Raw genomic sequence first — 110,830 nt, forward strand, 5'->3', positions numbered from 1 at the left:
CTGGAGTTGTTAAAAGCAGAGATCAATTTTTTCTCAGTCAAGGACCCCCCCCCCTTACAAGATAGAAAATATTCCAGGTCCCCCCTCTGGGCCTCATTCTACACCTTTACTACTAAATATATTAGATATTTATTTAAAATATATTTACAATCTCAACACAGAACTCGTCATGATAATTTAAATGGACGAATCTGGACAATTTTCACGGACCCTCTGGCAGTGTGCCACAGACAAGAGTTTGAGAACCACTGGTTTAAGGTACTTTTCGCCAAATTAATTATTTAACATCCCTTGTTGAGTCTTCATAGTAAACTGTATTTCACGATGCTGAGTCATATTGTTTTGAATCTGAAATCGGACGCCAACACACTGATCAGATCGTTGCCAAAGGGAATTTACAGAGGGATCTGTGCATTAGAATTCATGCAAACTGGTTTTTCTTCCAACTGAAAGAGAAGTGGCTGGTTTCGCCTGCAGCTAATGCGAAAGAACGAGGAAGTGCACAAATGTATGAATCACAATTATTACATGAATTTATTTCAAAGTTAAAGGTATCACATGTACAATAGTCAAGAACACTTTCAAAAACATCTTCCGCCCATGTTTCTTCATTCACCCTGCTCATGTACACAGCCCAGCTACTCACAAAATAAAACTTCTATGAGCTCGAAAAAACACAGCTCTCCCGTAACAGGGACTTTTAATGTGAAATTCGGTTGTAGACCAAGCACAAAGAAGGGACAAAATAAAACACTACACATTTGAAGAGGGCAGATTTCAACGGGGTCTTCGATGAGGATCAATAGCACAGCTACGTTCACTAAGACATCACCAAGAAATTGCATACGATTTCTGCAACAAGGTTCAGTGAAACTACTTACAAACATAAAATTTAATGTAAATGCATGAATCGATGGATGTCACACCGGTTAGCAGACGTTAAACATAGCGGTAGGAGTACAGGATTGGAAACATGTTTATAAAAGATATATTATAAAACATGCATTTTGTCAAAGAAGGCTGACAGATTTCTATTTTATTACACTAGTTCTTTTCCCCTGTGGTGAGAGCAGTTAGTTCCAAGTTGTATATTAGCTTTTGGATTGAAAACACCCACCATCTACATGCTCACTTTTCAGGACTGCCGCCAGTTATCCAGCCATGAAAAGTGGCACCAACCAACATCTGGATGTTTCAGTCTGAAAGCTATTTTGGCTTATAAAATTGAAAGTCCGCTTTGGACTGATGGGACGTCATCTGACAGGTTGCATAGAGAGTGAGTGAAGAAAATATCTACTTGAAAGTTTTTGCTTTCATCTCCCATTTATTAGTCTTGGCCATCAATGTTTTTAATTTCGAATTCTCTGGTGACTTGGCACTTCTGCAAACTAGACCGCAGGTGGATTGAATTCTGCTTTTTTGGAAACGTTATTTAAGACTCTTCATTCAAGATTGTGCAAAAAGAAAAGACTGAATTCACTTTAATCTCTTGGGCTGCCTGCAGACTATAAAAAAGTGCCCAGCTTTTATTACCCATCTGCAGAGGACCCTTTTCCCCACCATGTTTACCTTAGATGCATCACACTTGATGAGATACAAACAACAACAAATGAGAGAAAAAAAGTGATAGAAATTGAGCGCTCTTCACAGTGTTTTTTTTGTTGTTTTCTTTTTTTCCTCCTGCATCAGTAACTCCTGCTCACGCTGCAGTTTTAGCTGAGAACAACATGGCGGTCGAACACAGACTTCCGCTGCTCCTGGACCTGCCTCCTCCAGCGCTGCTGGGCGTGCTCCACTTTGTTCAGCATGTTGGGTCGAGAGTGTGAGTGAGACAGCACGTTGTGAGCGTTGGCAAAAGGCTGCTGGTCCTGAAAACACAGAAAGGACAAAAATGTGATGCTGTCGGACAAATCTCAGTCCATTTTCTGAGACTCGTACAAGATCTACCAGTAGAATGATTATAACTCTAGTGTAGCAGCTCTACAATGGTGAGTGTTTGAGAGTGGATTTTAATCATCAACTTAATGCTCCATTGATTTATCCCTGCACTCCTGTAACGCAAACGGCAGTTTAAAAAGGATCACATCAGAACCACAGATATAATCCTTTTTTTTAATTGTTATTTTCATATCTGTTGGTAGCGAACATTTTAACTTGTTTTTTGAAGTGCTATATGAATAAAGTTGTTATCAGAGAAAACACAAAATATTGTAATAATAATAAAGGATTTGGACACAGAGAGCAGAAAAGTGGACATTTTTCAAAGCAGTTTGTTCTTGCGTGAGAATTATCAGTTGTGCATCCTGTGTATTAAACGTTGACTAAACATTACAAGTCCACCCTTTCCTCTGTAATTAATGTAACAGCAGCACTTCCGGTTTGAGTGGTTTCTCTGGCAATTTGTCTCTTTCAGTTTGGGTCTAAGATATAATCCAGGAGCAAGGTACTGTGCTACAAATATTATCTTTACAGTTTGAGAAAACACTGAGATAAATTAGAAAATACCATAATTCTGTTTTTGTGTTGTTGCGCCATAAGCAGGGAACCGACCAACAGCCTTTCACTATGATGCTGACCACTGTAAAACGTCTGGTGCTGATTTCTGCATGGTCAAAGACGTTCTTTAAGCTAGACCTATCATGTAACACTTCCTCTTGCTTGAACTCTGCCAGTGAAAACAGAACACTCAGCGCGGCTGCTCAGTTCCCTACCCTCAGGCAAAGCCAGTCAGTGACTGCCTTTATTTATTATCTAAACATGTCTGAATACTGCGTCATGCTGAATCAAACCAAACGGCTTGCCTTCTCTTTAATGGTGCTTTTTATATTAAATAATTAGGAATGAAATACAGGATACGGTTGAGACAAGAAATCTGACTTTGTGCTGCAGTTGCAGGATTTATCTTAAACCCCAGTGTCCTTCAGGTTTGTTAGTAACAAATTTCCTTTCGTATTCGTGACTCCAAATGGGCCAGTAGCAGCACTATAATCCAACACTTGAGCTGAACTCTCCTGGTTTTATGTCTTTTTGGTAAGTAGTTGTAAAAGTTTCCAGACTATTCAAACTGACACGACAGCCTATGAAAGGTCTGTTACAGTAACATTGATTGGTTTCAGTTTAAAAAAGGACCACGACACATGACTACAAGAAGTGATCTCATCCCACTGCACTACTGCCACACTGCCCCTGTCCCAGGTCTGTGTTAAGCCCATGTTCTTACAACCACGATTCCAGACGAAATGTTTAGTCTTTTAGTGCCTAGTCTATCATTTCTGTGATATTTCAGTGATGGATAAAGCTGCCTGCACCTATAGTTGTTTTGTCAGTGATTGTGGTAACTGGATCCTCTAATGAGCTCTCCCATGACATACAAATCTGCTACGGAGTGGGAAAACATTTTTAAAAACTCCACATCACTCCCTGTGTCTCTAGATGATCTCACTACTCACTACTGCTTGAATTAGCTGCTGTAAAACTCACATAAAAATTTAAATAAATTTTGTGTAACTGAAAAGCTGCAAAATAAATGAATGTTATTTAACATTTTAATAAAAAAATGTAATAACAATAACTCAGCAATGATTTGAGGTATTTAATAGCCCAGCATAAATCCACCTGTTCAAAGCCTTGCCCACACACGCACACGGTTTTGAAAATTATTTGCAGGAACACATGACCTTGTTAAATGTTATCCAGAAACAGGTGAATTCCACGTGATGTGTTGTGCAAAGGGAAGTTATTCACACACACACACACACACACACACACACACACACACACACACACACACACACACACACACACACACACACACACACACACACACACACACACACACACACACACACACACACACACACACACACACACACACACAAAGACTTCAGAGTAACTGTGTACAATGGGTGAGGTAGAAGCATAATCGTCTTAAAAGAAATACAGTACTTTCTCAGTTGCAATGCTGCAACGTCATAAGAAACACATACCCCAACATCATCGTCGTTTTGGATGAGCTGCGAGTGTCCGAACAGACGCCTCTTTAATATGGGCTCCAGGAGAGTCAGGTAGACCATGTAGAGCAGCAGCAGTCCCAAAATGGAGAGGTACATTATGATGGTGAACTGAAGAAACACAGTGATCACTGATTAGTGTATGATCCAAACATAGATAACAAAGTGATTTAGGAAACAAGTTGTCAGCAAGGTGATCAATTTTTGAATGTTTTAATGATTTAATCATAAGAGACGAACATGAGGAATGGTAAAAAATGTTCATTACTTTACAGTAAGTAAAGTGACAAATCAACAGCAAATCAAGTCACCTTAATGGTTCCCGAGCTCCTCTCTTCAAATTTACACTCACAACGTAAACAGTACGCCTCCACATCATTTCCATTCACAGGCATTGGCTGAACTACATGGAGACAGTTACTGAAAAACAAGAGTATGACATTAGCAGGATTGTAGAACGCAGGAAATAAACATTTAGGGAACTGTTGTGACAGAACTTTAACATACCAGTCTTTGAGAGAGACATTTTGATTGTAGATTTGCCCTTTGATATCTCTGTATGGTGGGCAGATGCATTTGCAGCGGATGTCTTCGGGATTCTGTAACAGAAAGATTGTAATTGTTTAACAGTTGAATCTGGCCATTATGGTCATGTTTCTATGTTTTTAAATGTCCTCCTATTTCTTCTGTATTCTTTGAGATATATGAAGTCTTTGCTGAGTTCATATTTTAACATGTGCTATTTACAAAATGGTTCTCACCAAAACTGCTAATATCGTTATTATCATCATTACTTTTTTTCATTAGTTCTAGTTGTAGCATTCAGTGGTGGAATACACTTCTATTCCATTACAGCTCAGAAGCAAGGAGTGTACATTTTACTCCTCTACATTTATTTGATAACTTAAATCACTGAACCAGGTTAGTAATTTAAAGTATGATCAACAAATAAATGATGATGTATCAGAATATGATTTAGAGATATCATTATTGCCTTTCCATGCCTCCAATGCTGCCGTTTCTCTGTATGATTTAGTTTTCCAAAGGCTTTAACCAGAGCCAGGCCATACAGCAATGATACCAATCAACACTTTCATAAAGGAGTATTAGTATACAGCTGTTACAATACATTATACAGTATACGTTGTTATGTTGGTTATCACACTGGTATTGGATCAGTACTCTGTATCAGCCGATACGCAGAGTCCATGTATCGGCACATCAGAACATCTCTATTAAAATCTAACTTAATCAGCTGCATCCTCGAAGTAGACACTCATGTATACAAAATTATAATCCAAATATATATATATATATGTAATTCTGAAATGGGCCACTCTGCATAATGAGTACTTTAACTCAAGTAAATGAATGATATTTACTTGTTACAGAGTGTTTTAAACTACATTACAGTACATGTACTTATGAAGAGCATATGAATACTTTAACCACAGTACATTACATTTAGTTTTGGTAAGTCAGACAGTTGTTGTGCATATCAACCAAATCCATGTCACCTTTTAGTATCGTGACACATTGCCCCAATAACAAATATAAACACAATCACATTCAACAGCTCGTTGATCAATTTAAATAAGTGATTTAATGGATATATTTTTGTTGACAGCCATTAGATAAAGCTCACATTTAGCCCCATTAGCATCACGTTAGCGACCTTTTCGCAGCTCATGTGTTAGCTCAGGATGTCAGGCGTCAGTTTAACATTGTTAATATCACACTGATCAGTCAGCACTAGACAGATCATTGATCCTCAAGGGAGATTTAAAGAGAGATGTGTATTTCCTCTCGTTTCTTAACACCATTTCCTCACTGTGTTATGCTAACCCCCTGAAGCTAACGTTGGCCTCACCTTTGCTGTCGCTTGGCTTAACAGCACAAAACAAGCCACAGCGAAAACCTCGAGCAGACACGCGGCCTTCATGTTCAGTCTGAGTGGGATGTTCGGTTTCTGAAGAGCAGCCGTTCCGCTGTTTCGTGACAAACCACGGGACAAGTGGCAGCGTTAGCTAACAGCTAACAGCCTCTGCTTCCTGGCAGCTGACTGGCAGTTTCCGGGTGGTGGCGGTTGGTCTGCGCACCGGAACACACCGATTCTCTGAGCTCGAAGACGCGTTGAGCGGGGACACGTTGGATAAAACGCCACGTGCGATCGATCTACCGGTGATCGGTCGGGTGTTCAGATCTATGATCAGTTAATCGATCGGTCGGTTGGTTTGGACGATTTCTGAGGAAACACTATCAAACCCACACAAGCGGCGGTACACCCCGCTCCTGCTGATGAGTATCTGGAGCTAAAACGAGCGCACCCTTTGACTTGATGGTAAACATTGGGATAACTATGGTCCGCGGACCCCCAAGAGGACCCGTGGTGTAACAGTAGTGTGTGGGGGGGTTATATAAGGGGAAAAGACAATAGATCCAACACAAACTGAGCTTCTATAACTGAAATTCAGCTCAAATTTACTCTCCACCCTGTTGAGGAGCCTATACTTTCACTTTGAATATTTGCTGATGATACTTTCACTGATTTAGAAATTGTTCTATTGGTCATTTATAAGGATTACTTAGGCTACGTGTTCATTAATCATTTTGAACATTGCATTATATGACAGCTTTAGTTACACATTAAAAAAAACTACTTTATGTTCCCCTCAGGTTCACACTGTTGTTATAGTTGGTGAAATGACACTTTCTTTCTGACATTTTTTGAATTTCTAATTGTGATCTATGGGAGCAGCTTAGTTCACACAGACCCAGGTGTGACTGTAACTGCCGGGGACAGACAGACTTGACTTAACTTGATTGTTGTCTCCCAATAAGATTCAGGAGCCAATCGCTTAAAGCAGGGGAGTGGGGCTTTATGAGGGCAACAGTAATAAATGTGTTTTTCATTCTCTGGTTATGCTTCTACTTGTGCAAGCTGTTTTTTCTAAACCAGTTTTGTGTTTTGCACACAATAGTCTAGTTTCTTACTCCTACCGCTGGAATGACATTTGTCTGGAGTCGATTGGGGTGCCAGGAGGATGAATGTCCAACTATGAGGATAAAAGTTTTTAAGATCAATCCCTTCCCTGGATACGTGCGCGCGTGCGTGCGTGTGTCATACAGGCAATTTAAAAGTTCCCTTTGTGCTAGAAAAAAAGTGAGAGAGAGGAATAATAACATAAAATAAGTTTCCTATCTTTATTTACAGCATATTAGATGTACAAAACCATAGAAAATATACATACACGTATCATCTAAGACAGGTGAATAGCTCAGTTCTATTTTACAGGATGTCTCGTTTCTTTTCACGGTCTCTGACCTCAAATCACATCACTCGCAGATCTCTGACCTTCTGCCGAGTGAGCGGTTGTCTTTGGTTGCTAGTTCATAATACAAAATGTACTGACACATACTGGTGAGGCAGCTGATGTCTCATGAATGCATAAAAGCCACTGTTATTTTTATGTTTTTGGGAAAGCCCCAAAAAGCCACCAGCAGTTGCAGCAATGCTATACTGTCCAAATGTATGTAGTTGCTACATTACATTAGCGTTTCACCTAAAACTTTTTACATCATATACAAAAGATTCATCAGAATAATTGCTTTTGTGGTGCCACTACTTCTTTAGTGGCGCTAATTTCTCCATGAAAACATTGTGCTATATTTGTTTCTGTCATTTTGCAGGATTTCTGTCAACAACTTGTCTCTACCTGTGAAAGTAGCCTAAGTTCAAACTATAGATACACTGAATGACATTCATCTGTTTAGCTACCTTTTTTTCTTTAAATCACAATGTTGTCAACAAAAGTCTCCTAATGATGGCATGTAGAATATTTAGCAATATTCAGATACAGACTTGCAGTTGGTAAATCCTGAGATGTGACTTTAAAATCTAAAAGAAGTTATTTAAAAACATTTTTCCAAATTTCCAAACAAAGGAAAGAGAACCTGGTTTCCGTTCTGAGGATGCTCATGAAGATCTATTCTCCCTCCAAAAGCTCCAGTTAGGAATTAACTTGCTTGTCTTGTCTACTTCTCTCTCAGGATAACTGTTTATCAAATGTGTTGTCAGCTCATCCCTCCAGGTGAAAACAGATAACTACAGAATACTCTTTTTGGGGCAAGTTGGAAAAAAGCAGATACTGTGGCCGGTATTTAATCTATAATCCAGACACATGGTGAGAACCCTTCTTAGGGGCGAAGGAATCTCAGGACCTTGGAACGCAGGAAGCGGATGAAGGATTTAGGGAACATCTCTCGTGACTCTTGAGCTGTGTAGTTGAAGAAGTTCTGTGGGTGAGCGAGCACGTCGAACAGCGCCTTCATGAGCTTCTTGTCCTGAGGAGAAGAGTTAGTTCATTAATTACATGTAATATATGAAGAGAAACTGCCAATGCAGCTGCAGCAGTCTGTGTTTCTACATGTCTCCAAAAGAGGGTGCTACTTGTTCACTGGATCCAAATACAGGGTTTACAGATCCACACATCTGGGAGTGACACCCATGTAAATTACTTTATTAAATCTCATTACTTTCACACGAGAAATACACTGGAGCCAAAATTTAACCAGTTCAGTCTTTTCCTGACCTGTGAAGCTTATTCACGCCTTTGTCTTCTCACGCCTGGACTACTGCTATGACCCATTTACATGTAACAGTCAATTCTCAGTGTCTCGACTGCAGCTGGTGCAGCTTGTTTTGTTCTGTGTTGTTTTATTCTCCAGTATTGTGTAAAGCACTTTGTAACCTTGTTTAGATAAGTGCTATAGAATTATAGTTTCATTATTATATTATTACCAATTGACCTTAATTAATATCTAAATATTTTTATACTTGATTATATATCAATTATCATTATAAGTTACAAAATTCCTTCCTAACTGTAGAACAAATTTAGACGCAACACAAAACATGATGCTCTTTTATAAAAGGTGCAAACTCTGGATACCTTGAGAATTTCCTGGTGATTCTCTGAAGCATATAATCTTCCATCTCTCACAATGTCTTCTATCAACTCCTGGTAGTCCTCTGAAACAAATAAAGTCCATAAACAGCTCATTAGTGGGACACATCTTAACAGATTTTAGTGAGAGACAGAGGCTGCAAACATCACGTCTACATAACGTCATATTTCTTTTTACCATCGTATGTCACATATGGGACCTGGAAGCCTTTCCCGCTGTTTCCCTCGTTGGACCTGAACTGTATCCAAAGCCTCTTGGAGCGGGAGGTGAAAGCGATGGGACGTTCATACGTCTGACAGGTCTCGTAGGTCGTCACAGAGTTGGACAGAGCTGTGAGGTAAAGATGTCAGCACAAAGGACCGCATCTGTGATAAGCGTTCTGTGGTACGTCTGCTTTAAACCCCACAAAAGGATTCATTTCATGATAAGTTCAAACTCACCGCTCTTTCTCATTACTAAGAAGTCTCCGCACTCATCCTCAATCGGCAGGAAGATTTCTGGGACGACAATAAGGATCCTGCGTTTGGGCGGTGGGTTGATGGTCCAAGTGCATTCGATGTTGGCCGGATAGTTCCCAGGGTAGTTGGGTGACTCGATGTAGCCGGTAAAGTCTCCCAGCTCTCCCCCACATTGTCGGTCTGTAAAAACAACACAGTTCTGTTGAATAAAGTGTTTTTTCCCCATTCCTGCTGCAGCAATTTACCCCAAAACGCTGCTGTATTTTCTACGTGTGCATGCTTCAGAGGAGTTACTGTACACAGACATACATACTTTTGCATTGCATGAAGTTGGTCGAGCCATCAAAGTCGGTGGTGGTGTTTCCAGGGCAGGCCATACAGTAGTTCTGACCGAACTCCGCCTGAAACGTGCCCGTCGGACAGCGGATGCAGCGGTGTGTGCTGGTGTTGTAGTAATGTCCTGGAGAGCACTGGACTGCAGGAGCCAAACACAGCGGCAGGAGGCTGTTAGTTTATATTTTTTTCCTAATATTCATCACTTGCGTTTTTGCATCTGTGCTTTTAAATCATTTTAGATCAGCTGAAAGCTTACATGCTGCACATTAGGCTTCCAGACAACCTTTTTTTTTTTTTTTTACAAATGCCATTATGGAGCTATGATAATACATAAATTGTTTTTGTCTACAAGTCTGGGAAAAAAAGAGAAAATAAAGAATTTAACAAACAACTTTTTCCCTTGTTCTTGAAAGACTGATACCTACAAAGTGTGGTCGTTTTAAATGAACTCGATAACGTACAGACAATAAGTCAGCAGCAGAGGGCAGCAGAGTTTGTGTCAACACCCAAAACAGATCCATAAACGCAACAACAATATGACACGAATGGGATGTCAAGTAAAAGAAAGTAAAAAAAAAAAAAACTTTACGTAATAAACCTGACAGGTCTTCATAAACGTTCACAGCTAAAAACGGACCATCTAATCCCTCCGCTTAGGTTAAACCATGAAACTATGACTAGACTGGCACTCAGTAGAGCACATACCTCAGCCAAGGCCCCCTACCCAACAGGCCCCTGACCCAACAGGCCCCTGACCCAACAGGCCCCCTACCCAACAGGCCCCTGACCCAACAGGCCCCTGACCCAACAGGCCGCTGACCCAACAGGCCCCCGACCCAACAGGCCCCCGACCCAACAGGCCCCCTAAATGAGCCTGATTCTTTTTCATCAAGAATCACAACTCTCTGGGAAAATGGTGAAAATCTCTCAATGTTAAATAAAGTGAAAAAGAAATTCCTGAATCCGCCCCCCGGTTCCACAACCTTCCACCAAGTTTGAATGGAAATCTGTTCAGTTGTTTTTGTGTAATCTTGCTTAAACAAAAACCAACCTTGAAAACCTTAAAACAAAATTGAACTGGCCTTGACATGATCCATTCACAAGTGGACGGCTCATGGAACGTCAGTTCACACCTGGGGTTAAGAGTGTGTCTCCACTTGTATCTAAAGTAAACACTCGTGATCTGATTTCCCTTGATATGCAAATAAAAATGTACTGTCTGTCATTTCTGTTTGCAAAGACCAAATGAGTTATTGTTTTTAGTCAGTCTGACTATGATGAGTGAGGGGGAGCGTCGACACAAATAAATCAATATATGGGAAACACCGACGAGAGAAACAATATTTTCAGTTCATTGAAGCAGGTCAGGGGACATCAGCTGAGTAGGCGTTTCCACAGTGTGGCCCTGATGGTATTTACGTTCGCACAGCAAATAAACGTGGCGAAATAAATCCTGGAACATCTCTGAATGTGGTCTTAAAGCTGTCCACTTGTGAGACGGATGCTAATACAAGGTCTGAATGAGGCCTGTTTTTTTTTTTCCCTGCATCGACACTTGATTAAAAAATGACTTTCCCACCTTTGGTCTCACACTCCTGAAAGGTGACCGCACCGATGCGCTTGGTGACCAGATTCCCTCCACAGGGGAAGCAGGTGGTGCGGCCCACCTCCTGCTGGTACGTCCCCAGTGGACAGGGCAGGCAGGGGAGGAAGCCGTCATGAGAGGACTGACCTGGGGAACACTGACCTGAACGCACACAAACATTGGATCAATACACACAAGACACACACACACACAACTTTCGGGAACTACGACAGATGGATGAGTTTGATTTCAAAACCTTCAAAATGCGCTACATGAGGAAAACTGCCCCGATCCATTAAGGTCAGAGCCAGTGACAAAGCTAAAGCAAAGGTTAATGGAACGATGCTGTCTCCCAGTGCACCTCACACACTGTGTCTTCAGGGGGACTAATACAAACTGGGTGCCAGTGGGAGTCTGCTGATAGCTCTTCTTGTTTAGTCTGTCAGAGGAGATGGGATCAGGGGTTTAGCCTCGTAGCGATAACAGCACGGGAGGAGACCAAAACATGGTGGCTCCTTCGGCTTTGTATTCAGCCGACTTCATGTTTTGAATTCAAATCCATCTTTCAAATCTGAGCTTGAGCGTCTTTGGCTTTATACAGAGCAGAACATCTGCCGGAGAAAGATCTGTATCACGGCACCATCGCTTCCTGTGTGGCTCACAATCACAAAGCACTTATTTACATTTTGTGCCTTTATGGCTTCTACAGTTTTATTTGTTCAAGATGTTATAACATGTTTCGCTTTGGCTCATGCATTTGTGTCATTGCTAAGTTCTTTGTTTTCTTAAGGGCTGTGCAATTTACACTATTGTCTCTACACACAAGAGGAAACACTAAATGCCAAATTTCAAGATATATATTTTTAGAAATATCAAATATAAATTTTGCTTCGACCTTTAAGGGAATAATTGGATGTTTGCTCTGTGAGTTTTGAGCAGCGGTGGAGGAAGTACTGAAACACTTAAAAGTACCATATTTACTTTTCTACTTGAGTAAAAGTGAGTACTTAATTTTAAATATACTTTCTAAGTATAAAAAGTAAAAGCAATTGCAGCGTGTGTAGCCTATTCCCTAATAATGTAACAGACTTCTACATCAGTCTCGGCAGAGGCGCTCTGCTCTGATAGAAGGAGGCGGGGTCTAGTGTTACCTGCCCGCTCCGATTGGGTCAATGGATCAATTCCCCTCTCGTTATTGATTACTTTTGAAAATATAAAAACACAATGTGAACATGTAACACAATGCTTTGTAAAAATGTTGTGGGGTAGAAAGTACAGATATTTGCTGATAGACATAGTGGAGTAATAGTGGAAAGTACCTGGAAATAAATCTACTAAGTAAAGTACAGATACATGAAAATGTACATTAGTACAGTAATTAAATAAATGTACTTTAACACATCTCACCACTGGTTTTGAAAACTGAATTTCTAATACGAGAGCTTTTTATGTTACAGCTCTGCCACGAGTCAAATATCAGTGAGAGCTCTTTGGGGTACAATAGGTTTCAAGTATTAATTATCTAGATATACAAGTTTTTCTATACAATAAAAGTCCTGTTAGTTACTGCTTCCGTCTACTGAACACTGACTTACCTCCACACTCAGACATGTTTCGAGCTCCGGCCACCTTCAACACTTCTCTTCCCTCAGGTCCAGGACAAACCTCGCAGGACGTCTGTCCCTCCTCACCCTGGTACGTCCCCGCAGGACACATCACACACCTTCCCTGGTCTGCGTTGTAATAAGTACCCACACTGCACCTCACTGACAGACAACACAGGAAAGATGGATTAAAGGCGATTACTTCAATCACTTAGTTGTAGCTTACGCACACAGACACAAAGCAAATTGAGCTTAGGTCTGTGGTGGTTCGTCATATCCCGTCGGTGATAGTTGGGTCTTAGTGCTGTGGTGAGCCATGTGTCTAAATACTTAAACACATCTTTATTCTCTCTGAAAGAATACGGTCATCACTAAGCTAATTATTTAAGCACGGTGAAATCAAAGATTCTCCTGAGAAACCAAAAACAAACACTTAAAGACTCTCACAACAGACTGGCGTGTGTGAACTTGTACTTTACATCACTTTAGGAGAGATCAGTGTCAGCCGGTGTTCGACTACTCACATCATAAGAGAGAGGGGGAGACAGACGGCGTGAAAAGCTGACGGGAATCAACAAATACAGCAGTGTGGCCCCTGGCTACACAAAATCAAACAGCCCTAACCACACTGCACGTTTACACTGCAAATACAGCGGCTCACTTGCACGACGAGACCATTAAAGTAAAGTAACCTGGACTTCATCAGCCGCCTCTTAAGTGTAACCAAACAGAACTGTGTACATACTTAGACTGGATAAACACAATGAAGAGCAGCCACTTTATTATTCACCGCCCATAACACATTAAAGATATTTACTGATTCTGATCAGTTGACAGTTTGGAGGGATCTGCTTGCATCCATGGATATTACACGTCTTAGATGTGGTTAAGCTGAGGTGCAGGAAACTGAGCACAGTGCTTTGGGAAGGAAGCAGTTCGGCTTAGTGGAGCTTTACATGCTCTCAATAGGTGTGAAAAGAGAAATACTAATAAATACTCAGGAGTATGAGTATGGGTATAATCATAAATTAGGATTTGTAACAAGGACGACAACAACAACGTCTTTTGTAGGTTTCCGGTTGGCCGCAGATACAATTTGCCTATACGCAGGACAGATGGATACAGAAATTCATGTATACCCAACTGCCGTATGCCTTTTAAAGAATGTTTTGAGACCCTGCAGTTTTAACCATATTAACCACATTCTGATTTATAAAGGTTTTTATTGGCCTTCTTCCATCTTATCTACATCCTTCAAAAAAGTATGGGAAATTATATATATATATATATAGATATATAAGAAGTACATAAGTATTCTGCTACCTCTGCTTGGAGTCAGTTGCATCTTGTCTCATAAGATGCATTTAACGTGATTTAAAACTACTTATAACCAGGCATATATGGCAGAGGATGTTTTGACTGACTCCTGTTGCCTTTGTGACAAATGGTAAATGGTCTGTATTTACATCGCACTTCTCTAGTCATGATGAACACTCAAAGCGCTTTACAGTACAGGTTATTGCCGCAGCACTTTTTTTTTTTCTATGAGGGGAATTCAGGGTTCAGTATCTGGCCCAAGGACACTTCGGCAGACAGATGGGGAAGACTGGGATCGAACCGCCGACCTTCTGGTTAGAATGAATTAGATGAATGAATGAATATTTTTTTAATGTTTTCTGATTCTGTAATCCCAAACCCTAACTCGTTCTTTATTTTCATTGTAAATTGTTACATGTCTGCAACCCTGCTCTCTTGGCCGGGACACTCAATGAGACTTTTCCCATTTATATCAAAATTGATTCATAAAAAAATAACAGTTTTACATTACTTTAGTAACACTAGCAAGAATTACGTAAGTAAATAAGTACTATGAATTATACTAAGATAGTAAAAGATCAATAAATAGTAAAACAAATGATGATAAATTTAAATGTTAATAATACAACCATACAATTCTCAAACTAATACATAAAAGCAAGAATAAATCAGGAGGTGTTTTAAATTAAGTAGAAAAATATCAACATTTTCAGATCCTCTGTAAGGCTGTTCCAGTGACTCAGAGTCAAGGCTGAAAGCAGCATCACCAAATGTTTTGGTTCTGCTTCTTAAAAAACTTAAAGAGAAGAACCAGAGGATCTGAGGGGCTTTTCTGACAAGTAGTTTGGTGTAAGTCCATGTGGTGCCTTATAAACAAATAAAATCATTTAAAAATCAATACAAAAACTTATAGGTTACCACTGTAGAATACAGCCAAACAAAATGACTGAGACAAAAGAGCAGCGGCGCTCTCCACAGTTGCCTTTGTGTCCTACATCTGACACATCGCCATGCCGGTGCATCAGGGAGGAACTTTTAATACCATAAGCACCATACGCACCCTCACCTCAAACACAGAAACAAATCAAAGAGAGGATTTCCTTTTTATCTCACCAAAGTGCAAAGGCTTGATTACAGGGACTAAATCACAGTTTTGCTTTGGTTCCTCCCATTCAGAGTAATGTCTGTAATTAATTTGAGAATTACTGCGACTGTCTACGAGGGCCTTAAGAACTTGACTTGAAAACAGAAGCTGATCTCACACAACAATAAATCAATGAAGTACCAGGTCTTTAGCAGAAAATGTGTTGTTGCCTTAAATTTAAGCTGCCTGTAAGTAGAGAATCCACCATCTCAACACACACATGCTTTATGTCGATCCAGATTAGCAAATAGTTCGATTTCCCTCTTAAGCAAGAAAATGTAATTCTCTCAAGAGCGGTCCATTTTTCGGGGCCCATTGTTTACTCTAAAAGACCACGAGGAGCCAACATTGCATTGTCCCCTAACAGCTTTTATTTGACAGAGGGAAGCAGTGAGAGAAGAGAGAGAGTGAGAGTGAAAGGGAAAAAAACCTTGAAGCCTTTCAAATGCAAAGAACGCTTCTATAGAGTCCTCGAATTGATGGCCCCAAAGAGGTTTAAAAGACCTTTCACCTCTATTCAAGGGCCCAGTCTTTGCCTACTTGATGACATAGGAAAACACTACGGTATCACAGTGGTTAGAAGCTGAACCCAATAAAAGGGGTCAGGTTTCTGAATCCCCCCATTCGGGCTTGGCCCAATCGCTGCTCGCGCCCATCAAGCGGAGGCCCAAACAGCTGATGCTAATTGATTCCCATGGTGTGGCTGAAGTCAATTCTCTTCAGCAGTTTAGTTGCCGGGGGTCATGCAAAGTGGCCCCAGCTGGGGGGCAGGGGGGACGCAGCACTCAAACTGCCAGCTTGAATCAACAGGACTTCCTAAACATCTTCAATGTTAAAACAAACACGCAAACAAGTCGACTACTGTGCCCAAATGGACGCAAAAGCGTGGACGGGCGACATTCACGTCATCTCTGGATCCCGATCTCGACTGCCGCAGTTCGCTCTTGTTTTCCTTTTCATATAATCTCCACATATTCTGATGCAGATACATGCAGATTGTTGAGATTAACAAAAAATACAAATAACTGAACAACAACATATTTCTATCATCAGTAGGCTTTATCGTATTTTTTATAATAAATATAAAATATATCTAAACCGAGGATATTTCCTGGAGTACAAACTGATGCGAACAGGAGCCTGAATGTATCACATCACGGATTCAAAGGAGAAAAATGCCCAAAACATGAAAGCATATTTTCTCCAAATGCACAGGGAGGCTGTGTTGTCGTCCCTCGGAGGCAGTGAGAACAAGCCCCAAATGGGGTTTTTCAATGGAACGGGCACTGAAAAGGACTAAACTGCGCTCCAAGCTAAGCCAGAGCTGGAGGTGGGGGAGGAGGGGGAAAATATAGCTCCTTTAAAGAGCTGGAGGTTAAGAAGAATGCCTTTCAGCCCCCCCGCCTCCTCTCCCAAATTACATGTCTACACCCCTGCCACGGCCAATAGACTGCTTAATGTTGACCTGAAAGCGTAGCGGGGAGTTAAGGAATCAAGACACTTAAGACCTGTGTTACTGAGAGATATAATGCATAGGGGCTGTTCAGGTTAAAATCACATCAGCGCAGCCAATCAGCAGCAGAAACTTTGATGTTGATGTCGAGCCCCCCCCAAAACAAGAAAGAAAAAAACAAAAAACGCGGTTATGGGGAAACGTGCTGTAAATATAAAGCTGATGATGTGTAAAGCTGATGATTTTCTTTCAACAACCTCAGATGTCTGGAGGACAGCTTCAGGCGTGTCTTGGTTTCCAATTAACGAACAAAGAACAATAACACATCCATCAACAACGGTTCAGAAGGAGGGAAACAAAAATCTGACTTGAAAAGAGTGTGTGGAGTTTATGAAAGATCTGCACCTACATCAGGTTCTTGAACACTGGTAATAGACGGGCATGTGTCGAACACAGCGCACGTCGACTGAGTAAATATTTAGACATCACGGCGGAAGAAAAGGCACCGGTTTCCTCTCACTGATACTGAGAGGCTGTGCGGCAGGCAGAGAACGTACTGAGAGGCCCGAAACCAGGGGCACACGCTGCCAACGGCCAGAAAAAACACATGCCAGCCCTCGGCGCTCTAATGCTGACAGTGTGTGGTCGTATTTAATGAACATTTTCTCCATCACGACTTGTATATAAAAACCAAACCCGAGAGGCAGCAACCACCGGGGAGGAGGGGGCTGCCTGCGGCCCCACGTTACGCTCTTATCCGAGGGAGATGCTGGAAGATCTCACGGCGCAGAGGACCAACAACAGTCTCTCTGTTCCTCCACACGAGCCAGCTCTGCCCTCCAACCAGCTCTTTACAGCATGTCTGCAAACCAAATATGGCACTCATCTGGCCAACACCTGCTTCTATTCCAATCATTAAACCAGCCTGTCTAAATATATCTCGCTGGCATGGACCATTTCAATTACTTAAAGTCGTGACTGTGAGTCGACTGTGTGCGTCGGGCCGACCCACAGGCATCGTTGCCTTTTTAGGTGCAACCCAAGTGGTTGGTTCTATGCTTTGCAGAGACGAACAGAACACCGGCTGAATGCTGCATGTCCCGAACTCCATCTCGTCCTGCATTGACTGACAAAGGGAACTGAAGGTAAACAGAAAAAAAAAAAACTCACCACATTTCCTGCCCATCAGCATCTGTCCGCCCACACAGTGTCCCGTCAGTTCCACTGGCTGCTCGGGATTCTTGGAGAGCTCGTAGTCGGACCCGGCGAAGTGGAGATGGAACTGCTCCCGGTTGATGGACTTCCTCAGGGTCCGGATGGTCTTCCTGAGCCTCTTCTCCGAGCGCCGGCGCACGCAGCTCAGGTCGCAGCTCTCTGCTGAGAGAGGAACTTGATACCACAACTGTTGCCAGCACAAAATGTCATCTCACACACACCTTGAGTATACTTTGAATCCATGCCTGGATGACCACATGCTTGCCTGTGACTCCAAGTCAGGGAAGGAACACTCTAGGCCACCATTCATATAGAAATCAAGGAATTAAAACAAAACCCCCTTTGACCCTACGGCCCACATCCAGAGCCCACCACCACCACCAAGTCAAAACAGGAGATACTTTAACAGTTTGGTTTGATTAGTAACGAACGGACAGCGGCGGGAGACAGAGGTGGAGAACAAGGAACAGAGGTCACAGAGCAGGCAAGAAGTGCAGCGAGACCAACCAACCTGTTACCTCCTCTAGGTTCACATCCAGCTCAAACTCAGCTGTAATCGAGGAGCCGTCCTCCTCGCCGGCTTTCCTGCCGTGGCGGCTGCGTGTCCGCTGCCCGGACGAGGTGCAGCGCAGGCTCACGTAGCTGAACTGGACATTTTCGGTGAAGAGGAACCTGCTATCTGTGGACACAGGGAACGACCACCCCCCCACAACCACGCCACAGCCAGCAGAGCCACAAATACAACACACACACACACACACACACACACACACAAATGCACAACTGTTAAAGAAATTCCCAGTACCTCAGTATGGAAAAGGTTTGAATTACAATATGAATTTAAAACAGGCCTTCCAAATATTGACCTCATCCAAGGAGGTTATGTTTTCACCCCTGTCAATTTATAAATATGTTTTGATTGTTTGTTTACTACTTGACGGATTATTACGGAACTTGGTGGAAAGACGTGCTATGGGTCAGGAAGCAACCCAATAGATGTTAGTACCAATCTGGATTAGTGGGCAGATCCAGGAACTTTTCTTGATGAAAAAAATCCAGATTCGTTTAAGGGACTGCTATTTATGAGCTTGTGGAATTTGGTCCAGATCCAAATAAAAATCAGAATCTAGTGAATTAAAATATAAAGACTGTTGAGCCTCGGTGGAGGAATGTGCTCTACTGAGTACTATTCTAGCTTCTAGGTCATTTTATTATAATTTCCTTTATTCGAAACAATTGTGTGCCCTTTTAGCAACTGTGATTCATGAACTGTGATTCATGTAAGAAACACGGCCAAAACCCTTCGGAGAAGCAAAATAATCTTCCAATCAGAACTCCCTTTGAATGATAGCTGGGTCGGAGCTAGCTGAATGGCATGCTACGGCTAATTACATCCTCCCCTGTCACGGCCATTCAAAGTGCAGCGCTGAGCCGTTCAAGACACTTCAAACCACACCACTTTAGCCACAAATTTCTTTCACATTTGCCTTTGGGTTGTTTTGGTTTACAGCCTTTCAGGTCTGCTTTATCTTCCGAAAGATTGTGGCTTTAGATGCTGACAGTTCTCGGTAAACCCAAAATGTTTTTCTAACCAACACCACGAAGAGGCTGAAACTTAAAAGCTTGGTCGATCTGCATCCTGTCTCGTGTGTGTGGATGTTTTGGGGTTGTTGTGTGGCAACCTCTGTACCTGAGTGTGCAGCGTTCAAGCTCTCCCTCAGTTTCTCCTGACTTCGTTTTAGGTTGCACTTCCCGGTGCCCGACTTAAAAGTGGCTGTGGTCTTAATGCGTGGAACAGCGGCCATTTCTGGACCTGGAACAGAAACAAATCTTGTTATTTTGATCTACTTTTATATCAACCGACGGCAAGGATAGCCTGAGTTGTTTCCTGAGTTACGGTTTTGTGTGGCAGAGCGGAAAGATCGATGTAAATCTGGGATGTTTTGTACTTGCCCAAGCAATACAAGCCACTGTTGTTCTTTTGTGCGTCAGCCAAGCAGGGCAAAGGCATTCCACAGGTCACCGTGTAGGAATCCTCCGTCCCTAAAAGTTAGGGCCACAAAAGGCGAGTGAGAGAGCAAACAGGAAGCATGTAGGAACACGAAACCCATCTCTCTCTGCAGACTGATGCTGACGACCGTTCACAGGGGTAGACCAGCTTAACTTATTTCCATTAGCATGATTTAACTTCACTTTGCTAGAACATATCTGCACCAGGAGATGCCCGACCTGTTCGGGTCTTATTGTGAAAAAAAAAATTTTGATGACGCACTTGACTGAGGAGAGTTGCGTCATATCAATTGAAAGTCTTTCATCTTATTATTCACCATGCAAGCTGTATAGCAGCATCAGTGTTTGCTAGACTGTGTCAGACTTCCATTGACGTCCATTCAACCCTGTTTGAAGCTAACATGAGAACCAGGGACACAACCAAAAATACCCCAAGTTTAATTTAGATAGACTTTTAGCAAGTAGAGAACTACTTCTAGCAGTCTGCACTTTCTGCAGCCTCTTCACATCAAGCCTGTTATTGGTATCTATGAAATGTTTTGTCCCAATTCCATTTTCAAATCAGTATCCTGAACTGTGAGTGTTAAGGAGGCCAAAAAGTTTAGCCATTGAGGATAAATCAAAGTCAAAATTTGGATATTTCTGTATTTTTTAATGGGCTGAATCTTAACGTATCTGTTCGAAACATTGCACAAATGAAAATGATTATTTAAATGTTGAGAAACTGCAGAAAAGTGGGAGCAGAACCGAAAATATTTTTAATGTTTTTTATGCTTGATGACTCAAAATTGACAGTGATTCCTGTGCTATGTGTGTTCAGTAATATTGCAAATCAGATGTGGTTCATGAGAAGAAAACATTCAAAAAGTAAATGGATCTCTAGGTGAAATGATTTTAAGTTAAAAAATAAAGTTGGTTTTTTTAACTGCAGTTTGAACAAACCTTGAAACCTCAGCATGAAACTCTCCTGTGCAGAGCTCATCTTCTGGATATCAAGTTAGAAATCACACAAAATCATCGTGGCCTGGCTAAGTGTGTTGATCTGATTCATCCAACTCACCGCTGCTGATGTGAACTTGGGACTGGCAGGTCAGGAAGCAGCGGTCCCCCCCCTCCTGCTTACTGCAGTTCAAGGTGGGTTTAGAGGGGGGTTTGGCAGGTGGTAAACCCTCAGCCTCTAGATGGAAACCACAACAAAACTCGAGGGTAAAAAAGAAAACCTTTCATTGTAACAAACGAGGACGAGGCACGGCCCAGCGTCCTGACAGCTCCGACAGCATCGTTGCACTTTGGATGTTTTACTCAAAACACAAGAAAAATCAAGTGACGGAGAATTAAAGAGAAAAAAAGAGAGCAGAATTCAAAGTATCTCCTGTTTTTGTCCCCCAGGTTTTAGTGCAGAATGTGGGATGTCGCACAGATTTGCATCACGTTTGTTCCACAGACAGAACAGCAGCACTCAACAGATGCACCAGCTTACCAATGCAGTCCTTTCTGTTCCAGTGCAGCTTATAGCCAGGATGGCAAAAGCATTCAAATCCACCCATGGCGTTCTCACAACCCTGCTCGCAGCCGCCATTGTTCACACTGCATTCATTTATATCTGAGAGGAAAAAAGAAGGAAAATCATTACTGTGATTACAGGCTCCATTTCACAGCAACACATCAATGAGCAAGTACTCACATTTGTATGCTTTTTAGCACTTGTGTGTTACGCTCAAGTTGTTATGTATACCTCCCTCCACCTAACAGGGTCTCACCTCCGCAGTGGGCCAGTCCATACATGGTGAAGCCTTTGTTGCACAGACACTGAAAACCACCGGGGGAGTTCACACACGTGTGATCACATGTCCGCTCAAAAAAACACTCATCTATATCTGTAATCAGAATCAGACAGATGACATAATAGCAGGGCAGCCAGTTGCAATCTTCACTAGGAGGGATTTCCCACCCACAGACACACATAAGCATTTGATCCTGCATTTTCCCACTGAGGGAAAATGTGACGTGTACAGGGTGTTTCACAAATAAAACGCCGCCGGAGGTAGTAACTCATTGAGACACCTTTATGTACTAACACATGCATCAGATAAGCCTCATTAAAGACATAAATTCTGAAGGTAAACGAAGCGGTAGCCACATTACCAAACTAGAATGGCACTCTGAGAGCGTACACCTCCACCATGTCCCAACAGTCCCCTCGTGAAACCACATTTAAATTCACTAGGTCTGGATTTTTACTTGGATCGGCACCAAATTGCACATACACTCATAAATATCAGTCTCCTAAACATGCCTGACTTTTTCCGTAAGATCCATAAATTGTTCTCTGATTAAATCAACAAAAATGTAGAAAAATTATTTTAAAGAAAGGAAAAGAAATTCCTGGCTCCCCCCTCTGAAACGAAGCCACATCAAAATATAATGGGCTCTTCTTTGGGTCATGCCCCTCCCCTCCACAAAATGTGGAATTTGGAAATCTATTGAGTAGTTTTGCTTAATCCTGCTAACTAACAAACAAATGCAGACAAAAACATATTTTCCAAGGCGAAGGTAAAAAGAAAAAAATTTCTGATGTTTAAAATTTTTTTTTTGCCATTTTTTAACCTTGAAGTAAAACCCGCCCACATATTCTGATAAATTACAAAACAAAGAAAATCTTGCCTAATCAATTTAGAAAGAAAATTTAAAAGAGATCAAGACTTAAAGAGATCAAGACTTAAAAAAATCAAATTATCATAATAAATGATGATGAAATTATGAGCAATGGATGTCAAAAACATCTTCTGTCATGATGTCCCTTTCTATTCCATCTGTTTTATGCAAATACAATTAGTCCCAACTGATCTTTATTGGCTTGTGCAGAGTTTGAGGTAAACAGACAGGAGGAGTCAGATTAGATTTCCTACCTTGACAGGACCGCTCATCTGTGAGCAGCTTGAAGCCTTTCCTGCAGTTGCACTCGAAGCTGCCGATGGTGTTCTTGCAGAAGTGATCGCAGCCGCCGTTGTGAATTTCGCACTCGTCAATATCTGCGGGAAACAAGGCGACATCCTGACACCAACACTCGAACAACACTTCCAAATGCACAAAGCTGAAGGGCGGCAGCACCAAGACTCTCATGCTCTCTTCTATATTTTTTTTGGGGGGGGACTGCCAGTCTGACCTTTGCATGTTTTTCCATCCGGCTGCAGGGTGAAGCCCACGGGGCAGCTGCAGCGCACGCCTGTGGATGTGTCTTTACAGGTGCAGTCACACCCCCCATTGTTCACGGCGCAGGTTTCTGAAAGTGCAACACAAAGCATGAATGTATGTGAATGACTTTGGTTGTGTGTTATTTCTCAACGTCAGATGTTAGATCCTAAACAAAACAGAACCTCGATCTACTGAACATTATATTCTTAAAACACCCGAGAATCAAATCAGCAGAACACAACAAATATACAGTTTCTTCTCATGCTTTTGAATACTGTTAAATGCTATTTAACACATTTAGAAATGCTGGTGGAAACAGATGAATGAGGCTCTGATGCCTGGTTTGTATAGTGAACAGTAGAGAAAACACACATATAGGTTAGGTACACATCACAGCTAACATGTATTATCTATAACACAGGACAAGACTCCCAGAGCTGGTGCCAAAGATATATTGTTTTTCATGTGTAGACTCACCCAGAATCACACAACTGATAAATACTAACGATACAAGACGAGATTCACACGCTGCCCTTCCCCAAATGGAAGGAAAATGTGAAATGTACCACACTGTCACAAATGCATGTTATTCAGGGTGGAAGCTGGGGGCGAGAAAGCGACTGCACAGTCATTTCACAGTTTGCTCCAAACGGCTGAGGAATGCCTGGGGTTTACTAGACATTACTCCTCTCCCCTGTTTGACACCCCTCGGTGGTTCCTGGCAGCTCAACGCGGCGTCACATAAAACAGAAAGTCAGGCCTCTGAATGGAGGAGGGTGCAATCGTTACCCATCAGCAGTCTTCGTTTGACCCGTTTGTCCACCTCAGTGATGGATGTGGCGTTGTTGTCCGAGGGCTCGGTGGTGGCCTCATCACGTTCTGAGACACAGAAAAACAACCTTTATTACTACGACTGAAACTCAAAATTGCTCCTTTAAAAAGAAAAACGGGAATGGCACTCAGTGGAGCACATACCTCCGCCAAAGCTCCATTGTCCACTTAAATTTTATCAAATCACACAAAATTACATGTTTTCTTCTGCGTTTGTTTGTGTATTTGTCTTTTAGTTGGTTAGTTAGCAGGATAACACAAAAACTACTGGACAGATTGTCACAAAACTAGGTGGTAGAATGTGGTATGAGTCCAGTAAGCACCCATTTTATTTAGGAGCAGATTCTGATCAGGGGCCAGATCCAGGAATATATTTCACTTTCTAAAAATTGGCGAAATGGGACTTTATTAATATTTTCATCGATTTCTCGGAGAATAAAATTAAGTAAAAATCAGGCATGTTTAGGGGACTGATTAATGAATGTTTGCAAATCGGGATTGAATCTAAATGTGGTTTCATATGGGGACTGTTGGGCCAGGGTGGAGATATGCTCTCTCTTATATAATATTTCACTGGGAAAATGTTATGGAAAGTGAAAAGAAATTCCTGAAACTGCCCCCTGATCCGGATCCACACCAAAATCTATTTGGTTCTTCCTTGGGTTATGCTCCACACTTCCACAAAGTTTCATGGAAATCGGTTTCGTACCTTTTACATAAGCCAGCCAACAAACACAAACAAGCACAGACGAGGTAACAACACAAACACTGTGACTCCTGTGTTGACTTCCTGTTTGTGTCGGCCACCTCTCAGTAAGCAGATGCATGTTTACACTCGAGACATTCAGCTTGTAGTGGCATGGCGCGTGTCAGACAACACAGCACATCAGTTAAGAGAATCTGGAGACAACGTTGCACTGATATGCCCGGACCTCACACACACTGCTGCTGCAGGGAGAGATATTACCCAATATCTGACAGTCAATCCTTATCCCTCAGAACCGCTGTGTGGGAACAGGCACAGTGCGTAACAAGGAGAGCTGACAGAGGGAGATAGTTCCAGTTACTGTGTTTTCAGTCAGTCATCAAGATAGTCTCTGACTGACTGAAGAAACAAAGTGTGAGCTGTTTCTGGAATATTCGCTCCCTGAGCTCAGGTCGAGTTCAACTATATTTACTACCGAAATTCATTTATCACAAACAAGAAGGCAGAACATGAATCAAACCTTTCTCATCAGCTTTCTGTTTCTGTATGATCCACTCTTTCCCCCTGATTTCAACCACATTTCATACTAATCAGAATTTCATTCACTGAGGAAGATGGTGGGATGTGAAAGAATCCGGTGAGTGGACTTTCCAACTGTCCAGGGCACAATATTTTTTTATTATATCACCGTTATATCAAATTGAAACAGGGGCGTGGTCAGGGGGCACTGGTCCTAGCTGAAATCTGATTGGCCCCTGAAGACACTAACTGAATATGTTAATTTATTAAAAGTTTTTATTTTCCAAACTTTTTCAATGTGATGTGATTTAACAAGGAACAATTTTAAAAAAATATATATTCAAGGATGTTTGGCTTTGAGCGAACAGTAAACAAGGAATGACATATGCACCTGACTGAACCAGGAATCGTGCATGGATGATGGACATATATTTTATCTGTGTAAAATGTGGCCCCCTTTATGGCCCCTGATTTAGAAAAATCCAAGATCCGCCACTGAACTGAAATATTCTAACCAAAAACCGAAAATTCTGTCTGATCTATTTAGTACCTTTGGCTTACTTCAGAAGCTGGATTAAAGACAATATGGATACACCTCTCAGAGAGATTAAGATGTGATGCTTTCAAAGGAGTGTATTAAAAATGGAAGTCTGTTTGACGAGCGACGCACAGCACGCTTACCTACACATGACCTCTTGTCAGGCTGCAGGGTGTACCTGATGTGGCACTTGCATATGGGGCCGTTCTCCGTGTCTTCGCAGGTGTGCTGGCAGCCTCCGTTGCCGTGGTTACAAGTCACTGCGGGGTCAACAACATGCAAGCGTGAGACAAAATTATCAGCGTGCCATTTGAAGCCCACTGTGCATGTGTGTGTGTGTGTGTGTGTGTGTGTGTGTGTGTGTGTGTGTGTGTGTGTGTGTGTGTGTGTGTGTGTGTGTGTGTGTGTGTGTGTGTGTGTGTGTGTGTGTGTGGTGTGAAGTTAGCCTCATGCCACCGAGCACGTACAGATGCAGCCCTTCTGGTTCCTGGCCAGCTCGAACCCTGGGCGGCACTCACAGGCCACGCCTCCCTTGGGCGTCTCTTTGCAGATGTGGGCACAGCCGTGCTCCTTGTTCATACAGTTGAGGCCCTCTGTGAAGAGAACGAGGGAGAGGGTACACAATGAAACTCTCCTACAGTGACTGACCGGCTCCACACAAAAGGCACACATAGTGAGAGATTAGTCCGCCGTCCTCAAAGACACTGATTGTTCTCAGGCTTTACACAATTCAAAAACATCAACCCAGTGTTATTTATCGTTTCATCACATCTAGAGAGAATTTTTTTATTCTGCAAGACGAGAAAAAGCTGTTTGAAAATGAATTCCCTGCAATCAAAGCTCTGCAAACTGGTCTGGAGTCTGCATCGTACTCAACGACGCTCGGAGCAGAAAACTGAGATTATGAAAACGCCATTTATCCAGATGAGTCACAGCTGAGTGGATAGGTCCACAGGGTTTAAAAGGGCTGTCAAGACTCGACGGAGTGGAAAGTGCCTGCATTTAAGTTGACTTCAATCGAGGAGACAAAACAAAGGCACTGCAGACAAATCTGCGACACAGACCACATAGACCCGAGTGTTGCAGTTATTAACTTATTTTGTTCTCCGGGGACTCGGAGATCCTTTTTCCCACAGCATGTTGCTGCTGCGGATAAAAGCTCAGTGACGGGAGCCAGCTTGAACCTGTCACCCCTCATTGTGCTGTCAGTCTGAAGATTTGTATGTGAGCATTAAGGAAATTGCTGGATAATTCTCCGTCCCCTTTTTCCCCCCATTGCTTAAGACAATTAGCACATACAAGCATCCACAAACAATCCTTAAACCCTCTTTTAGAAATGAGTTAGACACTGATTTTATTCATTTTTTTGTGAGTGCCAGGGAATATGTTTGAGTTGTATTTGTCCGGCTCACAGATGTTCACATAACAAGCGTGCATGCATGTACACTCACCCACAGAGCGGTGGATGCATGTGTGCTGGTTGTCGCTGAGGAAGAAGCCGTCCTTGCAGCGACACTCGTAGCTGCCCATGGTGTTGACACAAGTGTGCTGGCAGCCACCGTTGTTGAACTTGCACTCATCCACATCTACAGCGCAGAGGATTGATCACATTGATTCAACGGTGTTTGTACAAATCATCTGTTTTGTCCAGTGTTCACAAACACTGCAAATGCAATCAAGGCTTTTTTCCAACATAAAGATTTTGGAGCATAAATATTTGTGAGTATCTCAAATTGCTGGACGAGCAAAACCCAAACTGTTTGTGTTGAAGCTGTGGAAGAAGGAGTCCGGGTGTGTGTGAGAAACGTCCCGACCAGCAGCCCACACAGACAAGAACTCCTCAGGCCATCACAAAGCTTATTTACTCAGCGGTCTTTGGCCGCTCTTACCTAGGCAGTTGTGTCCGTCATGTGCCAAATTGAATCCGTCGTGGCAAGTGCAACGATAATTTCCTGGGATGTTGTTGCACTCGTGTACACAGCCACCATTGTACTCCAGGTCGCACTCATCGGTGTCTGCACAATAACAACACACACATGAATGTTGATCAAAAGTCCAAAAAGTTTGTCTTAGAACAAAAAGTAAGAGCGTCAATCAGAGGATGTGTGGATGTAAGAATAACTAGAATAAACATCACAGATATCACAAAATGGAAAGCCCCTAAACGATGCCACAGTAGAATAAACATGGTGATGTGAAAATTAAAAACATGTTAATATTACAGGTTCCAGTGTCTAAACATCCAAAACTGATGGATGTGGAGACCAGATAAGAATGTTTATCAAACAGGGGACACGTTACCTTCGCAGTGTTTTCCATCTCCTCTGAATCCTGCTTTACACGTGCACTTGTACGAGCCTGGAGTGGTCTGACAAATAGCATCAATGTGACAGCCATCACTTCCCTCTGCACATGGATCTGCTGAAATCCACACAGGTCTTAATTATCTCCACACACACATTCAAACAGTGCAATCATTCAGGTTGTGTGACTTTTATCATGTGGGCACTTTAAAGTTGGGCATGTTTCTGACAGCATACAAATATCGGATTTAACTGAAAAACACAACAACAATAAAACTTCCTACTATTACTAATAATAGTAGTAGTAGTCTACAGCAGTAAATTTAAAAAGGCCTGGGTGAACTAACCTGGAAGTTAATAAGTTACACAGAAAACAAAACCTGTCTAAAAAACGTATTTGTGTAAGGAGGACGTCAATTCCCATAGCGACACTTTACGCAGCAACACGCCGAGAAACTAAAAGTGGAGAAACACAACAAGAGCGCGCTCCTCAAAGCGTGCGTAAAGTAGCACGACTGCAAAAGCACAACACGCACACATGCACTCACATGCATACACACGCACACACACTCACTACAGTCCCACCTCGAGTCTCTGTTAGCGCAGCGCTTTGGCGACTGTTTAACAAGAGCAAAAACAAACAAAAGTCCCTCGCAGCCCGAACAGGTCCCATGGTGATATGATCCAAGTGGAGATGTCTGCTCAAAGGGACGCGTACGCACTGAAGCCGTGAGCGAGCGTCCGCCTCATTTTCATTCTAGCCTGTCAATCTGCTCACAAGGGGCTTTTGAAAAGAGAAAGGAGAGGGAGAGAGTGTGTGTGTGTGTGTGTGTGTGTACGTGTGTGTTTAAAAGAAAGCGAGAATGAGAGCGTGCGCGCGCGTACACGTAAAAAAAAAAGAGACAGCTGCGTCAAGTCAATTAAATCGCCGGTGCTGAACCGGAAGCGTCCTGGTGATGTGTTAAACGTTATGCGATCGAAGCGCTGGAATGGGCTTTTATTTTGAAATCATAAATCGGAAATTCTATTATTGCGCCAACGTGATCGAGTGTGTCTTAAAACTGTGAACAACTGTGACAAACATACACACAATATATAAACACGGTAAATACACACACTACATACTCAATATACTCACAAAACATACTCACAATACATACACACAATATATAGACACTGTACATACACACATTATATACTCAATATATACACACAGTACAAACACACAACAGATACTCAATATATACTCACAAAACATACACACAATACATACAAACAATATATAAACACTACACACACACCATACATACTCACAGCACGAACTCAATATATGCACACAATACATGCTCAATACATACACACAGTATATACACACAATACATACACATAATATATACTTACAAAACATACACACAATACAGACTCCCAATACATGCACACAGTATATATACACACACTACATACTTACGATGCATACAAACAATACATACTCACAATACATACACACAACATTCGTGATCTTAGTCCATGTATCTAACTTAACTACGAGCTACTTCTAGAATGGCACCTAACGTGGTTGCTATGCAACGCAAGTTTATCACAATGGCTCTAACGTTGCGTTTAATTACCGTCTGTAAATCGTAATGTGACAATTCTAGCGGGAAAAACGTTCAAGTTAGCGTCAGAGCAAAGTGGGATAGCTCCAGACAGGTCATTAAACTGTTAGTGAGAGTAGTTACAATAAGATCACACCCAAGTCAATCGCGTTCTGTTAGTGTGGTTTTATTTGGCATCGAACAGATAACAGAACAAGTGGCTAATTCAAACTGTTACGAGTAGATATGAAAAAACAAAATAACTGTGACCCTGTAGACGCAAACACAGTCATAACAGTTTTTGATGAATACTTCAGGCTGTCAAAATGAGTCACCTTATCTTAAAACAATGGACTTTCTTGGGGTATTTTAAACCTACCAGTTATATCATTGTGGTGTATTAGCAGCAGCAATGTAGCAGAGTTCTTAAAATGGTCATACATGTGGTTAAAAACCATTAAAAAGTTGTGTGAAACTGAAATAACCAAAACAAAGTCTACATCTCAAGAGTCTCATGTGCATGAGCTCACAGAAAAACACGTCTGCTGTGTAGCTCTTGCCTGCCCCCTGTTGGTGAACATAAACACAAACACCTTTTTTCTTTTTATGAGTTGATTTTCTATTTATTACAATACAGTTCTAGTTTGTGGTACAGTATACAAAAAAAAAGCATTTAAAAAAAACATCTACATTGCATGTTCAAAAGAAGTGCACAAAATAAAAACAGACTTTCTAGGCTCTACAACAGTTGTCTCAAAAGTTTCAGTAAAAAAAGAAAGAGGTTTCGTAATAAATTAATATAAATTACATGAGTCAGGTAATTCATTTAAGGCACATCTCACATCCCAAAGATGTACCTCGCACAAACAATATGGCAACTCCGTAAGGACAAAAAACAAGCTTATTTTCCAGCTTAAAAGGAAGCAGCATCTCTCCTTTTAATAAGAATAATAGAACAAGTTCAGCATTTAACTACCCTGCCGCAGAAAAGTTTATATATTAAGCAACTTTACAGAGCATCGCCTGTCAATTCATGAAGTTTGGAATTGGTTACAATAATGCAAATAAAGGAATAAGATTTTAAAAAATCAACCGTTTTCAATGCACTATTAATTTGAGACAGTAAGCATACCATGGCTAAAACTGTGCAATCTGAGAAACATTAAAACAGGAAATAAACAGAGACAATTATGAATAATGGTTAGGAAAATGTAAAGTTATTGCTGAAATACTTGATGCTTTTTACAAGTTAATTTGGTTGAATAAGGATCCACCACTTCACACTTCTACAGCAAAAGTGACAGAAAGCCCAGAGAAATTCTCACATTCATAATGTCTGCATAGTTTGAACTTTTTCTGAGAAATCACAGCGCTGATAATCTCACATTTTCTTTGACAGCATTCGCTTTACAAAATGTTAAGCCATAAAACAGATCATGTGATTCCTGTAAGTTCTATTTCTGACCCTTGCATGCCGTTAGTGAACAAATACAGAATATTAGAAGGAATATTGCAGCCCACTGATGCTGCAATCGAGTTTTCACATTTTTCTGCAGAGCATAGGCTACAGCTTTGCATGCCTTTAGTGAAATGTGCCTGAGATAACGAGACATGAAAATGTGATTTAAAAGCTTCGCTAAATTAGCGTAAAAATAGGTTTTCAGCGCCGTTCCGACACTCAAACTGTTTCTTTACAGAAGTAGTGGTTTGAAAAAGGGCTTAGATTTAACAAGAGCCAAAACACTGCATTTACAAAATCCATTTAAAAAAATCATTTGCTTTACAAAATGCAGTCATTTCATTGTAGGCTGTACAAAAGAAATAAATACATTGCTTTAGTCATTCCAGGAAGGCCAAGGAATGTACTGCATGCATGATCTAACCACATCAGTCCGAGTCAATGTGAACCCACTGCTGAACAGATTACAAGGTGTTTCAAACTCATGGCATGCTTAAGATGTGAAAACTTCAGAAATTATTTGTTCTCATCTATACACATTAAATCGCTATTCAGAGGACAGTTGTACTAATGATCCCTGGTGTCACCAACAGCCCTCTGTGTACTAGAAATCCTACAGACTCACACACATGGAGCAAAACACAAAGGACAAAACATTGCAAGCAACTTGTTGAAGAGCCACTCCAACACACACAAAACAGCTGGTATTAGAAAGAGCTGGTGTCTCCCACATGCACACTTACAATTTGACAAATTATGAATACGGAACAGTCTTGATATGTATAAAAAAAAAGAAAAGAGACCAGATTATTTGATCACACAATCCGAAAACAAAACAACAAAAAAAACAATTCAGAATCATAAACGGAGCCTCAACAAAATGTGTTGCATCATTCTATAAATAACACTAATGCCCATGAGAAGATTTTTTTTTTACTTTTTGCATTTTATATAAAAAAAGAAATTTAACTCTATACAAAAGTTTAAAAAAATACCCATATTAAAAAGGAATATTACGTAGAAAAGAAATATCTAACAAACTGATCTAACAGGGGGAGTGGGGGTTAGAGGTCTGCCACTGGAGACAAATCCAGGTGGATGCCGTGGACAACCCTATTGGAGGATTTTCAACAAAGGCAATCACCAGGTTTCTTTCACGTCTTCTGGGAGCTGTGGAGGAAGTGGGTCTGGAAGGTGTGTGGACACTGGTGTGGGGGCCAGAGTCTTCTGTTTTGTGGAACTGCAGCAGGGCTTAAAGAGTCGAGGATCAATGATCACCTCTCCAAACCGCCCCTTGTAGACAATCCCACAGCACACTTTTTGCCTAACAGGGGTTAAAGATAAAAGAAAACACTTTGAGTAATCAATCTTTAAAAACAAAACAAAAAAACAGTCAATCAGTAATATTTTTTTCCTGATAATTAAAGCTATAGTTTACCTCTTCCAGTAGGATCGGTCCAGGAAAGAGAAGGTGGAGGGAGCTGGGCGTCTTTGTTTGGACTCGATGTCTGAACCATCATCTGACAGGTTGCTGTAACTCGGGGACTGGGCAGGAGACGCACTGGAGGTGGTGCTGTGGGCATCAGAGTCTGCTTGGAAACAAAAGACAAACGCTTAAAACAAAGTCGGAAGATGGATTTGACAAACCATTTCAACAATCAATTTATTGTCTTAGTCATTTCAGAATTCACATCTTTCCAAATTTGTCATTAAATATTATGAGTATATTTTATAAATTTTTAGCCATTTTCTATTTCATAGAACCAACTATTGAACTTGTTGCCCAACAGCTCAAAAACCAAAAAGTGTCCTGTTTTGTGTCATAGTAGAAAATAATTAAGTCACATCTCGGAAATCTGTTTTTTTTGCCATGTTTTTCCATAAAAAAAACAGTCTATTATTAAAATTAATGCCAATTACTTTTCTGAAAAATGACCATTTAACTCAAACCCTGGTATTATGCAGTTACAGAGATTGTTCCCTAACTCAAAGAACCACCAGATGCTGTATCAGAGTCATTTTTAATCAGCTCTAGACACTGGGAAGAAAACCGACACTGTGACCTACATATTTTAAATCAACACACATTGCTTGTATCACTAATTTCAAGTCAGTGAATAAAACACATTTCTCAACATATGTGGGGATATTAGTAAATATTTTAAAACAACTTACTTTGTCTCTTTAACTTGTGGAGCTTCTTTAGCTTGCTTTTCTTCTTCCCGTCACTGTTCTTGATCTTCTTGGGTTTGGTCATCTTAAAGCCTGGCCCAGCTCTGGCATCCACCACCTGAGTCAGGTCAGAAGAAAACATCCAAGTCAACTTACAATTCAAGATCAGGGAGAGAGAAAAAAACCAGACTCTCAGCACTGTCACTTACATGGTTCCAGTTCTTCTTAGAACCATGAGGCAGCTTCTTCCAGCGCTTCACCAGTAACACACAGGCATTGCAGATGTCCCCGACACGATCCTCTGACAGCCTGGACAAGTAAATAAAACCAAACAGCTTCAGTTTGTGATCCGAAATATGCAAAAACACACATCATCGTCACACAAAAGCACTTTATGAATGAATGAGTGTCTTTACCCAAAGCAGAGCCTGAACGTCTCTTCATATCGGCTGCTGTCTGTGAAGCGGGAACTGGAGGACTTGGTCTTGCAGATGCAACAGCCGTCGTTACTCCGGTAGATCTTTGACTTGTGGAAGCCAAACATAGTCTGTTTGTGGGGCCGTGTTCAGGCAAAAACCTGCAAACGAAAAAACAAAGCTCGGTAATCGTGCCCGTGTTCGTTATAAACACCGTGTGTCGGTCTGCAGACAGCTGGCATTTCTACTACTGAGAAGGGGGCGGTCCCTACACGAGCGCGGCCACACACACACACACACACACACGATCACAAGTCATTCATAACGCATAATAAACTTCAACATGTTATATGTAAAGAATAATTTAGCTGATAAAGCAACGCATACACAACGATCAACAACCGAACACAACGAAATTTAAGAGCAAATAACGTCCAAGAATGTCAGGAATTTAAAGCCCGGTCGTTGGAACATCAAAGGACGAAATAACCGACATAACGCGAAAATGATAAAACTCGGTTTGTCCTCGTGTTATTTAGTCGTGTCGTCGAAGAAACAGCTTTACGAAAAGCTACGTCAAAATTAAAGTCCCAAACTTCCACACACTCCGTCCGGTCAACGTGCGGTGATTCACAGACACGTTACACCCACAACACAACGTTACGTTTTACTATCGTTCACTGTCGTCGACGCTACTGCGCGGAACGTGGCTCGGTGCGTTAGAAACGTTACTAATGAGTGAGGCTCAGCGATCGTTGATGCAACGGCCGTTATGTGTCGCGTTAGTCGTGGATCGGTCTGCGGCGGAAAGTCCGAACAAAAAGCGGCAGCGGCGGCGGTGCTCTCTGAAGTAAAACAAAAAGCTACCGGGCTACTCGCTCAAATAAGAGTAAAACACGTGTCCAAACAACGCACCACCGTGGACTCGACACAGCGCGTGCGTGTTGTCGGTAAAACGCGAAAAGTTGCGTCGAACCCGTCGTCGCCTTTCAAGTCAAACTTTAACCCGCTAGAGCGCCAAACGCGGCTCATTGTTGTTAGCCGTTAGCATGCTAGCTAGCCGATGCTGCTACCTCCGCCACGCCACGCTCTCGCTCACTTCCACGTTATCCCCATTGTCGGTTATTCTTCGCACGCTCGGCTCGTCGCACGCGGCCACGCACACGGCAAGCTACGGCTACAACGCACACTCACGCGTCTCTCCCGCAAGCAGCAAACCGGCGGAATCTCACCTATGTAATTTCCTTACGAGAGAAATAAGAGCGCACTTACTGGAGAGAAACTTTGAATCTTCGCCGTGTCCTCGTCTCGCACTGCGCATGCTCTTACTACCGCTGCATACAGCTGGGCATTAGCATGTCGTTAGCATAAAGAGCCGTAATGAAAGGACTACGCGCACTCTGACCATATAAGGAGTGCAGCCGTTCAGTTTGAACCTGGAGCCAACCAATTGCAGCCGTCCTCGCGAGCCCCTCGGCGGCAGTGGATGCCGGGAGGTGTAGTTGAACGAGCGGGAGAGCTCCGCTTATTCCCGGTTGTTAACCTCTTCCTGTTAAACTCAAAGTCCCACAAACCACCGGGCCCGACGCTTTCAAGAAAAAACAGCCCTCTGAAATGGCGCGAAAGCGTTTGTTTACATGTTCTCAGCTGAGAAAGCGCAACAGAAGAGTTTGAATGATCACAAAGAAACTACTACGGACCAGATTACTAGATTACTGTAATGCTGTGACTCGTTTCACAGTGATTGTAGTTGTTAGATAGATATATAGATAGATAGAGAACTGTACATACTCACTAAGTAAATGCCGCTCAGTAAAGTACTAAATATAATAGAACAAAGAACTAGCCTATAAACAGCAGACTAAATGCAAGAGATGAGAAACAAGTGAATGAATAAGAGACAAGTGTGGATAGTTGCAGTAGTTGTTCGCATTTAAAGACAATGTAATGAGGTAGATAGGAGTATGACAAAATAAATAAAATATGAATACAAGATGTGCAAATTCAGTTATTGCAGGAGTAAGCAGAGAGTTTTGGTGTGGAAAGAAATGTGGCTCAGGGTTGAGATGAGGAATTAGTTGAAATTTTTAATATTTTTGGAAATAAATACAAACTACCAGTTTAAATAAGGATGAAGTGGAGAGAAAAGTGGACGACAACAATTTATTCAATTTGGGATGTAGCTAACAATTATCATTTAAATTGGGCAACAACCACTTTAGACTAACTCGGGACTGCAACTAACAATTGGGATTATATATATATATATATACTTTAAATATATTAAAACTTAATAGAAATAGTAAATACAAAGTGGAAAGAAAACTGGACGACCAGTTTAGTATGCAGTTAAGTATTATCTATTATATTTAATTGTAAGAAAATCTCTATCACTATTACTGAAGCAAATTTGACTGATTTTAGTATTTTTTTCTCGAGTCTAGACATCAAAGGTTTTCTGTTTACTATCACTGAAGATTAATAAAATACTCACATTTAAGAATCTGAGAATATTGAACTTTTAAAGTGATCTGAATATTTTCAGCTGAGGAATCACATTCACCAGATAATGAACTGTAATATAATAAAAACAAGTCATTATAACGCATTACAGATGCTTTATTCTTAATATATTTTTACACTGTACACTGTTGCTCACTTAGTAAACACTACATTACACAGCTATGTCAATAAATGTACAACCGTATTGGAAAAACAAAAATATATATCTCCCAAGATGCTCATGTGTGGGTTGTACACAGACGAGTACAACACAGTCGTTCCAGACATTGTTGGCACAGAAAAGAAGTCCTTCACATATCAAATCTCTTTTTCTGCACAGTAAAGTTCGATGGATGTAACGGAGGCGGGCCCGGTTCTACCTCAACACACCAGAACATGGAGTTTGAGGGGGTTGACTTTTCTCTTCTGGATATTGCATAGCAAGAAACCATGATATAACAAAATCTGAAGGGAAGCAGGAGATCAGCCTGCAGAGGCCGTCACGCTGTGTGCAGGGAAGAGGGCAGATGTAGTGTAAGGGCTGGCTGGGGGAGGGCTGGCTGGAGGTACTTATACAGAGGCGGTCACTGTGATCAACTTTGCACAGAAAGCTGGGTAAAGCATCACTTGGAGGATGTGTGTCTGGAACACAAACCAAAGACTTGGGCTTTTTTCCTTTATCCAACTGAATATCAATGTCCATCACTGGAAACAGGCTTAAATCACAAAGTCTTATCATGCAAGAAGGAACATTTTCTCTGAAGGTAATTCATGTAAAAGATTTGCATACTCGTACATTTCTCAGGGAAAGGCTCAAATGTAATGGCCTGGTTATTCCTATGTAGGTGAATCATCGTCCACTCTACAAACCTCCCTGTCACGCATACTTATAAAGCATACTTCTATATCATTTGCTTTAAGCTCTGCATTATGACATTGGAATCTGAGTTGACGACAGAGCAAGCAACTTGACTGGTTTAACAAAATAATACTGTTTTTCTCTGAAAATATATTAACAGTTTTGATCCTCGCTATCCCTTAAATATAGCCATTGTCAGCAGTTCACGATAACAATGAAAATATTTAGCTTTCAATAAAACGTTTTAGCACAAGTAGGTCATCGTTGATAATGTGAAAATCATGATTCATAATAGAAAACATATTTTTAACATCTAATGGCAACATCGTCAAGGATAAAAATAACAAGGTATCTTGAAAGGCTCATTGCACTTGATATATGGCAAATGTAACAGTAGCTTTAATATAAGCCAGAAAACGTCCTTTGTTCAAGTCAGGTTCTGCATATAAAAGGTTCTGTTATTCTTTTTCAGTGGTCCCCAGTGATCTTCCTGCTCCGGTGCATCTAGTGGGATGGTTGGTTTGGTTTAGATACCAACGCCTTTGACGAGCGAAGCCTCCAGAGTGATGTTGAACTCCTGCAGCGTCTGCAGGACTCGGATCAGAGAGTTCACCAACGAGCGATCCTTGATCAGTGCCATGTCCTCGTACATCTGAGCAGTGATGGGACATTCTACGAGCAGAGCGATCCAGTGATGCAGCAGATGGTCCCTACGAGAAGCAGGACACAGACGCAAGGAGTCAAACGAGCAGCTTGAAAGAATGTATGTAACCGTCGCTTTTTTCCCCACTTAGAAAAACCTAAAACCATGGCAGTGGAAAAACTAGTTTTAGAGACAACCCCCTTTATAATTTGGATAAAAATCTCTATCGATAAATTGCCATTTTCTCTCTGCAATACTATTGTGAAAATGAGGAGACATATACAAAAAAGCTGAAGCAGTGAAACAAAAACAAAAAGACGATCATTATTCACTCAATACAAACACACAAACCTTTCTACAGACAAACTAAAGGAAATCATTAAAACATCTGATACATGAAGAATCCTCTGAGGAGAGATCATTTTCACTTGACTCTTGTTGTCGGGATGAGGGGTCGGACACAGCAGCCCCACTGTTTCAGTTGTTATCCAAGTGCATTCTAGCAGGGAGATTTGTGGCATCACCACAAGATCACTACAAATTTCACACAATCTACTTTGAACACTGGACTTCCTCAATGAATTTTAACAGCGTTCACTATATGTAAACATGGTGAGAATGGGGCGAGCGAGTGCAGCCTGCCTACCTTGCACCCAGACACACAAGCATCTGGAACTTCCCGTCCTTGCCGATGTTTCTGGATGTGTTGTTGATGGCGCGCATGAAGCGGCAGAAGTGGTGAACTCTGCTTTGCCAGTTTTCATCTGGAGTCGCCTCCCGCTGCTCCGCACTTTCAAAGTACACTTGGGCCTTTTCTGTTAAAATAGAATATAATTGATTAGAATTATAATTTGAGAATTTTTAGGACTTCATTGTTGATGAGGGGGGACAGTAAAGGGGGTTGCGAGACATGGAGTAAATGGTAGGACTGGCTGGGAGACTTAATCAGGGAGAAATGATATTAAGTCTTTACCCAAGAAGTCCCAGATGAAGACATTCTTAAAGAGTCGGGGTGATTTGAAACCGTGTTGGAAAACCTGGTCCAGAGCCCAGACGAGGCCGTACTCCCCACAGAGGAGGAGGGTCAGACTGCCTCTCTGCGAAGCGCAAAAACAACAAGAAAACTCATAACGTTAGAGAAAGTAAGGATGCTGAAGAATATAACAGAGCACTTTTCCATTACAGTTCTTAAGGTCTTTAGGTCAAACTATTTCATTTAAACACCAAACAAACTGCTACACATGCAGGAAGAAAAGGGTGAAGGTGCACTGGAGATTAAAAAACGTATGGTTGAGGCATGAGGACGTATGAAATAACAGATATATTATTCATAATGTAATACATTGACACACTATAAAACACACAGAAACAACAGAATACAAAGTGGAATTTAAATCTTATGGACATTTGTTATTTTCAGCGGCCATTGTTCTGTCAAGAGGTGGAGCGAGAGTGAGGGGGGTTTCCCTGAAATAATCCCTTGTGCTGAAAATACACAGTGATTGATATTTGAAACCTGTTATTCACAGGCAAGTTACAAGACACTAAAACACTTCAATAGGAATCTCCTCCTCCTGAATTCCAATTATTTCTCCAACTGCTTTAATAAATAATAATTAACATGGATGGTGCCACTAGAACTGGAAAAATAACAGACATCATACTCTATAATGCCCGTGCCTAAAAAACAGTAAGAAGTCTCCTTTAATAGGTTTAACAATGTGAATGATACCACGTAGGGCACAGCTACTGAGTGGCTTGTGGACCACCAGAGCAGAAAGCTGCTGTTCTTAATACGTGATGAATAATAGAGGTACAGGCTGAGGCTTGTCTGGACTGTCGTCGCTCACCTCCTTCTCCGGCTTGTGGAAGTGCTTCACGATCCCATTGATGGCCTCTCCCACTCCCTCCTGGATCTGACCTGTGTTTAACTCTGGGTGAGAAGAAAGAGGCAAAGAAAAAAGGCTGTAGGACAATACGAGCAGACTCACAGAGAAATAAATACCATCCAGGTTTGATCCCCTTGGGAATTGTATTTTCACATCTACATATTTTAATTTTTAGTAGTGAAGGTATCAAGAACAAAACTTCAGGTCGCAAACCCATACTCACAAAGCTCTGTTCTGAACCCGATCTGTTACCAGTAATTATCTCCAAGTCAAATCCAGACCGGTTAAAATATGACCTGTGTCGTGACCATGACTAAATAAACACGCTACGTACACAGTAACTCGCATCAAAAGGGTCATGGTGCCCTTGTCCGCCCGTCTTGGAAAATCATCTGTGAATTGTTGCAGCACCAACTCTCCTGCAGATGTGTTTCCTCAGCAACGACGTGCCATTAGGTTACCAACAACTAATTTGGGCACTTTTTACAAGCATCAAAGCCACTGACACATATTCCGACTATTTCAGTCTTTATGTGGTTGATTTTGATGTTCTAGCCAGTTCCTTGTCAGTTCATAGTATTTTTTACCCATGCCTGTGTTTATATAAATATATTTTTTACCCGTGCAGGACTCTACTCCAAGTATTCAAATTGAGGCTAAAATAAGGAACATTTTTATTTCTGAGTCAGCACAGATGACATGTGCAGTAACTTACTTGGTTTGCTGTTCGGTGAGATGGTCACAAACCTCCTCATCATCCCCGGGGACTGCTGCATTGGGGGTGTGCGGCACATCCTCTCATCGTTCTCTGAGCTGGGGGTCATCAGCTCTCCCACCAGGATCCTCTCCAGACTGCCGTCATCCACGCCTTTCCCCAACCAGCGGCCACACGGGAACCTGTCCGACAAACACAGCCAGTTCAACTTTTGAGAACTGCCTCGTCAAAACAACGTCAGGGGCCTTTTCCTCGGAAGGCGTGCTTACTTGTAGGTGTGCCCCGTGATTTCATTGCGGATCACGACGCATTCCACGAGCCACTTTGCGTAGAGTCCCGTGTTATCGTGGCCCATCTGGACTGTGGTGAGTTTGCCCAGGTTTTGGCACTGAGAGAGAGAGAGCGAGGGAGAGAAGCATGTTGGTGTCAAATGCCAAAAAATGTAATTCAAAACACGAGACAACAGCTCATATTGTTCAAGGTTAATTCCAGTTTTATTATTACCTCCACCAAGGGGGTTTGTTGATTGGTTGGTTTGATTGTTTGTTTCTCAGCAGGATTACACAAAAACTCAGAGCACATTACATTTTGGACCAGATCTGGACATAAGGATGGATCCAGGAATTTTTTATTTCATTATAGGGTGTTTTTTTTTTAACTTTATTACCAATTTCTCTGTGAATAATTCATGGGTTTCAATGAAAAATTCAAAATGGAAATCTTGATCTAACAAATTTAAATGTGGTTTCAAAGGGGAGGTAGGATGTTTTAGTCGCTGTACAATAATAAATATGGCTACAAACCTATAACTGCAGCCAATGTGTAGCTGAGACCATGTGGATTCAATGGGGGAGTTTATATGTATATTCAATAGTTTTAGAACTATGTCCAAATGAATATGACAGATGTATTGTGGAATTTAAGGGGACGGTTGGGTCTTGAAGGAGACATGAGAGAGCCAATCAAGTCCAATTTCTAAGATCGACTTTGACCTACAAGGGTTGATTGATACATTTGTGCCTTGAGTTGAGAAGGAGATGAGTTCTACGGTTTTTCATTTCATGCATGAACGTTTAACTCTTTAAGTGCTTGTGCAGAAAGTTTGAAGTTAATACATTTTGTGCTAATTCACCCAAGGAGGTAAACAAGGACATGGTGGAGACACCGCTGCCGATTTCAATCCACACCAACCTCAAAAGTAATCTCCTGAGTATTTCTGGGGACCTGCAGGACTCCGGTCTCTGCCAGCTCACCGGAGACGCACACCCAGGGGTTGGCGGTGAACATAGAGCCGCTCAGCTTCTTACTGGGAACAACCACCACATGGTATGGGATCACTGGGACACAGAGAGGAGAGAAATATCACATTAGATACAAAAACAAATACAATAAGAGCCCAAACACTACAAACAGGTTGTTTTCTGGCCGTGTTGTCAGGACTCACTGATGGTTGTGAAGACGTTGGTGAAACAGAAGTAGTCCACGGCATTAAAGGACAGCAGGTGGTAAAGAAACTGCTCCTTCTCATCATCACAGCGGAGGAAGGCGTAGCGCTTGTACAGTTTTCTAAAAAAAAGAAGAAAAGGTTTGTTGAAAATAGACGTTAATGCTTCTGCCCACAACGTTAAATGATCTGTACCATTTTCAATATTTCAAATCTTTGATGGCATATTCATTTTGTGGCAAATGAATAACATAGTGTGTTTGCTTTGATGTAAAGTAGAACAATCGGCAACGTGAGGTCACAAAGGCAGACAGAAATCCTTCTGACCTAGTTCACCGCTCAGATATCAATTATGAAGAGGGAAGAGGTGTGAATTATTTATGCGGCGGTGGACTGCAGTGTGATGCTTTGCAATTTCAAGAGAGCTAATGTATAATAAATGGGTCGATCACACGTCACCTTCATTTCATATGCGACAGACATTCCTCCACAAACACAAAAAGAGGGTGAGGATGAGAAAAAGTAGGAAATGTGATCTTCAATATGTCCTAGTGAGACTCACTGTTGTATTCAACTAGTACAGGACTATGTCAGTGTGAGCGACAGCGGAGTTGAGGTTCAGCAGTGTGGTGTTTTGCTCACTTTGTAAGCTCGTGGTCGGACAGCAGCTGCTTCAGGTGCCTGGAGAGCAGCTTCTTCTCCATCGAGAGGCGAACCCACGCTCTGGCCTTGCCCACATCCGTCTTGATCTCACTTAGTTTCTGAATGTGTCTGAAAAAAAAGTAAACGACAGCTCGAGAGGTCAACAGAGGTCTGGAGCTCATACACAACCACAAAAGCTTTGTTCCTATTTTCGTTAGGTGAAAGATTCTTCAGAGATAAAATACTAAATATGCTTTGATTATCGTTACGTCACTTGAATGTTTGGCCTTGACGATGCAGAGTGATGTTCATGCCGAGTTAAACACTTTCTCATTCATACCAACAAAAAATATTTTGCTAAATCATAACTTAAATTTGAGAACAACTTCACAACGAGTTATTTCAATTTTAGTGGGAAAAAAGAACAAATCGTCACAAATGATTATTTCATCCATCCAGTGTCTATGCTGTGTATCCTGTAAGGGTAATGGGAGGAAGATGGAGCCAATCCCAGTTTGGGCAAGTGGCGGCGGCGTACACCCTGGACAGGTCGCCAGCGCATCACAAGGCAAACAACAATACCCGCTCTCATTCACACGAACAATTCAAATTCTAGCAATTGACTTAACCCCACTCTCCATTTTTTTAATCATATCCATATTGTACTCTTTTATACTATATATATATGCCCATATACTTGTATCAGTCTATATATGCATATACAGTATATTTATATATTTACTTCCATGTCTCCCTATACATATGCACAAATATCAATCATCCTTTGCCACTGCACATTACAAGTGTGATTCTATACCTATAATATTCTGTCTGTAGTGAAAGGTGCATATTATGTACATATTTTCTGTATTTTCATTTAGTACATTTTTATTATTATTATTATTTATGTTATTCTATTTCCTATTTTATTCTATTTTATACTTTCACATGTTGTCATGTTCAAAGTAAATTCCCCTGCCGTGGGATCAATAAAGTTTAGTAAAGTTAAAGTTCTCATTTAACAAATTTATAATATATTTAGTTTCCATAGTTGAAAGATGAAGATTAATACTTAAAATACCATATTTTATTTTAGGGAAAAACAGGGATACACTTGTTTTTCAAGACATCTTGAATTATACCTGTGCGTAAGAGTAACTGTATTCGTATTAGTATTTAATGAATCTTCATAATTTTACTGCGTCTGTCTCTCTCCTGCAATATTCAGCCCGAGTCACTGGTACAGCATGTACATGCATGTCTCTGTCTGCCTCTCAGACTCTCAGAGTGTGCACGTCGGTCCCATGCCATCGCTCCGAGCCACTATCATGCCTCCGATGTCCAGACACATTCCCTTCCACTCCACCTGTGTCATCAGCTCGTCTGCTAAGAGCTCTTCATGCCTCCTCCTCCACCTTCCAACCCCCTCTCTGTCTCCCCCCTCTACACTCTAACCACGTAACCTAGTTTCCTCTGCTTGTTATCGCCATGACAACAGAGGAAAACATCTGCACTATTACCATAATCTCTTATGTAGAAAACTCTGTGTAACACAGATATGAGACCATAACCTTTAATAAGCTAAAACAAAAACAATTTTTTTTTTTCCTATTAAATATTGTCTGCCTGAATATAATTAATTATTAAAACTCATTACGTGAGGGAAGTGGTTGCTTCTGTTTACGATCATGGCGTCAGACGTGCACACGAGTGTGGAGGAGGGTCTGTCTACCGGCAGAGCAGAGCTGTGTGTTTGTGCCCTAAGTTGACCCCCTCCTCTCTTCTCAGTCAGTCTAGGGGGGGGTCTGGTAATTAGGCTGGAAGTAACGTGCTGTTACACAGATTCGCTCTGAGCTGTCTTCACGCACCACAAGCCTCGATTTCTCTTCTCTGGTTGGGTAGGGTGGATAACACGACGAGAGCAAAGGCAGGTGAGCCACAACAGCTCTCAGGGCCATGGAACGGAGTAGTTTTAGAGTTTTATAAACAGTACAACAGAGTCAAAAAAATGGGGCACCAAATTGGCCTTGGGGTCTGGGGCGGTGGTTGTGTGATTGGGCAGTTCCTTGTTTATGTCAGGCTGAGGATTTATGTTGCATGCCACCATCTACGGTCACATATCTCAACATCTACGATCTAATAAATACAAAAATCTTAAAGAGGGTCAGAGCTTTTTATATATTTATATTTATATATATTTATATATATATATATATATATATATATATTTATATATATATTTGTATGAGTATGTGAATGTCTCTGTGCATGTATATATATATATATATATATATATATATATATGAGTATATTTGTGTAATGTATGTGTACATTTAAAAAAAAAAAATCGTATTTTGTTTTATTCTAAGTATTTCGTCTCATTTTACTGCTTTACCCTTGCACTCTGCAAAGCACATTGTAATTTGTGATTTTGATAAATGCTATATAAATATAATTTACAAATAATGTATTATTAGAAAGTAGTAGTTTTCAATACAGAAGTTGGCCAAAGATCCATATATAATAAAAATAAATCCACTAATTTCAGCAGAATCACCTATTTAGTTGAATAACTAACATGAGAGTTATAATGTTGAGTTTAACTGTGGTCTCTACTATTGTATGAAATTACCTGTTTGTTTATTGTAGGTGGTCTTGAATATTTGCTACTAAAATAATGTTGAATGAACAATGTTAATGAGAGGCTGCATTACTTTTAAAACTTCTCAGGTAGGATTTTAATAGTTAATGTTGAGCTGTTATTCATCAGATTTTGATATTTACTTCATCATTAAAGTTATTCATCAACTAAATGTACAGAAAAACAGTTATAAAGGGAAAAAACAGGAAGGTCAGTAGGGATTGTTTGACAGTTTACCACAGGAGGGCAGTCTTAGTCTTACTCACTTTCCTCCAATAGTGACCAGCAGCAGATGCATTTAAAAATAACTATTGGTTTATTCACTTAAACTGAGAGACCTCATCCATTCATTTTCTAATTGAGATGCACATTAGTTCACATCTAAATCCTCCTCAGTCATCCTCACCTCATGTCCTGGATCAGAGAGACTTTCAGAGGTGGCATGGCTGATCCTACATCAACAGATTTGCGTCTCTCCGTGTCATGAATGAAACCTGGTGTGGGGGAAAAAGGGATGTAAAGCAATTCCTATGTGTAATGCAATGAGAGTCAGTGATTCATTTTGTTCATGAAGTGAAGTGATTTCTCTACCTGGAGGTCCCAAACCACCGGGAGTGGCATTGTTCTTCTCTTTGCTCTCCTGGTAGTGCAGGAGGTGGGACCACAGGGCTGATTTACCCTGAAAGAGAGAGAAAACATATTGTAGCATCATCACTTGTTCTGAGGGACCTTTACATCCACTAGCTGTGAGAACTGATCAGGTGCATGGACACTGCAGAGATCCCTCTGTCCTGACCTGTTTAACCTGCAGCCCGTGGCTCCAGATTCTCTCCAGCAGGTCACAGAGGCTCGCGATCAGAGTATTCTCCTCAACGCCGGTGATGCTGACCTCTCCGTGACCCAGCTCCACGGCCTCCCGACCCATCTTCTCCACCAGCATACGCTTGGTCTGCAGATTAATAAACATTATTTTTGCGTTATTTTATTTCACGCTCTGTTTGCTAGCCTCCATCTAGTCACAATACGATTTTTGTGCAGTAGGAAACACAAGTAACAAGACTAATAAAAATACAAAGCCTTTATTTGGTTTTTGCTATTTATTATTAGTGAACACTTAAAAGTAACTGTTTACTAATAAACACAGGTAAACATATGAAACCTGTGCTGGTTTGGGTCTGTGTGTCTTGGTTGAAACAGTTAAGAAAGTGTGGACAATGGTTAAAAAAGCTCATGTCCACACAGGACTTCAACAAAACCTGGCATTTATTTAACCTAAACAAGAAAAAGGAGGAGCTCACTGGAATGCTACTCAACTAACGTGAGGAAAACACAGGCTGATGACGTTGCTCTTCTCATAACTAGGCGACACATTATGTTTCAAAGGCACATTTCACAATTTCAGATAGTACAAAGCCCAAATCATATTGATTCTCTGTGAACTTTATACAGTGCTTTATACAATCTCACTGCTAAAATCTTAACAGATGTGTAGAAACAGTGGTTCACTGTAATCAACTAAAACATGTGACACAGCATCAACCACATCGCAGAAATAGTCAAACCTTGTTCCTGCACTCCTTCAGCAACCCTTCTACAAACTTCCAGTTGGTCTGAGCGATGACGGAAGGCGACAGGTTGGACAGTTTGGGCTGTCGGATGGTCGTGCCCAGGTTTCTGGCTTCCTGGATGTACTTCTGATAGAAGACAGAGATCGCAGTCAGCAATCAGGTCACAGAGAAACATATATGAAGGACTAAACAGCCTATTTCATTTCTTTAATTATTAAACCAGATCTTTGCTTTAATAATTATGCCAGACTTAAGTTTTCCGAACCAAATCGATCAAATTCAATGAGGGGTGAAACTAAATAAAATTATTAAAATGTTGTTAATCAAAAAAGAGACATGGATAATCAGATTAAAACTGAGCTGCTGGTGGTGAAGGAAGCACAGGGAGGTAAAAGCCACATGGTTGCACATCACATGTGGTCCGTGGACTACCAACACATACCAAGTCCACTGTCACTGACTTTAGACAGGGCCTGAAGGACTGTGAGAGCCAGTAGTAGTCAAGAAACAGCAGGAGCTGCAGCTCCGGAAACAAGCACTCTACATGCTGAGAGTGTATGAAGCGGGAGTGCAAAGAGACAGAGAAAAACAAAAAGAGACAGTGACCAAAAGTGTGATGGGGAGTGAGGGTGAAGTCAACTTAAAGTAAACAGAGAACACGTCATGCAAAATGAACAAAGAAAACAAAGCTCGGCCAATCAATGTGTTTAATTAAGAGCTGAGGCGAGAAAACACTGTGGGGACCTCTCACCTCTCTCTGGTCATTGTCTAAATAAAGGTGCTCAGCGTGCTGCTTCTGTCGATCCCTCCGCCTCCACTGGGCTGGAGCACTCCTCTTGGTCCACCTGTGACACAAAACATGACTCGGATCACCTTTAGCGTCAATTCTCTGAAAACAGCCGACAAAATCAAATTCGAGGGAAAGGCCTTGAAGGTTTATTTAAAATGAGAAATAAATGACATTGCAGATTTTGATGTGATATTAGTGTGAAATAATCACTTGTTGCAAGTGGGCCCAGTGGAGAGCACGGTAGACTGCAGCCGCGGGAAGAAGCCTTGCTCGTAGCGTCCCTGACCGATCTTCATGTCCAGCAGGTGGGGGTGGAGGGCAGTGTGATCGATCTTTGTCACTCTCATCTCGATGGCTTTCTCTGCGGATGAGAGGTGAGAGAAGGGACGGAAGTCGACGGTGAGATTACAGAATGAAGAAACAACTGGAACTACTCATCATGTTAGACTGGTAAGAGAAACAAGTTTAAGGATGATTATCAGAGAGTCAAATTCTGTTGTTGTTCTACCTTTTAAAATCTTGAATACTATAATATAATATGATATACTATATAGGGCTGGGCTATTGTGTCTTGAAATATCCTATGATAAGAAACCCAGTAAATGTCTCTCAACGTCATCTGAGTAAGACTCTCATGTTTTCTGTAGCCAATTGTGTTGAGAAACCAGATTAACTTCAATTAACTATCTCTAATTTCTTATTCAGTAACTTGTTGATGAAAGAAGAGAGAAAACTGAAAAATGCATTTTCTTCCAAACACCCACAGAACCAAGGGAAGTGAGAGAATAAAGGCCCAGAACACAAACAACCAGTTCAGAGTCGTCCATGAATGCAGCTTTAGACAGAGTCTTTCTGATGCCTCGTTACAACACACCCACACATGGATGAGTTAGGAGAAATAGAATAGATAATAATAATTACAGTGCATGTAAGGATACAAAACAGACAAGGTGAGATATACAGCAGATTTAATAACGGTAGTTTGAAAATGTAAAGAGTGACTGTCTGAAGCTGCAATTCACAGGTACAAAGATTTAATTGCCTGAAAAGAATGAATTATCACCAATTCGCGTGCATGCGGCAAGATATCAGAGGGCACGATAAAGATCAGTGTGCAATGTATGAAGGGTCTCACAGAGAATTATTGGATTATAATAAGTGAATATAACATGTTTTACAAAAAGGTTTTCTATTGAAAACACAGAGCGTTTGGACTAAAGTCCAAACAATGTGTGTTGATATAAGGGAGTAAAATACATATTTTTAAAAAAGAATACAAATTTGCAAGGATTCCTAAGATGTTATCAAATCTTTATGACCAAGAGATGGAATTGAAGTTTGATATTTTACAGTTTAACCATAAACTATATTATAAATAGCTATAAATTAAAAAAATTAAAAAAATACAACCATATTTATAGAACTTGAATTAAGTTACGAGTATAAACATATTTTTTACGTTAAATTCAAACATAAATCTGAATCTTTTCTGCATTGCACGTTGTGTAAAGTAAAGTTTTCACATCATCAAACATAAACACCAACGTATTGGTATGAGCCTTTCACAGACATTGGTCGTGCTCTAGTTCTGAGTGAAATATTATTATGTGGACAATTTAAAAGAACGCCCATCCCCCCCTCTATGAGTGGACCCAACATAATGCACTGCACACGTGTTCAGGAAGCTGAGGTAACGAGAGCAAATATTACGAAGGTGAGTCTCGTCATTCTCGAGCCCGATGACATGAGGTCCAGGAACGACAAAATCCAAAGTCAGACAACTGAGGTATACTGATACATGTGAGCACAGTACTTTCCAAAGTCTCCTTACCTGACTCTTCAATGTTTGTGCATTTCTGGTACATCGATGTGCGCAGTGTGGGCGTGCGGACGTTCAGCATGCGGATCTTATCCACGCGGGAGTCAAACACCCTCAGCGTGTGCTCCTTGTCCTCGTCGTCATGGCAGAGGATCTTACTGTCGATGAAGGAGGCAAACATCTGCGTCTCCAAGAAACGTGACAGGAAGGGCAGGTAGGGCTCCGGCTGGTCAGACAGGAAGGAGGCCTGTGCGTGGAAAAGTTGGAAATTAATGTTATCAATCATGAAATATAGTAACCTCAAGTGTAATAATAACAAGCTTTCTATTCCACTGTACCTTGTCAAAGTTCTGCATCTGGTCTCGGTTGGTGAACCAAGACTCTTTGTCCTGGTTGGGCTGGATGACAAACACCTCGTAGTCGGCGAACATCTGGGTGAATCGGTTGGCGAAGACCTCTCGCACGTGGACGTTGAACTGGTGCATCTTCAGCTCCTCCTCATCACACTGAACCCGCACGTCCTTATTGCTGCTGGCGTCCTCTTTCACCTCCAGCTGATGTGCACACGCACAGGAAAAACAGAGGTTAGATAAAAGGGGAAAAAAACATGCAAGTAGGAAGTGAGATGTAGATAAGAAGCATGACATTGCTTAGTTGTCATGTTGTCGTAAGGCTCATTTATGCTGCCTTTACGTACGAAAAGAGATGCGTCTGTTCAAAATTATGTAACCATCACTGCCTCCGTACTTCCATGAGTCCTTTATGTTGGCATGGTTGTCAAAACATCCACTAGAGGGCAGCACAGAATCCAGAGTGTTTGACAACAACAAACATGGTGACGGATGTGGAGGATGTGATTTGGATCCTCCAAAAGCAGCCACTGCTAGATTTTCTTCTTCTTGTCTCACGGACATCTCGCTTGAACTTCTGGCTACACTGCCCCCCCCCCCCCCCCCCCCCCCGCCCCCCCAATTTCCTGTGGTACATCTCCATTTTGTCTGTTTCGTCCATATCCATAAGCTTTCAGAAGAACTGCACAAATATGGACGAAATGAACGCAGTGTACGAACAAAAGGCTCTGTCCCTTTCCGTATGTGCATCTAAAGTTGATGATAAATTTGCCTTTAACGGTCTGTTATCGCAGGCTGCGGATGAAGCAGCAGGGTTATGGGAAAAGAAGTCGAGGAGATAGGTTTTGATTCATGGCTCAAAGCAAACACAAGCTCTTTTTTTAGCATCTCAGTTCATCAGCTGTACAAAGTCGGCCGTCCACTGTACGTGTGTACTCATAAATGAAAAACAATGTCACAACCCAATGACACAGAGCAAGAGTCTATTAAATCCCTGACTTGTTCCCTTAAAGCAAATTTTGCAGTGAGTTGAGATAAGATTAATTAAAAGTGAGGACTGACCTCATGTCTGGGAAAACTGAACAGACGATTAGCTCATCTGTTCATGACTATGTTCTAATTGATGCTGGCAGGAGTGCACAGGCTGATTAGACTGCTACCACACAGACTTCCGGTCATTATCAGCCAATTCATCCATCTATCAGTCTTCAGAGCGAGTAATTCATCATACTACTGAATACTGTGTGTAAGATACTCAAATGGAAATGAGATTGCACAACTCTCAGTGTTCATAAAGTGTTTCTGTCATCAAGGCTGTGAGATATCGACTGGCAGCATTTCAAAGGGAACTGGAGCTGATGCTTTGAAACAATGACGTTTCTTGGTTGTATAATAAAACACCTTCAATACTCGACACACACACATAAATCTTGAATGGCACACTGTACAGCAAATACCCCAACAGTTTCTTTAAATCCAAAAGCTGCACCACATTTCACACACTCAGTGATCAGTCCTCTTAATGTGCCAGATTTTGTCATCAACATCTATGAATTATTCCTTGGGGAAAAGAACATCTAATGATCTGCACCAAAATACGTCAGACATTAAAATACTGAATCAAAACAACTTCACACATTACTTTTCTATTTCAAAGCACTTAAAAAACATTAAATATAAAAACAACTATCATCTTCTGTCTTTACAGACAAAACACGTCCTGTCCATTGTGTGACAGATGGGCGCCCCCTTTTGTTTACTGTGCTTTACTGCACCATTGACAGTAGTTGGGCAGCAATGCAATAAAACTTTGTGTTCTTTTTAGTTCATGCAGTATTAATATTAATCAGCGAGACTCATTTTCCAATTTTTGGCTCTCTACATCCTTTAAGAACTGGCAAAACCTAATTCCACATATATATCAATTCATTTGAGAAGAGAATGTATTTACAGGGGAATATCAACATGCCAACATAAAGACAATCATTTTTAATTAAAAACATTTTACCGCCTTGATCTTGCCTCACAAATTCAAAATTAAAATGATCTGTCTTGGTGAAATAGTGAAGCTTTTACATGACATAATTTATTACATCACAGTTATATGGCACTTTTAGTATCTATGTTCACCATTTTTGTTTGCAGTTAAGCCTGAAGGCAACATTTGGACCAATATATAACACATGATTGTTTACTTTTAATTTGTAAGGTTCTCACCTTCTCCAGGCTGAGACCTGTCCTCTTGACCAGGGCCTGCAGTCTGGCGATAGTTTCGTTCTCTCTCAGCAGGTAAGAGTTCAGGGGCGAGGCCAGGTTGCCATTGCGCTTGTCGGAGACCACGTCAACAGATCTGAGGCCCCGGTATTTCACCTGGCTGTCGCTGGAGTGAATGTTTCCCTCTGGAGATACGCCGAAGGACATGAGCACCTCTGAGATCTCCTGGATGAACTCCAGCTTGTTGGGAAACTGGGGCAACTCCTCGGGAAGTTCGATGAAGTGATTATCGATGTCCACGAAACACAAGTTAGCCTGGAAGAAGACAAGGTAGAAAAAAACAAAAACAAAACAGGTATAACAGTGGTATCATCACTGTAACTAGTCCTTCAAGTCTAACAAGTTCTAATAACAGTATAACAAATTAAGCCTTCTACTTATTACACATCTGCAGAATGGGGAACCAAAGAACATATTCCTAATGAGCCAACTAATGACTGATGAATCAAACTCTCAGGTCGGCTGGATAGTAACTGAGCTTCAAATACACCGGACAGGAAACAGGACATGAAAATTGTAACTAAGTAGATGTTTCAAGAGGTTGCAAAATGTAGCTAATAATGACGAAAATCTAAAATAAAATAACTGACAAGAAAAGGCAACAGGGTTGTGCCCAAAGAAAATACAAGACATCAAGTGGGTTCCTTCACAATAACATGGAAATCCTATACCAGTGAATTAAGCAGCAAACTACAGCCATTCAAAAGTCAGCGAAGGGACAAACTAAGAGCTGTGTTAAAACGTAGTGTACACCATGGTGTGTGTACCTCCTGTGGCAGCTCTAGCTTGGTGCGGTCGTCCTGCCCGTTGGAGTGGAGGCCCATGAGGTACGGCACAGGCGCGTCCAGGAAGTGGAGGAGGGAGGCGGGCAGAATGGGAACGTACACATGCTGCCACTGGAAGGGGAACATTAAGGCTGTGATGCTCTCTGCCACCGTCATCAGCCTCTGGTAATCTGTTTCACACAAAAAGAAAACAAACATGCGGTGATCAAGAAAAAGTCGTAACCATGTGAAATGTATGTCAGAGCAGGATATAGTGCAGTACCGTGCAAATTTGAGGGTGCATCTCCTGACTTGATTATTGTCATGGGTCTGAGTGATTGCTTTTTTTTTTTATACCCTAATTAGTGGTTTCAAAGGCACTAAATTCCAGGTCAATTAAGTGATATTTTCAACATTTATTGGACAAAACTAGGGCACTTTTAGTAGAAAACTTTCAAGGATATAAGCCACACTGAAGCCTGGAGGGTAAAACTCTGCTGCTGTATTACTCGAGACTGACAGTTTTCATAACATCTGAACATAAAAGTATAAAAGTGCATTTTTAGGACAAATTCAAACATAATCTAGTTGCACAACTCTTTTCCCATGTGTCCCCCCCCCCCCCTCCCTAAAATGTATTTTTCTGATAGATGTTTACCCCTCCAGTAACAGCACTCTCTCTTAATGCAACAAGATGGCTGTTCCCTGAGTCTGAAATACCTCAACTGCCCTGTGTCGCCTGGTAGCCAGTCCTGCTACGCCTGCAGTAACCACACAAGTCCATCCAAAATATTAGCATTGATTCAGAAAAACAAAGCAGAGTTTTCTTTCTCAAGTGAATGCAATATGCTTCTGTACTTTACCCTGAGGGAAACAACGTGAACTAACATGACATGATAGAAGGAGACAGCCAACCTTACTACTGTTACAACTCTTTGCTCTGGTTATCTTAGTTGTTTTCGTGTCGTGTAAAGGTCGAAGTGGAGTTGGATCAATGACAAACCTTAAATGATCTGTGATGACACATACGCTGTGTCCCAATGTAAGGAGAGGATCAGACTTTAATGTAGTGTCAAAAATGTGCCTCAATATGGACAACATCGCTGGTGTTTAAAGCCCTTCATCCATAAAACACTGGATAAGATGGTGTTGGTTTTTTTGCAAAGGTGCATTTTGACATTGTGGTAATTCTAATGCTCGCATTAAACTTCTATCCATCGATTATCTATACTGCTTATCCTTTTGAGAGTCACTGGAGCCAATCCCAGTTGACGTTGGGCAAGGGGCCAGCGTATCACAGGAACCATTCACTCTCACATTCACACCTACGGTTAACTTTGAGTCTCCAATTAAATTAACCCCAGTCTTTATGCATTTGGACTGTGGGAGCTGGGGTGCAGTGAGAAATCCCACACAAACACGTCGGAGAACAAGCAAACTCCATGCAGCAAGACCCCGGATTCAACTCAGGAACCTTTTTGCTGTGCTAAGTATACCACACCACTGTGCTGCCCCGCTTTTAACTTGCCACTGGTAGTTTGAGGACACTGTACTGGTTTTACACATCCACATTTTCTAAATTGTTGTCTGTCTGCCAACAGTTTAGTCTCTGTGAGGGTCGACTATCTCATGGGAGGAGGAGGTCCTGTGGTGGCCTGCGTCCTTTGGAGGTTCCACACTCAGCCGTGTGAACACAGCAAGTCAGCTGGTCTTGTGGTGAACATTAAATTCCTTTTCCGTGACTCCTTCACTTACAGAGTTTCACACTTAAGTCAACTGCCATACATGCAAATATGTGTCCGGTCCTCCTCATCTGCATTCCTGCTCTATCCTGTTGACACCTAGTGTATGATCAGCTTCAGCAGCAGCAGCAGCCGCAGCAGCAGCTCGGCCTCTCCTGTTATGGTGCCAAAATAAATACCATTCCTTCATTTGGTCATGTGCTGGCCCATGAGAAGAGACTCTCACCCAACCCGGCCTGCCCCCCCTCATCCCCCCTCAGCAGGCTTCCTCTCCCAGGATGGGGACAAGAATACTAACATCACCCGTCTGCTCTTAAACTGGGTCACCAAAACAATAAACCACTTTATCTCAGGTCTGCTGCTTTATTTCCACAGGCACTTGCCATGGACATTTTAGAAATGTCCACACTGCAAACAGGGCTGCTGCCGGAACTTCAAGTGGTGCAGGTGCTGTTCAGTTTACAAGTCAAGTGCAACTGCATGCAGAACAGCAGGTTAAAAATACACTGAATACACAGAAGTGAAACTGCGATTGATCTTAGATCTCAGCACTATTCTGATCAAGCAACGTGTTCGACAAAATCCTGCGGTTGTTTAAGCAGCTTCAGTTTCAATAAAGCCGACCGGCACGTCCTGATTTTGACTATTTATAATTTTCCTTTGGTAAGAAGCAAAAGGCAAAATAAAAACAAACAAATGGACATTGATATTATGTGGTTGAGAAGCTAGTGGAGAATAACTATAGAAGGTTTGCGAATCATGGAGGTGCATCTGAAAGCTGAAAAACAAAGAAAGGCGATGCTATTTCCTAATTTACAAAAAGGGAATAAGAAAGACAAAATGTTTATTTTATAGTGTGCGATCGAAGAGCTTGATTCTGTATCTTCAGGCCAGAGAAAAAAACACTTTGCTGAGGCCCAGCTTCAAATTTGGGCTTTTAAATTTAATTTCGGATGAAGTCTAAATCCCTGCGGTTGAAATGTGTGTTTTTTTGTATTTGCAACATCCTCAAGTCAGACCACTTGTTCACACCCCGCTCTCCCTATCCTCTGATCAATCCTGTGACAGAATTCACAAGACAGAAAAGGGCCATGAAATAATAAAACAACAGATAACAGCTTAATTGTAGGATGTCACATTTGTTGACACATGAGTGACACATGACGGGCTTCCTGTTTTTAGGGAAGAAAGAAGAAACAGAAAAGCATTTCAGAATCTTTTTTATGGCTTCATGGAGGAGGTGTTGGCCAAGGTCTTTTTCTTTTTCTTCTTTTGAAATCAGTTTTGAATTACTGTGCTATTTAAAGCACATAACACACAGTTGTCTCCTTATTCGCAGAGCATCCCTCTCCTCAGAGTGTTTAAGTGTCCTTTCATTAACAATCCCTCATTTCTTCTCAGTGGAGGATTGCCAGGGCTCAACTCCACACAACATCCTTCACACGTTCTGCAGTGATGAGCCTCATGGGGGGGAGGGCATGATGTCACTTCCAACCAATAATAATCACCCAGCATCACAGCTATCCTCCCTGTCTCTGGGTCGCCTAGCAACACCACGGCTTTCCCCCTAAAGAGCTGCCCCCCCCCCCCTAAAGAGCTGCTCCCCCTTGTCCCCTGGCGTTTTGTAAACCATTTGCCTTGTATCGCCGTTGTAAGGGATCCAAACTCTCTCTCTCACACACACACACACACACACACACACACACACACACACACACACACACACACACACACACACACACACACACACACACACACACACACACACACACACACACACACACACACACACACACAGCAAATAATCATGTGACTTACTTTGAATATTTACTGCTGACTAACAAAGATCAAGTTCTCAACACTTTTTTTAAATCCAAAGCTTAGATTAAATTAAGCAATGATTATCAGACTTGCTGTGTGTTTGGTTTAAAGGAAGAATCACACTCAAGACGAAAAGGACTTCCTGCTTAGCTCTGCAACTCCAATGTGCAAACACAACGAACTTCCATAGCAACACTCACAGAAAAAACTCTGACATGTGAGTTCTGTAATGGCCGAGAGGAATAACATTTACACAAGCTCATCCTCACACAACTTCACGTTAATAGAGACACACAACAGGTTATGTAATCTCCTGGATAGTAGTTCTGCCAAGCATATAAAACATTTGTTGTAGCCTCGGGTTGTTGTTGTTCCTATACAAAAACCATCCGGTGGTTTTAAAGCTAAACATTTCTGAAGTTGGCGACAGAGGCACTATTATGGAGAGACAGTCTGGGAATGAGATGAAATGCAACGTTTTTTTTCCTGGTGAAACAGACCATTAACATGATGATATTGGTTTTGTTTTTGCCACTTAAGATTGAAGAAACTCAACATATTTAAGGGGCTCCCATAAAGTAAAAAAGAATCAGCAGGTGTGGTTTAACAGCTTCAGAGATCCTAGCCCCCATAATTCTTGACTTTTTATTATTCTTATTATAAAGGATCTCGGGATTGAAAGTCAAAATTAAATTTTCTTTATAGCTATGTTTTTTTTCTTTCTTGACACAACTATTTCTTGCACGTGTGAAAGACTCTGCATGCTTTGACTCTGCCCATTAACAACTATAAACACTTCATTTGACTGATTTCTGAAATGCTTGAAAAAAATGTCATATGCCATAGTTGTAAATGAGCATACCCTTGGCCTTATGAAAACCTATCAAAGACCATCCAATGTTTTCCGCTGTGTTTCTTTAAAGTCAAACAATAGTAATACGTTTAATCATGATATTTATGGCATAATAAAACTAAATATCTGTACTGTAACGGCATTTTTGTGTAAATACTAACCTATGCCTTTCTTCCATCCATCTAAAATGTACAAGTGGAGAGGAAGCCTTAAAGCTACATCTGGTAGTATTGAACATGTCCCCTGACAATATCTACTCTAATGTCATGACACTGATATGTCTCTTAACAGTGTCTCTACTACCCGGATCACATGACCTCATAATGCTCAATAAACAAATGTTATGCAAATGATTTTCCTCCTCTCCTTCCTCTCTTCCAGCCATTTAGATACTAGGTTTTATGAAGTGTGTATCTACTACTAGTAACATCTTTCTCTTTTGTTTTCTAAAATGGTTGTAATGTGAGTCAGATGCCTGGATATTTGTAATCAATGCGTCCTAATGCGACTAGATGTTAAAGGTTAAGTGAAAACATCGACCAGCTACTTACGCTGTGAGTAAAGCAGAATCTGCATCTCGAGCAGGGCACAGGTGAACAGCTGAAGAACGTTCTCCACCCCCAGCAGAGTAAACATCTCACCCATGGCAAAGTCAAAGAGTGGCAGCTCAGATGTGCTCGGCCTCTGACACACCACAGGCCCGTAGACGCCTGAGAACTTGAGGGATCGCCCGGAGGGAGGCATCGGCACTTCGTAGAGGATGTTGTAGATGTAGCTCTCGAGCGGGAGGGGTGGGGGCTGGGGGGAGGACACAGCCTGGTGAAGCTGCTGCAGCACCTTCCTGCTGGCCTGAGGGAAGGCCATGGGTGCTATCAGGCAGATGCACTTTGACACGTACAGCGTGTCACGGCTGATGTCATATGAGTTGAAGCGCTGCAGGCGGGAGATGGCGGGTGCAGCGTGGAGCATGGGACGATGATGGGGCAGTTGGTGCCGGTGCTCCTCGAGTCCCTGTGGTGAGGTGGGAGTGTGCAGGATGTCGTACTGCTCTGCATTGTGCATGTGGTAAAGAGTCTGCATGGCACTGCAGATCTGCTTACTGGTCACCTCCTCGAAGAAGGTGAGGGCGAAGCCGTAGGTCCGCGAGCCGTCCTCTCTGGTGATGATAAAGGAGTGGAACTGAGGCTCCCGGGAATCGACCTGCGTCCTGAACGCCAGACCCTTTGGCATGCAGAGCTGTGAGACGACAGACAGACAGCAGAGTGAGAGGGATAAAAGACATCAGAACACAATGGGAAAAGAGAAGATGTTTAACAGACTACATCAGCACATTATGGCTGTCATATTGAAAATGTCAGTTTCTTAGAGTTTGATGACAACATTCGTGACATGTTCCTGTCTGCACAGTAAGTACAGAGATGGAGTTAAAAGGTGATTAGCCTAGCTTATCATTAAGACTGCAAACAGGGGGAAACAGCTGGCCCTGCCAAAAGTTCAAAGTTATACTTACCAGCATTACTTACTAAAAAGTATTTTGTTTGTTTATTGACAGTTTGAGATGTTAGAGAATGCAACTATTGCTATTGCTGTTATTACTAATGCTCCTACTACTGTATAAGTTGTCTGGAATTACTACAAAGTTCAAAAAGGAGTTACAGCACAACTACTATTGCCTTATTCATACTACATAATTTTAAGCCAGATTTTCCACAAAATGACAAATTTTGGAAATTGCAGACACAAGCCCCCGATCGTGGAACCGAGTCTGTAAGACTCCCAATCACCAGAGAGCCAACACCTTTGAAAGTTGTGTCGTCTGAACTTGGTATAAGGACATATTTTCAAAAATGTTCGAAACAATCAAACTAAATTTGATATTTTTCTTTTTTTGCATGCTGGTATTATATATAAGCAGTGGAACACATTTCAATGCATTAAACTTATAGATTCAGCCATGCTATTATTCTTTAAGAATGAGGTTGGTGTGTTATAACTGTAAAGAGATCATACCATGCCAACTGCATCCTGGTCGAATGGATTCCACTCGACATTTTCTGGATAATGGGCTAGAACTTTGGATTTGAAGGTTCTCCGCAATGGACTCTGCTCAAAATTCTCACCTGAAAGTCAAACAGAGAGAAAGAGAGAGAGGGAGAGAGGGCGAGAGAGCAAAAGCACAAATAAGACAAGCACCCAGCGCACGTGTCCAGGTGTAAAAATAAAAACATTTTGATCAGAAGCAGGTGCCAGGCACAATTCCAGGAAGAAGAGCGAGTCAGCATATTTGTCTTGGGAGGAAGATTGTATTGCATCATTTAAAGCTGTCATCTGCATTCTGTTCTAGAGAGTAATCGAGTAAATATGATGACGAAGATGGCATCTAATAGTCCAAACAGATTATCAACCAAACTTTATAACTCTTAATGCTTCCTGACAGCTTTAATGGCAATACAAAACAGCACAGAAAATAATCAATCATAAAAAAGACAAACTGAGTTGATTTGAGCCCAGAGTAAAGCAGGAGTGATGCACACACCAAGGCAGCACTGAAAAGTCATTCAGAGTGTAGGGGGAGAGTAAACATTGACCAAGCAATGCCAGCACAGGCAGCGCTGGATTCGTGTGTGTGAGAGAGAAACAGAAGCAGTGATTGTCAAACATCAGCTCGTTCAGCTACTGCTGGAGGAAGTGAGAGATGGAGGGAGGGAGGGAGGGGGGGAAACCAGGAGGAGAGAAATCAGAGTGTGCAAAACAGAGAGGGCAAGTCCCCACAACCTGTGCAGAAAGCAACTGTGGAAACTCAAAACTTGAAGGAACAAAAGATAAGAAATTGTGCCAGGTTAAAGGCTGAAGGGTTAAAGCTGAGTTCAGGTTAAGAGGGGTAGGAGTGTGTGTGGTGGGAGGGTTACCTTCGTCTGCATTTGCCAATTTTCCTCTGGCCCCACCGAATTTAGTAGCCTCTATATACTGGCATAAAGCTACACAACAAATAAAACAAAAATATAATTACAAGCCTGGTTCTGGACTGGTAGAGCATCACTTCTCAGTTTGTGCAGACACATCCTGACAGCTCTGTCCTCAGAACAAGCTGCACGCAGATGTGCATCTCTGTCAGGTGGGTATGCAAATTCAAGCCAGCAGGTGGCGTTATGATAAAAGATGAACTTGTTTTGTGTCTAGTTTCTTCTCCTTGTTCTTCTGGAGATCACGTATATATCCATATCATAGACTGTATATAAAGATGGACGACATGTCGGCATCCCAAAAGTGAAACCAAAGCATCTTGATCGCCCCCGGGTGGCTGACTGAGACTGGTTTGCATTTAGTCCAGTGCCTGTACTGATGGGCGGGACTTCAATACCATTCAGCACAAGATGGCAATGTGCGTATCCGGGATATTTTGGCTTAATTTTGGGATAGTCGGGGGAAGTGTCATCCATCTTTATACGCAGTCTGTGATCCATATTGTTCTGATATGGATTATCTTCGAGGCTTTGAGCTAATTGCTAATGTTAGCATGCTAATATGCCCACACCGACAATGCTAAAATCCTCACATTTAACATCTTTAACATAGCGTAAGAATTTCAATTATCAAACCACAGTTTCGCCGACTCATACATTTTGTATATTATATACCATGAATATCACACTGCTGTAACTACTCACTGGCACACAAAATGTATATTCATCCGCAGCTTTAAATAGTCACAGATGAATACACTCTTTAGTTCTTTTTAAACATTTGCTAAACCTCACAGTGCCTAATTGTTTAAGAAATTATTGGGTGCTTTGATTCTTGAAAACATATATTTGAGGCATTCATTATTCAAATTACAAAGTAGACATGATTGCTGATTGCTATAGATGATCTCCAACTGAAAAACAAGACATTCTTGTATATAAAGTGTGGCAGATTGATCAAATGTGTGTATCCATTAGTAGACTGTGATGGGTTAAACTCTACAGTGAATGGCCTCTACTGTGGACTGACTATCCCTGGAGCTGGATTATCTAACATTTTACATCAAAGAAAGCCTTTATATGGAGCCGTGCAATGCTTTTTGCTGTCCTCTTGATGCAGGACATTTGACAAGCACCGATAAAACAGTCCTGCTGGCAGAAACATACAACCATGCAGCATGTCAAAGCCAAATGTGTGCTGACACACATCAACTCTTTTCTATTTCCACCATGTCAGCTTCAAACCAAAGCTGCTCTCAGGCTAATGCAGCCTTGTGAGATGTGAAACCAGGACTTTCCTCACACAACCTTTTACAGGCAGTGTGGTCAGGGATGAGAAAAATCCATTTTCATCGCTCTTATGAAACGTCTCAGTGGTGACACAGACACACAAGGCGATAAACTGACTCATCTCTCCACCCCAAAGATTACAATCGTTCTCTCTGTTGCTTTTGTTTGAACTACACATTTATGTTAAATCAGGGATTTTTCTTTACTGTGAATTGTAATTGTAACTTTTAGAATGAAAAGCATCGGAGGGGCAATGCATACCGTGTACATGCTCTGTAAAACCCCAATGAGTCAATGCTAGGTTCTGTATATTGTAGAAATGGCATCATCAATAGGTCAATTATACCATATAGTAACTGGACTGTGTTTATATGGTGACGATGACAAATATTATTAATAATTGATAAATCTAAATAATCTGTTGATCATGTCTCTAATGTTATTGTTTGCAAAAGTCAATGCATTACTACACTATATGACATGATTTTCTGATTTCCTAGTGCATGATTTCCTACCATATGATCATAAATTACTTTTGTGATCTATATAAGGTTTAGGTTGTGTCTATGGTCCTATAGGATACAGAGATATCTTGAAAATTCACACAAACACACACAGGTGCAATAATGGTGCTGTCTTCAGTCAGGTAAGAGCCCAACAATGTCCGACCACAAAATCTATTAGCGATTCAGATATCAGGTTTATTTTCCCCGACCAAACAGTGAGAACGATGTCGAGTAAGTGCAGTCGACACATCCAGACAGGAGGTGCTGAGTGCAGCAACAAACTGTTTCACATTAGGTAAAGTGAGAAAGATCCTAGCGAGGGAGTAAATGTCTTGAGGATTAGGTGGTTTAAACGGCCGGCTACTTTCGTATGCAAACTGCCCACAGTTTCGGAAACTAGGCCAGGAACGCGACTCACGTTGATGTTGTTATGATTAGAAGGAATTTTATTAGAAGGCGTTTCATTTTGCTGACATTGTACTTTCTCCTTGTTCTTCACAGCAGGCTCAAGTGAAAAATGTTTCATCCAACACAGGTGATTGCTTCGGCAAACGTCTTGCATGCTAATTAGAAGCTAACCGTCGCGCGTGGGGAGTCGACTCAGCACCAGCAACCTCTCAAGTGTAAACATGTTATTGATTTTTCATATTCTTTATCAAATAGCGCTGTGATGCCATTAGAGCGTGGACCGGTAGCAGTGGGAGTAGAGCGTCAGCTTTGGCATCATGCTGTTTTTTCTAAGCCAGGGACCACTGGCAGCTCAGCAGCTCCCCTGTGCTAACACCCTCACACCTCCTGTAGCATGGCCCACTCTGCTCAGACAGAAACGGATGTACCACCCTAAAAGGAGAGCTGTAGTCCACTCGACAGCCTGCAGCAGAAAGTGGCGAAGACTCCGCTAACGCTTCAAAAAAGCTCAACAGCAAAAACATCAACACTTGTTCAACCAGAGGACCCAGTGCTGACAGGACATGATCGCTCACTTACAGCTTCAACTCACAGTCTTCACAGTGTACACTCGCAGTGGACACAATGTGGGGTTTTCTCAATGGAGGACAACATTTCTCAAATAGTTTCCCAGATTTTTGATTTTTCAGTTGTCACAGTGTTGAAAAAGGTTTTTAAGATACTTCTACATTTTAGATCTTGAGTTATGAGTGAATCAACAGAAAAATAATCGGACTATTCAGATAATTGATTAATCTTATGATACATTTTTCTAGGAAAAACCACAATTGCTGGTTCTGGCTTTTCATATGTGACAAACAACTATTTTATATGATAACAAACTAAATATTGGGCTTTGAACGGCTGGTCAGACCAAATAAACTATTTCATTTGAGATTAACAATGAATGACAGTGATGTTGGTGTGCCAGTTTTCATTAGTCTAAAGTAGAGCTGCCACTAACATCACTGTCATCCATCATTTACATTTGTGGTTAACACCATTCACAGGCAAGCTGCCAAAATTTCAGCATCATGTTTCTTTGGAAGCTTTCGGCAAAACAGTGGTTTGTTATCTATTTAAGAGGGAATTCCAAACATCACACTGAACCAGTTGGAAACCAAAATACTGTTATACAGAGGCTCAGCGTGGTTCTTGTTCTTGCTCTTCTCACAGCTACTATAACATCTGTACAAATAAGAAGGCAGCCATTCTCAGTTCAGTGCTTAGGAAACAGTCCCTCTCACCCCCCAACCTGTTAATGTTACATCATATAGTCTTTAAACATCTACATTATAAAGTTGGGTATTTAACCTAAACCATCAGATCATTTTATTTTTAAGTCTTTCACTACTTTACCCACTGCCATTTGTTTCTACCTCCGTAAAAAGCCTGAATTTGAGAATCAGTGAGATGAGAATTGCAAATATCAAACACACGTTACATGACAGCCTGAAGGTTCAGCTCACCAAACGTCTGTTAGCAACCACGGGGTTGGTCTTCAGAGAAACTTAACAAACAAAGACAACCCACAGTCTTTTAGACAAGAATGTGCAGGTTTAATTACTGTGAGGTGACGGGAAAGAATGTGAACAGTCACGTTTCAGGAGAAAATCTAAAGGTACCATCATAAAAGTCTTATTCATACAAGGATCAGCACTGATGAGAAAGAGAAAGAGACATTTCTCCAAAGGGAATGAATGAATAACCCTAACCCTTACTCGAACATTGACAGTGTCCTATGTAAGCGTGAGTTATGTGAACCAGTTCGAACAATTTCAACATAATTTCTAACAAATCGTGGTTTGTCTATATTTTATCATGGAAAACCAAACCTATACTGCTACTGTTCCCATAGACAAGAAGCCATTCAGGGGTTAGAAAAGAAAAGCTGCACTTTGTATTGTCAGTTTGCTCAACACTGTAAAATCTTAGCTCTCCTATTGGCTGTTTATTGTCGAAATGCACCATGGGGGGTGTAGTAAACGTCATCAATAAGCTTGTGATATATTTAATCAAAGAATCACATTGTAGAGATGATTCAACCAGGAGAATTGCATGTCCTTTACAGCCACAGACGAGCTCCACTTGTGAGCCGCATAACATCGTCTGTTGGGAACATAGATGGGGCTTTTAATTCTGGAAGCAGAAATAGCCTGAATTGATTCATTAAAAAAAATAATAAAACCGCCCCATGAGCCTAAAGGGCAGTATTTTCTATCATTTCTATCGTTTCCCAGATACAATTTCAAGCAAGATGCTGTAAAAACACTGACAAGGGAGACTTTACATGCCCATAAATACACAACTCTGGAGTGGAAATATGAAAAAGCATATTATGCATTTAAAGCTAGCTTGCACGTTGAGCCATTGATCCTCATTTGTTTGCAGAGTAGGATTGGGGAGGGGAGCGAGGCTGCCTGGAGATTTCAAAAGGATATTTAGCATTTGAATAAGCGGAGCCTGTGTACGAGTGTACTTATGTCCCTCAGCTCCCTGTGTTTCCAGTGTGGCCTGTGAGGCTGCAGGGTCATACATATGCTAATCAGGTCCTCACTGCGCTTCAAGGAAGTTTCCGTCCTGTCTTTGTGTGTCACTGTACACGAATCACCGCTCCATCATGTTCAACATGCTTCTGTTGAATCACAAGAGGGTTTAATGTGGATCATTTCATTCATTGTTTTTGGAAGCAAAATTTGAGGCCGGGCAGCTTTTATTATTTAAAACCAAATCGGAAGTGTATACAATCGGATTTCATTGGTTCAGTGATTTCAATGATTCCTCTGTAAGTTACTATATACTGAATACTGCTTTTTCATTAATCTATGCAGACCGAAACTGTCCTTCAAATATAACTGACACTCTTTTTTTAGTTCTGATTAATTATAGGATTGATTATTATGTTGGGGTTTATCAAACACTGGGGTCCTTTTTACGTCCATAAACAATCATGCCACAATTTCCCTAAAGCCCAAGGACTTGTCTTCAAATGTCTAGTTTTGCACAGACCAACAGCCCAGCGGTCCATCGTCCGATATGAAAAAGAAAAGCAGCCCATTCAAACAACTGTGAATTGGTAACATTGGTGGGTTTTATGACCATAAAAAGTGTTAAATGATACATTTTCTAACTGCTGACGATCAAGAAAGGTTTCAGCTCTAATAAAAAGCCATTCAATTTAATTCCACTGAGCCTGAGGTGTTCAGATTCTTCAGATTTTTATTTTTTTTATCATTAGTCTAGATCTCAAGATATTCAGTTCACTATGTTACAAAGGAAATGCCACATCCTCAAATCTGAGGAAACATAGCTTTATTGCACAGATGTCTGCAAAATTCACACTAAATTCCTTTTTTAACTTCTCACATATTTACTGTTTCGTTTCATCGAGACACATCTTCATTTCCCAGTTCCTACCTTTCTTTTCTAAAGAATGTGGGTGCATTCTCACATGAATGACAACAGCAATATTATTTTAGTTTGAAACATCTACAGTATTTTGATTTCATGCTGAAAAGGTGAAGACAAAAAAAGCTATTACCACTTGTACTACCACATAGAGTGTTGAAGATCAAGGTATATTATCTAGATTACCTTAAAGCAGCTGTTTGGCTGACTTGCTCGTATATAACCTGTAAAAGTGGAATTTCCGCAGCATTTCCTCTCTTCAACTCAGAACTGAAACAGCAGATAAGGGCAAGCCCCTACAACCTCTACAGTAAACAGCCGCGTCTTGCACGTAAGTAGGACACCGTCAGCCACGGTCGACCACAGAGTCCCTGTTAGTGCGTATCTGCAACGATTGGGTTGGTTCCAGTTGTATCTAGACCGTAAAAAGGCCTGAAGGAAATCTTATAACTGACCTTACAATAGATTTAAAATAACAGAGAAAATCTGAAACTTAAAGACTTAAAGATATTATTTGTTTAATAAGTTTAATAAGTAAATTCATATAAAAAGGTGAGAGGGAATGCCAATAAATGGGGAATTACTCAATCATGTATTCTAAGAACTTGTCTTTTCTATATTGCTGCCATTGTTCAGAACTACGCACTGACGAGGGATAATTATACACTTATGTTATTTTTCTGTTCCCACTGATGCACGGCTGACAATTTCAAATGAATTCACTTGAGCATTTTCAAAAAGCTACATCTCCAGCAGAGGAAAACATGATCAGTGCAGATGGAGAACAACAACAGAGAGGGAAACAAAATATGCAAATCCAGATGCACCCACGTTAGTGTGGTCAGCCACTATTAGTCTGGTCAGGCAGATGCACCTGTGCTCTGCTCATGGTTGATCTCAAGTCCAAATAGAGCAAAGCATGTTCTTGAACTTCTATTCGTTTCAAGAAAATATGCACTCATCTCGTAAACGGGAAGGTGAATTAAAAAGGAAGTAAAAAAAAAAAAAGGGAAGTGCATGGGTTGAGTGTTTTTGCTTGAAGGAGTAAAAAACTTTCATTAAACCACAACAGCAACACTGCAAACCTGTCACTACCTGCTGAGTCACAATTAATCACACAGAAACAGTTTCGTTCTATTAATCACTGTGCTGTAAAAAAAAAAAAAAAATAGTATTCACAAGAATTAAAAAAAAATGAATCAGACAAATTGGATTATTGTCAGAAGCCATTAGAGTGTAGGAGCAGTAAGAGCTTATACACCTTAACACAGTTACTAAGAACAGGCTTAAAGCTACTTCACGTTAGTAGATTTACACATGACTGTTAGCAGCAGTCTGACCTTTAGTATCAGTACTTTCCTATACTACAGTACTACAATACTGTACTTTCCTATCTCTTCGTATTACATTTGAGTGTAAATGCAGTGTCATAATTTGAGTTGAAGCTTCACTATGTCGTTGTAGAACTGATTGCTTCCTTCAAAACTCAGGGTTTCCCCAGGATATCATCTTAGAAGAAGTGATGCTGTGGAAAACCCTGACATTATCTGTGAGGGAGATGATACCAGATAATCACAAACAGTCCACAAGATCCAGATACACAGAGATAATAGACTGCCATTTGGCAATATGGATTAAAACATCTGTTGCATTGAATCTAATTTTACATTGATATATTTTATGTAAAACGAAATGAGAAACAATTTATGGATGCGATGTGAATATCATGTTTTCTCTACCTCATACATAAGAAATAACAAAATGGTATTAGACAAACAGAAAATAAAATCAAACAGAAATCCTATTAAAACTGCACCATTTCTAGCAACACTCACAAATGTTAAAAAGTTATATTAAAACTACCAATAGTTTACTCAGCTTGGTAAAATCACTGTGCGGATAGACAAAATGACATGTCCTCACAGGATATATACATATTACAAGTCCATTATTACCAAATATTTGTATACAGTTTGGTAATTACGGGAAAAACAAGACTGTTGGTTTGATTGTTATTGACGTCCAGATTGTTTAAGAAACTACTAATTTAAACCCCACATCTCTAATTCAATTGTTATTGGATGATTTATTCTTTTGTCGTTTGTTTATTGACACACTTTTCATATGTAGCTCAACTGCTGTCCCCTGAGTAAACGTTTCACGGTAGTGCGAGCTTCGCTGAAAGGGATAAATGAAAATATGCCATCTGTTCACTTTCTATTTAACCTATAATTAGCACTATTAGTAATTAGTACCATTAGGAACTGGTTCCTGTAACTAGTACAACTGTACCTGTGATTAGCACCAAGCTATGTGGTTCATTCCTGGAAATCAAATGTGATTTTCAGCCTGAAAAATAAACTTTGACCTATGTTGTTAGAACAAAAACAGCAGTGTTGCCATGCTGTAATCTCACTGACTATCCGTGGATCCTCAGACCTCAGTTTCCTCATGCAGATATCCACATCCTCTCAATTCACTTCAATTCACATGCAGATATCCACATCCTCTCAAATCCTCTCAGTTCAATTCACATGCAGATAAATCATGAAAGACAGAGACACAGAAACACAGAAACACAGGGGGGGGGATTTAGGTGTGTCACGACCCACTGTGCTGTGTTTACAATGATGTTTAAGCTTAGTGTATTAAAATAGATGGGGAGGGGAGGGTGTGCCCTCTGTGGAGGTGACTTAAAGACGATGCTCTCATGCACAGTGGTGGTGGATGCTGTCAGGGGTCGATGATGGAGGTGGGGGGGGGGGGGGGGGGGGGGGGGGGGGGGGGGGGGGCATGGTACATTAATAGCCTGGAGCACCTGGCAGCTTGATAAAACCCGGTGACAGCCACTGTGACAACACCTCACGTGTAATTACACTGCAGCGACATCAGAGTTTAGATTTTTTTTTAAATCAATCAACACCAGAAAGTGTTGATCACGTAAAACGGAGCAGAGCTGACGTCGATTCAATCTGATATTGAAGTGTGTGTGTGTGTGTGTGTGTGTGTGTGTGTGTGTGTGTGTGTGTGTGTGTGTGTGTGTGTGTGTGTGTGTGTAAATAAATAAAAGAGATAATAATCCTGTCTGCTCCGAGCGGCACAAACAAACAGGCTGAGAGGAGAGGAGCGAGGCCTGGTGTTGTGTTTTCATATCTATAACCTGCATCCTGTGGTTATACACATGTTAAAGAACAAACAGCCACCTTGAGATGCTGTGAAAACACAAACAACAACGTTAGCATGACAATACGAGCCGCTTCCTTCTTTATTCGCCTCCAGCACCAGCCCGACGGTCACCCCCCACCCCCCTCCCCCGAACAGCTAGCGCTCTTACCGGACAGTTCGTCGGGTTCCAGTCCGCTCTCGGTGTCGAGTCCGCAGATCACGAAATAATCTGCGAACCGGCAGGAACCGGAGCTGAAGCCGGTGGTCATTCTGAGACTGGCCCGGTGGTTCCCTTCTCCCCTCGACAGGGAGCATATTAGAGGGGCTGGGAGAGGAGGGTTCTCGCTGCCATCATGGATGCTACAGCTGCGATACTGCGAAAAAAATCACAACCGAGGCTAAAGCTAACCAGGCTGCTAGCAGCCAGCGCTAACACACACTACATCCGGCCGGGCTCCTTCACAATAGAACGCTGCAGAGGAAACACGAGCGGGTAAAAATAAAAAGTAGGTAAAAACCTGGAGATGCAGTATAATGATGTTTTTGAGCAACATATACAACACTGTTTTTATGGTTTCTCTACATACGTATGGATTATCTCAATAGATTAGTAGTTTGAAGCTTCTGTTCCTTTTTGAAGGTGAATGTAAATCTGTCCAGATTAACAAAATAAAAGCCTCATGTGGCTGACTATGGTGGAATTGCAGCAATGTTTATAGATGTGCACTATATCTGTTGACTATTCTAATTTTGACAGTGCTAATGATAATTTGATAGTAATTAATATAAAATTAATTTAAATTTTGCACCAAACCACATAAATCAATATGTCTTAAACCCTGTCTTTATCCCACATAGCCATTTAATGCCGCCTACACTGCTGTGCATTTAAAGCAAAACGTGCCAATTAGGACTTTGTTTGAAATTATATGTATTTTCTATATAAATAACCTTTTATTATGTTTTATTCAACAGTGTTGTTTATTGATTTGACTTTTAAAAAACTTTACAGTACAAAGCCAAAGAGGATGGACCCTGCTGATAACTTTTACGACACTAAAATCTAAGTGATGCATGAAACAGAAAAAACGATTTAATCAAATCAGTATTTAGTGTGACCACCTTTTGTCTATCTTTCAACACCCACTGTTGTTCTTAATGACTGGCTGTTTGTTTGAGGTCACTCACACTGGGACCAGTTAGAGGCCATTCTGACCACATCATGTGATAGATAAAAATCCAAAGAAGTAAAGTCCCCTAAACTTTTGCTCACTACTATGTCTAAATGCTGATCTATCCCCAAATAAAGAGTCTACTAATTCAGCCATATCTAAACCACTCTTTCTGTTATTAATCCACAATCTATATTTCAAAATAATCCATTTGGAGTTTCCATGTACTTTTTCTGACTGAGACAAATTATCTTATTTTGAAAGAACTCTCCCTAGTTTCTAGTTACACTAACTATTTATAGTTCTACACATCTATAGAAATCAGAAGAGCCTTGCAGTCCATCAGCAGCAGCAGCGCAGCTGTAATCATCTGGCAACAATCCACAGTGTAACATGAGGCTTTGTTTGTGCATGAATCTTACACTGATTATTTATACACCACAGCCAAAGTGCAGCTACACTCACAAAGTCATCAGTTCACTTTACGAGGCTGCTTTGCTTTGAGACTGAGAGTTATTTTAAGTTACATACTTCTAGGTAGGCATCAATATTTCACCCTCTGTTTACATCATCTTTTACACAGATCATAAGGTAAAAGTCTATATTATACCAAGAGTCCTGTAAAAAAGTGTAGAAAGTTTAGATCAGAACAGTGAAAAGCACATTGTCATTATGAATTTATCTTTAATTGTTTTATAAAGTCCTCTTTGTCCACATTAATCATCGGAATGTTGAGTTCAAATTAATCTTTTTACCAACACATGCTTTTAATATGGGATTTTTATTTTCTATTTGATTGATTCTCGTGTGTTACTCTGTCTAGTCTGTGCTTAAGTGTTTTTTTTGTTGTATTTATTTTTATATATATATATATATATATAAATTGTCATTTGCTGCCCATCTTGACCAGAGCTCCTTGGCAGAGGAGATGTATCTTAACAGGACCTTTTGGGTTAAATTAAAGAATAAACAAAGACAGGGTTTATATTTCATTATTCAAAGACTAGTTTCACAGCATTAGGCACTTATTAAGACAATGCCCTCACATGTCAGAGAAGAGAAATAGTTCACTTTGATCATATCTACAAACTGATCCCGTTTTTCTAATCCCAACATAATAGTATATCAATTCATTAGAAACATATTTTTAATATTTGTTTTGGTGTTTGAAATGACTATAAATTCCCCCGATAAACATATTTAATAAGCAGTCACACTTGAACATTATATGATGTTGAATGTCATGTCCTTAAGAATCATTGGAATCAAAATTATTTGCTTGTTGTAGAGAAAGAAACTGAGTGAATGAGCAATGGATCAGATTAAGAATTTTGAGAAAATCATAAGATAAAATTAAACAGATAAAATTGGACATTTAGTTGACACTGCTGCCCCCTGCTGCTCATACTTAGTAACAGCAACAATTCTTCATCCGTAGTAATAAGACAGGTTTATAATTAATAAGACAATGAACCTATATAAAACAGTATCATCAGACATTGAATAAGCCCCTTAGTGAATAATCACGATTTTTAATAAGCATTAAGTTATTCTAATGTCAGACGTTTTTTTTCCCCCTTCTTTTTATGCATCAATGACGTGAATTCCGAAGTTTGACAAACTATTCATCATATAGAATTTAATTTTGTAGTAAGTAAATTTTCTTGATATTTCACTGCTGCAGCATGATTAGTTCCAAACTCTAAACTCTCAGGAATCAAATCAAATTTTCAAAGAATTTTAATGATTCAATAAATATATATATATAAAAAAAAAAGGTTAGATGGGACGTAAATGTGCATCTGTAAACACTTCATACTGCAACAAATCCCTGCTAAGTACAAAATAATACTATTTGTATTAATATTTGAAATGTTAACAGAGGGTTACACAAGGAGAACCTCACAACATCTTTAACAGGGGAAGCGGATAAAGAAAAGCAAGGAGAAAAAAAACAAATCTAACTACCGTCTTTCATTTGACGGCAGATTGAATATCATGGAGTTATATGAAGATTATCTAGCTTGATTAAAATAATAAGAAAAAAAACATTTAGGGCCAGTTTATAGCATTGAGTCATTGACTTCATCACCTCATTAAAATGTGCAGTTTCCAAGATAACAATGGTCTTCAGGTAAACAAGAGCAGGTCCTGCATAATCCAATTCAGGATGAAATCGTATGAGAAGAGTTAATGTTAAGATAATAGTAGCCTCCCATAGTAGAACTGAAGTTTTACAAGGTTAATAGTCTTACAGTAGTACGCTGCAAATCTGTTGAATATTTAAGACATTAAAATAAAAACATGAAATCTCAAAATGCACCAAACCAACTCTGACTAAAGAATGTGCAGTTTTAAGAGATTAAATAAAAGATTTACCCTCATGTACAATCACTGCATCAACTGTCCAGAAACTTTTTTAAGCAACAGCAATAAGTTACCAGGGTACACACGCAAAAGAAACATCTAAATGAAAAAGAAAAAGAAAAAAACAGTAATCTTTCATAGCACAGGATGAAATGAGCTGAGGACATAAATCAGGCATCGTTATACTTTTCTGCTGGTGAAGAATGGAAGCAGTGAAAGCAAGGTAAGTCTGTTGGCGGTCTATTTGAGGGCACTGGTGCATCATCCTCGACACGGACATCTCCAGTTCTACACTGGCACAGCAAGAGATGTGGGGCGGAGACAAATATACACAATCTGTGTAAAGCATTATGATCGCCATCACAAATCCTGAGAGCCCATCTAAAACGCGACCTTTGAAATTACAGACCTACATGAATTGGCTTTTCACCAACTTTGTGGATTTCTACTATCCAGCCATTAACTGTTTGGAGCAAATCTGGACTGACACTGGGCGAGAGGCAGGGGGCTCCCTGGACAGGTCGCCAACTTCATAGGGCCAACACGTATACAGTGACAAACAACCATTCACACTCATTTAGAGTCTCCAATAACCTATAACCTCAACCTGTATGTCTTTGGACTGAGGGAGGAAGCCTGACGACCTGGAGAAAACCCACGCAGACACGGCGAGAACACGGAAACTCCATAAAGTTAGGCAACAGTGCTACCCGCTGCATCACTGTGCATGTGTTGGTATAATCCATACCAACTTCCTCATTAAAAACACCCATTTGAATTGAGCAAAGCTTAGAGTTTGGCAATCTGCATCTTGGATGTTCTGTGAGGAAACAACCACAGTGTAGTCACAGTAGCTACTAATATGAACAGAAACAGGTTAAATGTGTGAGGGAGTTGTGAGGCAGTGGATCCAGGCACCTTTCAAGGAAGAACATGGGAACTCACCTACATGTCCACAAAAGAAGCATTTACTGAGATCGGTCATTCGTCACTGCAGTTACATCCTTTCCTCAAGCTGCGTACATTTGCCGAGTCAAGCACCAGTATCAAAACGGACTTTAAAAAAAACACAACACTTTCAACAGTAGTGTGACAGTTATTGCTGTGGTGGCGCACATCATTGCGTTGACATAAGACACAAAAGAGTCAAAATAAATATTAAAAGAGGGAAGTGGACTTTCAAAGGTGCTACAAATAGGACAAAGTAACCGATATGCTACTGCCAGACGGAAGCTGTTTGCAAAAGCCTGAACAAGGTAATGATGACGTTGCTTTCAGCAGTTTCCCTATGAAAAGAAGGTCCTATGAAACAACTGGTAAGAATCGGAATAATGTGTTTTACTTCAACAAACTACAAGTAGCACCTTTAATTGTCTGGCAAGAATCATGATAATAAGCAGTGATTATATAAAAAAAAAAATGCAATGTGCCATAATCAACAAAATAATTCACAGAAACAACAACAAAAAAAAACTTGCGCAAGCAGCGGCCAGTTTTTTTTTTTTACTTTACTCAACATCAGGAACGACCCACCACTGCATGCATTCTGAAGTCAATGAGTGCTCGTGCCAGCGGGCAGAGATTCTCCCACTAGCACCACACCAGTCCCAGCAGCTACTTGGGCGAGAGATGCATGTTCCTGAGCTGAGTGAAGGGGGTGTTGAGATCAGCCAGCAGATGAGGTTCTGAGGTGTTTACAGTGATCTACTCTAGTTTCTGCTGCAGCTTCTTCTGGAAGCAGACGGGCAAGATGGAGAGCACGGCGAGGACTCCGAGCACGGCCAGAGAATTCCAGGACACGGCCTCGCCAGCGGTGGTCAGTTTGTAGAGCGTTGTACCCGCGTTGATCGCTACAAAAGATGGCGGCGCCACTCCTGTGAATCAATCAGGTGGAACACAGGTGAGTCACTGGCAACACATGACACCAAATTAAAACAACAGAAGGGAGAGAGTCTTACCGAGAAAGGTACCGATGAAGAAAACCCCCAAAGGCACATTGATGACAGGTGAGGTGATGTTGATGAACCAGTTGGGAAGAAAGGGTGTTATCCTCAGGAAGATGATGTAATTGATTAGATGATCTCGATGCTTGTCGACCTATGGGCAAACACCATGAGCAGAAGGTTTTTTAAGGCTCAAAATATTCTAATACAATACATCATAGTTTTTTGATATATTTGATCATAAGCTGAATACTTTTGATATTTCGGTTTGATGGTTGAATTGAACAAGAAATGTGACACTTGGCTCCTTCACTTTCTAATGAACCAAACAATTCCTTAATCAAGAAAATAATAAGATTAACTGGTATTGACAATAATCATTAATTGAAGCCAAACCTTTGTCTTTGTAGTAATTATAGAAACAGTAATATGACATTTTACAAGACCAGCAACTCTTTTAGGTAAAACTTCAGCCTTGAAAGTCACTCACACAGTGTCAATAAAAACTGGAAAATGAGCTAAAACTGGTGTGTTTTACATGAATAAAACATTACATTACACAATAATCAATCAAATCTAACACCTCAAGGAGAAAACTGCTTTTACTAAGATTCCTTCAGTTTACCGTACATCTTGTGTTACAGCTCTTACCTGCTGGGACCATTTCTGTGCTCTCTCTGTGAGATATTTATAGACCACGGGTCTGCCCACCAGATATGACAGCATATAGCAGAAGGAAGCACCGAGGCCAGAGCACTGCAAACACATAAAACACATGATTACTAAGTGAAGCTCACAATAAGGAAGAGAAGACCACAATCTCAAGTTATAAGTGTGTGCATGTACATAAGCTAATGTAGCCTTGGGAGAAGTGAAGCCAAGCCTTTCTTAACACTTGAAATGTGTGTATTTACATCCCCTTTTGCAAGGAAAACATTTCAGCACACGACTGTTCATAATGCAAGGCAACAATTGTTTTCAATCACACAGTTCATACTGTTCTTACTCACCAAGCAGACTAAGAAAAGAGCCAAAGGGAAAGGGTAAAGATACCCAGACAGGATGCTGAGGAAGATAGATCCAGGGATTGCAAATGTCTGGAGGCTGAAAAAAGCGTCAAGGTAAACGACTAAACAAAAACATACAGTCACCACAAGCGGAGGAGTGTGTTAACAAATAAATCAACGGCAATAATAAATAAATCGAGCATATTCCTCGAAGCACTCTAGCCTGCTGATCTTTATCTAAATGTTTAGCAGTTAGTTCTAGTTTCTATTGTTTTTCTTAATGCAAAGGTCAACTACACTGATACCTGATCTTTTGTCTATAATTTGAGTAGCTTAATGATTGACTATCTGCCCATCCCAGCCAATGCTCACATACAGATACCACTACACAACATGAGACATGATTTAGAGCCGGTGTCATTGGCTCGATTTGAACAGTACACTGCTGACACTGAGAAATGACTCAGATCCTTTCCATCTGATAGTGAGATGTTTCAGATGAATCAGATGCGGCAGGACCGGTTTTGTAAGTCCAGACATGGTGATACTTTTGAGGAATGCCTGGTGGAAGACTCCAGACAGAAATAAACACTGGTATTTGTCATGGTGACATCCCAAGACCGAGAACCGCTTACTACAAATGATCACTGCAACCCCATTTCCTGGTGCACTCTAAAATCATTCTGAAAAGGACTTATTTTTCCAAGTCCGAGTTGGATATATTTTCTTCAAGGATACAAAATATATGTTGCAAAGTAGGCCACCAACACTTGGCTGTAGTAGGTGTCCTTGTATTTGGACAACACGGTTCCCAAAGCTTTGGCATCATCCATGTCTTTAGGGATCTTGATTTTCTCCATTTCATCACTGAAAGAAACAACATGATCGTCAGTCATTTACATTTTACACAAATATTCTGTTTTCATCACAATACAAACATTTTTGACAACACTAATGAGCAGAGTTTGGAAATAGCTTGCAGCTGTGTTCGTCCCTGCTGCTTGACTAATTCAGAAAGAAGGAACGTTGAGAGGCTGAGCTGCACATCTCGTTCTGACCTCATGAGTCAAACTAAACAGTCAGTGTCCCTTTCAAGGATCATGTTTCTAAAAGTCCTTTTCGTCTCCGTTGGTTAAGACTTGATCTTATCCTGTTCTGTTTTGTATAAATACATAATTCATATTTTGTCAAACTGCTATATGTCTCATTTAGTCCTATTACGGTTCAAATGTTCCCTGTCAGTCAAATTCCAGAAAAGACATTTAAAATTTTTATTTGATTATAAATATTTAGCTATACAAAAATGGATTGTTCAAAATGCCACAGTTAAGTAATTTCTCAGCTGTTTTCCCCGCCACATGTTTCCTTTTTCTACTGGAAGCTGACATTGTAGAGAAAAACAAGACAAAACGGCAACAAAAAGAGAGTGAGGCTGCAATTCAGTGACCAAGTTTAACGATTTGCAGAAAGGTCTGTCACGCTTTAACCCTGCACCAGCACCTGCCTCTCAGTGTTTGGTGACCTGTTAACTTTAAGATTTATCTCAATGATTTTCTTTTACTCAACAAAAGAGTTTTGTGACTCAGAGTGGGGGAACTCAACTAACTTCAAGGCTCAAAACTAGAGGTCATCGGAATCTTAAATTACTTATTTTCATTGATATTATCCTAAAATAATCATTTCATTTACTGTGATTTATGTGCATCTGGTTTAGTCAGGATCATTTGATTCTAGTTTTTACGTGGTAAATCACTTTGTAATTGTTTTAGCATAAGCTAACCCATAATAAACATCACCAACAGTGCTCGTTAAAACAGCCCCTTATACAAGAAATCTGTCATATTTTTGTAGACCAACATTATCACCTCTCACATATAAAAAACAAGTTGAATAATTAAAAAAGCAACTTACTCCTGAAGCTCTGGGAAGTTCCTGTAGACCAGGTACATGACTGAGGCAGCGCAGGTGAAGATAGAGACCAGAATGAGGAGAGACATGCGTGTTGAGCCCCCCACACTATGTTGAGCTTCTGTGCGGAAGAAGAAAAAGAGTTTATACATGAATCAGACTAACTAGCTACACGAGGGCCTTGTGTAATTTTCTTATGAAGTTTGCATCATTAGTTTAAACCCCACAGGAAATGAGCCTCCCCCATGAGACAGACTCTTGCTGGTGCTGAGGCAGTCTGCTGTGTAATGATTTATGGAAAGGGACAACTGGAATATCTGTAATAATTTAAGAAGTCAGTAAAAGATGTTATTTTATACTGTACGTAAAAATTTACTTTTTGGTTGTTACCTTAAGCACACTAGTGAAATGATACAGAAATGAATAGAGACACCTGAGGTTAATTCCAAATAACATTAACAGTAAGCTTACCTACTATGTACCTACTTACTTAAACAAAAAACAAACAGAATTACGTTTGTGAAAATGCTGTGTCTTATTAGTGTAGAATGTATTCAATTTATTTAAGATTAATAATTGTTTTATTACAGAAAGCACTCTCAGTAGTGAATTAACAGGCCAGCAACCTATGAAATTAAACAAACTATAAAACTGTGATACTTTACCTCAGTTTGACTTTTTCATTGACTATTATTATGTTTGAATGTAATTCACACCAACAAAACTCCCACAAAACCACTTTATAGGTCCTGTAGCCTTGATAGAATCAACAAGATTTGCTTCACAAAGCATCGTCACTAAACTCCGAGGGTTTTTCCTGCTCTTCCTGTCATGGTCGTGGATATGTTATGTCAGGTATTGCTGCAGGGTTTTGTTGATCAAGCAGCTCATTGTACTGTCGCCCCTTTAGAAAAGGATTTGCAACCTAAACCAAACTGTCATGCATGTAGAGGCAACTTTGTTTGGCTTTACAGTACAAACAACAGTACTACAACAGTCACAACTGATGTAAATTATTACAGGTGAAAATACAGGTTGACAGGGTGACAGTAATATGGCCAAAATTGTTTTATTAACACAAAACTGTTTTATATTAGCAGCTAAATATTTTACTATCGAAGTCACAGTTTCATATGATAGGAAGATCTTGGACTTTGTGGACGAATTCCCCTGAAGGTTTACAATGGGAAAGAATGGAGGTTTAGATTAATTAATGTAATTACCCACGAATCTCATTCATAACATTGTTGTTGTTCTTTTGTGTGGTTTTATCTAGATGTGTGTTTAACTGTTGTACCTTTAAGTAGTTGAACAAAGGGATCTTATTATCCCATGTCACCCTTGTTTACCCTTTATCCCTTTCGGCAGGCACGTCATTAGCAACAGTGACATGATAGTAAGTACATCGACAACAGTACTGTAGTCACAACACGTTTGAGGTACTTGTCGGTAGTTGAATATATCCATGAAATAAAACTTTAAATGTAGTAGAATACTGTTATAGACGGATGTTCTGTAATGGAGTATTTTAGCAGAGTTTAATTTCTTCTTCTCTTCTTTCAGTAGATAATCTCATCATTAAGCCTGAAACCCTCTGATCTTTGTTAAACATCCAGCTCCAAAAAACATTCAAATATTTAACATTTTGTTATCAAGGCTGACTCGGGCTAATTGAATCCTATCCACAGCTCATCTAGAGCTCACTAACTCGGTTTAAAGTGTATTTTTGTAGTTGCTTCATCAAACCCACAGCGTGTGTGTGTGTGTTATTAGCTTTGCGGATACAAGCTAACCATCTCAGCCATTAACGGTTCTATAGCTCGCTGCTAGCTCCGGCTTCACAACAAACACTCAGCTAAATGAAGCCATGGTGCAAGGCTGCGTTTCGAAATCCAACTGCTCGCTTCGCTTTCCTCCGCTGTGTTCCCCTTTGAACCGAGAGGGAGCTAACAGCGGTTAGCCGCCGCAGTGTGAACCCACCTTTCAGCGCTTGGGAGTCGCTGTCGTTGGGCTTCACCTCCTCCTGGGACGAGGACGACCCGTCCGCCTCTCGTCTCTCCCTTCGCTTTTTCGCCATTTTTTCAGAGTTAACGTCGAGTTCGGCTGAAGCACCAGTGAACAAGTGTGTAGCGGCAGCAGCAGCCGGCGGGTGGAGAGACTGGTGACCGACACCGGTGCAGTGACAACCCGCTGACAGACACGTTACACAGGCTGACCTTTTACCTTCACACCCAGCAGCACCATCCACCACAGCGCCACCTGCAGTCCTCCTCTTCCTCACACGCCAGACCCCCCCCCACTGGTGTAGGACAGTCATTGCTACTAATGGCCTCTAAAGGCCTTCCTACCGTGGCCGATAGGGGTCATCACATGCAAATAGAAAAAAAACACGTGCACATTAAGAAAACGTCTTTTCATAATTTGCAGTGCGTTGAGCTCTCTCGGCCACTGTACCTTTCTGCAGCAGAAGTAGATCTGTGGGTTTGAAGAAGTTTGAGCTGCTTCCGTGACTCACTGCTTTTTTTTTTTTATCAGCCAGTCTCTCAGCAGTTTGTATAAGAAAACCATCCTAGATTGCCTTATCCCATGAATGAAACTCTTCTTTTCAATTATTTTGTCGCCTACAAATCAATGAGCATATGGCAAACTGCAGGTACATCTCTTTAAATAAAATACAGTTCAGTAGTCACACAAGTTACACAAATTCCATTCCTTTGAAATGATCAAATGTTACATCAGCACCTGAACGTTAGGCTTCATGAAGGATGATTTATTGCAGATCTGTTGTATTATATAGACTGCATTAGTTATACCAGGAAGAGTGTAAAAAACTAAAAAACTAAAACTAAAAGTTTCAGTATTCTGTTGTTTCTCATATGTGCAAAGCCAGAAATCACAGTTTTCTACCTGCACTTGGTTTCTTCTGACTTTTTTATGCATAACGCTGTTTTTGTTGTATAAATGGTGAATGTTTTATTTAATATCTGACTGTGAACGTCTGTTATTCGGCTATTGTGGTTTTTATTTGAATTATTTTGTTATCACCGGTCATGTGTACCATGACAATTCTTCTTATGGGATCAATAAACGCTGTCTTGTGTAAAAAAAAAACTAAAAAATACTCTTCTTTTCCCCTGCATAGAATGTGACCCTGTGCATAAGATAAGATACAATTAAATTAAATTAAATAAACATTTATTAGCCCCACAACAGGGAAATGTGCCATGTTTCAGCAACTAAGAGGAGAGTCAAAATAGAGACATCAGTAAAATAAATAAATAAGTAAACATGTACTAAGAACATCAGAAGATCCAGTGAAGCACCTCATTCAATTTAGGAGCATCTGCACTGCTTCATCCCAGTTTGCTATAAACAAGGGGAAATGTAAAATACAAATAATTTGGAAAAAAGTAAACAGAATATATTCACTGTGAGCAGAATATATAACATAAGACATTAAACAATACAAAGGCAGAGATGAAATGACCATTGCGAAGTTAAATGAGTCACCTGAGTGAGTTTATAGTGTAGTCCCAGAATTTGGTGCAGGAAGGAATGACCTGCGATACCTCTCCCTCAGACACTTGGGGTGAATCAGTCTGTCACCGAAGGAGCTTCCCAGTGCTATGACAGTATCCTGCTGGGGGTGGGACTGTTTTTTCATCACAAATGACGGCTTATAGTCATCATTCTCCTCTCTACCTCCACCTTGTCAAGGTGGTATACCAGGACTAAGCTGGCCCTCCTAAGTCGGTCCAGTCTCTTCCTCATGAGTCCTCCAGGACTCCACAGCAAACCATCTGTCCCAACCTAGTGTTGTGCATTTGATCTCATCATTCTGAGGCATATCCACTCTACTTCTAGGTTCAACTGATGCTTGGATGCACTGCAGCTTTCTCCCGCTACTGTTTGCAGCCCACTCTTATTGCCACTGATGATTCAGTCCCTCACACTCCATCCTTCCAAACAGAACCTGAACCTTGCCTGGACTGAACAACATCTATCTTAGCTATTGTAGATCTGACTGCTGAATCGTCATTTCTCTTATCACAGCTTTAAAAATAACAAGCATTAGATTCTCCAGCAAAACGCTAAAGAAAGAAATACAAAATAAAAAACATTAACAGATACTGTGCCTTCTCTGATGATGCACAGACAGTCCTCAGCTTAACATGTTTCTGCAACCACATGTAAAAATGTTGGTCTGATATGAACAATTTATCTCATCCTATAGATCTATGCTGACTTTATATTTGCCTTGAATGACTGCTTGTACGCAACAGTGTTCTCTTGCAAAATATTACATCCATGGACGTATTTACCAAAACAAAACCTTTATTTTGACATATTTTATATGGGTATGAATGAATGCACTACATAGGTTGTATTAGGACTTCTTCTATTCAAAAGCTAAAACTGTGTATCTGTATTCTTTATTTCTTTATTTCTTTATTAGGATCCCTATTAGCACAGTCATACAAACTTCAAACTTCAAACAGCTCATCTCATTAGATCGTTCAAGTACATACAGAAGAGAAACAAAATAGTCATTCTTTTATGGATGATAAGCAAAACACAAGATTTTTGATCGTTGATATAATATACTACATATACAATATTTACATCAGGAGCAGGTCCTCTCCACGGAGGGTGCCATGTTTTTTACAGTAGCCCAGACTGGACAATCTAAAAACCTTTTGAGTTTTTATGACACCTGAAGGCCACCACAGGTTCTCTTTCATGTTTGGAAGGGGAGGGTGAGGTGAGGGTCATTCAGCTGCAACATGCAACTTCACCACTTGATTCTACACACTGAACCTTTAACTCTCAACTTCTTTCTGTCTGTGCAATACAAGAGTTCATGTGCAATTTTTTTTGTTTTTACACTCTATGTTCTAGTTTTTATTCCATTAATATTTTTCTATATTTCCTCAAACTTAAGTATTATTGTCCTTGCACTTAGGTATTGCATGTTACTTATTATTGCTTACTGATGCCTATTTTTGACTCTTGCTGCTGTAATATTGTAATTGTGGGACTATGAAAGGATTCTCTTATCCCTATTCAAATCATTGACGGTTAGCTAAACAAGTGTCACACCTCTTTGTGTGTGTTGCATTTAAATTGCCTTGGCAAAAAAAACAAACAAACAAAAACTAAAAACTGCAACTACCATGATGCACTAGTCGCCGCCGGATGTTCGTGTTGCACAAATCTGGCGCTGATCTATCCGGGTACTTCATTCACTGCTTCCTTTCGCGCCGGGTAACCGGAGAGCCGTGCGTCCATGTGCGCAGTGACTGGGAACTGAGAGTCCTCTGAAATATTAAAATCCGAGCCGTAAAACAGAGCGTTCGCCATGGATCCAGACTCTTTGGTCGAGGCCCTTCGGGGGACGATGGACCCCAACCTGCGGGAGGCCGCGGAGAGGCAGCTGAACGAGGTAAAAGTTGAGGCGAGCCTGTAATGGTGAAGGCAGTTGTGGCGCGGTCTCGGCTCGGGCCTGGGCCGTTCACAACATCAAGATGGTGCGATCACGCAGACGGCGCTCCGCTGCCCGCTACCGTGACCGAGCCGGAGCGGAATTCCGCCACTCGACCCACATAACACCCCCGTGTCTCCCGGCCTCACCCCCAACACCGCCGCGGGGACGATAACACGAATCCAGCCGCGATAAGAAATTACGTCGATTCCAGTAACCGACGTCAGTGTTCGCCTGAGCCAGCTGTGTGGCTAATGCTAAACAAGCTAACCCTTCTTGTCATGCTCAGGAGGTAATTGTTAGCTCGTCACACGCAGCCTCGGCCGGGTTACGATTAATATAAGAGCTGACACGACACCGTAATAATGTGACCGGTGTCCCGAGAGGTAAACTAAACAGAGGGACCGCGGGGCATGTAGCATTTAGCGTGTCAAATGGAGGTTAGTGATGTGTAGCTCTGTGGCTAACACCAGCTAACGGAGCTACTTGTTGGATGTGCTGCTACATAGCTGCTGCTCACGTGTCACTGTGACAAGCCCCGAAGTGATGAATTTATTTTATATCATTGAGTAAATTAGCACCAACGACCTTTTCAGATCTATTTTTTGCCTCGGTCCCACTTGATATCTGTTTGGTGAGGGAAGTTACTTCGTGAAAAACATCACAAAATGGAGTTTTAAGCTAGCCGACCTCCATGTGAGCACGTTAGCAATGTTGTGTGCTTACAAAGTTGTTGTCTCTCCTCATCCGTCAGTTGTGCTATACTTATATAAATTAATCAAATCAATTAGCTAAACGGTTTAGAAAGAATTTAAATGACAAAGAATAAACTGTAAAAAAAAATCACTTTAAAGGAAGTCGTTTATATTTGCCTGTTTACTGCGTGCGAGGGTAGAGTCGCAGATCAAATTAATATTTAGTGTTAATGTTTTACCTTTTTTTAAAAGCACACTCATTCCGTTTTATTGGTACTAAGGCAGGAAGGGTGTTGCACAACTTGTCACTGGGCAATAAGGCCAAGAATTATATTAATATGAACATTTTCACATCAGTCGATATCTATAATTATCAAAATAAATGTGTCCTCAGTTTAAAGGCTGATTCTCAGTGGTTTTAATCTCTTCTTTATGGGGCAGAGAATGACAAACACTTAATCAATAGCAAAGCATCTTCTTCTGAGGTAGATCAGTTATGTGTTAGACATCCTTGCTGTGCTTTCACATGCATAAGCTATATATATATATATATAACATTTGTTATTACCAGCCCTGACTTGCCAAAGCTGTTCTGTCTTATCACGTAATCCAAGATGGAATCAATCATGTGAAGATCTGTGGGGGCCACATCGTTCTCCTCAACAGGGTCATCATCACTTAGTATGTTCGGTGTTCAACATATAACAACATTCAGCTTTGTAAATCATGACTACCTGTCTTGGTTATGGTGATTTAAGTGCATCCAGGGCTGAGAATGGTTTTGTTTTAATGCCTAGTTTGTGTTACATAAGACACATAGTGTTGCACAGTCCAATCACAATGCCATGCCCAACAGTTTTTACAAAGCAAGGTATCTTATTTTTTATATTCAACTGATAATATGTCAGTCATGGCACATGTTCAGATCCAACCAAACAACCCTTCCTCCATCGTTTGTGGCAGTCTAAGGTGTTTTGATTTCTTTTTGGGGAACTTTCCTTATTTAACTTCATACATGTAAATGTTTGCTCTGAGTAGCACAAATTCAGTTCTTCACATGTCTCTGCTTCAACTTCATTGGATGCTATCATGGGTCTGAGGATTGCAGGGAATTAAGTGTCCACTTTGGATTCAGGAAATGAATTTATTCTTGGCACACAATAAAATACTTTTTAATCTTTGGGTTTGGTGGTGGGTTATCAAGTATTTTCCAAGTGAAGTCAATAGTAATTGATGGTAATGTCCAAGTGGAGATACCAATCTTTCTTGAATTTTTGTTTAGTCGAGTCATCAGAATTATGACTCAAGTCTGGCTTGATTCCATGTCATGTCTACCATTCTGGTTTAGGTAATCCTGGTGAGGCAAAAGCTCAGGCATCACACTGCTGAGCGATAGGGCCCAATGATTTTTTTTTTTACTTTTGTGTGACGGTCACTAATTTCTTTATCGGATCATCTCCAATCACATCTTGCTCTCCTAAGACTTTCTACTTGAATAGTAACATCGTGCAGGTTTGGCAACCGCAAAATAAGATTTTACTAGCAGTGTTAGCTTTAGAATTTCCAGAGAGAAAATGATTAACCGGGGCATATATATAGAAACAATTTATATGATTCAGGCTACAAAGTGCACTAAGAAATTTGAGAAGTTGCCATTTCCACTCAGTAATGTTCTGTTATTTGGTTTTAGTTACTAGTCAGTTACTTTCACAGTTTGCGTCAGAACCTCTACATCGGTCAGAGGATGAGGTGGGGCTCACGATCTCTGGGTGTCCTGCCCCTCAGCAAGCTTCCAGATGCTCAGCCAATCAGAAGAAATTGGGCCCTTAAGGAGGCTTCAGGAGGCCTGGGCTAATATTCACCATTACAGTTAAGAGGCTTGACCGAGGGACTGCATCACAGGAAGTGTGCGATAAATAAGAACCTTTTTCGAACTGTGAATCATGCAAAGCTACTCTAGTAGAGTCCCAGAATAAAAATATAGGGTTGGAATTGAGCATATTGCCACCAACAAATGCATCGTTAGTGGTGGCTCACTTGAATGGCTGGGAGAGCGTTCACACACGGGTGGCTGGAGTTGTATTTTACTTTCTGGAGGTGGATGAAGTAAATCGGCATTGTTTTAAATACAGTTTAGTCATATCTCAGACTCTGTTACGTGAAAAATGGTAAATAAGATTCAACAAAAATGCTTAAATCATTATATGAACCTAAAAAAGTGCTTCATTGGCACTGCAGCCTGGCACAAGGCACAAGCGAATGACATACGGTGATATCCCTACAAAACAAACTGCTCAGTAGATCTCATGTCACTTTACACCTTAAAATTTCAAAGGCAAAAACTAAATGCAGCTTTCTTTCAGGAAAAGAAAATGTTTTTTATCTGTCATCCCTTAATCTTATTTTGGTCAGAAAATTGAATGTCATGCCACAGTATTGGCCAAAATGACTTGCACTATTGTGGATCACAGCTGGGTAATTTGATTGAGTTTTTTTTATGATATTTGACCTTTTTAAACAACTCTCAATGTGGTTGTTTTTCTCTGATAACTCAAAGTTTGAGTTGTAATGAAAAATTCCACTAAAGGATAATAGTCCATGGGGTTTTTGTAAACATGATGTAAAAATGTCAATAATTCCCAAAATATTTCTGAATTTTAAAAAGTTAAAAAGGCGTTGTCTGTTTTTGTCAGATGCCTAGCAGCAGTTTGAATACCAGACATTGTGTACTTAGTTTGTCAAAATGCAACTTCCTTCCATAATGCCTTAGATAAATGTTCTAAGCTGCATACATTTAAGTGCAACAAAAACAACTAGAAGTATGTTTCATGCATATTAGTATCAACATTTCTCATTAGTGTTTGTAACCGGATTACATTAAGCTCTTTTTAATTCTGATTTACAGGGTCACACCCAGGTGAACTTTGTGTCCACTCTGCTGCGGGTCACCATGTCTGATCAGCTGGATTTGCCTGTCAGGCAAGCAGGTGAGTCTCTACTCCTGTCATGTAAAAACAGTTTTCACCCTCTGTAAAGGGTGATATGAAATATAACTAGATGAAACACATTCGTGTATTAATGTCAGGTTCTCTTTTATAAGAAACACTTGACATAAAGAGTCAGTTCCTTCTTTCTGCTGGAATGGGACCAGCACGTCTTCTCAATGAACTGATTTGTCTAATCAGATTTGGGTGAAGGAGGTATTTAAAAGCTGAGGTGGAGGATGCCAACAGGTGTGGGATGTGCCCTAATACATACAGGTTATACCAAGAAGGCAGAAAGTAGAAATATTCTCCCAAACTACCTAAAAGGCGAAAGCACTGGATGGCATAACAAATTTAACACATTTATCATTGGGATAAAAGTAAAAATCTATTGTTTTCTCTACCTAGTCTGCTCAGAGCAATATTTTACTATAATTCTTTAATACAACCCTCTCAAACCTGCAAAACAACACTTGTACTAGTATCACATTCTAATTCTCATTTCCTATGCTCAGTGTTGCTGTTTTGTGTCTTGATAGGTCATGTTATTCAGTCCAAGTCTTCTCCTCCCCCCCCCCCCCCCCCCCCGAATCTACTGTGACTTGCTGCTTTTTTGTGCATCTGACTCCAATTTTGTCAAACTGCATTAGTTGAGAAATGGACTTGATATTTGCCATGACCCCAAGCAAAACAGGTCACTTATATAATGGTTTCAGAAAAGATAATTTAGTGATGATGACATGATTCACACTTCTGTTTTTGTGAGGCCGAAGTGCAGGGGACACATGAAGTTGGTTAAATATAGCCTGTGTTGCTTTAAACAAAAATGCCTCTCTGTGTGGAATTTGTGTCGATAGAAGGGGAAAAAATTAATGGTCTGAGTTACAAACTTGAACAAAGTTGTTCCAAAAATGTGTGCAGAGAGGATCTGAATCATTGCGTCCACCTCCCTAGTACTAATAACTGTACGAGTAAATGAAGCTGTTCTAGAGCTGGGTGCTTTAGTGCAATAAATACTTTTCCAGCTGTAGGAAGAATGTCTGACGGTGTTCAGAGTAGAATTGAGGACCAGCTCCTGAGGACGGCCCAGAAGCTGTCAGAATAAGGTCACAAGTGAAGTATGTACATTGTCTACATTTACTGTATTAGTCAATCTCTTAGGCTGGGCTCATTTAGCTTCTATCTCTAAGTGTGTCCATGTGATGGCAGATAATAAATGTAACCTTAAACTCGGCAAACAAAACACAAAGAATTCTGCAAAGAGCAGTGCTACCAGAACTGTTCATTTTATGTTTTTGTCATTAAACCTCGTAGTTGAGGTTCCAATGTGTTGCCAGGTGGACTTTAAATCTTAAAATTCATATTGTCACAGCTTTGCACAAAATTAGGACGTCTCACTGGTCTGGACCAAATGTCCAACTCTGTCAATCCAGAGGAGGTATAGCCTGGTGATTATTGCTAATAAACAATTTCCCTTCAGGGACTTTATCTAGGAATTATCCATCTTATCTGTTGAAGATTCAATTTCTCCCTGTAGATATTTCAAAGGTTTTTGTTGACCCACAATACGTCATTTTTAAAACACAGATTGAGGTAATTTAAAATGGTTAATCTGTGGCTTCATCAGTGAGCACAGTTTACATCTGTTCCTGCTTCTGCACTTGAGCCGCAGTTAACTTAAAATCTTGAGGCTTTTGGTTAACAGCTAATAAAAAACAAAACAATTAAAGCCTCTAATACCGACACTAAAGTATGTAGTTTACCATCTTTATGCCAATTTTATGTCATGTATATTATGTTTACAGTCATTTCATTTAGTGAGATAGATTTTCAACAAATAATTTCCATGAATTTAAAGGGCAGGTTCTCAGTGGATTTCCATTGTTGGGACGTCAGTGTAGTTTGGTGGTATTAGGTGGAGGGGAGGTGGTTTAATGCTCTGTCAGCAATGATAGGCTGGATTAAAATCGCCTCGCCAGCGGTGTGGACATTTGTGTCAGCAGTCTGACGTCTGCTTCCCAGCCCTCACTCTTCCACTCCCTCCGATGCCTCGCCCTGCGAAGCCACACAACTCAGAGTGGGGCCCCACATTGTGCATGTGATCCCAGTTGACACTCTGGTGCCACATTCAAATCTACTGAACTGCAGATGGAAAAATGTGTTCCTCCAGTTTAGGCTGAATTCACACGCTACTGTGTCGTAACGCAGTCATAATGATGTAAATGCCGTCAATGTGATGGTAGAAATTTGGTTGTGCACCAACAGAGTTTAGAGAGCTTAATGGGGAGAGCAATGTTTTGAATGGGCAGCTAAGTACAGGGGGAAGGGAGTATTTTTGATCTATCGCACTTAAAACTAATGATAAATACATAAATTAAATAGTTTCAAATGTTTCAAATATCTGGTTTACAGAATGCTTTGCCAAAGTTGACCACATCAAGTTTGGTTTGTGCTCTGAACGTGCCATTAAAAGGCTGACTCTTGTGGTTATTTTTTTTTCTTTCTCTCTAGGTGTGATTTACCTTAAGAACATGATAACCCAGCACTGGAGTGACGGAGAAGGTTCAGCCACAGAGCCACCTGTCAATAACATCCCTGACGAAGACAGGCAGTTCATTCGAGACAGCATCGTGGAGGCCATCATCCACTCCCCAGAGCGCATCAGGTAAACGCTCACCTTGTAGACTGAGTAGAGCGAGAGGAGGTCAGGAGATTTTATTGTCCATCAATGTTCCCTCCTGATCCCCTGTTTCATCCTTCCCTTTTGAACTTGTCAGGGTCCAGTTGACAACATGTATCCACCACATGATCAAGCACGACTACCCCGGCAAGTGGACGGCCATCGTGGACAAGATCGGCTTCTACCTGCAGTCAGACAACAGTGCAGGGTGGCTGGGCATCTTGCTCTGCCTTTACCAGCTTGTCAAAAACTACGAGTATGGCATTTCTCATTCTTAATTTCACATTGCATCGTTGGCACATGACATTTGGTTAATGTTGTTCTCCTGTGGCTAATATGTGAAACAGATATAAGAAACCAGAGGAGCGTCAGCCTCTCGTAGCCGCCATGCACATCTTCATGCCCATGCTGAAAGAACGTTTTATCCAGCTGCTCCCAGACCACTCCAGTGACTCTGTCCTCATACAGAAGCAGATCTTCAAGATCCTCTATGCCCTCTTCCAGGTAACGTCACAACACCGCACACCTTCTTCTCAGCTCGGGACCACAAACTGCTCTTAAGGTTTTCATAAGGTCATAGTAAGGTCGAGACCTTGCCATGACCTTACGAGAAAGTTGAGCACCGCCCCAGCTGAAAAAGTCTAACTACAGTTGAAATAAACCTGCTTTGTTCATTGAAATCTCTCTTTAGTCATAATGTCCACCTGTAGGCATAATCTAATTACAGGATGATTTGGGATTCTATATAACACTGACTTTCTGGTTTGTCTCCTCAGTACAATCTTCCCCTGGAACTCATCAACAGACAAAACCTGACAGAATGGATGGAGATCCTGAAGACAGTAGTTGATAGAGACGTTCCTCCGGTAAGGAGACAATTTGAATTCATTCCACACTAATATTATTCATCACTCCTGACACATTGTTCGGTTTCTGAGATGCACACATTAAATTCTTCCGCAAGCTGACTGTGCTGACGTGGTCCTTGGTCTGTACAGGAAACAATGCAGATAGATGAAGATGAGCGGCCTGAGCTGCCATGGTGGAAGTGTAAGAAGTGGGCCCTTCACATCTTGGCTCGCCTTTTCGAGAGGTAATCGTCTAACGATGCTTAGCTTTTTTAAATAATTCCTGCAAATGTTTCAACAATAAGATTAACTTTACTGAATCCTGCATTCAGGTATGGAAGCCCAGGCAACACAACCAAAGAGTACGCAGAGTTTGCTGAACTTTTCCTCAAGGAATATGCAGTACCTGCACAACAGGTGAGGACTTCAGAAGATGTCATGTCAGCTGCACCTGCTCTACAGTCTGACTGAACTGTGTATGTTGAATGCACATAGTGAATTTCTTTATGCATTTGTCTACTAGGTGCTGCTGAAAGTCTTATACCAGTATAAGGAAAAGCAATATGTGGCTCCAAGAGTACTCCAACAGACACTCAACTATATCAACCAGGGCATAGCACACGCTCTGACCTGGAAAAACCTCAAACCACACATCCAGGTAATAAAGCATGTTCAATATCCAGGAAGTGTTTCACAATTCTGCAAATGAAAAGTCTAGCATGTTAGTTGTGCAGAAACAATTTGTTCAAGTGATTGGTGGTGCTTTACCATAATTCTTCTGCAATGACTGTTTGTACAGGTTCAACCAACAATTGATCAGTTCAAGAACGTTGGACGAAAGAACACATTAAAAACAAATAGTCTCAAGCGAGGTGCCTGGCATCCACTTTGTCCGCACCACTTCCTGTTTGTGACTTCTTAATTTTGTTTTTCAGGGCATCATCCAGGATGTGGTTTTCCCACTCATGTGTTACACAGATAGTGATGAGGAACTGTGGCAGGAGGATCCATACGAGTACATCCGCATGAAGTTTGGTAAGCAGAGAAAGTCAGTGCCTGTAAACCAAAAGGAATTCTGTTCATCAGTGAGAACTAACAATTACTCTCAATCTCTGCTGTCCCCTTTAGATGTGTTTGAGGACTTCATCTCCCCAACGACAGCAGCCCAGACGCTCCTGTTCACTGCCTGCAACAAGAGGAAAGAGGTGAGCTGAAATAAGTTGGTAGGAGACATTTCCCTCAATCTATTGAAGGCTGAAGATTAATCACATTTTTGGATTGTCTCTGTTTAGGTGCTGCAAAAGACTATGGGCTTCTGCTACCAGATCCTCACTGATCCCGCCTCTGACCCCAGGAAAAAGGATGGTGCCCTCCATATGATAGGCTCCTTGGCTGAAATCCTGCTGAAGGTAACCAGCCCTCAGAAGACTCATTTACACTTTCCCAGTTTCTCTATGTTACACATTCTTGCTGAGCGAAGCAGATGTTGAGCATTTGTAACGTATTGCAGCAAACAGGACTTTCATCGCACACTGCCCTTTTATTGTGTCAACCCTCGTGAGCATTAATTTGTAAATAATGGTCAAAGTGCCGAAAGAGATGATTGTGCAGAAGTCGATTGAGCTGTGGGCTATTGGAGATGATGAAAAAGAGTTTGCCTACTTAGGTGTGGCTCGACAGGTGGTTTAATATTTGATATCTATTAACCAAAGATTCAAGTGCTGATGCTGTGAAGTTGTCAAGCTGATGTGCCCAAATTTGAATTGAACAGCATCTTTCTAGAAACGATCAAACATGCAATAGATGGACTTTCTGTAAAAGATGAAAATGCTAAATGTATGGGGTAAATGATGTAGAGTGTGTTTGACTGTCTTGTGAAATTTGACTGTTTTATTTCTTTCACACAGAAAAAAATATATAAAGACCAGATGGAGTTCATGCTCCAGAATCATGTCTTCCCCCTGTTTCGCAATGAACTGGGCTACATGAGAGCCAGAGTAAGTACAATTTCCCAACAGGCAGAATAAAGTGGCTTTAAATTAACACAAACTTGTAATCTTAGCTTTTATCTTTAGTTTATGGTCTTTAATTTGTCCTGCCACATTTTCTCAACCCGTCTGTTTTCACAGGCCTGCTGGGTGCTCCATTACTTCTGTGAGGTGAAGTTCAAAAGTGACCAGAACCTGCAGACGGCTCTGGAGTTGACCCGTCTCTGTCTAATCAATGACAACGAGATGCCGGTCAAGGTGGAGGCGGCTATTGCGCTGCAGGTCCTCATCAGCAACCAGGAGAAAGGTGAGAAAGTAGTCATACAGCTCATCATTTTTTACTTGCATTACATACAACGATTTTCCTTTTTTATAGAGTGTAATCCAGTAGAAGTTTAGATAATAAATGTCCGACTAAACCCATGGATTGTTTTCTTCAGCCAAAGAATACATCGTCCCCTTCATCCGGCCAGTGATGCAGGCACTCCTGCACATTGTCAGGGAGACGGAGAACGATGATCTCACCAATGTCATACAGAAGATGATCTGTGAATACAGTGAGGAGGTCACTCCAATTGCAGTAGAGATGACACAGCACTTGGTGAGTACAATCATTATACACTCGCCAAGCACTTTATTAGGAACACCGTACACACTCTGTTTCAGGGGAAAAATGTGATGCCAGTGACTTTGACTGTGGCACTTGGTGCCAGATGGACTGGTTGATTTATTTCTGAAACTACGGATCTTCTTGGATTTTCACACACTGGAGTCTCAAGGTTTTATTCAGAAAAAAAATCGTGTGAGGAGTTGCATTTTTGCAGACAGCAATACCTTGTTTATTAGTGAGGTCTGAGGAGAAAAGACAGACTTGTTGGAGCTGACACAAGATACGGTAACTTGTGTAACCTCACTTTACAATTGGGATGAACAGAAACGCATCTCAGACTGAACATGTTAAACCTTGAGATGGATGACGACAGCAGACGATGAGATCTGGTTTCACTCCTCTCAGCCAAGAACAGAAATCTGAGCCTTCTGTTGGCACAGACTCTCAAACACTGAACAGTTGAAGACATGAAAACGTAACCTGGACTGATATCTGGATTTCTGCAGCATGAATCCATGCACTCAACCTGCGTTGTACCAAACAATCATGGTTTGAATGCTACAGTCTGAGCATTGATTCTGACCAGGTGTATCCATGTATGGCCACAATTTACCATCTTCTAATGGAGACTAACAGCATAATAATGCACCATGTCACTAAGCAGAAGTTGTCTGAAACGTGATAGAACGAGAGATAGGCTGCATGTTTGTGCAGCTGACAAAGGGAGGCCTCAATACTGAGTTGCCAATTAAACATGGCTGTTTTGAACGAGAACTGCAATCCTAGGATAAAATATCTAAAAGTCTGAGTTTGAGAATGTTTTGTCCTACTTACAAGACTGAGTACAGTCAGCAGAAATGAGTCACTCCATGACTAATCCAAACAATCACACAAATGGTTAGGGTTAGGGTTAATGTTAAAATATCGTGATATTAATACAATCCAGAGACGCAATCGTAATATTCTCTGTTCACTCTTCGACAGGCAATGACGTTCAACCAGGTGATTCAGACGGGGCCTGATGAGGAAGGAGGAGATGACAAGGCAGTGACCGCTATGGGCATCCTCAACACCATTGACACATTGCTAAGTGTGGTGGAAGACCATAAAGAGGTTAGCATCACAGTTGCTAAGCATGCTGCCCACACACACACTCTCTCTCTCTCTCTCTCACTCTTCTGGCTGAAAGCTCATCTCGGTGCCACTTCCTCTGCAGAAGCAGCTCTGGTCTGTTGTAGTGTTCTTGCAACACACTCGAGCCACCCACTAACTGCCGGGAACACTCTCTGTTCTCTCCATGTCCAATGACTCAATGATGCTGAAGCAGGCACTAGAAATAGTCCTGGAGCACCCTGCCACCATGTCTGCTGAAACATGGGACTGCTGATACTGGAAGCCAAGAATTCGATTTGCTTTGCACTGATGACTTTCCATTGTAATACAGGTTTCAGCCATCTTTGTTCCTCACATTATTACAAAGAACTGGAATTACTCCCAATCTGTTTTTATCGGGTGAAACCACAGGACTGATCCACACCTTAACACTGATTAACATTGATTTTAGTAACCAGGATGGATGACGAATGGAATCAGTCAGAATTAAAAAAATTCTATCCTGAAATGACAAATTTTTATCATTTAGTTATATAAAGTTAGAATATTTTAAGTATTCCGTTGAAATATCCTTTTAACGCTTGGATAAAATGTGCTTTTTTTCTGAAACATTTAAGATTTTTCTTGTACTTTATTTCTAATAAGTGCTCCACAAACACAAGACTGTCACAATCTAAGCAATGTGTGCCCAAATGTTTCATTTACTACATGTGTGTCAATCAAGTGCCTGGTATTAGAAGATGCATATTATTATTATTCACAACATGCTGTTGCTCAAAGATGAAACTATGTACAACTTTATCTCAAATAATGATTGAAATCCTCATTTCATTTTAATCCCTGTGTTCTTTCAGATCACCCAGCAACTAGAGGGCATCTGCCTGCAGGTGATTGGCACTGTGCTGCAGCAACATGTACTGGGTAAGCAGGACTGGTTCCACTGGTTTTTCCACATTCTACCTGCATGTGACACTAAAGCTCTCTCTGTCTACCTGTATTAGACGAGACAATCAATAACCAACTATATTTACCCAGTGACTCACTTCTGTGTTTGTTCTTTTCTCAGAGTTTTATGAGGAGATCCTGTCCTTGGCTCACAGCCTGACCTGCCAGCAGGTGTCGCCACAGATGTGGCAGCTCCTTCCACTGGTGTACGAAGTCTTCCAGCAGGATGGATTTGACTACTTCACAGGTACTGGCGCAGGAGACTGTTTTGTTTTTGGCAGCCACACAACCTCCATGTTTTACTGTGAGGGAATAATTACTGTTTCTGTTTTAGATATGATGCCACTCCTTCACAACTATGTCACAGTTGACACAGACACCCTCCTATCTGACACCAAATACCTGGAGATCATCTACAGCATGTGCAAGAAGGTAAAGTGCAGCAGTAGTGAACACATAGTGTAAGAGATATAACACTGCCTGTCAGATAATTTCTTGTGAGGCTTACCTTTGCATGTCACTTCACACAGGTCCTGACAGGTGACCCAGGTGAGGATCCAGAGTGCCATGCTGCAAAGCTGTTGGAAGTGATCATTCTGCAGTGCAAAGGTCGTGGCATTGATCAGGTCAGTGTCTAATGAAGATAATCCCATTTATAGCTCAGAGTACTGAACTGGTGAGATAATTACACACGCTCTAAACATGCGTCTGCAGGATGTACAACATCCATTTGGCTACGAGTTTAAAGTAGTGTCTTTTGTATGTAAATTGAATATAAGTTTGTTGTTTTTTTTTTTTTTAAAGGAATAACTTGTTGTTGCAGGTTGTTCCCTTGTTTGTGGCTGCTTCACTGGAGCGTTTGACGCGGGAGGTGAAAACCAGCGAGCTGAGGACCATGTGCCTGCAGGTGGCCATCGCAGCACTTTACTACAGCCCCCCTCTTCTCCTCAACACCCTGGAGAACCTGCGCTTTCCCAACAACACTGAGCCAATCACTAACCACTTCATAACCCAGTGGCTCAAAGATGTCGACTGCTTCCTTGGGTGAGACAGCTGTATTAACCTGTTAAATATTAACCTTCCTTAGTGTCAGGACAAAGGTCTTAGGCCTCATTCCAATAGGAGACAAATTATCTCGCTTACAAAACTATTGTCATCCTCATCAGCAATTTAACGGCTGGTATTTTGGGAAGCCCTATTAAATCCTGCTCTTCCACGTTTTCCTCTCACAGCCTCCACGACAGGAAGATGTGCATTCTCGGACTTTGTGCCCTCATCGACCTCGACCACAGACCTCAGGCTATCAACCAGGTGGCGGGTCAGCTTCTTCCAGCAGCCATCCTACTGTTCAGTGGCCTCAAGAGGGCATATGCCTGTCGAGCAGAGCATGAGAATGACGAGGACGATGATGATGAAAATGGGGAGGAAGAGGACGACAATGGTAAGGCCCATATATTTTTATTCAGTGTTGCGTCACCCATATCTGCAAGGTGAGTGAAGGTGTTAACACGACTCTCTGAATGACTGCAGCTGAGCTGGGCAGTGACGAAGACGACATTGACGAGGAGGGCCAGGAGTACCTGGAGATGCTGGCGAAGCAGGCGGGAGAGGACGGAGACGATGAAGACTGGGAGGAGGATGATGCGGAGGAGACGGCACTTGAAGGCTACAATACAGCTGTAGATGATGAAGACAACTTGGTGGACGAGTATCAGATCTTCAAAGCCATACTACAGAGTAAGGCAACCAGGACGTGTTTATTGAAAGCTTGTGCGACTCAGTTTGTGTCCATGTTGTACATCAATCACTAATCTGCCTTTTGTGATGCAGATATCCAGAGCCGTGACCCAGCGTGGTACCAGGCACTAACACAAGCCCTTGATGAGGAGCAGGGCAAACAGCTTCAGGACATTGGCACACTCGCAGATCAGAGACGGGCAGCACATGGTGAGCACCAGCTGAGACGCTTCCTCAAATTACCAATGAAAACCTGACGCGGTTTTTCTGTCTGACACAATAAAGCAACTTTTTACATGCTACCATTTCTTGTTTTTTGTTATTGATAGGGACTCTCCGTTTACAAAATAATCTTTAATGACTTTTCATCCATATACTGACCTGGAATAAGCGCAGCACTACAATATTCATAGCCTCTACCATAGACTGGATACAAAGACGACACGATGGCTCACAAACTTGTAGTTAAAGCATCTAAATCGCTGGCTTCACTGTTTGATCTAAACCCTGCCTCCGTTTTCACGAATGTGACATGGATGAAACAAACGAAAGTCGAAATACACATATTTTTCTCAAAAATGGCTTCTGTCATTGTATGTAGTTCGTATCACACTGATGTATGTTACACTGTCCATGTCTCTGGTAACTTTGGTTTTAATAAGTTAGTGTGAAACGTCATGATTGATCAAGCGCATTTGTTGGTGGAACCTCGCTACAGTGGCTCCGTCGTCCGTCACTACTGCGTAGACTCCGGCTCCAAATGTGCAAGATGGCAGCGTTCGTATCCAGGATATTTTGGCTTCATTTCTGAATAGTGGGAGGAAGTGAAGACGCGTCGTCCATCTTTATATTCAGTCTATGGTCTCTACTGAATCAAGTTTGTTAAACATAATACTTTATATTCATTATTATGAATTTTATTGTAATCATAATTCAATAAAAAAAGCCAATATACTGGATCATTCTGCTTGTTTGACCTGAAAATGTTAGAGAAAGCCTTCATCACCTGAGCTAAGGGTGAAGAAATGAAAAGCATGAACTATATTTTAGGGCTTCGCTATTTTATACAGATATTCAATGACTTGTCTTCAGGGAGTTTAACAGGATAAAAACATTCACAAACCATATCTCCTGTGGTATCCACTGGACAATTATGAAAAGAGGAAAACAAATCTTTGCTAATGAAATCAGTCTTTAACCAGCTGGCTGTTAAAATGATAAAATGAAAATGTAAAAATATGTTTAGGAGGTGTTCAAGCACAAGCTGTGTAGTATATGAACAGTGAGAAAGATAACTGTCTGTTTGTGATGTTAAAAGTTCTTTTGCTTATCGTCTAATTTCAGAATCCAAGATGATCGAGAAACACGGCGGGTACAAGTTCACGGCGCCAGTGGTGCCATCTACATTCAACTTTGGAGGCACTGCTCCAGGAATGAATTGAGTCATCCGTTCTACTTTTTATTACTCTGTGACTGATTGTAGTGAAGTGAAAAAAAGCTTGTGTTGTTCCCTTAAGTAGTGGTTCCAGAACTGGTTCTTCTCAGTCATTCTTCAATCTGTCAAATGGGGAAATAGCACCAGAAGATGTGGGAAAGCAACCAAAATGCAACCAATGGCTGGGGAAAACAAACCAAGAACTTGAGCACGATGCAAGAGAAGAAGCTCTGAACAACGTTGTCTTCTGGAGCCCAGTGTGGAAGGGATGTCACGACGGCAACTCTTTTTTTGTTTTTTTTCCCACTTAAACAAAATTGGGGGATTAACAGTTTAGAAATTGATAATGGGACTTAATATTTCATTATCACTGTTGTGGCCATACGGCCGTGATAAGATTATACCTCTGGTAGTGGTGATATCTACGTTATTTTCTGCATAAACACTCATGTTTATGTACATACAAGCCAAGGTTATTGATTTTTCAGGTAGCCTTGAAAAACAACCAGAGGCATTTGTAAGGTGTCAGCAGCTGTATTCATATGTAGCATATTGGATACTTCTTAGCACTATGTGATGCCTGATCTCTGTAAATTAATGACTAGCACTTTCATATTGTTCAGGTCTCCTAGCCTTCTGTATCAGACTGCAAATTTTTTTAATTGAAGACTATTTAAAATGAAAACAGCTGTAACTTTGTTACCCAGCAAGCGACTTCTGTAATGGCTGGTTGTCACGCATCTGGTTACAGAGTGGATCAGTGGGCAACTCGGAAACATTGATTCAAGGAAAAAAAAGAGAATGCTCTTGGTGTTCGGTATGGCTACAGGATGTGTTTGTGAGCACTGAAAGTACAATTGGATACATCATGTGAAGCATGTACAATTGGACTAATCGTGAAGGTCTCAAGCTTTTGGTTGGTGTATGGATGACCCATCTATATATACAACAACATATTAAAAAAAGCTAAGGGAATTCATGACCGTGTGTGTTTCCTTATACATGCACATTTCTGTCCACCAGAGGGCACTGCTCTCCTGTGATCACAGAATCACCACATGTGTACTCATCAGTTCATACAGGCCTGGTTTGAAACACTGCCCCCTACAGAGCCTCCGTAACTAAGACTGGCCTGAAACCTGTGGAATCCAATAAGTGAGACATGAATGATGCTGCAGCATAAAGCAGTTTGTAATCCAGTCTTAATTATGGATTTAGACTCTAGGGGGGGCTCCAGGATTAACTGAAAATGTATCTTCATTCATTATTACTTTTTATACTAAAATATACTTTAATTCAAGTGTTTAATCAGATTAGCACACACGAGCAAGGTTTGTAATGTGCATATTAAATCTTGAGGACCTTTTCAGCCAAATAAATGTTTCTGTTGTGCCTCAAGTATTTGGCCATTGTATTTACAGGTATGGGTGTGCACACTATTTAGTTAGAGCCCATCAAACACTGCTGGCTGTGCGCACAAAGGAATACACTTGTTTAATAAATGTGTATCTCCCCCCCCTGCACCTTTTGCAATAGGAAAGAATTCACTGTCCTAGATGAAATGTGAAATATTCACAAAATCAAACCCTTGATGGTTAATCACCATCTGAGCTTTATTTTTCAGTATTTTTCAGGTGTCTTTAACGACTGTCATCATAACCAGTCTGACAGTGTTAAATACAACAGAGGAAACTGTATCTGCTCCCTCTCTTCACCCTCTTTCTCCCTTTTTGCTCCTCTCTCCATCTCCTCTCCCCAGTTTCTGTCCTTTCAACCTAACTGGTCGAGTCCGATGCCAGAGTCTCCACCACTGTGTAAAGTGCCTAAAGATAATGTGTGTTGTGATTTGGCACTATCCAAATAAAACTGGATTGAATTGATCCCAATCATTGCAGCTCTGCTAATTTTAACTATACTGTTTCTAACTAAACATATCAAATAGATGAGGTGGAGAACGTAAAATACTCTTCAAAGCAAGTGGGTTTCTATATGGTTATCAACGAATGCACTTGGACTATCAATGGTAAAAGTATTTATTCGGCACACTGGTTTATTTTAGACTATTACTGTATAATTATTGATGAATTAAACTAAGCATCTTGAATGTACCTGATCAGATTGGAACTAATTTAACCAATGTATAACAATTCTGTTTTTGTTTTATTTTTCTGTTATTGTAAATGGAACATTTGGAGTGTTGGACCAACAATGTGAAACTTAAACCAAGATGGGTATTTTTAAAACTGTTTTCCTGACACGCACTAAATAATCAAATGGAATGATGAAAACTTAAAATATCTTACTAGTGCCCAAATTTTAAATCAGAAAAGGTAGAGTATAAAGTTTGGGGCTAACATCTCATGTTCATTAACAGCCAGCACGAGTACTTGAGTTTTATAACATGGAGGATGGTTTATTGAACTTTTAAACGTTAGGTGGCGCTGTCAACACACTTCTCCATGCTGTCAGTTGTCTTTGAGGGCCGGACATTTGAAAACCACACTCCACCACACACACTCACGCACACTCAGCACAGATCCCGTCACTGCTGAAGATGTGGCTGCGAGAGGAGCTGTTGAAGTCCATATGGCACGCGTTCACTGCCCTGGACGTGGACAGTCGAGGGAAAGTTTCCAAGTCTCAGTTAAAGGTCAGTTTCACTTGTGTTTTATTTCTTTCTCAGACTCTGCGGGGAATAAAGTCGAGTTTCTGTGTAACATCAGGAAGTTTGGCGACATCTGCTCCCAGCATCGAGGCTCACGTCACACGTCTCTCATCCATCACGTTACACTAAAGAGAGTTCACCCAAAAAATAAAATTCACTATCTACTCACCACTCTGTCGATGGGGGGGGGGTTGGTGAACACTTTCGGAGTCTCGGGGGTAAACAGTGTGGCAGCCAAATCCAACACAATTGAAGTAAATGGTGATCGATTCTTCAAACGTAAGAAAACAGAAAAACAAACCTCCATACTTTCCTTTGATATCCTCCTCGGAGCCGCATTAGTGGGTAGATCACAGACATTGAGGCCAAAAAAAAAATGTTGTAAATGAAGCCGTTTCGAGTCAAATTTGAATGTCGGGGCTTACGGACACTTGGATGACACCACAGAGGCATTTTCTTTTTTCTATGTGGTTTTTGTTTTACATTTGACCAATCACTCACCATTTACTTCAATCATATTGGATTTGGCTGCAACACTGTTTACCCCTGAGACTCCAAAAGTGTTTTGTTGACTAACACTTCACCCACTGTCCATCGACATAGTGCTGAATAGATAGATAGAACATTTCGTTTTTGGGGCGAACTATCCCTCTACAATTTACTACATTTTACTGTATCTAATAAGCAATAATAGAAAGTAAATTGATTTATGATACATTAAATCATTTTATTTTATTTTATAGTTTCCTGAAGCAGGGCCGTGCAGAGACCTTTAGAGGGGCAGGTGCCCGATGTTTTGAATTGGGGACATGGAAAACGATTTTAAAGGTTCAGTGTGTAAGATTTCGGTGAAAGGGATCTATTGGCAGAAATTGAATATAAATCTAATTTATTGAAGATAAATTCATCTAAATTGTACAAATTGTTTTCTCTTTTATATTTAAATACTTTGTTTAGATTGGGTTGGGAACGGGTACTCTATACGTAGACCGCCATGTTTTTTACAGTAGCCCAGACTGGACAAACTAAACACCTTTTGAGTTTTTTGACAACTGAAGGCAACCACAGGTTCTCTTTCATGTTTGGAAGGGGAGGGGTATTCAGCTGCAATATGCAACTTCACCACTAGATGTCACTAAATGCTACCCGCTGAACCTTCAATTTTAGCCTATTTGTTTTGTCTTTGTGTGTTTAAAACTCAAGAAAATGGGTGGCGGTGTTTTGTGACGGCCTAGGTCTGGATTAGTTTTCCTGCAGGCTCTGATGTCTGTGTGCTCAGCCTGACAAAGACTCAAGAATCCTGTAGCGTTTTCCATCCCTCACACATCCTCTGCCAGAATATAAGACAGAGTGACCAGGAGAACTCTAAAAGTCAATATTTGAGGAGATTGATCTTTGGCTTTTCTATGATGGGCCAATTAAAGCAAACTATCCACCATCTCCCTATGCCACCACACGATCAGAGGAAACTTGCAAGGGGATGTTATGTTCCCCGCTGACAGCTGAAAAACCAGTGGAAAGTACCTTTAGTCTGAGGAGTGAAAGTTCATCTGTAACGCTTGACCAGTAATGCTTGTACATGGCAACTGAAGGTTTTTTTTGTTGGCAAACTCTGAAAACTGCAAGACCAATCTTGACGGTAACTTTTAATTTCGTACAGTATGTGTTCATTTAGCCGGAATGTGTAATTGTACAGTAATGTGTCCTGTGTAAACCCCCCTAGTTTGAACTATTTGTCATCTAATTCTCATATTGTGGTTCTTCAGGTATTGTCTCACAACCTGTGCACAGTGATGAAGATCCCTCACGACCCTGTGTCCCTCGAAGAACATTTTAAAGACGATGACAAAGGGCTTCTGTCCAACCAAGGCTACATGCCGTACCTCAACAGGTTCATACTGGACAAGGTGGGGATGAAGATGCTGGAAGAGTGGTTTGTGAAACTGTCAACAAATTCAATGATGGTGGTTAGAAATCAGAAGAAGATTTCCATAAACAAGAGTTGGACCAAATACATTATAAAAATGGTTAATGGAGGTTTCAGGAAATTGCAAAAAAGTAAAGACAAAGTAAATGTTTCCATCAAACAGGAGCATGAGCAACTTGTGTGAAAGAATAAATCAACATTACAAATCTAAAGAAGGTGCAGTGGTAAGCAGTGTTCCCTCAGCTGGAAGGTTCCTGGTTCAAATCCCAGATCGACTGAGGCTTTTCTGTGGGGAGTTAGCATGTACTGCATGTGTCTGTGTAGGGTTAGGTGAAGAGGGAGCAGTCTCTTAATTGACTGTAGCAATAAATGTGAGTGTGAATGGTCCTTTGTGTCTTCATTTTGTGATAGAGTGTATACTGTATACTTAAATACCTGGAGACACACACATACTGCAGGGCGTGTGTGGCTCAGGAGGTCGGTGGTTCAATCCCGGGCTCCACCAGTCTACATTATGTGTCCTTGGGCAAGATAGAGAACCTCTAATTGTTGCTGTTGGCTTTGCCGACAGTGCATGTCTCAAAGAAGCTTCTATAAGCATGGCTATGGTGTGTGATAAAAAAAGTACTGTGTATTGAAGCACTTTGAGTGGTTGACTGGAAAAGCGCAATTTAAATACAGACGAGACACACACCCACACACCCACACTTCTCTGTGTAAGAGTCTATGACACAATATCTGTAGATGACTAATCGTGACCGGTTTTGCTCGATTGGAGAGGAAATGAAAAGTTGTGCCCACAGTAACAAAGTGTTTTTGGGTATAACTTGTATATCGTTGGTTTTGTGTTATTGAAATGTGTAGATAAAATGCATCGAATGCTCTCTTAAATATAGGATTGATATCTCTGATAGAGGTTTTGCTGTGGTAGCTCTTTTTACTGCACATCTAATATTCATATTTATTTATTTGAATCATGTTCCCAACTTCTCCTCTGCAAACAACAACTACTGCAATTTTGCACGCTTGTGTCCTTTTGTCGTCTTTGGTATTTAGTCTTTTGTTCTTCGCAGCTGTGTGCAATGCCCTTGACATGCTGCTGTAACACAATCATTTCCTAATTTGGGATCAATAAAGTACATCTATCTATCTATATCTATCTATTACACACAGTGTAATACAAGCACATGTATGTGAAGCGTTTTAAAACTGACTCATGTCAGCTAGAAAACAGTTTTTCCCTCCTTGTTCTCAGGAGCTGTTTTCTTGCTTTCCTCTCGTTGGCTCTGACTTGAATGAAAATGAAGCGTTTCATTAAATCAGGTTTGTAGCTCACATCCTGCAGACTGGGGGTTCTGAAAGGACACAAACAACGGCCTCCTGCTTAGCATTTGTAAACCCGCACACTGCTGGTGGTCTGTGTGACTTTGACGCTGACTGAATGCTGCAGTTTGGTGTCTGTTCTCAGGTGCGGGAGGATTTTGACATAGAGGACTTCAACAAGATGTGCTGGACCCTGTGTTTCAAGAAAAGTATCTGCACCAAACATCTGCTCATCACACAGGATGATGCTTTCAAAGTCTGGTGCATTTTCAACTTTCTGTCAGAGGACAAGTACCCACTGGTCATCATCATTGAAGAGGTGAGAGATAGTCTTATGATGTAATATTTTGACCAAGCAGAAAACAGTCTAAAAGGAAAGCTCGATATTTAACCACCATTAAATCACGTCCATCTCCTTAGATTGAGTACTTTCTGCGTAAGCTGCTGGAGGCCATAGGGAGCGAATGGAGTGAGGAGAAGTTTGCAGATTACAAGCTGCAGCTGAGCCCAGAGAACTGCCTGACTGCCTGGGAGCTGATCGAACTGGTGGGGTTGGGATACTTCAGCAAGGGCATGAACCAGCAGACCCTGTCCCTGGGCATCAATGAGGTCTTCCAGGAACTCATACTGGATGTGCTCAAACAGGTCTGACTGGATGTAGATCTCTTTTAATGTGATTGATTCTCTCTGAACATTGTGCTGCTACTGCACCAACTTCCTTTCTCTGAAACACAGAAGCCCAGAGTAGAAAGAAAACTGTGCATGCTAATATAAGTTCCCTCCATTAGTGCACAAACTGGATTCTTTATAAAGAGCAGCAATTGTCTATGGACTTGTTCTGCCTCACTTTTCAAATATAGCTCCTCTATGTACTGAACATGCCGCCCAAATCCTGCACATTGCAGGACTCAGGTTTAAACAGAAATTTAAAAAATAACCTTTTAGGTTTAGAATATTTAGTATTTATATTTTTTTTTATTAAAAAATAACCTTTTAAGTTTAGAATATTTAACATTTAAATATTTTAAAATAGAAAAAAATAACCTTTTAGGTTTAGAATATTTCATATTTATATGGTTTAAAATAAAAATTTACATTTTGGAAAAAATGTTAAATCATTTTCTGATTTTCAATATGCAATGTGCAATTATAATATATCTTTGAAAAAGATAGGGAGCAAAAAATATATATATCAGGTGTCCACCAGTTAAACTAAATGTGATTGTAAGCACTGTAAGAGTATTAAAAATACAGAAATATTCAAAGAGATATGTTCTATTATGTACTTGTTTACCTTTTGTAACTGATTTGACAGATTTTTACTGAACAGTGACATTGTCTTGTGAGACAGAGGACTTCTTCCCATTTCTAGTGAATCATCTGAGTAGTTTAGCTTTATTATGACAGACTAATTCAGTGAGTCGGGTGTCTGTGTTGAACTCCACTCTGTGATTTGAAGGGATACATGATGAAAAAGGGCCACAAGAGGAAGAACTGGACTGAGCGCTGGTTTGTCCTTCGACCAAACACGCTGTCGTACTACGTCTGTGAGGATCTTCTGGAGAAGAAAGGAAATATCCTTTTGGACATAAACTGCTATGTGGAGGTATTTATTTTTAATTTGTAATATATAATATATCAACTATATTGAATAAATAATTAAATAAAATAATGAATAATAAATATAATTATAATAATAATAATCACATTTTTAAAAGTCCTCTTTTGTTTCTAAATGACTGGCTCACAAGGTTTTTCACATCTGGTATAAAGTGACGGATGCAGTCATAATCTTTTTTTCTCCTTCAGTCTCTGTCTGATAAAGATGGGAAGAAATGCCTTTTCCTCATCAAGTGCACTGACATAACCTTCGAAATCAACGCTTCAGATAAAAAGAAGAAGCAGGAATGGATTCAAGGTATTGATAAGTCATCTTTGAATGTCGTGGTCATGGATCAAACATGTCAGATCGTTGTGGAGGTTTAATGAATCAGTGGTTCTCCTCTCACTTTGCGGCAGCCATTCAAACGTGCATCCAGCTGCTGAGGCTGGGGCTGTCGTCTCCTCACCGCGAGGCGAGGCTGAGGCGCAGGGAGCTGCGGCAGAAGCAGCAGGCAGAGGAGGAGGACCTGATGGAGAAGATGAAGCGGCTCCAGGTGGCCAATGAGCACAAACAGAGAGAGCTGGAGGCCATGAGGAAGGTACTGCTCCACGTTTAACTCCTACAACTTAAAAAGTGAAGGTTAAAAAACAAGCAGAGAGGAAACATTCTGAGGGATAATGTGTTCCACTATTGACCAATCAGTGTCCCCAAAGTCCTATTTTGAACTTTTGTAAATATAATGAATTCTTGGTTGCAATCTAATACAACGACTTCACAATCGGCCACTTCACAAATATACAAAGATCCCATCAGAGCTTAAAGATGAGTCACTAACTCTAACACAGTCTTAGCTAGAATGGCACTCAGTAGAGCTCATACCTTCTCCAAGGCCCAACGGGAATAGATAATATCAGTTCACTAAACATGCCTCACTGTTTTCATCAAGATCCATGAATTATTTCCAAGAAATGTTTAAATACCCAATTTTAAAGAAAGTGAAGAAAAGAATATCCTAGATCCACCATCTGATCTGGATCCACACCAAAATCAAATGGGTTCTTCCCTGACCAACACCACATCCTTCCAACAATTTCATGTCCAGTAGTTTTTGCATGATCCGGCTAACTGGCATGTAAACACTCCTTGGTGAAGCTAAAACGTGAGAATATATAAGATGTAGTAATTACCGCAGGGCTTAATATCTAACCCCTGTAAGTTATAAACAAATATCATGTAATCAAGCATTAAACAAAGCTTAATACGAGTAGAAATGTGCGATTTGTCTGGGAAACCTTGTACATTTTGTATCTAAATGACTCAACTTAGAGGATACCCAAAATTTCGGTCCATCTTGTCTGGATGTTTAAAAATAAACCTGAAGGGGGAAAGATGTGAGCACTAAACACTGATCTAACTCACTAAAGACCCGAGGGAGGGGACAACTCCTACAACCACACACACACACACACACACACACACACACACACACACACACACACACACACACACACACACACACACACACACACACACACACTCTCTCACACACAAACACAGGATGCAGCAGAAAGTTGACAAAGAACAAGGAAGTAAAACCTGCTATGCAAAGACATTTTGGATGATTCAGGGACACCTGCATCTATCAGGCGACCACATGTGTGAACTCAGTTGTTTCAGGACTACAGCTCACTGTCGACGTCCTCTCACTTCTCTTTTTACTCTGCCAGATGGCTTTTTCGTTTAAAACTAATATATTAATGGTTATGCAAAAAGTCACATGATGTTGTTCAAAACCTTTTGCCAAACACTCCCAGATGTTTCTGATAAATTACATAAAACAATGTCTTGTTTGTTACCAGCCGGGTTACACCGCCAGTCAAGCAGAGAAGCAACAACTCTTTCCTCTTTTGTGCTTCACAGAAAATGGAAGAGACTGCAGCTAAAGCAGCGTTAGAGGAGAACAGGAGGAAGAAGACTCAGTTAGACCTACAGGACCAATACAGGCTGGACCTGGAGAGAGAGAAAATGGTATCCACAGCACCTCCCACAACTCTGCAGGGTCTTGGTGATAAACTGCATACGTGGTCTTGTCAAAGGGTCCGAATGAAAATGATGAACTGAAGTTTTTTATCTTGTGATGAAGTCGTCATCATAATCATCCGTCTGTGTTTCTGTCCTTCCAGGAAACAAGCTAAAAATAGTTGTAATCATAACTCCCATGATGTTGAGTCATCTTCAAGTGTCAGATGCACTGACTGTTAATCATCATCATAATTGAATAACTATACTGGTAAATGCCTTTGGGAAATAAAATAACATGTAAGGGGATGTAGATTCAGTGCGGAATGTGAAGATTTTCTTAGATTATTTACAGATGTTTGCTCAGTTCCAAGTCCTGCATGTACAGTTGTGTGTAGGAAATGAGTGATGAGTGATAAGTGATGTGTGTGTGTGTGTGTTGCTCAGGTGCATCAGCAGATGGAGAGGGAGGTGGCGCAGAAGTCCAGTGAACTGGAGCAGTACCTGCAGCGCGTCCGGGAGCTGGAGGACATGTACCACCGGCTGGAGGAGGCCTTAGAGGACGAGAGGCAGGCCAAGCAGGACGAGGAGGCCATGCGAAAACTGCAGGCCAGGTCTAACACACACACACATGCACACAGATTAACCCTCGATGATTTTTACATGTTCTCTTTTTGTCAGTATCCTCCTTGAAGTATCCCTGCTGTGTTCCCCCGCAGGCTGCTGGAGGAGGAGGCAGCCAAGAGGGTAGAGCTGGAGCAGATCCACCTGCAGCAGCAGAGGGCGCTGTCTCAGACCGAGGCTGAGAAGCAGGAGCTGGTGGCCGACCAGCGGGCCAAGGAGAGAGCGCTGCAGACAGCCATGTTGCAGCTGGAGAGTCTGGAGAGGGAGCGGCAGGGAGCACTGGAGCAGTATGAGGTCAGGCCTCACCTGGAAGTTCATAAAGATTCATTGATTTGAATTATATTTTCCCTTCAGATCAGAAATGGTTTTATTCCACTCATTTATTTGACTTACGGCAGTGGTCATGTATCTGGTAACACAACTAACTCAACCTTTCTACCCATATTTGTAAAAATATTCATCATAACAAATATATGATACACCAGCTGGTTCTGTTTGTTCTACATTTGTACTAAAGCTGTACATTTGAACTCTTATTTCAATTTTTTCCTTTCTAATTCCACCCACAGCTCACATTTATTGAATGGATATTTTGTATTATAGAGCATGTATGATGTATTAACTCAAGTTTCAACCCATGTCAACAGACCTGCTGGAATATTCCAGGTGTATAAATTGATATATGTTTTATAAATAATCAAAATACATATTAATGAATTTGAAGGAGCTGTTTAAGGCAGAAGACTAAGCACTGATTCGGCTCACATGAAACCAACCCTCTTTGGTTCTCATATACAGGAGGTGTCGAGGAAGCTTAAGGGAGCATCCAACAAGTCAAAGTCTTGGAAAGACAAGGTGGCCAAACATGAGGGGCTGATGCGTCTCATCCAGCCAGGTAGGGGGGGGGGATCTGTGGTTTTTAGTAAATTCCCAAATGTACAGTTTTGCCGTTACAGAGGGTATTAAATAGTCCTAATCTTAACTTTATGAAAGTATTTTTGTAAGTTTTATAATTGTCTTAGTATTTGACAATAATTACGATAACTCCACTGAAGTACTGAAGAAGTAACATGTAGTATTAAAAGTCTTGGGAACCTGGGGAACGCTGCAGAAACCCTGTATATGCACAAGGGTGCAGCAAAGTACTTTGGTCCTGTGCTCACTTGGCTGCAGCTCAGTCCACTCACAGTTCTCTGGTTCACTTCAGACTCATTAACAGTCTCAGTGCATCCAAACAGCAGTTAGGTCAGTGCACAAATCCAGACTGACTCAAAAAGAAAACAAAAACAGCAAACATGCATGTTTTTTATTAGTGATTTTTTTTCACATTTGTTAAAAGGTATTGATCCTCTCTCCTGTAACCTGGTGTTTCAGGGGATAAACCACCTCAGAGAATCACCAACTGGGGTCCAGCATCGTTCACTGACACAGAGCTGGAGATGAGGAAGAAGTCGTGGCAGGAGAGGAAGAACCAGAGGCCTCAGGCTCAGTGAACACTCACCACGCTCAGTGACTGAAAGTAACAGTGGAGCCCAAACTGTCCCATTTCAGAGCTGTTATAACGTGAACCTACTGAGCCACGTGATAACTGCAAAACACATATTTCACTCATTCTTTCTGGGTTACTTTTAAATGTACAGTTTGGATTAACTCTGTTTCATCATTTGGACTTTTTATAAATTATGTTCACTCTAAAAAAAGGCATGACCATAGACGTAATAGTGTGACAAAATAATCTTTAATCAAGTTCCACATTCTCTGGGGATGAAGGGTCATGTGATGACATCTCAACCGTCTGTCACAATACAGCAAATTCATCCACAGATAGAGAAGTGAGTTAAGATTATTTAGTCATAAATGCTTTAACACCATAAATGCTTTAACACTGCTCAGTTTATATTCTTCGGTCATTTTACTTTTCTTGTGTTATGTTTAATTTAACCTTATTGCCATTTTTTTCATATTGTGTGTGCACGCTCAGAGCAATGTGGACAAGAGTGAGTTTCTGTCCATCAAAAAATAAAACACATGCTGGAAGCTCTACTCCAGTCCACAGTGGTTTATCCCAAACATATATCATGACTTCATCAGGTCGGTGTCTGAGGCTGTTTCCAGTTTCCTTATACACAATACTGTTATCAATCATGAAATCAAAATGCCACCACAGATTCCATGAATACAAAACATTACAATAGTCCATTTCTTCATTCTGTGACCACAAATACAAAGTCTTCATTTCACAACATTCTAACAAATACAAATTGATGGTTAAAAAGTTGAATTATTTATTATTTAATACATCAATTTAATTCTGTATTCTTTCAAATGAACTGTCCAGACTACTTCAAAACACAGTGTATTCAAATCACTGTCATCACTTTACAGTACAAATAAACCTGACTAATCTTAAAGTTTGTCTGCACGTGAACACATCCATCCAAGAGCAACATTTCCAATAGCTTTTACTGTGAAGAAATACATGTTGTAGATTCTGCAGAACCCTATTGGAGTTAAGTGGAGCAGCTCCTCTCCATCTCAAATCTCCTCCTCTCTTTGACAAACGTACTGTCCTTTGATTCCTCATGCTGTTCTCTTAGACACCGCTATGATGAGGGGAAGAACACCGGGCTGATAACGTGTGATGTGCTGGATAAGAGCTGTGTGATGTGTTTTAAAATAGATGCTTTTGTGTTTTGACATGTTTGTTGTAAAGTAGTGAAACTATGGAGCATCATTTTACTAAGATCCAGCAGAGTATAATATCCAGTAGATACGTGTTCCTCTGTAGCTTGTTTTTTTGTTGGTAAAGATGAGTGAGAAGTATTT

The 110,830-nt window shown here is 40.9% G+C and overlaps 7 protein-coding genes and 1 long non-coding RNA gene across 15 annotated transcripts; 3 read left to right on the forward strand and 5 right to left on the reverse strand.

Annotated features, from left to right (window-relative positions):
* Positions 1-512: 512 nt before the first annotated feature.
* Positions 513-6,140, reverse strand: tmem9b (TMEM9 domain family, member B). Its single transcript, XM_034578453.1, has 5 exons — positions 5,881-6,140; positions 4,518-4,609; positions 4,322-4,430; positions 3,987-4,121; positions 513-1,868 (listed from the first exon to the last, which is right to left on the reverse strand). The coding sequence occupies exons 1-5, from the start codon at positions 5,950-5,952 to the stop codon at positions 1,713-1,715; spliced, it is 564 nt and encodes a 187-aa protein (XP_034434344.1). The 5' UTR covers positions 5,953-6,140; the 3' UTR covers positions 513-1,712.
* A 1,060-nt stretch (positions 6,141-7,200) lies between these two features.
* scube2 (signal peptide, CUB domain, EGF-like 2) lies at positions 7,201-29,079 on the reverse strand. Of its 5 annotated transcripts, none has more exons than XM_034578411.1 (23): positions 28,778-29,079; positions 28,191-28,307; positions 27,779-27,904; positions 27,341-27,475; positions 26,357-26,482; positions 26,033-26,149; positions 24,085-24,174; positions 23,267-23,383; positions 23,010-23,132; positions 21,861-21,977; positions 21,581-21,703; positions 21,161-21,277; positions 20,044-20,133; positions 19,781-19,903; positions 18,602-18,769; positions 18,046-18,252; positions 12,953-13,123; positions 11,352-11,519; positions 9,750-9,911; positions 9,419-9,616; positions 9,156-9,308; positions 8,963-9,042; positions 7,201-8,354 (listed from the first exon to the last, which is right to left on the reverse strand). In XM_034578411.1, exons 1-23 carry the CDS (start codon positions 28,863-28,865, stop codon positions 8,208-8,210), a joined length of 3,063 nt encoding a protein of 1,020 aa, XP_034434302.1. In that variant the 5' UTR covers positions 28,866-29,079; the 3' UTR covers positions 7,201-8,207. The 5 variants fall into 5 exon arrangements, with proteins under 5 accessions (XP_034434302.1, XP_034434310.1, XP_034434293.1 ...); XM_034578419.1 differs by having other exon boundaries at positions 18,046-18,249; positions 28,191-28,310; positions 28,778-29,049; XM_034578402.1 differs by having other exon boundaries at positions 28,191-28,310; positions 28,778-29,049.
* Positions 29,080-30,730: 1,651 nt separating this feature from the next.
* On the reverse strand, positions 30,731-35,288 carry sinhcafl (SIN3-HDAC complex associated factor, like). Of its 3 annotated transcripts, none has more exons than XM_034581249.1 (6): positions 35,107-35,288; positions 33,835-33,995; positions 33,628-33,727; positions 33,422-33,536; positions 32,685-32,838; positions 30,731-32,570 (listed from the first exon to the last, which is right to left on the reverse strand). In XM_034581249.1, the coding sequence occupies exons 2-6, from the start codon at positions 33,960-33,962 to the stop codon at positions 32,387-32,389; spliced, it is 681 nt and encodes a 226-aa protein (XP_034437140.1). In that variant the 5' UTR covers positions 33,963-33,995; positions 35,107-35,288; the 3' UTR covers positions 30,731-32,386. The 3 variants fall into 3 exon arrangements, with proteins under 3 accessions (XP_034437140.1, XP_034437142.1, XP_034437141.1); XM_034581251.1 differs by having other exon boundaries at positions 32,685-32,835; positions 35,107-35,277; XM_034581250.1 differs by lacking the exon at positions 35,107-35,288 and having other exon boundaries at positions 33,835-35,007.
* A 1,141-nt stretch (positions 35,289-36,429) lies between these two features.
* dennd5a (DENN/MADD domain containing 5A) lies at positions 36,430-69,333 on the reverse strand. 2 transcript variants are annotated; one of them, XM_034574764.1, is made up of 23 exons: positions 69,099-69,333; positions 60,060-60,128; positions 59,161-59,270; positions 57,702-58,386; positions 52,738-52,925; positions 51,914-52,225; positions 49,685-49,900; positions 49,359-49,593; positions 47,738-47,888; positions 47,489-47,582; positions 46,732-46,863; positions 45,966-46,118; positions 45,761-45,848; positions 45,576-45,663; positions 42,529-42,657; positions 41,887-42,008; positions 41,634-41,779; positions 40,712-40,830; positions 40,443-40,624; positions 39,689-39,771; positions 38,812-38,935; positions 38,485-38,653; positions 36,430-37,905 (listed from the first exon to the last, which is right to left on the reverse strand). In XM_034574764.1, exons 1-23 carry the CDS (start codon positions 69,196-69,198, stop codon positions 37,722-37,724), a joined length of 3,879 nt encoding a protein of 1,292 aa, XP_034430655.1. In that variant the 5' UTR covers positions 69,199-69,333; the 3' UTR covers positions 36,430-37,721. The 2 variants fall into 2 exon arrangements, with proteins under 2 accessions (XP_034430655.1, XP_034430665.1); XM_034574774.1 differs by lacking the exon at positions 60,060-60,128.
* LOC117755208 lies at positions 49,266-73,527 on the forward strand. Its single transcript, XR_004612558.1, has 4 exons — positions 49,266-49,276; positions 52,667-52,676; positions 69,637-69,640; positions 72,626-73,527. It is a non-coding gene; the product is annotated as an uncharacterized LOC117755208 (long non-coding RNA).
* A 260-nt stretch (positions 73,528-73,787) lies between these two features.
* Positions 73,788-79,566, reverse strand: tmem41b (transmembrane protein 41B). The gene is made up of 7 exons (XM_034574787.1): positions 79,307-79,566; positions 77,330-77,447; positions 76,157-76,285; positions 75,422-75,515; positions 75,063-75,167; positions 74,427-74,565; positions 73,788-74,342 (listed from the first exon to the last, which is right to left on the reverse strand). Exons 1-7 carry the CDS (start codon positions 79,401-79,403, stop codon positions 74,173-74,175), a joined length of 852 nt encoding a protein of 283 aa, XP_034430678.1. The 5' UTR covers positions 79,404-79,566; the 3' UTR covers positions 73,788-74,172.
* A 3,000-nt stretch (positions 79,567-82,566) lies between these two features.
* Positions 82,567-99,423, forward strand: ipo7 (importin 7). The gene is made up of 25 exons (XM_034576612.1): positions 82,567-82,769; positions 86,409-86,490; positions 88,999-89,152; positions 89,265-89,423; positions 89,515-89,671; positions 89,944-90,033; positions 90,166-90,260; positions 90,348-90,432; positions 90,539-90,673; positions 90,951-91,050; positions 91,144-91,220; positions 91,308-91,424; positions 91,923-92,012; positions 92,145-92,310; positions 92,444-92,604; positions 93,598-93,726; positions 94,581-94,647; positions 94,793-94,918; positions 95,006-95,103; positions 95,202-95,297; positions 95,495-95,715; positions 95,904-96,112; positions 96,202-96,408; positions 96,502-96,618; positions 97,753-99,423. Exons 1-25 carry the CDS (start codon positions 82,686-82,688, stop codon positions 97,848-97,850), a joined length of 3,120 nt encoding a protein of 1,039 aa, XP_034432503.1. The 5' UTR covers positions 82,567-82,685; the 3' UTR covers positions 97,851-99,423.
* A 913-nt stretch (positions 99,424-100,336) lies between these two features.
* Positions 100,337-109,696, forward strand: swap70a (switching B cell complex subunit SWAP70a). The gene is made up of 13 exons (XM_034581256.1): positions 100,337-100,493; positions 102,275-102,415; positions 103,904-104,077; positions 104,179-104,403; positions 105,218-105,364; positions 105,568-105,676; positions 105,778-105,959; positions 107,282-107,389; positions 107,828-107,994; positions 108,100-108,298; positions 108,803-108,899; positions 109,379-109,493; positions 109,568-109,696. Exons 1-13 carry the CDS (start codon positions 100,398-100,400, stop codon positions 109,569-109,571), a joined length of 1,764 nt encoding a protein of 587 aa, XP_034437147.1. The 5' UTR covers positions 100,337-100,397; the 3' UTR covers positions 109,572-109,696.
* The last annotated feature ends 1,134 nt before the right edge of the window (positions 109,697-110,830 follow it).

The sequence above is a fragment of the Hippoglossus hippoglossus genome, chromosome 3 (genome assembly GCF_009819705.1).
Source record: "Hippoglossus hippoglossus isolate fHipHip1 chromosome 3, fHipHip1.pri, whole genome shotgun sequence".
Classification (NCBI taxonomy): Eukaryota; Metazoa; Chordata; class Actinopteri; order Pleuronectiformes; family Pleuronectidae; genus Hippoglossus; species Hippoglossus hippoglossus.

Coding starts and splice junctions, on each gene's coding strand:
- scube2 (XM_034578402.1), bottom strand. CDS start 28,865: ATGGGACCTGTTCGGGCTGCGAGGGACTTTTGTTTGTTTTTGCTCTTG. Junction 27,905..28,190: donor AGATGGAAAACACTGCGAAG/GTAACGTGTCCC, acceptor GTTATTGTGCAG/ACACCGATGAGTGCGACCTG. Junction 23,384..24,084: donor CAAACGAAGACTGCTGATGG/GTAACGATTGCA, acceptor TTGCACTTTCAG/AAACCTGCGCCGTGAACAAT.
- tmem9b (XM_034578453.1), bottom strand. CDS start 5,952: ATGAAGGCCGCGTGTCTGCTCGAGGTTTTCGCTGTGGCTTGTTTTGTG. Junction 4,610..5,880: donor TAAGCCAAGCGACAGCAAAG/GTGAGGCCAACG, acceptor TTTCTGTTACAG/AATCCCGAAGACATCCGCTG. Junction 4,122..4,321: donor GGAGCTCGGGAACCATTAAG/GTGACTTGATTT, acceptor GTGTTTCTTCAG/TTCACCATCATAATGTACCT.
- sinhcafl (XM_034581249.1), bottom strand. CDS start 33,962: ATGTTTGGCTTCCACAAGTCAAAGATCTACCGGAGTAACGACGGCTGT. Junction 33,537..33,627: donor CTAAGAAGAACTGGAACCAT/GTAAGTGACAGT, acceptor GACCTGACTCAG/GTGGTGGATGCCAGAGCTGG. Junction 32,571..32,684: donor GACCGATCCTACTGGAAGAG/GTAAACTATAGC, acceptor AACCCCTGTTAG/GCAAAAAGTGTGCTGTGGGA.
- tmem41b (XM_034574787.1), bottom strand. CDS start 79,403: ATGGCGAAAAAGCGAAGGGAGAGACGAGAGGCGGACGGGTCGTCCTCG. Junction 77,448..79,306: donor CGACTCCCAAGCGCTGAAAG/GTGGGTTCACAC, acceptor TCTTCCGCACAG/AAGCTCAACATAGTGTGGGG. Junction 75,516..76,156: donor TACTTTGCAACATATATTTT/GTATCCTTGAAG, acceptor CGCTTTTTTCAG/CCTCCAGACATTTGCAATCC.
- ipo7 (XM_034576612.1), top strand. CDS start 82,686: ATGGATCCAGACTCTTTGGTCGAGGCCCTTCGGGGGACGATGGACCCC. Junction 90,433..90,538: donor ATGCAGTACCTGCACAACAG/GTGAGGACTTCA, acceptor TTTGTCTACTAG/GTGCTGCTGAAAGTCTTATA. Junction 94,648..94,792: donor GCTGCAGCAACATGTACTGG/GTAAGCAGGACT, acceptor TTCTTTTCTCAG/AGTTTTATGAGGAGATCCTG.
- dennd5a (XM_034574764.1), bottom strand. CDS start 69,198: ATGACCACCGGCTTCAGCTCCGGTTCCTGCCGGTTCGCAGATTATTTC. Junction 47,583..47,737: donor ACTGGGCCCACTTGCAACAA/GTGATTATTTCA, acceptor TTTGTGTCACAG/GTGGACCAAGAGGAGTGCTC. Junction 37,906..38,484: donor CTTGTGTGTCTGGGTGCAAG/GTAGGCAGGCTG, acceptor TGCTTCTCGTAG/GGACCATCTGCTGCATCACT.
- swap70a (XM_034581256.1), top strand. CDS start 100,398: ATGTGGCTGCGAGAGGAGCTGTTGAAGTCCATATGGCACGCGTTCACT. Junction 104,078..104,178: donor TGGTCATCATCATTGAAGAG/GTGAGAGATAGT, acceptor CCATCTCCTTAG/ATTGAGTACTTTCTGCGTAA. Junction 107,390..107,827: donor ACCTGGAGAGAGAGAAAATG/GTATCCACAGCA, acceptor TGTGTTGCTCAG/GTGCATCAGCAGATGGAGAG.